Source organism: Equus asinus, chromosome 7 (assembly GCF_041296235.1).
Source record: "Equus asinus isolate D_3611 breed Donkey chromosome 7, EquAss-T2T_v2, whole genome shotgun sequence".
Classification (NCBI taxonomy): Eukaryota; Metazoa; Chordata; class Mammalia; order Perissodactyla; family Equidae; genus Equus; species Equus asinus.
Window position 1 is genome coordinate 69,804,279 of NC_091796.1, and position 117,787 is coordinate 69,922,065.

General features: G+C 41.2%; 4 protein-coding genes across 5 annotated transcripts; 1 reads left to right on the plus strand and 3 right to left on the minus strand.

Moving 5' to 3' along the window:
- Positions 1-4,955: 4,955 nt before the first annotated feature.
- Positions 4,956-6,869, minus strand: GPR135 (G protein-coupled receptor 135). Its single transcript, XM_044773675.2, has one exon. It carries the CDS (start codon positions 6,736-6,738, stop codon positions 5,242-5,244), a length of 1,497 nt encoding a protein of 498 aa, XP_044629610.2. The 5' UTR covers positions 6,739-6,869; the 3' UTR covers positions 4,956-5,241.
- Positions 6,870-13,317: 6,448 nt separating this feature from the next.
- L3HYPDH (trans-L-3-hydroxyproline dehydratase) lies at positions 13,318-27,694 on the minus strand. Its single transcript, XM_014864648.3, has 5 exons — positions 27,122-27,694; positions 23,185-23,354; positions 20,639-20,761; positions 20,420-20,557; positions 13,318-14,468 (listed from the first exon to the last, which is right to left on the minus strand). The coding sequence occupies exons 1-5, from the start codon at positions 27,627-27,629 to the stop codon at positions 14,343-14,345; spliced, it is 1,065 nt and encodes a 354-aa protein (XP_014720134.1). The 5' UTR covers positions 27,630-27,694; the 3' UTR covers positions 13,318-14,342.
- Positions 27,695-27,740: 46 nt separating this feature from the next.
- Positions 27,741-48,175, plus strand: JKAMP (JNK1/MAPK8 associated membrane protein). Of its 2 annotated transcripts, none has more exons than XM_014864649.3 (7): positions 27,741-27,881; positions 29,807-29,898; positions 30,473-30,627; positions 37,561-37,767; positions 41,451-41,632; positions 45,262-45,338; positions 47,197-48,175. In XM_014864649.3, exons 1-7 carry the CDS (start codon positions 27,878-27,880, stop codon positions 47,413-47,415), a joined length of 936 nt encoding a protein of 311 aa, XP_014720135.1. In that variant the 5' UTR covers positions 27,741-27,877; the 3' UTR covers positions 47,416-48,175. The 2 variants fall into 2 exon arrangements, with proteins under 2 accessions (XP_014720135.1, XP_014720136.1); XM_014864650.3 differs by having other exon boundaries at positions 27,743-27,881; positions 29,825-29,898.
- A 567-nt stretch (positions 48,176-48,742) lies between these two features.
- On the minus strand, positions 48,743-116,290 carry CCDC175 (coiled-coil domain containing 175). The gene is made up of 20 exons (XM_070513709.1): positions 116,134-116,290; positions 113,857-113,942; positions 111,613-111,724; positions 107,373-107,508; positions 98,624-98,852; positions 95,042-95,164; positions 89,443-89,552; positions 85,259-85,340; positions 80,747-80,883; positions 78,216-78,326; positions 75,474-75,545; positions 74,278-74,413; positions 73,587-73,718; positions 68,320-68,458; positions 64,113-64,192; positions 61,768-61,920; positions 58,206-58,308; positions 57,250-57,293; positions 55,408-55,567; positions 48,743-48,744 (listed from the first exon to the last, which is right to left on the minus strand). Coding segments are annotated over exons 1-20 (2,304 nt in total).
- Between the last annotated feature and the right edge of the window lie 1,497 nt (positions 116,291-117,787).

Here is a 117,787-nt window from a genome sequence, read left to right on the forward strand (position 1 = left end):
CAAATTTCCAAAATGCTCCTTAGGGAGGAGTCATACTCCTATTGATAAGAACGAGTCTGTCTTTTCATCACAGGCTTATCAACTGTCAAATTCATGTATTTTATTTTTTTAAATGTTGAAAGGTCAAGATAATGAGAAGACAAACCACAAACTGGGAGAAAATATTTGCAATGGATAAAGAACTATTATCCAAAATATACAAAGAACTTTTAAAACTCAATAATATGGAAACGTTCTTCATAGCTCCCTCTCCCTGATTTTCTCTGGTAAACTAGATGGCCAATGGTTTACCTTGTATCTCTCATGAAGCTATCAGCCTTAATTTTTTACCACCAAAACTCCATTATTCTTGAGGATGCCCTTAGCCTTGAACTTCTCGACACTCTGTTTCAAATAAAATTAATCGCTTTGGGAAGAGCCTCAGCACTCTCTGTTTAAAGACCTGTCTGTACCCCTGGTCAAAATATCAGAGCCACAGCTCTGAAGCTGGGGGCAGGGAGAGTGGCCAGCTTCTTTCAGAGTCACACCTTACTTTAGGAGCAGGGCTCTGGGTGGGGGCAGTAGCCTCTGGCCTTCTCAGCTTGTCTCTCCTAACATGGAGTCTCTATCCTATAAATGAGCTGGGGTGAGGACAATCATGGCCCCAGTATTACCAGCATGCCATACCTGAGGTCAAGCATCTGCCCTACAAATGGGGGCTAGGTGGAAGAAGAGAACTCCCAACCTCCTGGCTGCACTCATCTGGAATTGAGCCTCTGCAACATGAGGCTGGAAAGATGAGAACTTCTCATGGCCTGCTCCTCCCAGGAAGATGCCATCGTTCTTGACTGGAAGCTGGGAAAAGAGGCAGCACTGTGTTCTTAGCTGTACTCACCTGAAGCGGAGTCTGTCACGGCTAGGAGCAGAGAGAGGAAGTAGGTTATAATTCAAATGCCACAGACTCTTGCTGCTCTTACCGAATTAGAGTAGACTTTCTTGACTAGTTGTTTCTTCATTTGCTGTATGCTCTTAGGACAATTTCATGAGACTTTGAATGGTTGCTTTTTAGGTAATTTTCAACAGTTATACTTATTTTACTGGGTAGTGGGTCCTCAGAGCTCCTCACTGCCATTCCATAAGTGGAACTCCTAATGTATACTTGATATGTCATTTTGATTTATTGACTCAACAATATGAAAGAGTATCAAATAATTAAAAATATTTTATAATAATTTAAAAACAGCCAGTGTTATGGGTGTGGCCACAGCCCCCTCCGTGGTACTGAGATGGGGTAATAATCTTTCTGTGTCCGAAGAGGAGTTCTAAAGTGGTCTCAAGTTAAAACTGGGTCCTCTTGGACTGAGTGGGGGATAATCACGCAGAAGGTGTGGATGTGACTGGATGCAGATTGCTGGATGCCTCAGTGGATGCCAGTCCAGATGGATGACCACTGCAGACTGACGCTCAACAACACCTTGGTGCTAAGTCAGCCCTTAGAACCTAGATGCTGCCATCTTACGTTTCTACCATCCGGCAGAATAGGGGATTGGGGGAAAACTGAATTGCATAAAAATGATGACTTTCTTGCATCATTAAAATTGTGGACTAGGATTTAGATAGGCTGCAAAAATGCAGGCAATTTTTTGGGGACAAGTTTAGCTGAAGGGAGGGAGCGGAGGGAGAGAAAAGCTGAGGAGGAATAGGAGAGGCTTTTTTTTTCTTTTAAGTGAGAGTTTACGAGCTCATGGGAGGAATCTGGTTCCATGGGAAGGGCTAAGCATACCGGGGAAAGGAAATACTTTATAGCATGAGATTCCTGAGGCTGAAGAAGGGACCATCTTTACTATTGGAAAGACAGAGCCAAGGACTGGTATAAATCCAGTTTAGTTTGTAACGTTTGGTGGCTAAAATATGAAGGGATTATGCGTCTGATGGCTTCTATTTTCTTGGTGAAGTAGGAGCAAAAGTCATCTTTCCAGAGGGGAGGGTTAGTTAAAAGTTTGAGTGGGCAAAGTTTGCAGAGTCACTAAAGTGGGCAGAAAGTGAGCTGACGAGCAAAAAGTTTCAAACGGCTGGGCAGGATGGAGGGGGCAGAAGAGGCTCTGGCTTCTAGGTGCAGAGGGTACTGTTGCTCTGACTCTATCCTTTCTCCAGCTGTGCTCAGCTGCCCTGGAGCAGGAGGCAGAAGAGGGATGATCGGGGTCATCTGGGGCTGGGATTACACCAGAGAATAACTGCTCAGAATCTCTTCATGTATTTTGAAAACACACATCTTATGTAGCTGTTCTCCAAATTAAACAAATCTTTGCTTTTAAATTTTATGATGTCAACTTTCTCATCCCTTTGATAAATATCTTTACCTTCTCTGGCTCTTTTCTAGGTTTCCCTTCCAGTTTACAAATTAGAAAGGCAGTACGGTACATGATTAAGACAGGACTTCTGGCACCAACCTGCTAGGTACGAATCTTACGTCTAGCACTTAGTTCCTGTGTGACTTTAGGCAAACTGCATAGCACCTCTGTGCCTCAGTTTTCTCATCTGTAAAATGGAGGGAGTGATGATAATAGTACCCCCTGTACTGCGATTTCTACCTTTCAGTAGCCTTAGCACCCAGGAAGTTGCCCTCTATAGAGCAGTAAAAACAGTAGATGAGGATTATGATGGTGATGATGACAATGATAATGATGTAGATGATGATGATGGTGGTGGTGGTGGTGATGCTGATGATGACGGTGGCAGTACCACAACTTCTTATCCTTAGTTTCCCTATCCATTGACCTTTGTGGGGGCAACAGAGGGCAGAGAAGGGAAGATAGGGCTCTGAGTCCAGAAAGACTGAGGTTCAAATCCTAGTTCTAGCACTGACTAGTTGTATAGCCTTAAATTAAAAAACAAACACTGCAAATTGTTCAGTAACTTATTAGCACTTTTCCCTCTTTCCCCTCTCATTCTTGCCAACCATAACTCTTAGAGCCACTAACAGAATGGTCTCTTCCCCAAGCCATCCCTTTCCTAAAACTGCCTACTGCTACCTACCAAGAGTCAGGGTAGGAATTGATTTTCTGCCTTAAAGTCCTTCATGCCACCATCTTCTTGTTTCCAGTCTCTCAGGATTTCTCTTCACTCACCAGGGAGGTTCATTCCATGCCATGTTTATTTATTAAACAGCTTCCTGCAATCTTTCTTTACAGGCAATACCCTATTTTGCAATACGCTCGCCTCCTTCCCCTAAGATCTCTCTTTCTCTGCCTTTTTTCACAGTTGCCAAATTCCTATTCTATGACACCTTTCACAACTGGAAAACTTTATCTTTCTCTCTAAATTCCAGACATGACTTCCATTTTCTCACAATGCCAAAAAAATCACAACTTTTTTTTAACAGGCAAATACTTCAGCTATCTGTTCAATGTTCATTGAGCTGCATTGTCTGTACATGTTTTATAATAAGCACTACCAAGAGGAGATTACCTCAGCTACTTTGTACCACAGGGAGTGTAATGATATATACAGATAATTTATTAACTTCTGATTGTGATAATGCTTGGAGGAGGAGAAAAATTAAAACATCTCTAGCTCTGACATGAATCATATATTTCCATCTTTCCTTACAAAATAATGACATACACCCACTATTACACAAAAATTAAGGTACAATAAACATCTTCAAATGCTTTACAAGAAAAAGGTGACTATTTCACATTGAATCTTTATATGATGGCTGATATAATTTCATATCTAGTTTAAAGTATTTATTCATTTAAGGCTGTGAAAAATTGAAGACAAGAGGGGCAAGATGGAGGCAAGGAAAGAAAGAGGAAGAAAACACAAAAACATCTTATAAAATTCTGAGCAAATGATTCTGTGTACAGTGGGATTTAATGTGAGAAATTTCACACACACAAATCCTAACTCGTGCTTTTAAATGTTTTTTAAAAAGCATCTTTGTTTTGCACATTTCTGAAGATATTTCCAGCTTGATCGAAGCACCTCTCTCACTTTATGCTTAGGTCATTAATACCTTATTACATATAATCCCACCCCATTCTCTCTTTCCAATAAACACTACATTATTTTAGGCAACTCATGTCCATAAAGCAACAATCCATTGTTTTAAAAAAACAAATGAACCCAAATTTCCAAATGCAGGAGAGGATAATCCTCTTGGAAAGCTCTATGCTTATTCCAAGAATGCAGCCACTTCTCAAAATATTTCTAGAATTCCTCTTTAGAATCATCTTTAGTATTTAAAAACCACATAGGAAAGCCAATCTTCTTACTTTATAGAGCTCTCATTTTTTATATATAAAAAAGTGGCATTACTCACCTGAGTCAATCAACTTGACTTCAAATTACATTTTTGGCCGTGTCCAAAAATCAGCTTACCTCAAAAGACAAAGACTTTCTACTACGAAAGCTCTCTTTTTAAAAAATCTGAAAGCATTCTGCGAGTGGCATCCCAGATCGTTAGAAACAGAGCAGCCGGTTAGAGTAAGAGCAAAGCCTCAAAGCTCCCTAGGCAGATAATTTTGGGGGTAAGATGAGGGACATTTTTAAGTACAATCTTGGAATACTTTTCTAAACAACCACATTTCTTTCCATTCATACTTCTATTTGCCTTTCAGATGGCTGAGTTTTATAGCAGTAAGCCACCTTTTCAAAATCCTAAAATGTCTTTAAATGGGATATGAGTTTTAAATTTCCCACAAAGATTATTGTGGGGGAGGGGGCGGGCCACCAAGGCTTGTAAGGCCAGGAATCACCCCCTTCCAGCCTAAGCACCCACAGCACGTGTCGGAGGGGCAAGTTCTGGAAATCTGAAGTTTTGCTGAATGCTGGTGATTTAGAGGGGCTTCAAGCAATTCTCAGGGTCTCCATTCTTTCCTAAAACACTATGTACAGTGTATTTGACCAAGTACAGGTTGCATTCAAATAATTTTTTTTTGTTTGTTTCACAGTGTGATTCCAGTAATATGAGCTTTTCAGTAATTGTGATTTTTATTTTTGTCATTTTTGGCACTTACAGTTCACAATGCATGGTTGTGTGGTTTAAGATTGTTTTAATTTTTGCATCTTACAGTCCTTTTGGCACTTTTGAAGATGCAGACATTGTCCTGTATGTTGTTAGAGGAAGTGGCAAGCCTCCGCCTTTGTCTCTTTTTTAGGTGTTTGGCTTTATGAAATACACGATTCTCCGCGGAATTCGGTGTCATTAAACAAAGCGGGTGAAAATTTGCCTTCACAAGCGGGGCATTCCAACCCTTCTCAGAGGCTGGTATCCACGGCTTCGGATTTAGTCTGTTTGGCCACTGCTGTTACAGGCTCTGGCGGCCCCTCCCGGCAGAAAAGTACAACTGGATTTTTGCGAGCCCACATGGCTACGTCCCCTCCGCCCCCGCTGGCCGGGTTGGAAGAGGACATCCTGCTGCCGGCCCCAAGCCGGTTGGCATAGCGGTTTCGAAGGCGATTGCGGCTTCTGGCTTGCAGCCCCGAGCCCTGGTTGGGCAGGAAAACGTCCACATTCCTAGTCCGGTAGCCCTCTTCCCGGTTGCGCCCTAGGAGCATCGAAATGTTGGGGTTGCGGATGGCATAGATGACAGGGTTGATGGCCCCATTGGCCCAGGTCAGCCAGACAGCCACCACGTTGAGGAGCGAGGGGGCCTGTGCGGCCTGGGCCTGCCGGGCTGCGGCCAGCAGCACCAAGAAGCAGTAGGGCCCCCAGCAGCAGATGACGAAGATGATCATGACGAGCACGGTGGTGGCCGTGCGCACCTCGCTGAAGAAGCGCAGCACGCGCGCGTAGGTGGTCACGGGCCGCACGCGCACGTCCGACAGGCGCACGGTCTTGCAGATGTGGTAGTGGCAGAAGCACATGAGCAGGAAGGGCAGCAGGTAGCAGGCCACCACCAGCCCCACGCTGTAGGCCGCGCCCAGCTGCGTAGGGTCCGGGAAGGTCCGGTACAGGCAGCCGTGGAAGCTCTGCGCCGCCGGCGGCTCCCGGGGCGCGCGGAGCAGCTCCCAGGGCAGGGAGAAGCCCAGCGCCGCCAGCCAGGCGCCCGCCAGCAGCTGCAGCGCGCGGCGGCGCCCGATCTTCTCCCGGGGCGGCCGCACGATGGCGCAGTAGCGGTCCAGCGAGATGAGGGCCACGCTGAGCGTGGACACGATGCCGAAGCACGAGCTGAAGAAGCGGCTGGCGGCGCAGAAGCCGCGCCAGGGCCCCGCGGCGGCGGCGGCGGCGTGTGCCGAGCCCTCGGGCGGCGAGAAGAGGTCCAGGAAGGCGACGGGCAGGCAGAGCAGCGCCGTGAGCAGGTCCGACAGGGACAGGGACAGGATGAAGGCGTTGGTGACGGTGCGGAGCTGCCGGTGCTTCACGATCACCCCCATCACGGCGCAGTTGCCCAGACTAGACAGCAGGAAGATGAGCAGGAGGACGAGCGCCTGGGCCGCCACCGCCGCCCCATGCGACAGCAGCGGCGCCGCTTCGGGGCCCAGCGGGGGCCTCCCCGCCGCCGCCGCCCCCGCCCCGTGCCCTCCGGGGCCGCCGCCAGCCGGGGCGCCAACGCTGCCGGCCCCGCTCCCGTCGCTCTGGTTCCCCAGCGCCGCGGCCGCCGCGGTCGCCACGGTGCTGAAGGAGAGCACGGCCGCCGCCGGCGCCGTGGACGAAGAGCCACCAGGGCCGCCGGCCGGGGAGGGGGCGCCGGGGGCTGGGCTGCCCGGCCAGGCCGGGCTCATCGGCGGGCGGGGCGGCGGCGGCTCCTCCATCAGGCCCCGCCGCGGCGGCGGGTCTGCTCATCCCGCTCCGGGGGTGGCCGCCAGCTGCAGGGGCTCGGGCCGGGCGAGGGCGCTGCTGGCAGTCGGGCTCGCCGGAGCGGGTGGCCGTAGCCTGGGACCCCGCGAAGCCTTTGACGTGGGTTCCAGGCGTTGCCGAGGGAACCGCGTGTTTACGCAGGAGCGCGGGGCGGGACGCCCGGACAGCGCCCTCGCCTCTGCCCCAGGTCACCTAGCCCGGGGCTGCGCTTCGGGGAGGCCTCCTCCGTGACCCGCACCGGCCCCAGAGCGGGGCGGGGCTCCCGCGCAGAAAGGCCCGCCTGCCCCAGGTGCGCACGCTCGAGAGCTCGCTTGTTGGACGCAAGGGCCCTACGGGAGGCCTTTGTGGGGGGCGCTTTGCTCGCTGTGGGTGTTACTGGCATATGCAGGTAGGAAAGGAATCTAGACCCTGAAGTGAAAAATAGTCCAAATTCCGATCGCTTAAGCTTGAGGGGCAGAATAATTTAAACCAGGTGTTCGCAAACTTGAGCGTGCAACAGAGTCACCTAGGGCCTTGTTAAAACACAAGTGACTGGGCCCAACCCCGGAGTTTCAGGTCTGGGGGCCTGTCGGAGAATCTGCCTCTCTAACAAGTTCGCAGGTGGTGGTGATGTTGCTGGTCCGAGGACCACACTGAGAGCCGCTGGTGTGGGCTTGTTAAAAGGCAGATTCACTGGCCGACTCCCAGGATTACTGAGGGAGGGCCCATGAATCTAAACCCAATAGGTGATTCTGATACAGGTGCTCTGAGGAGCTGGATATGCATCTTGGAGGCAGGACGTCACCTTGTTTTCAAGGGCCAAGACCTCAGGACCATAATTGGCTCACCTATGTGTGTAGGGGGAGAAGGCTGCTGGCAGCCTTCATTAATTCTCTGGAACGTAGTGTATTTTGAGTCTAAGGTGCTGCCAGCCAGGCAGATGCAGCTCCAGGTATCCGGCTGGAATCTACTAGAACAGGAAGGGCCTGGCTGTCCAGGGAAGCTGCATCTCAAGTTTCTGGGCATGGCCTCTAATGGAGGAAAGTGTGATAAACCCTCAGGTTCTCTAAAGCAGTGGTTTGCATACCGTGGGCCCTGGACCAACAGGATCAGCATGACCTGGGAACTTGTAGACATGCAGATTCTCAGGCCCTTCCCCAAATCTACTGAATCTGAAACTCTGGGGGTGGGGCCCAGCCATATGCCCTGCAAGTGATTCTGATGCACAGTCAAGTGTGGGAAACACTGCTCTAAAGAATGACTAGTACACTCGCAGGTCTTAGAGTCAATGATATTAGTGGTTGGGTGCTTATTTCACTGAGGAAAAGCATCCTACTGGACATTTACAGCATAAATAGAAGTTCATTTAACTTAGTGATAAACTAAGCACTATAACATTTTGAGCCAGATAAATCTTTCCTGTGGGGGCTACCCTATGCATTGTGGATGGTTAGCAGCATCCCTAGGCATTGTGGGATGGTTAGCAGCATCCCTAGCCTCTACCCACGAGATGCCAGTGGTGACAATGAAAAATGTCTCCAGAGGTTGCCAAATGTCCCTGGGGGTAGGAGTGGGAAACAACCTCAGCTGAGAACCACTGAATTAAGACAAAAATATATAGTAGATTAATTTATTTAGCAAATCTTCCTCATGCTAGATTTTCAGAAACAACAAAAACAACAGAGGATTCCAGCTCAAAGAACCTTACAGTTTTAGGCAAACACAAATATATTGCAATGTCATAAGTGTTGTTAAAAAATATTGAATGAAATTCTATGGAGGTAACTAACTTTTCCTAGGGTAGCTGATGAAGATTTCTCACAAGAGCTGACATTGGACTCTCCAAAAAAAGAAGAAAAGGAAGGATATTTGTTGCATGTGCAAAGTCTAAAGGTTAGCATCTAAGTACTTGACTCTCGTGTATCGGTGAGAAGTGTCTGTATTCTACGGTACAGGGTAGGGAGTGAAAGGGAAATAAATGGTAAAAGTTGATTGGGGCTCTCTCAGAGAGGACTGGCATGCTGTGTTATGGAGATTGAACTTCGTCAGGGGAAGATGGGGTAATGACATTAGCCCTTGAAGGGGTTTAAGCAAGGCAGGGTGATGATCTGGTGCGATTCAGAAAGATAAGAGTGACCTCACGCTCTCCTGGTGTTCTTCCTTGCTTGTTTGCCTCAGTGTCTTCTGCCAGGTTATCTTCTACCTGCCTTTAAATGCCAGAGTCCATCAAGGCTTAGTCCTCGCCTCCTCCGGACTTCCTCTCTCATCTCACTAACACCTGGAGCTTTGAAAACTACCTATATATTCATAACTCCAAATTATATCTCCAGCCTCAAACTATATATCTTGCTACTTGGCATTTCTTCTTGGTGTGAAAAACACCTCAAACTCAACGTAACCAAAATGGAATTCATGATCTTCCCTCCACTTTTCCTAAAAACCTTGGTCCTCAATATTTTCTGTCTCAGAAAATGGCACCATCTTCCATCTAGCTTACAAGCCAAAAACTTAGGATTCTTTCTACATAAATTCCTCTTCCTCACCACCAGCCCATGTCCAATCCGTTGAGACATCCTGGGGGTTCTACTTGTTAAATATCTTTGTATCCACTCACTTCCTCCATCACTTTGTCGTCCACCTGAATCTTAGCTCTCGCCCTCTCTTCTTTGGACTACTCCTGTCACCTCCTAACTGGTCTCCCCACATCCACCCCCTATTCCCCCCTGGAGGCAGAATGCTCTTTTAAAATAAATTCGATCATTCCATTCACTTATTTAAACTCCTCTAATGGCTTTCTCTGTTGAATTTATGATAAGGACCCCAATCCTTAATTTTTCCTACAAGGCACTGCATGAGATGACATCTGCTTCCTTTCTAGGGTCATTTGGGGCCACTTTCCTTTTTTGCTCCCCTCTAGTGACACTGGCCTTTTGTGAGTTCCTTAAACCCCCATCTTAGAGCATTTGCACTTGCTGTCCCCTCTGCCTGAGAGCTTCATTCCCCGCTTCCCCCAGTTCCCTCGAATCCCCGTGTCTGCGTGAACGTTAGTCTCTCGAGGGAAGCCTTCCTTGGCTTGTTGCACAGAACCAGTCTGTAATTGATTTTTTCTTTTTTTTAAGATTGGCACCTGAGCTAACATCTGTTGCCAATCTTCTTTTTTTTTTCTTTTCTTTTCTTTCTCCCTGAAGCCCCCCAGTACATAGTTGCATATTCTAGTTGTAGGTCTTTCTGGCTCTGCTATGGGGGATGCCACCTCAGCGTGGCCTGACAAGCGGTGCCGTGTTCAAGCCCAGGATCTGAACTGGCAAAACCCTGGGCCGCCAAAGCGGAGCGCGTGAACTTAACCGCTCAGGCCACAGGGCTGGCCCCTGTAATTATCTTTTTTGGTAAAGTATTGCCTGCCTCTCATTGTAGTCTCTGTGAAGACCAGGACTTTGTCTGTTTGGCTTTTTATTAGATTCTGAGCACTTAGCACTCTGGAAAACTACTAGGTACACAAAAAAAAATATTTTTTGAGTGACTGTAGGGGGAGAATCTGGCAACTGGGAGACCAGTTTAGAAAAGGGATTGTAATGGCCCAGAGGAGAAATGAAAGAGTCTGAACTAGGGCATTTACAGTGAGGAAGAGATTTTAAGGAGGTAGTGTATGGCTTAGGGTCTTTGGATATAAGCGGTACAAACAGTGAGGGCACTGTCTCATTTAATCAAAAGAATTTACTGGAAGGACAGGAGGAGTTCAAATTACAAAAAGGTAGCCTAACAGCCAGCCCCAAGAACAAGAGAAGTCAGGGCAGCTCTGTGGGTAGAGAGAGCAGAAACTAACTGGGGGTGACCTCTTTAGGGCACTATCAGAATAAGTGGCCTTCAACCATTTCTCAGACCTTTGTCATTTCTCTCAGGTCCTGGGGGAGAGAGTCTGATTGGCATAGCCCTTGCCTGGCGCTCCCAGCAAGGTTCCATGCAGGCGATGGATAGTTTCCCAAAGGAAAAGGAGAGTGTTGTTAAGAGAAGGGGAAAGGAATGATGCCAGCCAAATCCACAGACATCCCCCTCAGGAGCATCAACATATAGGATGGCAGGCTGTGAACAAGGAGCCAAGGATGAATCCCAAGTTCTTGGCTCGATGGATGGTGGTACCATTAACCAAGTGAGGGCATGCAGGAGGAGGGGCACGTTCTGGGAAGCAGATGAGTTTGGTTTGTCCACTAAGTAGTGATCTGCAGTATGGCTCTGCTTCTCAGGATTTAGAGATTTGGGAGATGTCAGCCTGTCTACAAGGGAGAAAACCACAGGCATGAGTGTGATGACTTAGGGAGAGGGTATTGAGTGAAGACAGAAAAGAACCATGGATGGAATGTGAGTAGTAGAAATTAAAATGCAGGTAGAGGGAGAAAAGCGAGGTGGGTGAGTGAAATATTTAATGAGGTATATTTGGCCAACTGGGAAATCAGCTGTCCTGTGGTTTTGGTTTTGTTTTGCTTTTCAGAAAAGAGGACAAGGTAATTGTCTCAGCCTCTTCTCAGGAAAGTTGCACTAATGATGATGTCAGTGCTCTCCTTTTCCTCCAGGTGGGGACCTAACAGGCCTTTCATGTATTTCAGAGCTCAGAGAAGTTGCCAGGTAGAGGAGACTCACCTGTTAAGCGTGGGCCCAGGCAGGTAATTAAAATAGATTGGTTAACAAGTTTTGCTAATCACACTGCAGTCCTCCTGCCAGCAGCATCAGCATCACCTGAGAGCTTGTCAGAACTGCCCCATCCCACACCCAATAAATGAGACTGCAGATTAAGATCCCCAGGTAATTCATACGCACTGCCGTAAGGAGGGATGGTATGGAACTTGCGAGTTTTGAAGGTTGAAAAGAAGGATACCCCAATTCTTATGGAGTCTAGAGGACTTGGAGCAAAAAGCATTGTGCAATTCACGTGCAGACCAGATGGATTCGGGCCCACACATTTACAGCACCTGGTGGGTACTAATGGGGACTGGGTACTAACCTATGGCCTGGAAAGACTCAGTGAGTGGCTCTGTGGCTGAACTCAGCACCAAGGGAGTGGAGGTTCCTGCTCTAAAATGCACCATACTTGCCTGCCAGGAGCAAGCAGCAGCGTCCACCATGGCTTGTATAAACCCTTGGGTGACCGTTCGATCTGGCAGTTAGGTCAAGCATGGTTTCCAATGAGTCATGAGCTGGAAACCAGATTGCAATAGTTGAATAGCAAATGGGAGGCGAGAAAATGTTCCCAGTGAGCAGAGTCAGGAATCTGGACGCTTGACTACAAAGGCAAGCAAATCAGGGTGACAGCAAGCTAGAGAGGGAAGGTGGACAAGGAATGTTTGTTTCACTTTGTTTATGATGAGCACATTTCAGTACTTAGAGGAGGAACCAGTGAGGGGAAGGAGGTTGCTTGAAAGAGTTAATTGATGAGGCAAGACCCTTACTCAGATGGGAAGGGACAGACGTGGGCAGTATTGAGAAGGGAAAATAGGGCTCTGTGACTGATTAGACATGTGGAGGCGAGAGGAGTCAATTTCCCTACTGTTTTTGACTCTAAGGGAGACGGGCTGAAGTGCAGATGGAATGAATATTATTGCAAGGATTTGGCTCTGGTTTGGATTAGAATTTAGGGCGATTTAGGCAATATTTATTTTTTAATGTTCAAGAAATCTAAGAGTTTTGTTAAGGTACCAGATCTTGGAACAAGTGCAGGAGGGAATACTGGACTCGGGGCCCGAGGTCCTAGAGTCACGGCCTCTAAGGTGACCTTGGGACAGTTATTTAACAGGTCCGACTTGAGTTTCCCTCAGATACATATATAAATGGGGTAAAAACTCCGCATGCTGTTGGCAGGGCAGGGTGTGCAGTGGCTACGGGGGTGCGCTGTCTCTAGAGAATTTTAAAACAATAATAAAACCGACTAAAAGTCAGTCTGCTTTTTCTTCTCACCACGTGCTGACAATTCTAAAGAACGTTAGTGATAAAATCTCCCCACTCTTGGTCGCCATGGGAGAATAACACCCATTTCATGGTGTATGTCATTAAAGTGGAGGAGATGTGTGTGGCAGTTAGAAAATGCTATAAAATGTAACTTTTAAACAATGTATGTATCTTTTTTCAAATTAATGTCACGTGAAATTTGAAGAGAAAATAGTGGTTCTGTTTTTGTTTTTTTTAAAAAAAAGTACAGCACATCTCCCTAATCTGTAGGAATCTTCCTGGTCATATTGACTTAGTGTCATTTTTTGTAAGTCTGGCTAGGGGTTTGTCAATTTTGTTTATCTTCTCAAAGAACGAGCTCTTTGTTTCACTGGTCCTTTCTACTGTGTTTGTTTCCATCGCATTTATTTCTGCTCTGATTTTTATTATTTGCCTCCTTCTGCTGACTTTGGGCTTATGTTTTTCTTTTCCTAATTCAGTTAGGTGTAGTTTGAGATTACTTATTTGGGGATTTTTCGTGTTTGTTAGGAATAATGTCATTTTTTGGAAGTAAGTGATTTCTTTACCACAAAATTTCATAGAAAATGAGTGGAAAACATCTTCACTGTTTTTGTGTAATAAGGAAATCAAGCACATTAACTTTATAGCCCTCACATTGGTCAGGTAATTCAGTCCCAGACCTAACACCTGGGTCTATACAGACTTGCTGGATGACAAAGCCAGTTCAAATGAATTAATTACTTCAGTTTCTGTATGCTGAGAAAAAAATACTATTACTTACCTCACAAAAGAGTCTACTGAATATTGAGAGCACCACATGTGGAATAATTTTTTAATACTTCATTTTATAATGACTGATAATGATCAAATTTTATTTTTAACAGGCTCACAGACAATTAACTAGCAAGAATGTCAACAGTTAACATTTCTTTTATGTTTTAAATCTACCTGGCATGTAGCTGGGAGAGGATGAGACTCACCCCACGGTAGTGATTCATTGACTGATATTTACTGTGTACCTGTATTTCAATAATGCAATAAACAATCTCTATTGTAACAGCCTTAAAGACATAGCAAAAGTCTAATGATTAGTTGGTGTTCTCATGTCAGTTTATCAGGCTTCAGTTACCTGGGTGTAGGATCTGGGCTGTGCACCACAGAGAGCATCCCAGCAGCAGCTAGAACAACATTGACCCAAAGAAGCTGACCCGCCCCCACTCTCTTCCACGCTATACTCACTAAGGGTAGAGTACCTTATAATAATCTGTCTACCTTACATGCTGCTCAGAGAAGACGCCATTATTTTGCTCGAACCTGGAAGACTAAAGTAATGAACTTCTTGTGAGGGCTACAATTCAAGATATTATTCAAGCATTTGAACAATATTCAAGCAATCTTTAACATATTTTAGTAATTACCATAGAGTATTATTTTAAAAGAATGAATTTTTGGCATTTTGTTTGCTACATATACCAATACACATGTGCAAATATGAGGTATAATGACATTTAGCCACAGCATACTATTTTAAAAAGAATGGAAGTTGGCTTACATTTAGAATTTGGATAGCTTTCCACATAATTCAGAGAAAAATTAATTACAATTATTGCTTTAAGAAGGAAGCCTTTAAAAGCCATAGAAGTCACTTGAGAAGAAATCCATCCTTCAGTGAGTCATCGTCTTCGATTGTAAAACTTGCTGTACCTGTGTAGTGGGCTTGTCCAGATACTTCCACTATAACAGCTTTAAAATCACCACATTTTGCTTCCTGAAAAAAGAAGATGAAAGGAGTATAATATCAAAATACTTCACTCTTGTTGTATGTGGCCTAAAAGCTGTATTCTTGATTTTTATCATTTTATTATTGTTGTTTATTGTGGTAACATTGGTTTATAACATTATATAAATTTCAGGTGTACATCATTACATTTCAGTTTCTGTGTAGATTACATCATGTTCACCACCCAAAGACTAATTACCATCCATCACCACAAATTTGTGCCTAATCACCCCTTTTACCCTCCTGCCTCCCAGCTTCCCCTCTGGTAACCACCAGTCCAATCTCTGTTTTTATGTGTTGTTGTTTTTATCTTCTACTTATGAGTGAGATCATATGGTATTTGACTTTCTCCCTCTGACTTATGTCTCTTAGCATAATACCCTCAAGGTCCATCCATGTTGTCACAAATGGCTGGATTTCATCATTTCTCATGGCTGAGTAGTATTCCATTGTGTATATATATATATATATATATATATATATATATACACACACAATATATACATCTTCTTTATCCATTCGTCCCTTGATGGGCACCTAGGTTGCTTCCAAGTCTTGGCTATTGTGAATAGTGCTGCAGTGAATATAGAGGTGCATGTATCTTTATGCATTTGTGTTTTCATGTTCTTTGGATAAGTACCCAGCAGTGGAATAGCTGGATCCTATGGTAGTTCCCCTCAACTTTTTGAGGAATCTCCATACTGTTTTTCATAGTGGCTGCACCAGTTTGCACTGCCACCAGCAGTGTAGAGAGTTCCCTTTTCTCTGCATCCTCTCCAACACTTATTATTTCCTGTCTTGTTAATTATAGCCATTCTGACAGGCATGAGGTGATATCTCATTGTAGGTTTGATTTACATTTGCCTGATAATTAGTGATGTTGAACATCTTTTCATGTGCCTGATCCGTATATCTTCTTTGGAGAAATGTCTGTTCAGATCTTTTGCCCATTTTTTAATTAGGTTGTTGGTTTTTTTATTGGGAAGTATGAGTTATTTATATATTTCAGATATTAACCCCTTATCTGATATATGCTTTACAAATATCTTCTCCCAATTGTTAGGTTGTCTTTTCATTTTGTTGATTGTTCCCTTTGCTGTGCAGAAGCTTTTTAGTTTGATGTAGTCCCATTTGTTTACTTTTTCTATTGTTTCTCTTGTCTAGTCAGACATGGTACTTGCAAATATGCTGCTAAGACTGATGTTGAAGACTGTACTTTTCTTCTAGAAGTTTCTTGGTTTCAGATCTTACATTCAAGTCTTTAATTCTTTTTGAGTTTATTTTTGTGAATGGGGTAAGAGAATGGTCTACTTTCATTCTTTTGCACATGGCTGTCCAGTTTTCCCAACACCATTTATTGACGAGACTTTCCTTTCTCTATTGTATGTTCTTGGCTCCTGTGTGGAAAATTAGCTGTCCAAAGATGTGTGGGTTTATTTCTGGGCTCTCGATTTTGATGCATTGATCTGTGTGTCTGTTTTTGTGCCAGTGCCATGCTGTTTTGATTGCTATAGCTTTGTAGTATATTTTGAAATCAGGGAGTGTGACACCTCCAGCTTTGTTCTTTTTCCTCAGGATTGCTTTGGCTATTTGGGGCCTTTTGTTTTTCTGTACAAATTTTATGATCCTTTGTTCTATTTCTGTGAAAAATGTCATTGGAACTTTGATAGGGATTGCACTGCTTTAGGAAGTATGCACATTTTAACTATGTTAATTCTTCCAATCCCAGAACACAGAATATCTTCCCATTTCTTTGTGTCTTCTTCAATTTCTTTCAACAATGTTTTATAGTTTCCAGCGTCTTTCACCTCTTTGTCAAGTTTATTCTTGGCTATCTTATTGTTTTTGTTGCAATTGTAAATGGGATGGTATTCTTAATTTCTCTTTCTGCTACTTTGTTGTTAGTGTATAGAAATGCAACTGACTTTTGTGTATTGATTTTGTATCCTGCAACTTTACTGTAAACATTTATTATTTCTAACAGATTTTTGGTGGATTCTTTAGGGGTTTCTATATATAAAATCATGTCATCTGCAAATAGTGACAGTTTCACTTCTTCCTTTCCATGTTTAATCCCTTTTATTTCTTTTTCTTGCCTGACTGCTCTGGCTAGGACTTCCAATACTATGTTAAATAAGAGTGGTGAAAGTGAGCATCCTTGTCTGGTTCCTGTTCTTAGAGGGATAGCTTTCAGTTTTTCTACATTGAAAATGATATTAGCTTTATGTTTGTCATATATAGGCTTTATTATGTTGAGGTATTTTCCTTCTATCCCCATTTTATTTTGAGTTTTTCCCATAAATGGATGTTGTATCTTCTCAAATGCTTTCTCTGCATCTATTGAGATGATCATGAGGTTTTTATTCTTCATTTTGTTAATGTGGTGTATCACGTTGATTGATTTGAAGATGTTGAACCATCCCTGCATTCCTGGAATAAATCCCACTTGATCATGGTGTATGATCTTTTTAATGTATTGTTGTATTTGATTTGCTAGTATTTGTTGAGGATTTTTGCATCCAATGTTCATCAGTGATATTGGCCTGTAATTTTCGTATTTTGTGTTGTCCTTGTCTGGTTTTGGTATCAGGGTGATGTTGGCTTCGTAGAATGAGTTAGGAAGCTTTGCCTCATTTTCAATTTTTTGGAAGAGTTGGAGAAGGATAGGTATTAAGTTTCCTTTGACTGTTTGGTAGAATTCACCAGGGAAGCTGTCTGGTCCTGGACATTTACTTTTGGGGAGGTTTTTGATTACTGTTTCGATCTCCTTACTGATGATTGCTCTATTCAAATTCTCTATTTCTTCTTGATCCAGTTTTGGAAGGTTGCATGATCGTAAGAATTTATCCATTTCTTCTAGATTATCCAATTTGTTGCTTTATAGCTTTTCATAGTATTCTCTTATAAGCTTTTGTATTTGAGCTGTCTTTTGTAATTTCTCCTCTTTCATTTCTGACTTATCTCTTTCATTTCTGAGCCTTCTCTCTTTTTTTCTTGGTGAGTCTAATTAAAGGTTTGTCAATTTTGTTTATCTGTTCAAAGAACCAGCTCTTAGTTTCATTGATTTTTTTTTTTCTTTTTAGTCTTTGTTTCATTTACTTCTGCTCTGATTTTTATTATTTCCTCCCTTCTACTCATTTTGGGCTTCGTTTATTCTTCTTTTTCCAGTTCTTTTAGGTGTACTGTTGGATTGTTTATTGAGATTTTTCTTGTTTGTTGAGGTAGGCCTGTATTGCTATAAACTTCCCTCTTGGAACTGCTTTTGCTGTATCCCATAAATTTTGGCATGTTATACTTTCATTTTCATTTGTCTCCAGGTATTTTTCGATCTCTCCTTTGATTTCTTCATTTACCCAGTATTTGTTCAGTAGCATTTTATTTAATCTCCACATATTTTTTATTATTTTAAAGAAAACCCAAGAGTTAATCCTTTAGACAATGGAATGTTTTTAAGGAGAGTGACCTTATCAGATTTGGGTTTTAGATAAGCTTAGCTGCAAAGTAGGGGGCAAATTGAAGAGGAGAAAGACTAGACACCCAGAGACCCATTAAGAGGAAACTTTAATTCATTGATTGAATCTGGAGTCACTAGCATAGTTTATAGTGAGGATGGAGAAGAACAAAATATAGAGACAGAACTGGAGAAGTGACAGACTTGGGAATTGATGTATGTGGGAGGCGAGGAATAGGAATAAGTTAGATGTGACCATAGTTTCTAGTTTGGAAGGGAAGCTTGTGCTACCATTAACCAAGATGGGGAATGAGACAGGAGAACACTTTTAGGAAGGAAGGAAGAACTCTTTAACAACTTGAGTTTGAGATATCTCTAGGATGATCATTTCGAGATGAGTTTAGTGGACAGTTGGGAATATAAGTAGGGTCAGGAGAGAGGCACAGGCTGGCATGTAGGGATGAAGGTTTGGGAGTCATCAGCAGCAGGTGGTTGGACATGAAGCTTTACAAGTGGGTGAAATTGCCCAGTGGCATCAAATTGCAGATGAGATGAGAAGGAAGCTAAGGGGAAACTTCTGGGGACCCTTAGATGGAAGGACAGGGAAAGGAAGTCAGGCTGGGAAAGAGATGGAGAAGATACCATCAGAGAGCCCGGGAGAGCCCAGACAGAGGGAAGGAGTTCAATGCCAGGGAAGATGTTCTGGCAAGTACGATTAGTAACTATAAAAGAAATAACTTCATATCTTAACTACAGCGTACCTTTTTATTTTCTAATTTTTAAAAATGAGAATAACTCAAGCTTAAGGTAAAATGTCAATTATTAGGTTAGGGTACAGTAGTTTTACTATCTTATTATAAAGCTGCTATAATATAAATCTTCGTTGAAAACTTGCTTTGTCTAATAGCAATATAGTAGTGCTTAACAGCCTAAGGAGGTCTGCTTGGAGAGACCCTCGTTCATGGCCTGGCTCCGTGACTCACCAACTGTTTGACCTCTTGTAAATTACCTAAACTCTCTAATGCTCCATGTTATCATCTGTAAAAAAAAAAAAAAAAAAAAAAGGATAATAACAGTACTAACCTCCTAGGAGTACTATGAGGATTAAATGAGATGGTGTGTGTGGAGTGCTCAGCTTGGAAACTGACACATGGTGACGCAGCCAACAAATGTTGTAGATGATTGTATTACCTTCAATCTCAGACTCCAGGACAGCGTATTCCAAATTTTTGCAAATAACAGAGATGGTTTGGTATCTCATAAGGTCACTGTATTATATAGGAATCCCTAACTTTAAAAAACTTCAATTTTTAGGAAAACCAAACTTTAAAAACAGCTATGTTAGGATATAAAAATCTTTATTACGATAGAATGTTTGCTATGTTAAAGAGTTCTTTATGAGTAGATTCATTTGCTAAATGTAAACTGGTCATCTTGTAGTAGATTTTATTTACTACTGTGAGTAGATTCATTAATTAGCTCTGTTAGCATGTTTAAAATTTGATTCTATTAAAAAAATCCTTTCCACAACTTTTCACATCCTATTATATAAAATAAAACACTCCAATAAAATACAAACAAAATCCAAACCCTAAGGGCCAGCCTGGTGGTGCAGCGGTTAAGCTTGCACATTCTGCTTTGGCAGACTGGGGTTCGCTGGTTCAGATCCCAGGTGTGGACCTACACACCACTTATCAAGCCATGCTGTGGCAGGTGCACCACATATAAAGTAGAGGAAGATGGGCACAGATGTTAGCTCAGGGCCAGTCTTCCTCAGCAAAAAGAGGAGGATTGGCAGTGGATGTTAGCTCAGGGTTAACCTTCCTAAAAAAAAAAAAAAAAAAATCCAAACCCTAATTTAGTGGTTCTCAAACGTTTTGGTGTCAGGACTGCTTTATACCTTAAGATCAGAGGACTTCAAAGAGGTTTTGTTTACATAGGTTATATCTATCAATATTTACTATATTAGGAGTTAAAGATATTTGTTCATTAATTCATTTGAAAAATAGTAAATCCTGTTACATGTTAACATAAACAACATATTTTTGTGAAAATAACTGTATTTGCCAAAACAAAAACATTTAATGAGAAAAATGGCATTGTCTTAGGCTTGTGCAAACTCTTTAATGTCTGATTTTACAGCCGACGGCTAGATTCTCCTCTGCTTCTGCTTCCCGTCAGCTGGGATGGCACATGTCACGTGGCCTCCAGAGTACTGGATGCTCGTGAGAGAATGAAAGTGAAAAGCCAATGATGTCTTAGTATTATTATGAATATAGTTTTGACCTTGTGGACCGGTGGAAAGGACCCTGGAGACCTCCAGGGCTTCCCAAACCACACTTTGAGAACCAGTATCCTAGTTGAACACAAGTTTTACAGGCCTGCTTTAAAAGTCTCTTCTGAGAGCTGAGTGAAGAAACTTACCTAATACCCAACTTAGGCTCAAAAGTAACACATTTACAGATGAGAAGCTAAGCATGTCACTCACCCTCACAGCCTTCCCTGTGAAGACTGAGCCAGTTGCACTGCTTTTGAAGGCTCTGGTCTGGTTCAGTTCCAGAAGCCCTTTGTGATACTGGAGGGCAATTCGGGCTGTCACTCCTGAGCCAGTAGGACTTCTGTCAACCTGTGGAAGAATAAATGAAGGTTCCCACTGTTCTGCTTCCATATTACCTGGCTTTGGTGCCAAACACTGCAGGTTTAATACCTGTGCATCTGCAAACACACAGATGTTGGTGGTTGGTTCCTCACTGTGAGCGTCTCTTCCATCTGTTAATATAGTTCCGTACAGAAAGGCAAGGTCTGCACTTTCAGGATGATGAATTTTAAACTGCCGATAACAAAAAAAATTATCACCCACATGTGAAATAAATATTTTGATTCAAATAATGTAGCTGGGGCACTCTTAGACATAACCTTTCAATCTTTATCATTTTTAAAATACCTTTTAGGTCAAGGCACTAAATACTAGAAATGAAGTCTTTGTCTAGATAAATATAGTTTTATTGGAAGTTATGATTCTTATCATACTTTGAGTCCTTTCTAAGGAAGTTGCCCTGCACATACGTAGCCTCTGCTAAAGGAAGAGCTCTCTTTTATACACACAGCCCCCAAACACACATCCTTTGAAACACTGACCCCAGGATGGTCAGTCCACAGGCCGGTAGTAGCTGCTCAAACAGGAGGAGCTAAGGCAGTCGTATCCACAGTCTCAGGAGCTTGAAGGAGATAATGTGGAAGAATCAAGCAATGAGTTTCTAGAGCTGAAGTTAATACCATTGATAGAGAAGGGAGTGTGAGAGGCCATGAGCAAGCAAAAGTTATAACGATGCAGAAGCTATTAGGTGAGAGAAACGATTGGGTTAAAAAAACCCATCTATTGCAAGGATGAAGTCAGTTGGTACCATGAAAAGCAGCAGATACACACAGAGAGAAGCAGGCACTGGCTGGGTAGCCAAGTCACGTTAGCGGGAAAGTGGGTCAGGCCCAAATGTGCCGTGCTTCCTGTTCTTCTCGAGAGCTCTGGCTCTTGAGCTTTTCCCGGATTTCTGTAACATCTTAGAGTTTTTCTGAGACTACTAACATCTTACTTCCATGTGTATCCTCATAGTTAACACATTCCACTACCACTTACCTGTCATTTAAAGCAGCTGAATAAATTTGAATTCTTAAAATACAAAGAGCTCATCTATAACCGAGTGAATGAGGCCTGCACACTGGATCTTTGTTCTCCGTCTGCTTACAGTCCCTTTGCCCACCTCCCCTGTAGCACGGTGACAACATCACACTGATCACAGGTATGCTTCCCCAACTAGACCGAGCTCCCTGAAGGGGGCCTTTGTTCTTCCTTTGTCTCCAGCAACTAGCATGGTGTCTGACACACAATAAATTCTTTGTTAAAAGAGTGAATGAAGGTGAACTGATGTTTATTAATGTCAGCCCCCAAAATAGCCTTTCCCTCCATCCAAAGCAACAGTAGGAATGGTCAGCAATGCCCAAAGTAGTTCTATGGCCTGACTCATCCCTGATAGAACTTTTTCTCAGAATCCCTCTTCCCTCCAAGTCTGCCCTTTGCCACCTTGGGGAAAAGTTCAAGCTTTAATGAGTTCAGAATTACTCCTTATTAGGAAAACTATTCCTTTTCCTCTTTATTTCATTAAAAATAAGGTGAAATTATTTTATGCCAAATTGTTAACTCAAACTATTAGCTGTTTGCCTAATGGAACAGAAAATTACTATCAATTCAGAGCTTCAGAAGTTACTATGATAAAATAATTCTGCATATTGGTATTGACAGTCCTGGAAAAATGAGAATTTAGATCAAGGATATAGTATATATTCTCATTTTATTAAGTTATAAATTATGTGAAAGCCTCAGGTATGTTAAATAGGCCTATAAATAATTATTAGTACAAGTAGATTAGACACTATCTTTAACAAGCTCTTTTTTACTTAGAATAATTAAATTCTCATATGCTAAAACATTCAAATACCTCATATGAGCTTTATTTATAGGTTCCAATTTCAAGGTAAAATGGCAGACTTGTGCTAGAAATGAAAGAATATTCTAGATTTGTTTAATTATCTAAACCGATTTTATCGGAATGGTTTTCCCATGCCAAAACTAGAGTTACTTGAGAAATTAAGTAACTTTTTAGCAATGTAAGAAAAAAATCACTAATTATGAATTTATCTTCTCGTGAAATAAGAGTAATTAGATATAATGAAATCTATTTTGTAAGCTATATTTTACATTCATTATTTTTGCAGAATGACCACATATAGCAAAGGATATGCATTTCAAATTAGTAGAATACTGTATGATACATTTACTATATGTTTAAATAACCACAAATTATATTATGTACATATGTATTAAAGTTAATAATAGTTACCATTTATTGAACATTTATTACAGGCTAGGTGCTATTCTGAGTCCTTTATACGTATTGACTTATTTCATTCTTATAACACCCTATGAAGCAGGTATTTCATAATTTCCATTTTACAGATAGGAAAACTGGGTACATGGAGGTTATGTAACATGTTTAAGGTTACGAAAGTCACAAGTGGCAAAGCTAGAACTCCTAGGGAGTCTTGCTCTGGAGACTAAGATTCAAACTAGTACCCTATTCTTAGTACTGCTAATAATTTAAATATATAGATGTGTAATTTTCCATATAGACGTGTAATTTAGATTCCCCCCATGCCGCCGAGGGGGGCATTTGTTATGATGGCAGCAGCTGTACTGACCTGAGCTTTCACTGCCCCTGTCACTGCAGTCGCTGCATCCACAAGGTCCCTTGTCTTTGCAGAACAAACATCGAGCCCTAACTTTTCAGCACTCACAAAAGCATAAAATGCACCACCATATGCAATGTCCACCACCACCTTTCCATGACCAGGAACATCCACCAGGAGATCTAAAAAAGATATGTTTGAAAATCAATTTGTTTTTAGTGTTTTAGCAATAAAATTCACAGCATTTTTATTTTCTTTGACAGCAATTTCTATTGAGCATCTTTTTTTTTTCTGGAAAAGATTCCCCCTGAGCTAACATCTGTTGCCAATCTTCCTCTCTCTTTTTTCCCCCTCCCCAAAGCCAAAGTACATAGTTGTATATTCTAGTTGTAAGTGCCTCTAGTTCTTCTATGTGACTATGTGAGCCACCACCACAGCTTGGCTACTGACAGACGAGTGGTGTGCTTCACTGGCCAGGAACTGAACCCAGGCTGCTGAAGCAGAGCGTGCCGAACTTTAACCACTAGGCGATTAGGGTTGGCTCTACAGCATTTTTAATATGTGTATTTGGTGGCTGGGGTGGGGGAGGGAGGGGGGATGCAGCTTCTTTCTATCATAAGAAGGAATTAAACAAAAAACCCATTTTCAGGATGAGTAAGCATTAGGTAAATAATGGTAGACCTTTAGCTAAGTGCATCTTTCTATTTTTTATTTGATGTTTGCATATGTTATACAACATTTGAATGCCATGTTTTCCCCAAATTACACATACATGTTTGTTCACTATCCTGAGGATCTTTTCTAGGAAACATAATAGAGGCAGAGAGAAAGGGAAAGCCCTGGGACATCAACATGTGAAACTGCGAAGGAGAATGCAGGCCCCCTGCTGTGCTACGAGGGATGGTTTACATAGTGAAAATTTTGGATCCTATGCACAAATTGGTTTTCTTCAGCTGTAATGTCAAAACAAATGGAAGAAAAAGAGAAATTTTTCTATATAAGTTCTACACAAATACTTACTCATCTATATATGTTCATCTCATTAAAGTACCCTGCAGGCGCATACTCGGAATAAAGCCACGGTAGCACTGCTGACCGCTACAGTATCATTTTGTATCAGTGTTTTTATTTGAGTATTTCAAATCCCCAACATACCCAAAGTTTCACCTGAAGGTCACTTGTTTGAAATCTTGAATTTGTATTTCCCAAGGAATGGGGCTGGATGATATTTTGGGATGTTAAAACTGTTTTACGCCTTCTCACATTTCTTCTCTTCCTCCTCCCAGATTCAGGTGGCATATGGCAGGGGACAGAGAAGGCCTTTGTTTTTGTTTTATGGAAACCTAAGACAGCAGGGGAAAGAGACTTGTTGGCAAAGGAGTGTCCTGAAGGGAGACTGTTTCTCCTGGTCAGTCGAGAAATTTCCTCTGGACTGAGAAGAGGCTGAAGGTCCAGAGTGCAGACCTGTGCTGACTTCCCCACAGCACGGGGTGGGGGAGGCTCTGGGCTGTGATGATACAGCAACCGGGAGGGGGACGCAGGGGGCGGGGCAGAGGCCACAGGGACTGGGGCAGACGATGCTTCGCTGGTTAACTGTGCAAGCTGAGGACCAAAGGCCCTCCTCTGCAAGGCCGTGGCACTTTTAAGAAACTTTGTTCACGCATATATGAGAAAAGGGGACAGCATGTGGAGGGATGCGGCAGAGTCAACCAACAGGGCAGAGCGGGGTCTCAAATTCAGAAATTAAGTTGTGAAAAATAAAATATTTCCTGTATTCCTGAGTTTGCACCCTGAGTCTGACAAAGATCCAGTACGCTATCAGTTACAGGGGGTCCACAGGGCCCTTTTAACATGTGACGTGTCAATCAAAAGAGTGAAACACGCCTGTGGAGCTTAACAGCAAAAGTGAATCAAAAACGTCTTTATCTTGATGCTAGTACAACATGAAAAGCAGGTTTAGTGAAAGAACAAGGAAGTAGATGGAAATCAGGGACCCCTGGAGTGCAGAAAGGTAAGTTAAGTGTGGCTTTGGTGTCCTCACGTGCAAAGTGAAATTGCTATTTCCCCCAAAAGGATTATTTTGAGAATTCCCTGTGATCATGTGTGGGGCCATCTTGGCACAGATTAGGAACACAATATATGTTAGTATTAAAGCCAAAGTTTAATTTCCAGTGGCAATAGAGATCTTAGGAGGACCAGGTATTTACATTTGCCAATCAGCACGGTCTTCTCCGAATTTCACTTATTTACTCATTCCACAAATATTCGTTGCCTGCCTACTGTTCTAGCCCGTGAACACAGGCAACAGCCCTCGGATGGAGGGCTTCAGCTGATGGAGCGAAGGTGACCTCTGCAGTCCTCTGAGCGGGGTGCTGCTGTCATCCTCATTCTACCGTGACACTGAGCATGGACTCCCTTTCACCAGGTCACCGAGATGGGGAGGGGCAGAGCAGTGGTTTTGAACACTATCAGTCCGCCTTTCATGCATTTTTCAAAGTAAAGGATTTAGGATTTCGTCTTCTTCATGACTCAAAGTGACCGTGAACGCCCACGGATTACTCACAGTCACACAGTGGGGCCCTCAGGAACTACTGTGCCCGCGGGGCTGGCTGCCCGTGCCCTAACCAAGCCTGGACCAGGAGGTAGTGGGTGAACTTGCTGCCAGCTGCCATTTCCTACAAAATCTAGAGAGTTTCTACTCTGCTGCTGGGGTGGCCGAGGGGGAAACTGGGTAGCAAGACTAGGTAAACGGTTGAGGCTGCTTAGGTGCAATCCTAAACAGGAACTCCTGTCTCCCTCAAGCGTCCTCCAATCCGGCGTGACGCCCTTCGCTCCTAAAGGGGAAAAAGGCATCAGTTTCGCAGGGGCATTCTTCATCCGCGCGTGAGTCAGCTGCCCGAGGTGGCTCTCAGGATCTCCGACGCCTGGGCTATCGCTGCGTCATTCATAAGCAGGCTAATCTGAAACCCGAATCCTGGAGAAGGATCAAGATCAAACTAACAAAATCATTGATTGGCTTGAAGACCTCCAAGAAAAGGGTGATAACCCTATTCCTGGCTTGACTAAATGAGCGCCCAGCTCACACCCAGTCAGACCCCTAAAGCGTCCCGACAGAAATCAGCCCTTTGGAGGGCTCTCCCTCTTCGTAAGGATTATAGTTATAGACACCCCATTTGACAGGACGTACACGCTCTGTACTAGGGAACCCACTGCAACCGTTTAAAGGCTCTGCACTTTCAAAGGTCTAGAGAACTCTAGCAACTCCCTATGTTCTGCAGCCTTTCTAGGGATATATTTTCTAAAATTCCACGTACCTTCATACTCTCATTTAATCCTCACAAAACCAATGAGAGAACAAAGAAACAGGCACAGAGAGGTTAAGTAATTTGATTACGGTTGCAGTGCTTTAGGGGGTTGTCAGGATTCGAACGCAGGCAATGTCTGTTCCTGTTATTAAAGAATAAGAGCAGCAACATCCGTATCTTCACAATTTATAAATTGATTCATTTATTCATTCTCATTTAATTCTTTCCCCAAAAGTGGAGAAGACACTTTTTACGCATAAGTTTTAGTAACCCTTCGGGTCAATAAAGCGTCTAGAGAGCGTATTCTCAGCCAGCCGGGAACTACAGTTCACTGGCTGTTCTTTGCTCTTGCCTTGACCCCAGCGAACTTTGCTTTGTCCAACCGCCAGAGCTCTAGGACAGCCTGACAGCGGGAAGGAGGCGCTGAGTAAGGGAAACCCGGAGCTCTGTACTCCTCCCGGAGAGCTCTGCGGGATAATTGCATTTCAGGCACCGCCCAAATCCGCATGGCTAGAACGCTAAGGCACGTTTGCACTGCTCTAGAATTAAGTGCAAAGGCTTGTAGGGCGGGTCAGTCGCGCCGCGAGGGCACAGCCCGCAGAGAGCGCGGTGAGCTGCGTGGGAGGTTACCTGCAGCCGGTTACCTGTGGCCAGCGCGAAGGCCGGGACGCTGTGGAAGCGCACCGGGCCGCGGCTGCGGCCGCCCTCGCACTGCACGAAGGCGGCCACCAGCCCGCACGGGCAGTGGATGTTGACGCGGGCCTCGCGGACCCCGGCCGGCGGCGCGGGCACCAGCCCGAAGTCGAGCGCGAAGCGCCCCAGCGCCAGCACCCCGTGGCCGCACATGGAGCTGTAGCCCTCGTTGTGCAGGAAAAGGACGCCCAGGTGCGCGTCGGGCAGCTCGCTGGGCACCAGCACGGCCCCGTACATGTCCCGGTGGCCCCGGGGCTCGAGCAGGAGACGCCGCCGCACGTGGTCCAGGTGTTCGCGCATGTAGCGCCGCTTGGCCAGCAGCGTGGGGCCGACCACCTCGGGACAGCCCGCCAGCACGACGCGCAGCGGCTCACCGCCCGTGTGCATGTCCACTACCGCCAGCGGCGGAGTGCGCGGGTCGTGCGGGGGCAGCCGGGGCACTGCCAGCGAGCTCTCCATCGTCCGCGTCCGGGAACTGGCCACCGACCCGCCGCCGCCTCCGCGCGGGCAGGGCTGGCGGCGCGGCCCCCTCGGGGGCGGGGCCTCGGAACCCAGACCCGGAAGCGCGGGTCGGGGGCGGGGCTTCGGAACAGTCGCCCGGGTTACCAGGAGGCGGGGCCTCCCAGGCGGCTGTGGCCCGGATGTCCGGGCGCTGCGGCCGGATCGGCTGATCCCGGAGCTTCTGCAGGGAAACCAGCCAGCGGCCAATGGGTGAGTGGCCCCCGAGGTCTGGGGCAGCGTTTCTCTTAGTCCCGCTTCTTCCCGGCGCTGCCGGCGGGCCTCGGCCCGGGTGGGCGGCCTCCGGGCGGCGGCGCATCCTCGCCCCTTGCTCCCTCCCGCCCTCGGGCCGGGCCCCGGGGTCGTCCCCGGATGCTCCCGGTTCGGGGTGGTCCCGGTTCCTGACAGGCTGCGGAGGGGAGGCCGGCCGCGTACTGGGGGAGAGGCCGGGCATTTGTTGTCAAGTCCGAAATGTCATCCCAGTCCCTTTCTTTCAGTCCTTTTGTTTAATTTTCAAAATTTAAAGCGCGGGCGTTAGTAAGCGCAGAAAAGCAGTGAAGGAAGCAGCAGCTAATTCCTGCGCGACTGTCGTCTGCTGTCTCAGCATCAGACGTGAGATCGCAGGGCCCTTCGCAAAGGGGCAAGACGGTTGCAGAAAACAAAGTGAGAATTTTAGCCTCGTTCACTAAAAGAAATGAAAGGCGAAAGTGAACGGACGCCGGGAGGCAGGGTTTTGTTTGGTCGAGGATAAGCTGTTGGTTTCAGAGGGACTGGTTTTCAGGCCGTCGATTTTGAGAAACTTTAGATTATTAACATCCAAATGTATTTATTAAGCATCTACTAGATACAAAGCCCCTGTAGAAGAAGCGTCCAATTCTTTAACTTCTGCCTTCTCCGAAAATCTGAAACTGTTCATTTCCATCTGTTGGTTTAAAAATAAGTGCTAAATAAGGTAAAGAAGCCCATGGATTAAAAAAAAGTCAGAAATTTGATAAAAGTGAAAATATTAAACTTGAGGCATTTTAGTCAGTGCTTTTTCTATGTTTTCTCAGCAGCACAAGGAGAAAGAAATCAAGAGTCTACTCAAAATTGAAAGGCGGAAGGGCGTTGTGGACCAGGCAGTCTTTAGATTGTGAATTCATCGAGAATTTGGGAAATGATTGTTCAAAAATAGTCATTAAACGCCAGTTCCCCTCCTTAATTCCAGCTGACCGCAGTTCTGCATTTATTCCGCACTAGGCTATGGGTTCTTGGATGGCAGGGACTCTACCCTGTTCCTCTGTGGACCTTTAGCCGTCCCTGACCAGTGGAATCTGACACTTAATGCATGTTTACTGAACCAATGAATCAGTGCGGGAAAGGAATCAGGCGTCACTGATGGAAAAAACTCCTTCAGTAGCTTCTCCCTGTTGATGAGGTCAAAGACAATTTGTCGGCCTGGAGTTTTTTTGATGAAATAGAGCTGCTTTTTATTTTCCCCAAGCTTGAGAACAGGGGGTGGATTCGAAGGCAGTGGTTCCCACATATTGGTCAGAAGCCCAGTGACAGCCTTGGTGAAATTTTCACCTGTCCTCGACAAAAATGAAAAAAGTTAGGACAGTGTAGTTAAAGTCGATTTTATTTACTTTAAAGGCCTGCCCTTTATTCTGAAATTATGTCCTTTCTGCCTTTCTGGTATTAAAATGTGTTCTATTGTGAACGAAGGTGATAATAGAGTTTGTGTGTGTGCGCACACACTTAATATCCTGACTGGGCAAAATAAAAGGCAGCGATCCTTTGTTAGTCTTCTAATTAAAAAACACTGGAAATTCGAAAGTCTGGACAACTAGTCAAGGGGCGTGGCTGGCTGCAGCCATTGGAGACATACTGAGCCAGGCTTGGAGTTCTGGGGATAGATCCCACTCTGCTGGCTCAGGACCTTAATCATAAGAAACAGTATTAACAACAAGGTTCCAGCATAATTTTCTGCAGTGCCCAGTGTAAAAGGAGAAATTTGAATAAATACATTAAGACTTTCGTCTAATACATATTTTTTAATTGAAACTGTTGAGATATTTCTGACAATTGCTTCAGATGTTATTGCTTTATTTTTTATAATCACAAAAGATGTTACTTTACTGGCATTTGTTTTTAAAAAGCTGTCGATATTCAACCAGCATGCCTTGGACTTTATTGTGGGAAGACCCTATTATTTAAAAATGGCTCAACGGAAATATATGGAGAATGTGGGGTAAGTCTTAATATTTGTATGTTATTTCATTTGTAAAATCTTTTTGCTTTTGAAATATTTTCACATGTAGAATATCTCTATAATATATTCAATTTATTAAAGAATATGGAGGCATTAATAAAATCCTTATTTGTGTTGTCATATTGATTGCCTATAATACGTCTTCATGACAGTCACAGTTAAGTATTTTGAAAACATTTTATAGTTTTATCATAATTTTGAATTACTTTTTATTGATAGAGTACGGTGACTTGGACAGTAAGTTAACATTACAACTCCAGAACATTTCTCTGCAATTATTTTTATACGGTGTTAATAACTAGATTTTTCATTTAGTGTTAGTCAACTATTTTAGTAACTTAGTGAAAGGAGTCCTTTAGAGCCTTATGCAGATATAGCAAATGCAATGTAGATTTCTTTTCGTTTTACTTATGCTTTCTCTTTTATTTCTAAAAGATGCACATGTAAACAGATGTTTAAACTGAAAAGAGATGTCTTAAAGAATGACTTTTGGGGGGGCATTAATATTCTAAAATAATACCTGTACATAAAACGCTGTTCTTATATATTATAGGTGTGTCCAAGAGGACAGAGAACAAATGCACAGAAATACTGTCAGCCTTGCACAGAGTCTCCCGAGCTTTATGACTGGCTCTATCTTGGGTTTATGGCCATGCTTCCTCTTGTTTTACATTGGTTCTTCATTGAATGGTACTCGGGCAAAAAGAGGTGAGCACTTTTTATGAATGTTTCTGTATGGACTGATATTGGAATAATCATCATTTAGAAGACCTCATACTTGTATTGTTTTAAAAGTGGTAAACCCGTTTTTCTGTTATGTTCTGATTATTTTTAACTTAGCAAGAGAACTTACTAATAGAGCATGTCTCAGTAGTTATTAAGGGGAGTATCTTTTGTTTGTTTTACTCTAAATGATGTTGAAAGAATGTTTTTTTTTTATTTCTCAATTATAATCTTTATTGATTTTCTACAAAGAATTTGTTATTACAAACTGTTTATTGTTCTAGAACAAATACTTTGTGATTTAATTTAATACCAGGATCTAGTATAATGCAGTTACAATGATATAGCTGCAACCTGGTTGTGAAAACTTATACTAACACATTAAATCAGTGAACATTTAGTGAGCCCTGTGTTTTATGTTTAGAAGATTGGGGAAGGAGATAGAAAAATCACTGATGTCGTTTATGGTCACAATGTTGTACGGAAGACAAACATATACACAACTAATTGTAATATAAGTCAGTCTTAAAAGTGTATAAACAAAAAGTATATAAAAGCATTATAAACAAAATGCTCCGGAGCCACAAAGAATGGAAGAGAGAAATTGTGCCTGGTGGGATCTGAAAGACTTCATAAAAAGAGCCTTTTAAGCAGAGGAAAGAGCGTGAACAAGGGCACGGAGGTTGGAAATGCGGGCTCTGCTGAGTGGGAATGGAAGTGGTCTTGGCTGGTCGGAGGTGCATGGCATATGAGAGAAGGGAGATCCAAAGGAGAGTGGGAAAGGTAGGTTGAGGCCAGAATGGGAAGGTCCTAGATAAGGATGTGAACTGTATTCTCCTGGTAACGAGGAGCCGAATTCTGCCTCAGAACATTGCGGCCATACTGACTTGTAGTTCCTCCAGCTTCTCAGCATCTTCACTGCTCTGGGTTCTTTCCATTTCCCAAAACTCTTCTCTGCCTGAAATACTGTCTTCTCCCTCTGACTGTAGCTTTTCAGCTAGCTGTCTTTTTTTCCTCCAGATTTCACTTTAAATGTCTCCTACTTGTAGAGGCCTTTGCTGACCCAAGCTAAAGTGGGCCTGTCCCTCTTATTTTGCTTTTTTAATAGCATCCTTCATTTTGTTTTCAGCATTCAGCACAATTTATCGTTACGTTTGTTCCCTCATTTAACGTCCGTCCACTTATCATCGTGTCGTGTCGCACCGCTGACTATGAGCTCCATGAGGTGGTTGGTTGGCTGGCTCTGTCATTGCTCTCCATGGGATCCCCAGAGACTACCACAGCAGCTGGCTCGTAATAGATGCTCACGTGGTATTGGCCGAGTGAATGATTTCTCGGTGATGGTTTTGCTTTAGAGAAGTAGCATCTCTGGTTGTGTATTTTAGGAACATACCCTGTGGAGGGTGGATTAGAGTGAGACACATTACAAGGCTGTTGATGAAGAAATAGTGATGGCCGAGTCCAGTAGTGAGAATAGAAGTGGAAAGGATGGTTAGATGGAAATAGAATCAGCAGTTTTCTAGATCCTACCTAATAAATCCAGGGTGATTATTTACTTTGGAAAAGCATTCACTATTTTTCAGAAGAATCTGTAAAAATATTTTTGTTCTTTTTTATGAGGAAGATTCGTTCTGAGCTAACATCTGTTGCCAATCTTCCTTTTTTCTTTTGCTTGAGGAGGACTGGCCCTGAGCTGACATCTGTGCCAGTCTTCCTCTACTTTGTATGTGGGTTGCTGCCACAACATGGCTTGACAAGTGGTATAGGTCCACATCTGGGATCCAAACCTGTGAACCTGGCTTGCCGAAGCAGAGCACAGTGAACTCTTAACCACTATGCCACAGGGCTGGCCCCTATAAAAAGATTTTTTAGAAAGCAGCTCTCATCCTGCTTTTAATTTCTGTTGTAGAATGATGAGAGATGAGAGCAAGAAAGGAGATATGATCAATCTAAAGCTAAAATAGAATAATCGCTCAGGTAATTGGTTGGAACATCTCAGCGCAGAGTAGAGAAGAGGTGGGGTGTAGGGATGTACCTCACCAAATGCATTGGAATCAAAACATCAGGTATGTTTTAGGGAGAGTCTTGGAGCAGAGGGTAGAGCTTCGGTTTGAGGATGGAGCAGAGGAGTGATCAATGCGCAGGCAGGAAAGGAGGCGGGCTTAAAAAGGAGTTCGCATAACCGTGTTTTGCCTAGGAAATTGGTAGCAAGGAACACAAGGGCCATCTCTTGGATTTTCCTGAGATGTTGCACTTATGATCAAGGAGGCAGGAGCTGAGCCGTCTGAGGCTAGACCAGTGTTTCATAAACTGTTTCTCCGTGTCAGCTCCTTACAGAGCCTTTTTAGATGCCTTTTTTCCTAATTTCACCTACCCCTGTGAAATTTTAATGTCACATATATACTACTTATCTGGTATATGTATATATGTGCTTTATATATAAAAAGTGTTAAGATTATTTTATCCCTGAGAACCAATTCCTGCACCCTTGGGAATGATACGCCCATTGAGAATGCACGGGCTAGACACTAATCATAACTATCCTGAAGGGCACCCTTGCTTTCTCCAGAGTTTAGTATTACATTTGTTTTTCTTTAAGGTCAGGGCAGAAATTGTGCACTTTTATGCAATGCAGTCAGAAGCTGTGCTTCTCATGTAATTTGTTTTTATATAATTTATAACTTTTGAATGCATTCATTCAACAGTTTTAGGAATGTCTGCAATCCCTAGGTGCCAGCTGCTATACTAGGTTGTGGGATTGAGAGATGACTAAAATATAGACACTTACAGTCCTGTGGGTGAGAGAGACGAACCATCACAAAGTCCGGGGGGGTCCTATAATAGAGCTATGTGCAGAATTTTAATTCTGGCATGAACAAAGAACTTAATTCTGCCTTCTCAAAATAGGGCAAGGTCACAGAGAAAAAACTGAATTTAAACTGGACTTTGAAAAATGAGTAGTTTTTGATAGATAGAGGAATTGAAGAATCTGTCAGACAGCAGGAATAAGATATGCTGTCTATAAGATATGCTGTTTAATAAGATAAAAGTCTAGAGGCAAAAAAAAAAAGCACAGTATAATCAAGCAATGAGGGCTGAGCATGATGTGAGAAACAGGGACTAAATGAGGCCAGATATAAAGAGATTTGGCTGGAGAGTCTTAGGAAGTATCCGTAAGACCTGGTGATAACCCCTGAGCTGACCTTGATGTTTGCCAGATAGGTGAAATGTGTTTTGAGGTGGAGTGTGAAGCATGCACAGATGTGTGGAGGTGTGAGGAAGCAAGGTAGTTTAGCATGGCCAGGAGGTGTGGAAGATCGTTCTGGGGAGGAGTGTTTTTCCTGAAAGGCAGAAGGGACTCACTGAAATAGTTCTATAAGGGGAGTTTTAGAATCCAGATTTCATTTTGTAAAGATCATGTGGTTGACTGCAGCTGGATTGAAAGGGATCATGATGAGAAGAAAAAGGAAGGTTACTAAAGTAATGGCAAGAAATGATAAGGTTGAGATTTTGCCTCTAAAATGTGAATTCTATAAGGAAAGAAAAGATTGGATTACATAATATGAAATGCAAATGTTTATTTATGTATTCAGTGTTTTCATCTGTGTAAAATGATGCAGTTCTTCCAACAATGTAGGCTAATTAGGAGCTCCAGGGGACTCTCCTGCACAAAATAACTAAAGTCTGGGAAAGACGTACCCATTGCTGGTCTCCTTGGAGGTAGAGGAGAGCTCCAAGAACTCTTCTCCTTCAGAGAACGAACCAAGCCCCACTGGCTGGGGTGGGAGTGACAAAGCAGGCAGTGGGCTGGGAGGGTGCCAGAGGTTAGTTGCTGGTAGCCCCAGTGCTATCTGGATCCTGAAACTTGGGCAGCCAGTGCTAAGCCTAGACCCTCAGGGGCTGCAGCCCAAGGTAGTGGCAGCCATGGCTGCTGGCAAAAGCAGCAAATCCTCTTTGCTGCAAAACTTCCCCGTTCTCAGTTTAGGCCCATGGGACTCTTGCTCATTGTCTATTAAGGAGCTCATAATCCATGATTATCAAATGAAATAAGCACTATGATGAGAGTTGGTAGGCACAACAAACAATAACTATGTTTATGCTCCCAAAGGATGACAGATAATGGACTTTCTGCCACAGAATCTATAACTGCTACCTATAAAATGCTTAAAGAGGTAAAGGATGCAGTCGCAAAGATCTCCAGTCAACAAAAGATTATTAGAAATGAACAAGCAGATTTGGTGGGGAGAAAGGGACCTTCTAGAAACGAAAATTTATACTTGCCAAAATTAAAAAATGGTAGGTCAGTCAGGTAAAAAGTTGAAGACAGAATTAGTGAGTTAGAAAAAAAATACATAAAGAAATAACACAGCACTGGGAGAAAAGGAGATAGAAAATATGAAATATGTCGAGATGTGGAGCGTAGAATGAGAAGCTGTAATATGTATCTGTAATACCTCCTGGGAACGCTCCTAGGTTCGTTAAATGTTCAGACTCCCAAGACCACCATATGTCATACTGAGCGCCACTCTACTCAGAAGTAACACAGCTTGCCAGCAAGGAAGCATGAGATGTCCCTTGTCAGCAGTAGCTTTTGAAGCAGTCCAGCTCAGGTGCAAGGAGATGAGGTCCACATTGAGTGGGTGTGGGAGTCATCCTGGCTGAAGTCTTAGGCCCCAAAGGAGCCAGTCCCTCTATAGCAAATCCAGAAGGATAGCATCCAGGGTCCTGCAAGGGATGTGCCGGTTATAAGAATCACTGAAGTCAAGAAAACCAATCAGGTAGTTATAGTTCCCAGATGCAATTTACCAATCAAGGGATCATTTGTATCATAAGCAATGTTACTTAGCAACAAAATTGACATTCCACCCTTATCAGGCTTCGAGAGGAACAGAGCTAGAGAGTTAACTGAAGGCCAGATTCTCAGGTACAGGGGAAAGGTTTTCTTAACTCTGCCTATAGTGTCTAATCAGAGTCTCTGAAAAAAATAGAGAAAATGAAGGAGAGCCAGTATTTAAAGAGATACTAGCTTCAGGTTTTACAGAAATAATCAAAACCAGATCCATTGCTTCCTGGGAAGCAAAACACATCCCAAGCAGAATGAATAAAAAGAAATTCACACCTATGCACATTATAATTAAACTCTAGAACACCAAGGACAAGAAAGGCCATGTGTGGCTGCAGTCAGCAGCCAGCTGGCACCTACTCCAGCCATATGCCTTACTCATTTTGGACACATCAGCCCAGTTGGGCCTCTAGATGAGTGCATCCCAATTCAACATCACATGGAGCAGAAAGGACCCAGTGAGTCCAGTCAAAACACAAAATAGTGAGAAATAATAATTGGTAGTTGTTTCAAGCCAGTAAGTTTTGATGTGGTTTGCTATAGTCATAGACAACTGAAACGTTGTTTAAATAGAAAACTCGAAAGCATCTCTAGACTAGACGTTAGAAATAATAAGAGAGTTTAGTAAAGAGGCTGGCCATAAGATAAATATACAAAATCAGTTACCTTCCTATTTTCCGTTTACAGTACCATAAGTACAGTGAGGTAGCTAAGCTACATTGGGTTTATATTATGCAACTCGAGAAGTTAATTCTAAAATTTACATGGAAGTGCAAAGGCCCATGAATGTCCAAGACCGCTGAAGAAGTAGAAGTATGTACTATCAAGAATTATTGTCATATTCACTTGTCTCAGGGATAAATGGACCCCAGAAACAAAATAGGGGACCTGAAAACAGGCCATTATAAATGAAACTTTGTATGGCAGAAGTGGCATGGCATGGAAAGCAGTAACTGTTCAGCAAAATGCTGCTGTTGGGACAATTGACTACCCAAATGGGAAAATCTAAAGTTACATCTTTATATTATAATATATATAAATACTTTATATTTTACACAGAAATCTAGTGAGTTAAAAATTTCAAGGTGAAAGTAAAACCTTAAAAATATAAAAGAAAATATATGATAATGTTTTCTTTATCTTGGAGTGAGGAAGAACTTCTTAAAACATTAAAACTGCTTACCAGAAATAAAAAAAGTTGATAAAGCCAACTATATTAAAATATAGAACCTCTCTTCATTAAAGGACATCACAAAGAAAGTGAAAACTCAGCGAAGAGGAAGACATTTGCAGCATGTTTATGTAACAAAACAGAATGGATAACAATGCAGTAGTCACATAGTAGAATATTATACAGCAGTGAAAATGACTGAACCTCAGCTATAAGCAATGCCATGGATGAATCTTGGAAATGTAATTTTGAATGAAAAACGAAATCTCAGAAGGCTTACATTAGTGTACTAGCACTTTATAGTGTTCAAAAATGAGCAAAACTAAACAAAGTGTTTTTGAAGCATAAATACAATCAGAATAAAAACTTTAGAAAAAATAATGAAGACTATTTAGTATAATGCCTACCTCTAAGGGAGAGACAGGAGTGTGGAATGGGGAGGAAGAGAGGAAAACATAAGTAAATAATGTTCTAGTTACTGGGTTAGATAATGGGTTTGCAATGTTCAGTATATTTTATGACTGATATTTATTGCATATAATCTTTTGTGTAATTTTTATATTTAAGATAATTTAAAATAATGCATAGGTAACTTTTAAGAAATTTTTAATAATTTGGCAAGATCCTAAAGAAGGTTCGATCTAATTTCTGCTCTTCTGTACTTTTAGACAGTATTGGCCCAGTGTCATCTGGGATGGGTATTCCTTTTTAGTAAACAAGATTAAACTCTTCTCAAGTACTTTTCACATTTGTTTGGCTTTTCTTAGCTCTTTAGAAGGTTTTTTAGTTTCAGGATGTTTCAGTTAAAATTTCTTTTCAGAATTCATATCTTGAGACATACACAAGTTTTATTAAAAGGCATTTAAATACAGAAAGTGTTCTAATTGTGCTTTTGTTTGGCTAGCTCCAGCGCACTTTTCCAACACATCACTGCATTATTTGAATGCAGCGTGGCAGCTATTGTCACCTTACTTGTGAGTGACCCAGTCGGTGTTCTGTACATCCGTTCGTGTCGAGTATTGATGCTCTCGGATTGGTACACAATGCTTTACAACCCAAGTCCGGATTACGTTACCACTGTGCACTGTACTCATGAAGCCGTCTACCCACTGTAAGTGTTTAGACTTAAGATCGTTTTTTAAAAAAATGATAATCATGGATTTCATTCATTTCAACAGATTAAGCATTGTAAAATGGCTTCTAGGCACCGGGGGAGATATATAGAAATGATTTTCTTTTCTTAAGGGATACAATCTGCTAGGAAATAGAAATGCATCTTAGTATAATAGAAGTGAAAGTATTTTGGGGTTGGTGTTGAAGTAGGTATAAACACTTCTAAAATAAGCCATAAATCTTTCTTAAAAAGGGAGTTACAAGGAAAACCTTTCTCATATGCAACAGAGAAGCAACATCTGGCATATAGGAAAGAGCACGGGCTTTGGAGCTAAAAACAGGCTTGAGTTTGAATCCCATGTCTGCCAGCTGCTGTGTTAACTTGAGCACATATGGAGCCTCTCGTAACCTTGTTTTCCCGTTGGTGAAAATGGGAACAATGATCCCTTATAAGGTGACGGTGAGGCTTAAATAAGTCTGCACAGATCGCATCCCGTGTGCAGTGCCTTCCCTACGGGGAGCATTCAGGAGCTGGCGTTATTAGAGTGCGTGGGCTAACGTGTTTTCTTTTTTGTTTTTTCCCCAAGTAACTGTAACTTCCATCAGAATGTTTTGTTTTAAAAATAACAAATTCATAAGATTCTGTATAATATTATACCAGAATATTTCAGTTTTAGGATTTCTGTGAATTGTTGGTGTTGATTTTGATGTTTTTTTCTCAGTAAAGGTATAATTGAAAAAGTCTGGTATTTCTGGTATTTAGATTCTCATCGTTGTAGCAAGTTACAATTATGTAATATGCTCAACAAAATGGTCCTTTTGTGCAAGTTCTTAATGGTTTGTTGTTAGTGCCGTCACATCGGTTCCGACTCTAAGCGACCCTGTGTACAGCAGAGTGGACCCTTTTTTGCGCCGTCTTCTCACCTCTATCAGACAGTGCTCTGCTGCTATTCATAGGGTTTTCACAGCAAATGTTTTCGGAAGTGGGTGGCCAGGTACTTCTTCTTGGTCTGTCTGGAAGCTCCACTGAAACCTGTGCACCCTGGGAGATCCTGCTGGGATTTGAAATAGCAGGGGCAGAGCTGTCAGCATCACAGCAACGTGCAGCTGCCACAGTATGACAAGCGACACACGGGGGTGTGGTTCCCTCACTTGGAAATGAACCCAGGCTCTGGTGATGAGCACCGAATCTTAACCACTAGACAACCAGGGCTGGCCTTAATAGTCCTAAGTGTCAAAACCACACATGCACATATGTAAAAGGTAATTTTCAAAAAGTAAGATCCAGATATAGTGATATGAAAATCTTTTCCACCTGTCTACCTTTAAGTCTTGCAAATTATTTATTCCGTGTGTGAGTGTATATATATATATATATACTGTCTCTGTTTGTTTCTCTCCGTATATATACATATAATTTAAGACTGTATGTAAGAGACTGATAATGTCATCTTTGTTGGTTTCATAGAGCTATACTTCAGTAATACTCAACTTCGGTTATTCTCTTGTCACACACTGTCCTGGGGACTTGCAGAACTTAACCTGATGCTATTTAGAGAGCTTAATAAGTGAATCAGATATCAGATTTAAATAAGATATATAATCATCTTATTTAAAACAAAATCGGACTCATTTGCTGCTACCCACGTTTATAGCGTTTTTTCTAATATCTGTAAAGCCTGTAGGAGGAGAGCCTATAGTAGGAAGAGTCAGGACATCTCAGATTAGAACAGAGATGGCAAGTCGATGCTCCCAGCCCTCGTTCTGCAGCTGTAACAGCCACTTCTGATTCTCCTGCTAGTTGGCTAGGGCCTCAGAATCTGGTCACAGCAGTCTCAGTCAATCAGAGTCATCATACAACTTCACTGATTAGGACATGTTTCCATCTCATCACCATTTGAATTAAGTAGATATTTTTTTCTCAGCACCTTTACCAATAGTCGTTGTGGAATGCACCTGTCTGCCTTGTTTTAATTATACAAGACAATGGTTTTTGAAAACTATGAGAAGATTTTATAGTGTTAGCATTGGGTTTATACATATTATTTCCGTTATGTAACCATTTAAACTTAAGTATATGGTCAGACTGGGGCTAAACATTTCAGAAAGCTGTAGGACTACCAAAAGTCAGTAATTTTTTTTCATGAGTCATCAAAAAGTAATGGCACAAAATTCCCACAAACCTTGGAACACTGTTACATTGAGTAGTCGGCTTTTTTCTCCATTGGTATATATAGCCTGCTTCCTTACAAATTGAGAAATGTCGGGGTACTTTACTGATAATTATAGTTTTGAGGGGAAATTGATTAGATGAGACATGGAAAAACATGCAAACTTACTGTCATTAGAAGCTTCCTGCAAAAAATAATGTTTACATTACTAAAACTTTGAGTTATTGAAGATGAGCAGTCATTACTGTCATAACAAAAGTTAACTTTAGCTCTCAGATTTATCCTAACCTCATAGGTAGGGGGCATGGCTGGAGGTGGAGGAGGTAGAAGATGATGGCTTCTCGTGGACGGCAGAGGTGGGAAACAGGTATCTGCTTCCAGAGACTAGTTTCCGACTTCATTAGGAGAGGTAACAGACGATGGTTTCCTTCTGATCAAAATCATAATCTTTTGGAGCTCTTAAGGAACTACAAGTTGCAGGAATAGATTTTATTTTGTTTTGATGTTGGGAGGCAGTAACCTAACAAGACTAAAAATCTCATCATCCAAGAGGTCAGACGTGCAGTAATGCATAACAGTTCAGGACTGGACCTAAACCATCTCGAGAGCGCAGGGAGCCACTCACGCTGCGTGTGGCTGGTGCCCCTGTGCTGCCTGTGACTCTCTGGCACAGGGAGAGGGTTTGAGTAGTGAGGAAGTAAAATGATCTGAAAATCCTCATGAAGAGGCGGTTAGGACTATGTTCACAGAAATCCCATTATGCAAAATAAAGAGCTAGAAACTATAGTCTGGTGAGGGAGAGAGAGACTTTTTTACAACCTTTTTCTGATTATAAAATTACATTATAGGAATTGGAAAAATGTAGAAAAAACACACAAAAATAAAACAGTCTGTAATTCCATTCCTTGAGATGACCACTGCTAAAAATGTTCTTTCCAGTTTCATTTCTGTATGTATGTAATTTTTTAAAGATGTGTTTATACTATGCACGTGCTATTTTGTAACCTACTCTTGTCACTTAATCTATTACGCACAGTTAATTTTGTCTTTAATATTTCTTTCCTGACTAGATTTTTAATGGCTACATAGTATTGCAGCATGAGCGTACTCTAAAATTTAACCAGTTTCCTATTGTTGAATATTTATTTTCTTCCTTTGTTTTCTTTATTATATGATTCAGTAAAAATCTTTGTTCATAAAGTTTTTTTATGTTTCCCTGATTGTTTCCCTTTGATAAATTTCTGCAAGTAAAATTGCTGGATCAAAGGGTACAAAAAGTTTTAGGATTTTTGATACACATTCTCAGACCGCTTACCAGAAAGGAACCTGCACACACTTTCCAGCACCATATGAGCGCCTTTCCGGCCAGTCCTCCCCAGTCTGAATATTCAATGCATAAACTTAATATACTTCTTAACCTTTTTTCAAGATCTTTGATTTTAAGATAATCAATGATAAAAAGCTATTTTAAAACATTCTTGATGTTATAATTTCTTATTTTATTTTACAGATACACCATTGTATTTATCTATTATGCATTCTGCTTGGTATTAATGATGCTGCTCCGACCTCTTCTGGTAAAGAAGATTGCCTGTGGGTTAGGAAAGTCCGATCGATTTAAAAGTATTTATGCTGCACTTTACTTCTTCCCAATTTTAACTGTGCTCCAGGCAGTTGGCGGAGGCCTTTTATGTAAGTTTGATGGGTAAAGTCAGCGAAATATATTTGTTATTATAGATGATGAATGATATTTTCTCTGAATATAATTTTGGAGCTTTTTCTTTAAAATAGGTTTTTTGAATCCTTGAAAATAAACCATAGTATATATTTTTGCTAAAATGTATAATGAATCTTATGAAAAAAATCATAGGTTTTTTTGGAATGGAATAGAAATTCTCAAGAAATCAGTGGCAGCAAATCAAAACTGATTTCTCTTCAGAGAATAACTTGTACTTGAAGCTCATAACCTAAATAGGAAGATTTTAAAAATCTGAGTATAAATTAAAAACAAAAACTGGTTTTGCATGTAATACATGGAAATTATTCTTGATACTCTATACTGTTTACCATTAAGTTAGGTCTTAGTTTTCTAAGTTCCTTTAGGAAAACCTTTGAGATACCGTAAAAACTCCTCAATATATTCTTTATTTTAATATATCCATTCATTCATTTATTCAGCAGCCATTTAGACTAAACTGTGACTCAGAAGAAGAGTTAGAAAAAGTTGTTGTTAAAGGGCTCACATAGTACTCGGAGAGCTATAAATAGCTCAGAGAACAGAGTGTGGTCCTTATTTGAATATGTGACATGGGACATTGCAAGGATGTTGCATACCATCTTTTATATGGAGCCCACCAGGTGCAGAGGGCAAGCCTTCTGGCCTAAAGGAGCTGGGCAGGACTGGGCATCATTATGCAAGTAATGTACCTTGGTAGTGAATTTGATTCAAAGTGAGGTTGGAGCTGAGAGTGAGGTCGAGGGAAGAGGAAACTGGAGACTACTCAGGGGTCAGTGATCTGTCATATTCTGGTTTGCAGACATATTATTTCATTTGGCATTGGGTTTGAAAATCTATAGTCCCTTCCAGCTGCTGCCATTCCCTGTTCTCTTAGATGTGGCCCACTTCCATTATTTGCCTGGCTGGCCTCTGTAGGCCTCTGAGGTTGCTGTTCTTGCTCTGGGGAATAGAGACCTACTCTTAAAGGATTTTAGGCAGAAGAGTGACCTGACTAGGCTTGCGTTTTAGAAGGGTACCTTGGTAGCATGGGGAAGGTGGCTAGGCAGGGCAGAGAACCTGGGGGATCAGTTAAGGGTGGAGTGCAGTAAGCCAAGCCTGTCCCACCTAAATGAGAAACACGGAATGAAGAGCCATTTCAAAGATAGAGTTAATTGAATTAAGTGAATATTAGAAGAAGCCAGTAGGTTGGTGAGCAGAGGTGAATTCAGTTTTAGGAATTCATGGAATATTTACAAGAGTACCGGTAGTTCTTTATACTAGTCTGGAGGGGGAGAGCTGACTAGGTTGGAAAGATTAAGAATTGTCAGCCCTCAAATCCCCATGTCTTAGACCGCAGATGGTGCTCTTGTATAGAACCTCATGGGTATGAAATGGAGGAAAGAGAAAGCTGTGAAAAGCAGGGGAAATTTGGGAAGTTAACCCCAGGAGACTGCCAGACAGTGTTACTTTCTCTATTGTAGTGGCCTGTATTGAAAAATGCCTTTTCTCACACTGCAGGACATTAGATCATTTGTCAGCAGGCCTCCACTCAAAACCCATTCATAGGGAGGATCAAGGAGTTATTCATTCGCACTGAATATAAACTTACGCAGTCTGCTGCGATTAGTCCCAGAGGGCATCGTACCAACTCATAATTTTATGATGTTGAAAAAAAAGAATAGATCATTTTTGTTTTGTAGAGTGCCTTAGTCTGTTCAGGCTGCTATAACAGAATACCATAGACTAGGTGGCTTCCAAATGACAAAAACTTATTTCTCACAATTCTGGGGACTGGAAAGTCCAAGAGCAGGGTGCCAGCCGATTTGGTGTTTGGTGAGGACCCATTTCTTGGTTCATTGACAGCTGTCTTTCAGTGTCCTCACATGGCAGAAGGGGAGGGAGGTCTCTGGGGTCTCTTTTATAAGGGCACTAAGCCCATTCATGACCTAATCACCTCCCAAAGGCCCCAGCTCCTAATACCATCCCATTGGGGGTTAGGATTTCAACATAAGAATTTCAAAAGAAACAAACATTCAGTCCATAAAGAGGGTCTATAGCAAGTCTGAGCAAAGTAGAGCAGCGAGAGGCTTCCGGTAGCTCCCTAGGGAGAGAGACACTGGCACTGAGTAGGAAGATGTCAGTGACAAACTTTCACCTGCTTGGAAGTATTATTGAAGCCAGTTTTCAGTTTTTTAAGTGTCCTCTGCATCTCTACCACCAGGGGAACTAAAGTGCAGATTCCCAGAACCCGCCCCTCCCCCCCCAGCCCCAACTTAGTTGCCTAAAATCTCCAATGGTTTTAGACCCTAGAGTAAAAACCACTCTAAATCCTGCCCTGAGCCCAGAACCACTTCTGCTCCTCACAGGTCTGTGCCTTGTTAGAAACTTCCTCTTCCTCCTTTTTACCTTAGATGGCTTTTTACTACCAGGTCTTAAATGAGAATCATTAGCGACACTGTTGAGCTATTTATAAAATGATGTGGGATTATTTTGAATGGCTGGTTGAGGACCTAACCACTTTCTAGAGTAAAGGTTCTAAATGTTGAACAAGTCGTTCAGTTATTTAGTAAGTTGGAATCAGGTCTACGTCGATAATTCAGAGTTTCTGCCTGCTGCATCCTGAATTTACATTTGAAATGCTTCCAAATGGGTTCCACTGCAAAGCAGAATGATTAGTAGTTTCATAAACTGAAGTTAATTGTTTTAAAGTAATTGTATGAACAATAATCCAAGATATTTTTCTCAATTTGTCCATTTGTTTTAGTGTGCTATAACTTTAAAACATTTAAGGAGAAAGGTAGCATTTTGTAAGAAAAACTTTTGCTTGAAGTATTATTACTTCAGTACTGTATTTGAAGTGGAAATGCCTAAAATTTTGACATTAAGAGCACAAAACGATGCATTTATCCTTTGAGGTTTATTGATCTATGAGCTTTTCTAAAGAGTAATTAAAGCTGAATTACTCTTATATATAGCCTTTCTCAACCGAAGTTCCCCATCTGGAGCATAAAACACAGAAACTGGGTAATTATTTTCTCAAGTCTCCCAAGTTTGGTACATAGCTAGTATAATTCTAGATGCATAGGGGAGCAGTTAACTCTTTACATCAATCAATAGATGCCTTAAGGCAGGGGTCTTCAAAGCTGGGCCAAGGATAGTTTTACATTTTTAAATGCTTGGGAAGAAAATCAAAAGAAGAGTAGTAGTATTTCTTGACATTTGGAAATTACATGAAATTTGAATTTTATTGTTCAAATAAGTTATAAAATAAGTTATAACTTATAAACTTACAAAACAAGTTTTATTGACACACGGCCACACCCATTCGTTGATGTGTTATCTGGCTGCTGTCTGGCTACAGCTGTGGAGCTGGGTGATCGAGACAGAGACTGCATGGCCCGCAAAGCCAGAAGTATTTACTCTCTGGCCCCTCACAGGCAGAGTTTGCTGACCCCTGCCCTAGGGCCTTAGGGCTTAGATCTCTCACAGGACCGGTTGGGACAGTTTTTGATTACCGGGAGAATAATTACTGTTTTAATTTTTTTGATACTTCATTCAGAAAATTCGTTTAATTTTCAACATCACACCAATGCTTGTCTTTCAGATTATGCCTTCCCGTATATTATATTAGTATTATCTCTGGTTACTCTGGCTGTGTACATGTCGGCTTCTGAAATAGAGGTAGGAAATCTTTTTTCCTTTGTTAAAGATATTTTTATAGATTTGACAGTTGAATAGGAGAATAGTACATCTGATAAGATGTGGTACAACTGATGGGTTTAGTGATCCTGGGTTCTGTGCTGTCACTCAGTGGCTTGTAGCTCCTTATTCTGTGAAAGGTTGTGTACTGGACTATATTTGCTTGGGAAATTAGCAAAGTAGTCAGGCTCCACTATCCAGCATGTTGGAGAAAAAACCCATATAGAAAATATATTAATTATTGAAATGTTAAACTTAACACTATTTTGAGGGAAACATAAGAATGCTTTATTGTAAATAGAACTAATTTTACACTCGATTTTACAGGGGCAACACTGACAGTCACCGATAATTATACTGTACCTTCCGTACCCTTCTATAGTTTGTCCCCCATTTTGTTTTCTTGATTACGGATGGTTACTTTTGCCCTGTAATACCTAATATTTTGGTGATTTGGAAATAACATTAACAGATACATTAGTTCTGATACTCTTCTTGTTTTGAGATATCCTTTTTGTGCCTCTAATTGTTTAGTATTTCAGTGGAAGGGCACTGTTAGAAAGACCTCTTTAGTTGAGGCTCAACTCCCGTGTGCTTGCTACTGTGGTGCCCGTGCGCTGTCTGCAGCTGCCCGCTGCAGTTGGTGGATGAGGGCTCTCTCATAATTCCTAACGTGAGAAAGTTGAACCCGGAGCAAGTCAGTCGTTAGCTGTTTCAGAGCGGTCGCCCATGGTGCTCCTCTTTCTATTCCATTAGTGAAAGAGTGAAAGGGAAGAAACCCACCTAGAAATCATAGAAATCAACCGAGTCGTCTTTTCTACTTAAAAGAATAATAGGAAAGGAACTAGACAGAATGTTTTTATGATTATTCAAATGTTTCCATCTGTATTCTACCCCCATTTCTCCTTTGCAGTCTTTAATCAACATTACAATGTGATTAATTAAAGAAGATAAGCAAGTTAGTTTGGGCACTTTTATTAACTCTAGGGAAATATTTGAGGGGAGAAATTATTGGATATTTGAATCAAATGAAGTTTTTGAATTTTTCTTTATACTCCATAAGTACTAGGGAAAGTTAAATTAGCTTGAAACGTATTTGTTTCTCTGCTGCTGGGAATCCCTCCCAAATAAAATGTTCCTGCGCTTTGATTCGCACTCTCTCTGTGAGTCTGGAACAGGGGCCTGAATTGGGAAGAGACACTCGAGCTCTAGGGGAGCTGATGAGCCATTTAAGAAGAGAAAGTTGGTAACCTATTGCAAATGACATTTTAGCGTGTTTACTAGCACGTTTAGATATTAGTTTTGTAATAATTTGGTCCTTCCAGTGTCTGCATATTATGGAGCTATCTTAAAGATTCAGAGGAAATCGGAGTAGGCACATGTCATTTCTGCTCCCTTCTGAATATGCAGGCAGCAGACACAGGAATGCTAGACATTAAGGAGGTCCAGTGTATGTACCTCCTTCCCACCTGTAGACTCAGCTGCTGTGGATCAGGGCAGGAAGAAGGCACGTACTATGGCGTTCCCCTTCTGGTTCCTATCTTTCAGAAGAAACTGGTGTTTCCAGGGTTGAATGGTGGTGTAGACTAGCACTTAGAGACGTGGGCTCCCGTCTTGGTGCTGCCTGAATGCTTATATGACTGTAGGAAGTTCAGTTTCCTCATCTGCGAAGGGTAGTGCCTAGACTGGTGATTTCTTAATCCCCTTTAGATCAAACGTTCTATGATTCTGAGGTTATGATTTTATGTGAAAACAATGCATTTTAAATTAAAATGTAATGTTATCTAGCTGATTTAGCCCGATAATCTGTATTTCTCTTTTCTTTTATAAAATTATATAGAACTGCTATGATCTTCTGATGAGAAAGAAAAGACTCATTGTTCTCTTCAGCCACTGGTTGCTTCATGCCTATGGAATAATCTCCATCTCCAGAGTGGATAAACTCGAGCAGGATTTACCCCTCCTGGCCTTGGTGCCCACACCAGCCCTTTTTTACTTGTTCACAGCAAAATTCACTGAACCTTCCCGCATACTCTCAGAAGGAGCCAATGGACACTGAATATAAAATGCCAAAAAACCTAAGAAGTGTTCTTAATAAAAAAGTGAAGAAATAAAAAATGTATTAGTACTCTTCTCTCATACGTGGGAATAAGATTGTCAGTATATCTAAGGCTTTCGGTTGGTGGGTTTTTTTTGACGTAATAAACATTATGGTTGGACTTGAAAAGTACAAAATGCCACGCTACTCTGTTACATAGTGTAACACGTGATACACTATTAGATTACGCTAGAAGCCTATTAGGAAGCTCTTGCCTCACAACAATTTAGTTATTCTGTAGCACAAAATCATGTTTCTGTGTACCTAGCAATGTGCTGTTCCCATTTTTATTAAGAAAAACTTTAACAAGTATAGTCTGCAATCCTTAGCATTGCCATAATCGTGCATGCCCGTTGTGTTCCAACTTGTTTTTCAAGTATAATGAATTATAAAGACAAATGTACTTGTGGGGTCTGAGAAAACGTGGAAATAAAGTATGTTGTTTTTTGTTATCTATTTATTTTCACCAGTACAGTATTTCGGTCTATTACAAAAATAGAGCATAATTTATATAACAGGTCTTGTGTTTATAGGTAGTTTGGTTGAAGACATCTTCAGATTATTCCTGTAAAGAAAACCAATGAAAAGCTTAACTACAAAAAATCTCAAATGTTCTGACATTTCATTGTATTTTGCCACACCAGTTGTGAGAATAATTCAAAATATTAAGTAGTAAGATTAGTGTTTCTTTCCCAAATGAATAAATACATGTACTCACATATTCCCTTCCGCTTATGTCTCATTTTTCGAGGATATATACACGGGCCATGTTTTATTGATCCTGAGACACTTTTTTTTCATGCTGTGTCATCTCTGAATTAGGATGCATCTTACAAGTGAAGGCTTCTTAGATTTAACGAAATACAGACTATATACAGCATGTAAACATTTTTCCTGTGGTTGGTTGGTAATAGGGGCTGCGATTTTTATGCTCTGAAGGCTTCAAGAGACTCGTGGTTGCAATCATGGAAGCAAAATAAGGTTTTTGCACTTAATCTAATAATCTGACCGTGTCTATCCATTTGTATTGTTTAGAAGATTATTTGCTGATTCTGCTCTTTGGTGGAGCTTGCACAAGTTTGTAAAATCTCACTTTTAAGACTTCCATTCATAGTTGCAAAATATGAAAAAGTGTACTCACTTTTTCTGTAGTTTGGTTTATGCCTTTTGAATTTGTATCAGTCGTATCCTTGAAGTTACTTTGTTAGTTTTTCTTTGTTAATGTTTTTTTCATAGTACATTCAATCGCTGGGAAATGGACTTTTTTGATACCGCTGCGTTTCTGCTTTTCTTCTGTAGGAATAAAAACAAAGTGTCCAAGTGCTGTATGTATCTCACACAGGGTTGGGTAGTTCTTAGTGTCCATTAAAATTCTAAATTGCCCAAAGAATTCTCAACTGGACAACTGTAAAATCTGGGCAGGGGCCTGGGGGTCACCTGTGTGATTACCAGGACTGTATCTTCCTGTCCCACTACACTGGGAGCCGTTTTAACAAGTATCTTCCCCTCCCACGTCCTAGCAGAAAAATGTGTATGCAAAAGGAGAAATCATACAAATACTATAAGTTCTTGAATGCAAATGATTTCAGGAATGCTTAATACATATCTGCATTTTTAATTTGCTTTCTTAAGAACAAGACGAACGATTCATAGCAACTATGGTTGCTAATGTTACTAAATAATTCATTAAAACATAGTCATTAAAAATACACAAAAACAACCCTTGTCCTAGCTCAGCTTTGCTAAGTTTTGAGTTAGGTCCTTGTGGTGCATTACAACTCTCACTGCTACAGTGTATGGCAATTATTTCTGCTAACCAGTGCTGGATACGTAAATTAAAAGTCAAAATATTTTCTTGATTAATTTGGGTCAATTGATAAATTTAAGAATTATATTTTATATATTTGTCTAAAACTATTGGTCTGTAAGACTTTACTCCACATTGGAGCCAGGTGGAGAGATTTCTAGAAACATGCCTGGGTCCCACCCCAGAGATTCATGGTGAATTAGCCTGGGAGGAAGGCTGAGCAGAGGGATTTTAAAAATCTCCTCCACATGATTCTAATGTTAGAAAACGTTCTAATGTTTGACAACGTCTCTTCCTAGTTCAGATCTTAATTTTTCCAAGAAATCTTTTAACAATTTCTGAGCAAATGATTTTTTAAATTATTTATTACCAGAATTATGATTCTGGTTTAATAATAACTAGATTCTTTTCCAGAATTAAATGATCAAAATGTAGAAAATTGTATCAAGTCCTTTTCCATCACAATAACAAAAAGATAATTTCAACATTTATACAAATTATTTGATCTTTCTTTTAAAATGTCTTGTGGTCTGAAGTCTTCTGCAGAGCACATATTAAGACATTTCGTTAGTACACAAATTGTTTATCTGCAACCTAAGTTATAGTATATGGTATAATAGGGACTTGTGGAATTTTAAAACATTGTAATACTTCTTAAAAAATCTGTACTCATTTACTATTTGGTTTAGGTATACTAAGAATTTATTTACCGTTTGTTTACAAAAAAGGATGTTAAGGCAAAAGGTAACGATCTTAGTTTTCAGGATGAAGTCTGGCATTTCACATTCTGACAAGCCTGCCCCGCTCTTGCCATCCGGAACGCCCGCAGATGTCCCCTTGGCCATGCTATTGCGGTTCTCCTTCAGGAAGACATCCTGATGTGTTCCCAATATCCAAAAAGGCTTAGAGGTACCTCTTTACCCTCCCGTAGCCACTCCTTAGAAGGAAGGCACTGTATTCTGATCAGCTCTTCACTTGTCTGTCTCTCAGTTTGTGTGCTTTGAGGTTCAGGGACTGGTGTTATTCCACTTAGCCACTGCAGCATTTGCTCACGCGCCTGGCTCAAAGGTACTCAGTGCTAATGCAGTTGGCGCAGTGATCCTGAAGGGGCGGGCTGGGACCTGCAAGGCTGCAGTGACATACTGTGTCCAGAGGAGGACAGGAGAGAGCTGTTGAGCTGGAAGAGATCACGGGCTTCTCCAGAAGTTCATCGGTGAGAGAAGCCATTCAACAGGGAAAATCCAGAACCCAGGAGAGTACAGGTGGTTCAGAAATGGTCAAGTAACTCAAGGAGCCAAGGTTGACTATCATCTCCTGAGGCGGGCAGTATATTTCAGGGATCCGATGAGTGCCTAATTTGGGTCTGATGCTTTACAACTCCTGTTAATAATCATCCATAGTTTACAACTGGGGAAACTGAGGAGGGGAGGCTAAATAACACCTAAGAAGCAGAGCTGAGATTTGAGCCCAGGGCACCTTCTTCCAAAGCTCAGAGGTGCCGGTGCTCCAGGAGCAGACTAAGTGGAGTTAGGGAAGCAGAAATCGTCCTTCAGCTCTCAGCTCCATAGCCAGTTCTTCAGAGACCTCTCCTGATTCCTTAACTCGGTGAAGTCTCTCTCCATCTTAGGTTTTCTCATAGTTCTTCTGCCCCACCTGTAAAATCCTTATGACGAGGGGTTTGTATGCTCTTGATTCTCTCACTGTGCCAGGGGTGGGCAAACAACTGCCTGAGGGCCAATTCTGAGTCGCTACAGAGACTTTATGGTTGGTGAAGCCAAAAATACTACGGCCCTTTAAAGTTTCCCAGCTTCTGTTCTAGACTGTGAGTTCCATTTGGGCAGGGACTATGTCTGTTTCCAGTCACCACTGTAACCCCAGAGCCTAACCTGGTACTTGGCACAGAATAGGCATTCAGTAAATACTTACTGAATTCAGTTTGCAGTAAGAGTGAAACATGGCTGGAACCTAAAAACAGGAGGAATTTCAAGCATCAGCATGCCCAACTAGGAGCATTTCAATGGCTGCAGAGAGCATTGATTTTTTAATTGAAATTCTTCCAATCAATAAGCTATTGACTGAAAATATTTTCAGTAGGAATATATGTTTTTTCTTATAAAATTAAGTGACATTCTTTTCATTTTCAACGACAAAAGGAGAATGCTTTCATTTTTCCTGAATTGGTCATTGGTGACAGAGTTCCGTCATCGTTGTGTGGCCCAGACAAAGTCACCCCTTATTCTCTTATTCATCTCAGCCCCTGTGATCCTTGGGCTCTGCCACGTTGCCCAGAAAGCTCACCTACTCTCTGAGTGAACAAAGGAGAATACGATTTCAGTATCAACACTAGTTCAGGAGTTGGCAAACCTTTTCTGTAAAAGCCAGATAGTAGATATTTTCGGCTTGGCGAGTCACAGCTGCTCTGCCATTGCAGCACGAAAGCAGCCATATGTAATGTGTGAGCATGGCTGTCTTTCAATAAAACTTTATCTACGGATATCAAAACTTGAATCTCACATAATTTTCTGCTGTCATGAAATATGATCCATTTGATTTTTCCAACCATTTAAAAATATAAAAACCATTCTTAGCCCAGGCTTAAAAATACAGGATGAGGCTGGTTTGGCCCCCAGACTGTAGTTTACTGACCCCTGCTGTAGACAATAGACTTGCCCAGGAATCTTCACAGTCTCTTAACATCTGGGAAAATGGGCAGCAACTAAGGACATGGGGAGGAGTTCAAAACTAAAAGGCTCCGAGTTTCAAGTTCTCTACAGTTCTCATGTCTCTCCTCATGGTCCACCGTTCAGCTTGACCAGAAATTGTGATCGTGAGTGATCTAGGACCCTTCACGTATATCATGTGTCTCAATTTATGTATACATTATAAATTTATATATACACATATATTATGAAATAATATGTACAATATTAACAGGCAAAAATACGAATTTTAAAAGATAACAAAATATTGAATATAAACAGAACTTTTAATATTTGCTTCCTGTGTTTGGATTGATTATCACACCCCACTTTGGAGATCCTCAATTGCTCTAGAACTGAAATCTATGATCCAGAGTGTACATTACAGCCTTCAACTGCAGTTGGAGAAGTAGGAACATGCTCCAGTGTGGTCAGGAGACAGCTTTCCTCCCACTGAGGGCATCTGCCACAACTGGGCCCTGGGGCTGGATTCTAGATCCAGCCACTCTATTACTTGTCCAGATGGGAAAGTCTGAAAGTAAATATTCATTTGTTCTCTCATTTTACTAGTATTTATTGAGCACCTATTTTGTGGGGCACTGTGCTACACACTGGAGCTAAACCGTACACGAACAAAACGGCCCAGGCTTCCATGGAGCTCACGATCTATTAGGAGACAGACAAAACACAAGCCAACAGAAATAAGATAACTGCTGGTTGTAAGAAGTACTCATAAGGAAACAAATGGTGTGGTACGACAGAGAATAATTCAGATCGGAGATTCTTGTAAGGTGTCTCTGAGGAGGGGACACTGTCAGTCTAGACCTGAGCCCTGTGACCAGCACAGGGAAGAGTATTCTGGGCAGAGGCTAACAGGGGTGAGAATGCAGGAGGCTCTGCTTAAAGCACAATTGTTACTGATGCTAAATATTCTCAACTGATTTACTAACTTTGGTTTTTGGAAAAAATGAGTAGACCAGATAATCTGAAAATCCTCCTTGTATTATAAAACACCTAAAAACACAGGAGGGGAGATAACAAATTTCCTTTTCAATGCAGTTGATCTTGCAAGCAACCAAGGGAAATCCCCAAGGTCCAAGGAAAGGGAGCGAGATCCTGAGCCGGAGCTCGAGCCCCTGCTCCATCTGCAGCCTGGGGGCAGAGCAGGCAGGAAGACAGAGGAAAGGCCTTGCTTTTCTTCTGGGCAGGCAGCTGGGACAAAGAACCCTCCACAAAGATGCTATTTACCCCTCTGGGGAATGAAGGAGAGAGGGAAATGGAATTGGAAAGCAGTATATAAGGGATTTTGATTGCATCTGTCACGTTCTAGTTCTTGGGGAAAAAATATCGTAAGTAAACATGGTGGAATGTTAAAATTTGCCAGTGCTTGGCTGTGGACATACAAACAGGTGTGTGTGTAATTTTGTATACTTTTCATATTTGCAATATTTCATAATAAATATAAACTGGAACTTGTTCCAGTTATCTAGAAGAATTGCAGTTTAAGTAAGAGTCATATATATTTACTTATAGTACTGATTGCCTATCAAATGAACTTAAATTTTAATTAAATAATTGTAGCATTTAGATGGAATAAAAATGAGTGGCACATACCAGATTGTCCTATTATTTGTTTTCATTTGGGTTTGTTTTCATTCAAAGCAATTATTACTCTATTATGAATACGATTCTTTAAATCAAAAATGGAAGTAAAAATTGAAACCCTGCTGAGAGAGTGACTAGAAAAACCAACAACAGCCAGACCATATGTGACAACAGAACTCCGACCCACAACCTCTGCACTTGGCCCAGAATAGTCATAACTTGGTCAAGGATTGCAACTTCCCTGCTTTTTGACCTTTGTTCTAACTCAGGATGAACCCGAGAAAGCCAATATGTTCACTAATCAATCACATAGGACATCCTGCTTCTAGCGAGCCCGCCCCCAGCTTCCCCACGCCAAAAGCCTCCAGTCAGAGCACACCTGAGGCCTCCCTTTTCCTTCGCAGTCAACCTTTCCCACTCCCCTGCCTGACTTTGAATCTCTGCCAAAAGCAAATGATGCTGACTCTGACCCCCTGGCTATCCCCAGCTCCACACCTTGGGTGGTCTTCCTTTACTTCCACACTGCGCTTCTCTACTTCCCATGAACAGTCCTCAAAATACATGAAAAAGGGAATACGATGTTAGTTACTCAGTGGGCTCAACTTTCCAATATAGTCTCCAAAGCAAAGATTCCCTCAGGTTTCAGACAAAAATGGAAGATTCGTTCATGTGAAAATAGTGCAATTGACATTTAAGATGATTTAGCTTTTAATATTCTGCTTGATCTACAGTTGCTGGGAATGGCCTGGCCCAGCAAAGAAAATGCAAAGCGAAGCAAGGCCCACCAGGGACCCACTGTGCACTCACACACAGTATCAGCCAGCTCCAGCAGGACTGCCGAAACAGCTTTTCGGCTGTTGCTTACCCACAAAATTCTTCACTGGCAGCTAAAACATTTCTTCTGTCAAGCAATATCCTCAGAACACTGGTTTCACCAAATATTGGGATGTTTTTAATCTTATCACTTTCTCTCATTTTACTTTTATTTTATCTCATTTTACTTCCTACAACTCACCCTTAAAATTGCTTATCTAATGATGACGCTCTTTAAATTAAACTCCAATAACCTCTACTAGATCTGGACACTTGCCAGGTGATATTATTTTCATTTCGCCACTCTCTCTCTCCCCTATACACTATTCTTCTCCCTTCTCTGCAGCCCCCTCTACCTCCACCATCCCACTTTCCCAAGGGATTCCAGCCCTGGGATGTCTGGGCTGCACCTGTGCAAGGATTCACCTGCATTTCCCCCTGCAGCCCTAATCTGGACGGGGTTCTGTGGCCCTCTGTCCCTCACAACATTACAGCGGGACTGAGGGTGAAGCTGCTGCTTGCTCACGAGGCAACCATGTTACATAGGATGTGTTAACATCTCAGAAGCCCCAGAAGGCATCACTGGATTTTCAGAGAAGGCAATAGTTGCTGTTTTTAATGCTAAAATCAGCTCAAGAAGAAAAAGTAAAATAATGTTTGCTATCTTCTGTTAAGAAAACAAGGAAGTGTGTAAGAGGTTTTAAAAGAGTTTTTTTTTTTAAATGTTCAAAATTAAGAGTGTTAAAAAGTCAGAAAGAAGTTAAGATTCGGTTATTTAGAAAACTCACTTAGGTTTCCACCTTCCAGTAGACTGTCCAATGCTGCTGTGCCACCACATTCAACCTCGCAAACGAGAATCAGCATTCAGTTGAATGTTTGTGACATTATTGGGCATGGAGTATTGGGGAGAACTGAGTTATCTGGTTGACATTCCTTTTTTTTTTTTGGCTTTTTTTTTTATGTCACCAGCTTCAGTAAAATAGCAAGAAGTCGTTTGTCACCCAAAGCTCTTGAGATGTTACTTACGACAAAGGTCTGCTTGCGATTCCTGTTCCGTAAGAGAACGCAGCTCTCCAAGGTTCCCTTGCAGCCAAGTCCCGATGGACTGGATTTTTTCATCTCTTTCATACAGCTTGTGTATGAGATTTTTTATTTCTTGCAAGGTCTCGTCACCACTGCCTACCAATTCCTTAAAAAAATAGCATTTTGAGTTATGTGAATATAAATTTCAACAAAATAAAAAACATTCTGTACGAGTGAATCACGTCCAAGATAAAAATACGTATGCAAAATTGGTATTAGTCATGCAAAATAAGTGTATGTAAATTCATGAAGTTCTGTAAAAGATCTCAGAAAAACGAATTAGCAAGTGAGAAGATTTAATGGAATGCTCATTGAACTCAAATTTTTTTTCCAACGGCTAATATATTTTTTAATTGAGGAATAATTGACATATAACATTAATTTCAGGTGTACAACATAATGATTTTACATCTGTATAGGTTGTAAAATGATCACCATAAGTCCAGTTAATATCCATGACCTCACAGTTATTACATCTTTTTTCTTGTGATAAGGCCTTTTAAGATGTACTCTGGTAGCAACTTTCAAATATGCAATACAGTATTATTAACTGTAGTCACCATGCTGTACATTACACCCTAGAACTTGTTTATTTTATAGCTGGAAGTTTGCACCTTTTGATCTTCTTCACCCCTTTCACCCCCCACCTCTGGCAACTGCCAATCTGTTCTCTGTGTCTACGAATCAATTCAAAATTTTAACTGGGTAAGGTGGTGGTGGCGGTGACGTATAAAGGCCAGCTCACCTTCAGAGCAGCACAGAACTGCAGAGGAGATTCAGCATGGCTTCAAGCTTAAGAGAGAGAACTTTGAAATCAGACTGAATCTGAGTTTTAAATCCCCATAAAATCGTTAACTGTCTGGTCTTGGGCAAGTCACTTAAAGTCTCTGAGCCTTAGTAACTTCATCTGAGAAAGGCATTAGTAACACTTTTTTTATCTAGTGTTTTGAAGGTTAAACAAGGATCATATGTAAAGTTGAAATACTTAGAAAGTGTCAGAGCCAGGATTTAAACTCCTGCCTGTCTGCCTCTAAAGGGCGGAGGGGTGGAGACGTTGCACAGCTGGCACGACATGGAGGGTAGACGGCGTTCAGAACTGATGACTTTGTCCTAAAACAATATGCGCTCAATTTGTGATTGCAAAACAGAGTGCCACTCCCGCTTTAACTGAAGTGGTACGGTGGGAAGACAGTTTCCCAAAGGATTAAGATTTCATAGTGACATTTGGCACTTGTTAAAAATAAGATAACAGGCCCCAAATGGAGTCACTTACGCTAAGCCTCACATCGTCAAACCAAGACTTAATTACAGTTTTGGTTCTCCTGGAAACAGAATCTTAAACCAGTCAATCAGGAATCGTTTGCTCAGCACTGGGGAGGTCAGCTGCCTGACAGACCCCTGCTGTCCCCTAATGGAAAGTGACTTTGCCACGACCAAGCTACTTTTTGGCCTATAGCTTCCTTATTCCTGCTTCCTTCTGGCTATAAAAGTCTTTCATCCTGTACAGCTCCTCGGAGCAGCTTTCTATCTGCTGGCTTGGATGCTACCCGATTCATGAATCGTTGAATAAAGCCAATAAGATCCCTGAACTTTACTCAGTTGAATTTTATTTTTTAGCAGCAAGAAGGACACATTTTAGGATATGATGGTCACACTAGCTCTGTCAGTCCCTCACAATCCTGACCTCCCACTGTATGCACGAACACTCACACACTCACACACACACACACTTATTAGGTGAGTATTTTTAGAAATATGATACCGATGGAGGTAACAAAAAAAACTCACCTTCATGGTGGCCTTAAATTCAGCCCACAAATCCAAATATTGCTCTAAAATAAAGATTTTTAAAATGCAAAGGTTATTGAAAAAAACTGAAGATATTTATAAAAGAAATGCTATTTGCTTTACAGAAATTATTTTTATCTAAAAATCCTACTTCCAAAATGACAGAATAACTGGATTGCACTTGCTCTCACACTATAAACAAGCAGAAAATAGGACAAGCTATATTACACAATATGTTTGTTTTAATATCCAGTTTTCAGAGACTGGAGAATGGCAATGCAGGACCGTGACCCCTGAAAGAAGGGAGACCTATGGTCATCGGCTCTCTGCCGGAGCACTTTCCAGACTAGCGTGCATGCAGATCAAGGCAGATACACAGACACAGAAATCCGTATGAAAGTTAGCAAATTGAATCCAGCAACATATATAAATAACTATGGCTTTTGAACGAGGGGGTTTTATCCCAGGAATGGGAGATTGGTTTAGCACTCAAAATTCAATCAGTGCAATTTACCATATGAACAGCGTAAAGGAGAAACACCACCATGCAGAGCACCTCAGTAGATGCTTGAGTAGCTGAGCTCAGCCACACGGGGCGCTGCACACCTATGTGACTCCCCCTCCAGTAACACCCAGACCCACACCGGAGGGAGCGCCTGGTTGGCGGTGCTGCACATTTATGCCTCGTCCTTAGTCACAGGAAGCACATCAGTGGTTTCCAGGCACTGGAGGCAGGCTGGGAAATCAACTACAAAGCGACACAGGGAAATTTTTCAGTGATGACAGTGTTCTATATGTTGCTTGTGGTAGTAATGGTTACAGCGGTATGTACATTTGTCAAAACTCATCAAACGTGAGATGGGTACATTTTATCATACGCAAATCAGTAAAACTGATTTAAACAAACCAAAATCTTCATTTTTATATGTAAAGAGCAGTCATGACACCTTACTTACTCTGACAAGATATCAGCTCCCAAGACAGGTCACTTGAGGTGGACATGAGGGCCTCTTCTTCCTGTCTGTATTGCTCGATGTTCTTCTTCAGGTATGAGATATACTGGAAATTAAAGGCATGTGATTGCTTGAAGCAGTTTAGTTACTGTAGACTAACTATCCATGCTGTCATTCAGCAAACCTTTACTGACTCGTCTTCTGTGCCACTGCCTGTTCCAGGTGCAAGGCTAATGGTGACCAGAGCCCTTGTCAAGCTTACATTCTGGGGGCGGAGATGAGGATCCTGCTTCCTGCATTCCAGCACCCAAATAAACATGGCCTGCCTGGAGGAGCTCAGCAGAAGACCCCAGAGGAGGGTTTATCGAGTCAGGAGACCCATGGAATTGCTCACTCAAGTTGGATTTTCATTGGGTTGGGTGATGGTGGTAGTAGTGGTTTGGGGACTAAAGTCATGGTTTTCTGTTCTGACCATCCAATGCTCAGGAACTCTAAACTCCTGGGAAGTCTGAAAGTATGGGCTTTGGGATGTAAACTTGACCCTGGTCCAGTTCCTAGAGAGAGAGAGTCACATACTAGCAACTACCAATAAGAATCTTAGAAATGGCATCCTGTATCATAGAAGGAGAGGACAGGGGACTGTTCATAAGCACGTGTTACAGGGTCCACTCATACAGCCTTGATCTGGTGACAAGCTCAGCATGGCTTGTTGGCAGGTTGTGCAGTAAACCAAAGTGAAAGCCGCCTCCAGTCCAGTCCCAGTTACCATTCTCCCCCCTCTTTGAACGTGGGTTCCTGTTTGTAGACTCGCCTGGCTCAGCTGGCCTCCCGTAACTCTCTGACCATCCTCTCTCAGCCTACCTTTTGGTCTCCTCTTCTACTGTTCACTCTTTCAAAGTTGTCTTTCACCAGAGCTTGGTTCACAGCTCCCTGTTCTCATTCAACACACTATCCCTGAGGCACCGCATCCCTCCCCAGGTGGAAATCCTACCTCCACGCTAGTGACACCCCGCCAGACATCTCCCTTGAGCGCCTCACCTGCTGCGGTTAGGTGCTCTTGCTCTGGGTTACTCTATGTGCCCTGGGCAGATTGTTGCACTTCACACAGTGAATTGTAATCATCCACTTATACGCCCATCTCCTCAGTTGGACTGTGAGCTTCCCAAGGGCTTGGGGCAGTGTCTTATCCATCTCTGTATTCCCTGTGCCTTCCCCCCCCCCAGGGTTTGGGACTCAGCGGGTGCTTAAAATGTTTGTCAAATGAGAAGAAGTGATCAGCAAAACTGAGAAGGGTGAGTAAATAAGATAACAGCACAGGGTCCTCCAGGGGCTAGTAGACGGGCATTGATTCCACAATCAGAACCTTTAGTATCAGGCTTTCACATAATCAGTCATCCATTTGCTCACCCATTGCCAAAATAGCAAGACAAATCCAATTAGTTTAATAAATAGTTGACATCATCTTGATAGGAAGACAATCTAGTGGAGCATTTCTGTATGTGGATAAAATTCCTCATAAGGTTGTTTCAAGGGTTAGAAGAGTGAAGATGTGGTACACGGGTGTGGGCTGTTGATGGTACCTGGGCTCTGTGGGGCAAAGGTAACTGTGCCCCACATACCTCTTATGCCATTGTAATTCTACCAAAAAACCCTGATATTAGTGGGATAATTGTGGCCATTTAACCAATAAAAAAACTACCCAGACAGGTAAAGGGAATTCCCCCTTACTTAAATTCTTATTGCTGTAGGACTGTTTTTATTTTCCTAGCTATTTAAAATTCTAAAAAAAAAGGGCAGAGACTCAATTTTCTCATCTATAAAAGTGACATAATACGTTATCCATGTTAACAGGTTCTTGTGAGCATCACATGGGACTGAATTCCTCTTATGTGTGAGGCATTGTGCAAAACACTTGGGATACCCTGACACAGAGCTTAACTTTGAGTCATTATGGTTTATGAAAAAAATGATATTTTTAAAATTGCATTTTTTTTCACTTTCAGTTTACAAAGAAGTCACATCCACCCTATAAGTTAGGAGTTATTCCCATCTTAAGAGGACAAAAATGAAGCTCACAAGTTCAGTGATCTCCCCAAAGTCACACAGGGTCACTGGTGAGTGACAGACTCTAATACAAGTCTTTAAACTAGTGAATATTGCGGCTGGCCTGGTGGCACGGCAGTTAAGTTCGCATGTTCCGTTTCTCCGTGGCCTGGGTTTTGCCTGTTCGGATCCCAGGTGTGGACATGGCACTGCTTGGCAAAAGCCATGCTGTGGTAGGTGTCCCACATATAAAGTAGAGGAAGATGGGTATGGATGTTAGCTCAGGGCCAGTCTTCCTCAGCAAAAAGAGGAGGATTGGCAGTAGTTAGCTTAGGACTAATCTTCCTCAAAAAAAAACACTAGTGAATGTTATATAAACTCTTATTATTATTGTTTTGTTATAGAATATGAAGTATGGAAATCTATACACTTTTTTAAAAAACCTACCTTTGGTTTCAATAGTTCTGGGCATTAAAGATCATTGGAGTATGAATATCTAATTATTAAACATACATTAAAACATGAAAATAAGTAAATCTTAAGTATAAATAACTAAAACAACCTTTTGAGATTAAGTTGAGACTTTAATTTTATGGGTTGGATGAACAAATTCCTTTACTATAAAAAGAGCTACAATCAATATGAAACAGATAATTTTAAAGATGGGCAAAGACTTGAACAGGCACTTCACAAAGAGGGTCTCCAAGCAGGCAACAACATATGAATGGGTGCTTCATTAATCACAGGAAAAGCAAATTAAAACCACAGTGGGACACCACTACACACCCTCCGGGATGGTCAAGTTGAAAAAGACCAAGTTTCAGTGAGAAAGTGGAACAACTAACAGTGTCCTACACTACAGCTGTGGCTGGCAATTGCTGCAGCCTCACGGGAGACTGGCACCGGCTCCTCACGGGGACGGCGCACATCCCTAGGCCCTGAGGTGCCACTTGAGAGGCACACCCGAGAAGGATACGTGCATATGCTCACCAAGAAACACGCACTAGGAAGTTCACAGCAGCACTATTTGTAACAGCCCAAGTTAGAAACTCTCTAAACCCCCATCAACGGCGGGGTGTAGCGTGGTTGTACAGTGGAACACTACACAGAACTAAGAAAGCATGAACCATAACCGCACTCAACAATAAGGGCGAGGCTCGCAAACACAGGGTTGAGCAAAAGAGTGCACATTGTATCATTCCATACATGCAGCGTTCAAAAACAGGCAAAGTTAGTCTATGGTGTTAGAAGTCACTATAGTGTTACTCTTGCAGGAGGTCAGTGAGGGGAAGGGACACCGCAGATGTCTGGATACTGTTAGTACTCTCTTTCCTGATCTGGGTGCTGGTTACCTGGGCGTGTTCATTAAGCTCTGCACTTACGACGTGGGCACTTTTCTGCATGTACTTTAAGCTACATTTAAAAAGTTTTGAGAGCCATTCTCTCCTTTCCTCTCATCACTTCTACAGGTCTGGGCGGTCAACCAAAACCATTGGGCAAAGTGAAGTGTTCTTGAACTTACTTCTTTTAATCTTTTATTTTCCAGGAGCAAAACTTCTACTTTCAGGTCATGTACATAGATTTCATTTTCTAAGTTCTTTAGAATTTCAAAATGGGTTTTGATTTTTTGGCTTTCTTGATCTCGTAATTCTTTTAATTCTTGCTTCACTTTATCCTGCTCAAACATAAAACCCACAATTACCTCACAGGGTCTAATGAGCTGGGCACCAGTGTATGTATATGTATATATGTATGTATATGTATACGTGTATATGTATATATGTATGTATATGTATACGTGTATATGTATATATGTATGTATATGTATATATGTATGTATATGTATATATGTATGTATATGTATACGTGTATATATGTATATGTATATATGTATGTATATATGTATGTATATGTATATATGTATGTATATGTATATATGTATGTGTATGTATATATGTATGTATATGTATATATGTATGTGTATTATATATGTATATATGTATGTATATGTATATATGTATGTATATGTATATATGTATGTATATGTATACGTGTATATATGTATATGTATATATGTATGTATATGTATATATGTATGTATATGTATACGTGTATATATGTATGTATATGTATATATGTATGTGTATGTATATATGTATGTATATGTATATATGTATGTGTATTATATATGTATGTATATGTATACGTGTATGTATGTATATGTTTGTATATGTATACGTGTATATATGTATGTATATGTATATATGTATGTATATGTATACGTGTATATATGTATATGTATATATGTATGTATATTATATATGTATATATGTATACGTGTATATGTATATATGTATGTATATGTATATATGTATGTGTATGTATATATGTATGTATATGTATACGTGTATGTATGTATATGTATATATGTATGTATATGTATACGTGTATATGTATATATGTATGTATATGTATATATGTATGTATATGTATACGTGTATATGTATATATGTATGTATATATGTGTGTGTATCACACTGCCTGGGCCACATGCAGAGAGGGGTTCTAATTAATTCCTGAGGCATCAGCACAGGCTACAAGGACCTTCCCTTAGAAAAACTTCATGTTCAACTCCAAAGCTGATTCCTGGAAATTTATTCAAGGACTCTGGGAAGCAGGTCCATGGACCCCAAGTTAGGACCCCAAGCTGAGTTGTTGAGACAACTTCACAAAATAGAATATACTTTGATATAAGAACAATTGCCTGGCAAACACGCAGAAGAGGAGGGGCCGGCCAAGGGGTGCAGCAGTTAAGTTCGGGTGCTCCCCGTCAGCGCCCGGGTTTGCTGGCCTGGATCCCGGGCGTGGACCCAGCACCACTCGTCAAGCCATGCTGTGGAGGCGTCTCCCACATACAAAATAGAGGAAGACTGGCATAGATGTTAGCTCAGGGCGAATCTTCCTCAAAAAACACCCAAAAAACAAAAAAACGGGGACAAGGGGAGTAGAAGTTGTGGAGAGTTTTCCCGGGAGGATTCAATACATCTTGAAGGAAGAAGAATATTACTTTATGGATTTTCCGGAATTCTCAACTGTTTTCTCTACTGAAGTCTCTATTCAGTTGTTAATTATTATACTGCTATAAATCACATAATCGTTATTTCTTGTATAACTCATTGTATAAGATCACTAGCAGCATCTTATTAAGAAAATAGAATGGCATATATAGTATACTTACTTGTAATTTTCCCCTTCATATTTTTCTACACCCAGCATATTAAAAGTTATTTTTTATGTCAGTGCATCTCAAAGAATAGAATGTTTCCATTTTTAATTAACCAACTCCATGTTCACATGTTTACCATTAACTATTGATTATAAATTTTAAAAAGGTAGTAAACATCTCTTTACCTGCTCCCATTTCATCCACTCCCTCACCAACCCTGCAACCTCTGCTGACTTACCCTCGTCTTCCTGGGAATTTACCAGAATAACAGATCTGAAAAGAACCTTAGAAAGCATAATTCCATCTCTACCTTATGAATAAGGAAACTGAGGCTCCCCCCATTTTCTCGAGGTTGTGTGTTAGTTGCAAGTCTCTAGACTAGTTAGTTCTAGAGTCTCTCTCTCTCTCTCCACACACACACACACAAACACACACACATATGTATATATATATATGTATGTATATATGTGTGTGTGTACATGTGTATGTTATTAAAATTTCAAAACATTAGTGTTAAAAGAGTAAATTTAATAAATGTGGATTTCCTGAAAACTCCAACGGTGCCAGGTAAGTACAACTGTCTGTAGACACCAATATTGTAATAAAAGAAAGATGAACGAATGCATTCATTGACTCTTTACCGTGCTGCTAAAGTATCTTGAAAAGTCCTTTGTCCATTGAGAAATGTAACCATTCATTAAATTCTGCTCCTGCTTTTGTGCTATAAAAAAAAAGAGAGAGAAAAAATAACTACCTGCGATCTTCTTTAGTTAAAAAAAATTAATCAAAATAAGACATGTGCCTGGTTTTAGAAGTCAAATACAGCTTCTACCAAAAACCAGCAGTCAGGTCTAATAGGGCATCCACCCTGTCTTTGACTTGTCAGAATCAATCATTTTTAACTCCTTTTTCCTTTTTCTTTTTCAATTTTCTTTTTAAAAAACCATTTAAAAATGCTTATGTGGCTATTTCTTGATTATCATTTTAGGACATTTCCCACTTACTTCTCAACGTAGTGGCGGAGGGCGAGGCATGCTTACCCTCATCCCAGCACCCCTGCCCACACCCACGGCCTCCACAGCTCTCCCCTCTAACCTCTCCAGAAAGTAGTGGTTTTTGTTTAAATAAATTTTACCTGTTTAGATCATTAAATTTTAACTGTTTAGATCATTATGATGATGTAAATATTATTCACTGATGAGACAAATGGTGTAGTATGATTATATTTCCTTTCTTATACAATTTTTTGCTTTCTTGGAGTTAAAAACTGCCTCACTTTGAAAAAATTTGCTTAGTTTTCTATATACATATAATTAATTTATATCAAAAGCTATAACAGAATTGTAAAATCTTTTTGGATATTACTTCCTGCATGATGAAACACCTTAAGTAATCCATCAGTTCCATTTCTCCAGCGCACCCCCCACACCCACCCATCCCCCCTCCTGTACTTGTTTCTCTTTAGGCCTGCTGCATAGCTGACCTCCTGGGGCTTCCCCTCGCATCTCTCTTCTGTTGGACCTTCTGTTTCCTGAATCTCACATCCTCTACTTTTTCTTAATTTATTCCATTTGTTGAAGAAAATTTTGTGGTAGCCTCCTGAGACAGAGTAAATGAGCTATTTTGAGATCTTGCATATCTAAATATGTCTCTAAATTTATCCTTGACTGATAGTTGGATGGGTAGCTCATGTTGGAAATTGTTTTCTCTCAGAATTTTGAAGGCAATGTCTTCTGACTCCCGCTATAATACTGCGGTTAAGAAGTCTGAAACCATTCTGATCGCTAATCTTTTGTGTAAGATCTGCTTTTTGTCTCTAGAAGCCTTTGGGATCTTCTCTCTCTCTTTGTTCTCCTGAAATTCCTCAGGGATGTGGCTCAGTGTCTTCTCCTTCATCTGTTGTTCTGGGGATCCGATGGGCCCTTTCAAATTGGAAACTCATATTCTGAGAAATATTTTTGTATTATTTCTTTGATAACTTTATCCTTTCCTTTTTTTTCCTGTTCTCTTTTTCTGGCCTTCTTGTTAGTTAGCTATTCAACAACTCAGAATAGTCTTCCAATTTTTTTTACCCTTTTATCCTTTTCCTCACCTCCTTATTTTTTGTTCAACTTTTGGAGAGTTTTCTTATAATATTTCTATTGAAGTTTAAAATTTTAGTTGTTATATTTTTCATTTCTAAGAGCTCTTGTTCTCTGATTGTTCTTTCTTTTAAGTTCTTTTTTCATGAATGCAATATCTTCTATTTCTCTAAGAACATACCTTTAAGATATATTCTCTACAATATAGAGAGAATATTTATACATTGTACAGAATAACATAGAGAGCATATATAGTCTCTAAGAATATCTCTCTAAAAGTATTCTTCTATTCTTAGCGTTGTCTATGCTTCCACCAAGTTCTGTTTTTCTGTCGGCTTTCATTTCTTTCACATTGGCATTTTCCTGAGATGTCTGGTGATCTGCAATGTCTAATCGTACCTAAGAGCGAGGCATTAAGAGGTTTGGTTTCTGGGTGGGCTTCACTGTACAGTGATCAGGAAGGCCAGCTATTTTGTTTGGGGACCCTCAAATGTTAGATTCTGCGGAGATTTTCTCCAAAACTGCTCAGTCGGTTTCTTTAGCGAAAAATCCAACCGTCTTCTTCAGGTGGGGAAGGGATTACAGAGAAGTCACGACCCAACCGGCTGGTAGCCTTCAAGCTGAGCAGTGGAAGGGGGTCTCAGTACAGCAGCTGTCTTCTGCCCTCAGTCGTAGCGATACCCTGCAGTTTGGACCCCTCTGGTCTAATTTTTCTGCCAGCACTGGGGAGGAAGAGTCGGACAGCTGCACAGAAGAGTGCATTTGAGCTGGAGGTCTAACTGCTGGGTGTGAAGACTTTCAACCAATCTTCAGCCCCCGTCTCATCTCAGCCTTCACAGTATAGGGTCCTCCGGTGCCCAAGACTTCTCAGGTCCTGCCCGTCGAGAGAATTTCTTGCCTCCATGATGAGCTTCTCTGCAGGCATTTGCTATTCATATTTTTATTTCTGCTAATACCTTCTATATCCAATTATACTTTTCAAAAATTTGCTGATATTTATTATCTGCTGATGTCTTCTCTGTCAGTCTCTTTGTATTTATGGGTTTCTATCCTTAAAAAAAATATCTTTTGGGGCTGGCCCAGTGGCGCAGCAGTTAAGTGTGCACATTCCGCTTCGGCGGCCCGGGTTCACCAGTTCAGATCCCGGGTGCGGACATGGCACCGCTTGGCAAAGCCATGCTGTGGGAGGCGTCCCACATATAAAGTAGAGGAAGATGGGCATGGAGGTTAGCTCAGGGCCAGTCTTCCTCAGCAAAAAGAGGAGGATTGGCAGCAGTTAGCTCAGGGCTAATCTTCCTCAAAAAAAAAAAAATCTTTTGCACACATTTTTTTGAAGTTTCCTTAGGCAGCAAAGACAGATGCACATGTTTTATCCATCATATTTAACCAAAGTAGCCACATTGCTCTGCATGTGTACTGAGCCCATATAGTCTCTCCTCTGGGGTCACCGCTGAAAGGGGAAGCAGTTTCCTCCTCTCTGAAACACTTTGCTCTTATGGCTCTTTCCTTTCTTCCTCCTGCCTTCTCTTCTTTTCTCTACTTTCTTCAGTATTTTCTCTTTTCTTTACCCTAAGAGAATCAGTACTTGCAATATACTGCTTACTTTCATACTCACAGTATTTCTTACATCCTCCACCTAGTGAAAGAAGGGATGGGAGGGAAGATTGGGAAAGTAGAAAATTGGGAATGGAGTGCATTCGGATCGTGAGTCTTGGTAAAGGACCAGGAAAACCTACCTGAGCCGACCAAATGAAAACCTGGCAAGACATGGGAAACAGACCAATCACCCAGGGACTTACCCTCATAATATTCTTATATTCTCAAAAATCCACTGTCCTTGGCAATAACTGCTACTCACTTTTGAATATTTGTTTATTTCATATTTGAACATATTGAGTTTCCATATGACTTTCCCATTTTGACTTACACTATTTTAATTCTATCCCCGTATTCATCTTTGCCAGCTGTACAGTCCTGCTCCAGTGCACATTTTTGCTCCCATTCTAGTCTGTACTGTAACTTTTGGTCCTGGCCTTCTGATCCCATGGCACTGCTTCCACCACGTAGAAGACAGAAGTTCTGGAAGTTGTCCTGTTTAACAGGGACTGCTTAGATAATGATCCTATACTCCCCAAATGCAAGGCTAGACTCACATCTCTAGGTCTATGAACTTTGGGGTACAGGCTTAGATGACCACATCCAATTTTTGTGGAGAAAATAATTATTTTTATATTAAATACACACATGGTTATGCCATGTAATAGAATGCAAAATATGAAACCTTTCAGACACATTTCACATCCTCTCTGAAGCTCCCAGATCTGAGAAAAGCCTCTATCTATCTCTGCCTTAGGGGAGGTTAGTGAACAAAGGCTGAGGAGTACCTACTTGATCAATGGTTACAGCCATAGCTGGAAACAAGATATAATTTGCAAATTCATGTTAAGAAACAGAAAAATTCTCCACATGGCAGCAGATAAAGGTAACTTTACCAAGGATGAAGAAAACCACACAATGTAGTTGCTACTAATTCTTAATTTTAAATAGTTTCTAAAAGAGAAAAGAAAAAGTTTGACCAAAGCTACAGTAAGACTGTGGTGTGGAGGAGAGGAAATCGGTAGATGGGGCAAAAAGTCAAGAATTGAGAGTTAAAGGTGATGGGAAAAATTGGAAGAATGTCACCACTGGCTTGTGATTGATCTGTTAGAAGACAAGAGTGAAATCCTCACCTGGGCTGGAGGTCAGTTATCAAGGGCTCCTTACGTACCTGTGAGAATATCACTGAGCTCTTCCAGTCGTCTGTTTTTGGCCATATACTCTTCTTCCACCTCGTGGAGTTGTGGAAGACACTCGACTAGTTCACTTTCCTTTATTCTGTTACTTTGCGTTTCCTTAACAAATCTTTGCTTTAAAGAAAGTAAAGCTAATGGTGAGGTATGATTTTGGAGAATTTACCCAACACTCTAGAGTAGAATGTAAGTTCTCTGATGGGGAGAGCTCTGTCTGTCTTAGTTTCCTCCTGAGGTGCATAGATTGGTATCTGGCACATACTGGATATTTAAAAACTATTTGTTGGCTGACTCACTGTCTCTCTGGCAATCTATAAAGTGAGGAGACTAGACTCAATTGGCTCTCCAAAGATCCTTTCAGTTCTGTAGCTCCACTGCTATGATTCCATTGACGCTACCAAAAACATATTTGAGAAAATTTCTCTTGGTTCATCATATTTTATGAAAAAAAAGTCAGCAAAACACAATATACACAAGTTCTAAGAAATGTGGATGTAAGTAAGAAATGTGGAGGGTGTAGCAATTACTGGATATAATACTACAATAAATGAGTAAAAAGTACCCAGAGCAAAATGTGAAGATGCCTGTCTAATTATTCAAACTCAGGTTTTATTTAGTTTCAAGTGGGATAATCCTTAGACCTCTCTTAGAAAGTCAGGATGGGTTTAAAATCGTGACTAAGGCAGAGACAGGCAGCTGGCATTTAATCTCCGTTCTCTAGTGCTTTAATGTCGGGACTCCTCAGTTTTAGTTGAATGTATGGCTGCCGGCTAGAGTGCTTTCTCAACTGCCCTCGTAGGTAGGTGTGACCAACGAGCTCGTGAGCAGAAGTGATGCGTGCCACTCTGCGTCCTGCCCCTGCAACAGGAAGGCGCATATGCTCCCTTGTCCTTTCCTCCTTCTTCCGGCCAGAAGAGGATAAGAATGGCTGCCACTTGGATGCACAGATGTGAGCCTCATGTTGAGGATGGCAGAGCTGTCCTTCCAGCCCTGGTCCCCTTCCCTTTGTTTGGCCAGTACCAGGAAAGAGAAATAAACGTCTCTCTTGCTGTACTGATCATGTCAGGGGGTCTTCTCAACTAGATACTCAGACCCTCAAGATTTGAATAGGCCACACTTGATCCAATTTATTCTTTAAAATGTTTATTTTTAGTTTTTCTTCTTATCCAAGTTGTATACACACATAATTTGAAGGAAATCCCGAGTGCGAGCAGAGCAATGCCAGGGATGCTTCCCCAGCAGGGAAAGCTATCCCCTATCACAACACAGCCAACCAGAGGCTAGTGTCCTTTGACCCCACCTAAGTGATAACTCAGATGCAAGAGAAAGAGACCCACACGAGTGGGTGCGATGCCTCCTGCTTAGAAGCCCCATGTCTAGATAGGAACCAACATCTCTTGAGCATCCCTTCCAGGTCCCCACAAGGGACATGCCCACTTAAAAGAGGCACCAAACCCAGGAAAGCCCAATGCTCTGGTTTCCCACCAGTTGTCCTCCCAGTCAACATTCAGCGTACCAATCAAGGGTCGTCTATACAAGCGATGTTGCCAGATAATGAAGCCGGGTCCCTGAGGGTTACTGTATATATTCAGTAAGTTTTCTTGTTTAACCTGAGGGGTGACTTGGGGGTCCAGAGGATTTGCGAGCTTGTTTTGCAGAAGAAATAGAATGCCTTTGGAGAGGTTGTGATAGCTGGATGAACAGCCCCCAGCTGCCATTGATGCCCAGAAGTCAGATTGCCCACGGGCCTCTCTGGAGTGAAAGAGTTCCTCTTGTTTCTCTGAAACTCTTCCAGCCAAGCCCCTTAGCTCTACAAAAAACCCCTGCTTTCTGCACTTGTTGAGGCTGATTTGAGAGAACCCATCCTCTCGTCTTCTTGTTTTGGCCAATTCGAATAAAACTTTTCTCCATCTCCAAGCACCAGTGGGTCAGTGATTGGTTTGCTGTGCACTGGGCACATGAATTTGAGACTAAGAGGTTTGGTATCAATAACACAACTGACAGTCCACTTTTATCAGGCTATTAGGGAAAGGAGCCAGAAAGTTAAGCCAAGGCCAATTTCCTAATAAAAGACAGAGGGTTGCTAACCTTTACTACACATCGTGCTTATATTCACTGTATTTTGGCATCTCTTTGATAAAGTAGCTTGTGCATGCCCTAATTAATACAGTAAGATGCTGGCCTGATATGTCCCCTCCCAAAATTGCCATTAGAATACTTATGAATGAATACAGAAAGACAAAAACACACATAAAAATATCAATTTAACAATACGGCATAGCAGAGCTGGAGTAAATTTCTCCAGACTGCAGTGTTAAGAAATTCCACGGTGTATTATCTATACTATGATCTCTAAAAAAGAATAGCTCCGGGTACAAGGAGGTATGTGAGTGCATTAATTCATTCTCGTTGCCTGCACATGGCTCAGGCTGCCAGTGCTGCCCTGATAAGAAACCATGCTCCTGTTTTCTGCTTTGAGAGAGGGTTTGGGTACCAGGTGCTGCTGCAGCTCAGGCAAGCTGTTGGTTGTCTGCTGCCTCAGATTGTTGGAGTCAGGCAGCAGGGCAGGCTGCAGCTTCTGCAGCTCCTTCAAATCCTCCCACAGCTTCCTTGCTTCCTGAGCCACATGCACACTTAGATGACGGACTCCAGCTTCTGCTGCAACTCCCTGGAGTTGGAGCCTTGGAAAAGAGAGACTGATGGAGGTACCAGTCCATGCTCATGAATACAATAATGTTTCCAAAAGCCAAAATCTAAGATTGCTTCCTCCCCATTTGGGACTCCTCATGCCACTGAACCAAAGGCAGAAATTGGATTCCAATATGCCTGGGGTTATTGACGGTGATTATCAAGGGGAAATGCACTGTTCTTTTATAATAATGGTGTCTAGGCTGCCATCGGTCCATGGCTTTGGGTGAATTACTCACAGGGAGACACAGCCCCGTGGGGCCCACAGCCTGGCAAGCAGAGTGCAGCTGGAGGACCATCTGCAGCAACCTTCTCTTCTGCAATCTTAGACCTTTAACTTACTTATCTTGCCTAATTGCATGGTATAAACTTGAATGCAATGTTAAACAGTGTCGTTGTCTTATTCCTGACTCTAAGGTGATTGCCCCCACTGGTTTACCATTAACTATGATGATAAACTCTGTCAGCTCTATCTCAAAAAATATCTGAGATGCTGACTACTTCTTACCACCTCCTCACTTACCATTTTGGTTCAAGCTACATGAACCGCTTGGATCACTGCTCTAGCTTCCTAATTGGTCTTCCCGCAGCCACCAATGCTTTCCTCAGTCCTACTCAACATAGCAGCTAGAGTGATCCTACTTAAGTGAAAATCAGGTTATTTCAGCCCCTCATTCAGAACCCTATGATGGCTTCCCAGCCCAGAGGGCAAAAGACAAAGCACTCACAGTGGCCTGCAAGGTGTGGCAGGCCTGGAAATGCCCCTCTTGGATCTCCCTTCAAAGAAGGACTCACTGCCCTGTGGAAGGAATGTGGTTGGCTGACAGCCTCCAGCGGTTGGCTCCTTCAGAGTCGGCCTTGTTATCCAGACAAGATTGTGCTCTTCGCAGGGTAGCCCCCAATCCACTGACTGAGTAAGGAGGTGGTAAAAGGGTGTTGTCATCTCTGCCCAAGGCAGGGCTCTTCTAATGGACAATCATACCTCCGGAGCTCCCCAGAGAGAGTTTGCCGGTCACATAATGGCCTGGGGCCTCCGCTGCCCAGTCCTTTCACAGGTATGACTCTCTCATAAACTTCTGCACTCCTAATTCCATCTCAGCATCAACTTCCTGAACAGGAGTCCCCGGCACCTCCAGGACTGTCTCCCACACGATAGAACAGTCCTGCCTCAGAACCTTCGTGCTCAGCGTGCCCTCTGCCAGGAGCCGCCCTCGCCAGGTATCTACATAGCACACTGCCTCACAGCACTCCAGGCTGTACCTGGAAGGATGTATGGAAGCTCCATAGGGCAGAGCACTTTTTTTTTTTTTTAATTTCTGTTTTTCAGCATCTAGAAGAACACTGGGCACCCCGACATGCTACAACCAATGACAAATGCTTTACACTGATGCTCGCCCTTCCATTTCTTCTGGTTTTGGAGGAGCTGCTGCAGTGCTCTCTTTCCTTGTTTGTCCCCTGAGTTGTCCCACCTCTTCCTATTTCTGGCCATCTCTGTGACATCTCTTGCCCGAGCTCCTATATTTCCATATTGCCGATCTTCCTTGGCAATTCTATGAAATCATTATTTTTTTAATTCAGAGAGGAACGTTTGACACAGTTTTAATCTGTTCCAGCATCACTTTTCTGAGTGTTCTTCATTGGTTGTAAAGATTCGTTCCCCTTCTGCTTGTTTTCCTCGTAGTATTTCTGTATGGAAGATGTGTCTGCCTCTTTTGTGTTATTCATATTAGAAAAAATTGGCTAGTCTTGCAGCAGGTATCTGCCAAGGGTTTCTGCAGGATGGGGCAGGGTGTGTGTGGGAGCAGTGGGCTTACATTACAATGGGGTAAGATCTGAACTTTTAAATGTAAGGACTCCCTACTCCCTTGCTCCAGCAAGGGACTGCTGCCTTCAGAGAAAGCTCCTCTTTGGTATAGTCAGGCCTCTTTTCCTCTTCCAACCAAATCAAGTTCAAGAAGGCTTCCACCATCATTCTTCCCTCCTCAGCTCCTCCACCAATGGCGGTCCCCAAGAAGCATGCTCTTGCCTTTCAAGGTAACACCATCACCTTGGATAGGGGGGTTTTCTGTTGTGTTTCGAGAGACCTGCCACCTCTGGGCCCCTTGGGTACTTCAGTGCCTTTCTCCCCACCTCTCCCAGCATCCGTGCTCTATTCCAGCTCAGACTGGCTCTAGGCAATTCCCAAGTCAGTACACACCCTCTCTTTAAGGAGAATCTCTGAGATTGGCCTCAGTCCCCCTCGCTCGCCCTCTGTAACTCTCCCCAGCCACTTATGCTGGCTTGGATGGCTTCCTGCACTGTTCCGCCTGTCTCCACAGATTTTGCCAGCATTTCTACTTAACTTGGAGTGGGTGATTTTTTTTTTAACTGAAAAAATATTTCTTGTTGCTCTGTTTCTTTTTTAGGAAAAGAAGAAGAAAGATTCAGAATGAAATTGTAGCCTTGTTCAGACTAGAAGATTTATTTTACATTTAACTAATTAGAATAGCATGAAATGTTCCCCCCACCCTCCCATAAAGCCGTCTAAAATTATTCTTAGATGTAAAATAAACCTTACCTCATACTTGCTCAACACTCGAATTAACTTTTTTTCTTTGGCAACAAATTCCTCCTCCTCTTGTTTTAATTCTCTTGTAAGTTTTTCAATCTGTTCCAAAAATTCCTTGATCTCTTTTTCTCTAAAACTGGTCTAATTAGAAAAAAAGTGAGGATTTGTCATCACTCTTACAGCAGTCAGCCTTACATTTTCAAACAGCCCCATAATTTACTATCTCTTTGCATGAGATTTGGCTCTGATTTCAGGTTAAGTTATTCCCCAGGAACCACTGAGAGGGATTTTTTTCCCCTCCAGAGATTAATTTCCTTACCAAATAACATCTATAAATGATATGAGGAAATGGGGAACAGGTGTGGTGGGGGATAGAGGGTGGGCAGAGGGTAAACATAGGAGCTAAATCAATAATGTTTGGTCTCTTTATTTTTGAAGATCCTAAGAGCAATCCCCAGGTTTCTGGTTACATGCTTCAAAAACATATTCTGGAGAGAAATACTACTTTGTTTGTTAAATTCCTATAGTTAATACACGGCAAACGGATATGTTTCATAAGACAGTTACATAATTCACTCTAAACATGAAGTCAGCAGAAAGCAAAATACCTTTTTAATAGATAAGGCTTGATTAAATATTGAAGGAAAATCACTGATACGCAATGTAGGGGACTAATACCAAGCCCCTCGAGTTTCCTTACCTCATTTAATAATTCAGCGCGTTTACGTTCTGCAATCTGAATTTTATGTGCCATTACTTCTATTTCATTCTTTATCCTGACTGCCCAACGTTCATGCTTTTTTCTCACACAAGCTACTTTCCACTGAGTTATAACACTAAAGATTAGAACAAAAAGAATTAGCATTAAATTGACATAACAGTTTATGGAAAAGATGAAGAAATTCAAAGCAAAACAAATCGTCCTGTGATCATACAAAATTATGCGTGCTGTTAGTGACACAGCCTCTGCAGATTAGCTGAAACAATAAGACGAAAGGTTAACTGCCTCAACATTGGCTCTGCAAATTGCTTCACCGTAAGAAGTTGTGTCAGTTCGTCCAGGAGGATAAGGGGCAGTGGACAAACCGCACTCGGCAGCTCACCTCCTTTAGGAAAAGGATAGAAATGGGAAGGTTCGGGGCAGATGGAAAAAGAAGAGGCCCAGGCAGAAATAGTAATGGAATTACCTAAATTACCCAAAGAGCTAATAAGAGATTTCAAGCTTCTGGGTTCTCAAATTTTTCTCTCCACCATCACATAAAAAAGCTACATCATTGGAGAAGGGTAGTAATGTGCAATTGGAGTCTAATAAATAATATTAATCACAATAACAACAGCAACAAAAGTAAGAAAATACCGCTAAGTTTTCACAAGGTGAAAGGTGCCGGGCAAGGATCTAAATACTTTGCGCGGACCATCTCATTTCCCATTCACAGCAGCCTTACAAGGTGGGTGCCATTCTCATTTCCCACTTGGTAGGGATGGGAGCAAGGAGAGATTATGAAATACCTTAGCCTCGGTCACAGACAGTAAGAGGCAGAGCAAACAAAGTGGTCCACCTGCAGAGCCTGTCCCCTCACGCTCCTCAGTCCCCGCACAGCACCCCCTGCTAGTCCGCACGAAGCCTGGATGACAAGAGGCATTGCACGGATCTTGGCAATTTTATTCTTTGGTGACTTCACTCGATAGAAATGGAAAACTTTGGTTCTGTTTAATGGCAAAAAATCAAACTAGCAAACACGTCTAGATCCGAAAGAACTCACACAGTTTAATACAGGAAACTCATTTCCTTGGACTCTAGCAACCGACAAGCACTTTGAGTTTCTCCCAACTTTGGGGCGCTGTTCATTAAGATAACGTATACTACTTATCATACACATGAACTTGTTTTTTTACCATCTCTGACTTTCTCTTTCCAGGTTATCACTCAGGATTTTTATTTGTTTCCGATATACTTGCTTTGTTGCTCTAAAAACAAGAAAAATAGATTGGATTTTGCATTTGTGGGAACTGTTAGAATATATAAAAGATTTTATATCTAATTCTTGCAAAATAAGGCTACCATCTAATTGGGAGACAAAACAAACCTTGTAAAGCCACTAAAACTTTTAGGACAGACTAAGAGAAAAACAATGACAATTTTGTGCAAGTGCGAACTGATGTTGCAAGTATTGAGGTGGATAGCCAAGGACAGAGAACAGACTCTGGGGAGGCAGGTGAGGAAGGGTTATTGGAAGGTGGTGTTTAATAGTGGGAGGAACATGGATTGCCAGGATGGAGGTGTAATCTCAGCAAGGAAAGGACGTCATCATTTGTAAAGACACAGGGGACAGGAGCAGCAAGTCACGACTCTTATGACCGAGGCAGACTTCCTGTACACAGAGGACATGAAGGGAAATAACACCGTGACACTGGAACTGTTAAGGTCAACAAATTGCTGAGGAACTCTGGGTTCTAGATGGACTTCTGATTTGATACAATACATAATGCAGAAAACTAGTATAGATTCCTGCACACTAGGGGTAATGATTAAGGACGGGAGATGTTCTTGTGAACCCAGGATGTGTGGAAATGTAAAGACTCTCACATAGATATCAGCAGTCTTTATTATTTTCGTTCCCTTTTTTCCCCTATTAAGCGCTTCATGCACAGAAATGATTTGAAGTCCGCGTAAGTAAAATGTGACTTTATATCTTTTAAAAGAGAAATATTCATAAATGAAACTTTAAATATGAAACTCTGTTAAAAAACTGGAAACACAACTGTGCTCACGTTTTTTTCTCTATTTGAAATCATAGTATGGGCTCTCAACTTCCTGCCTAAATAAATCTAATATCCTCCCCTGGAACTGTAAGTTCTCCTACTTTGTTCTAACCTTATTGATTTTATTTATTTACATATTTAATTTAATCCACAAAGGAGTTGAACCAGTTTGAAATAAAGCAACAATAATAATTAAAAACCATAAATGGATATCAATATTTGGCCACAAATTTAGCTCTGAGCTTCCTCGTGACCAGATAATGATGACACAGCAATTGATTCTAAATGCACATTATTCATGAGGAAAGTAAAACCCCATTCAACCCAATTCCATTTTCCTGCTCTTTCCTGGGGGGGCAGGGGGGGTCATAGTTTCCTTTCTGAAGCTGACATGATGAGAAATAATGTTTAAATAAATCATTTAAAAATATAAGGACAGGCAACCCAAAAACTACACTTCCCACCATGTTCTAGATTTCTGTTGGTATGTGCTCAAATTTTGTCACGACCTGTCTGACTTCTATAAGCTGGTCTCTTCACTATCCTACATTCAAATCATGTATCTCTCTGTGTTTGGTGATATTATTCCCCCATATGATGAGCAAGCAGAAGAATCTGACTTGTTTCAAAAGTCTAGTTCAACTTTTAAATCCTTATACAACAAAGAAGGACTCCTTGACTTTGCTTCCTTTCATCCTTCTTTGACTGCTTTTTGAAATTCACACTGTATTCTTCAGTCATGCATGGCTCATTAATTATTTCATGTGTGTTAGTCTTGTTTGTCTGCCCAACTAAACTATCAGTTGCTGTATGCCCAGTGTTAGTAGGAGTCTAAAAGGCTAGAATATTTATGTAGGATATTTTGACAATAACTATAAAATGAAATATATGCATCCTCCTTTGACCAGTACTTCAACTGTTAGGATTTCATTATAAAGAAAAAGTCACAAGAGTGGACAGAGGAACAATTTTGAAAACTGTTTGTAATATAGGAAACAGAAAAAAACCCAAATGTCAATCAATAGAGTACTGGTTAAATAAAATATAGTATAATCTGTAAAAGGAATACTATGCAGTTAGAGAAAAGAATGAGGGAAGAGGTCCCATATACATGATATTTTTCTCTTTATTTTGAAATACTTTCAAACTCAATGGATAAGTGTAAAAATTATTACAAAGAATTCCAATATAACCTTTCACTGACTTCTCCAAATGTTACTGTTTTCCCATATTTGTTTTATCATTCTCCCAGCTATAATTTTTTCCAGCTTTATTGAGCTATGATTGCCACATAACACTGTATAAGTTACCCAGATATAATTTTAAGTGGAAAAAATCTAGTTCTAGAAGAATAGAATCTAATTTTTGGACACATATGCACATATACAAGTATGTACATTTGAAGGCACGTATAGCAAACTGTTAGCAGTGATTTTCTCTGTGGAGAGATGGAGGGATTAGCATAACTTTTACTCTGTAAGTTACACATTTCTATATTTGAATTTTAAAATCACGTACAGGCATTACGTTTTAATCAGAATAATTAAAGCAAAATTACAGTGAATTAGAATGGCAGGAATGAACATCACAGGGGTTGGTGTTGTGATAATGTTCGGGCACATTCTGGTCACTAGACCCCTAACTGGTCCATTCGTTCGTCATGTCCAGTAGCTTGTATAGACTCAGAACCTGTTTATCCTGTCAATGAAAGAGTCAGTGATAACGACTTTTCTGGACTGCAAAACAGAGAGAGCCAATTATAAACCTCCTTTTCTATAGTATATTAGAAACTGACATAGATTTACTGTTACCATTTATTAAAAAATAAATGTAGAGAAGAATGAAGATTAAAAATTTCAAAGGCCACAAGCATACCGATGGAGATCATGGAGAGCCACAAGTCCTTCTTTCATGTTCTTGATGTCTACTTTTCTCTGTGACAGGAAGTTTTCTTTCTGAGCAATAAATGCCAGTTGTTTCTGATTTCTACCACAAAAAAACAGAGTTATCATATGCTGAAAGTTGAAATCATCGTTTTTAACTCCCCAGCATTAGAAAATACACAATCACAAATAAGAATTTAAAAAATAGTTTGGAAAGTTCAGTTCATGAACAATTTACCAAACAAATTAGTAAAAATAGAAACAGAGTCTTTTTGCTAGTGGTGGCTAAATGTAAACTTATGAAAATTCCTAAGCTGTGGGAGAACATTCACTGTAATAGTAACCATAAAACAGCAAGAGCAGTTCCACGGTCCCATCCTGCTGAGTCGGTGTCCCTTTTCCCATTTATCACTTCTGTCATGTTCTCTTGTGAAAGGTGAAGAATCAGTCAGGCCAACTTTAAATCCTGGCTTTAGCTCTTCCTAGCAGTGTGACCTTGAAAAGAAACTTCACCTGTGCTTGAGTCTCAGTTTCCCATCCATAGAAACGGGGATCACAATGCCTATGTCACCTGGTGTAAGGGTTAAGTGAGGTGTAAAGTGCCCAAGCCAGTGTGGGGCGCCATGAGGCATTTTATAAAAAGTGGTTGTTTTGTGTCTCCAACTTGCAGAGAGACTCATGGGCAGTTTATGGTTTTGTTCAAGTTTCCCGACATTGATAGGAACGTGCTTGTAACAGAAAGAGCTTTAAGTGTCTCCTCTTCTTCACAGCTGCTATAGACTGAACTGCATCCCCACGAATTCATCTGCTGAAGCCCCACCCCCAGTGTGACAGCCTGGGAATACGGGGCCTTTGGGAGGTGATCAGGTTTAGACGAGGTCGTGAGGGTGGGGCCCAGATGATGAGATTAGTGCCCTCATAAGGAGAGACACCAGAGAGCATGCTGTCTCTCTCTCTACTATGTGAGGACACAGTGAGAAGGTGGCCATCTGTAAGCCAGGAAGAGAGTTGTCACCAGGACCCAACTGGGCTGGCATCCTGATCTTGGATGTCCAGCTTCCAGAACTGTAGAAGTAAATTTCTATGGCTTATACCACCCAGTCTATGGTATTTTGTAATGGCAGCCTGAGCTGAAGAAGACAAAAACCAATAACAGTGATTTACCATTATTAGTGTTACAATTATTTGTCACCAGCACATTTCATGATTCAAACTGATAACTAACTTCGCATTGATCTGAGGAAAGTTTTCGTCTGAAGAGTACTAAGAGTATCACTCTCAGGAGGCTGTTCAGTGGGGTGAGATGAAACAACTGCAGCAACTCTGTGCAGCGTAGACGCTATGACAATGACCATGAGCTCGGCTCCGCAGTGACCTGCATGCTGTAATTACACTTTCACATGATTTAACTCCAAGTGTAGTAATGGATTATTACTTGCACCATTCGTGCTTGCAAGATGTTATTCTGCAGTATTCGTTAAGAAGATGTGTTGAATCCCACTACCCGCTAAGCAATGTATGAAGTCCTGGGGATACGGGGCTGAATGAGACAGAGCAGCTGCCTTCCCTCATCTGTTCATAGTTCAGTCGGGCAAAGGGATTCATGCCCTGCTGATTACAACTGAATGACTGATGAAAAGGAATGACATCAGAGGGATGTTTTGGGAGGACTGTTCTGGTGGAAGGGAGGTGGACAAGTTAGGGGTGGTGAAGCAGAAAGTAGGAAGAACTTTTTCTTCTTTTCTTTTCTTTTTTGCTGAGGAAGATTTGCCCTGAGCTAACCTCTGTGCCAATCTCCCCCTAGTTTTTTGTATGTGGGACACCTCCACAGAGTGGCTGGTGAATGGAGTAGGTCTGTGCCAGGGATCTGAACCCAGGATAGTGAAGCAGAGTGTGAAGAACTTTAACCACTTGGCTGTGGGGCTGGGTCCAGAAAGCAGGAAGGACTTTTGAGGGGCAAGCCAAACCAAAAAGGTTGAAAGTGGTGAAACGAATGGAGTTGGAGAGGAGGACAGGATGTATTTGAGAACTATTTGGGAAGTGGAATTGACCAGCCTTGGTGCTTGAATGAGGTCCAAAGGGTAGTGAATGATAGGGGCTTCCCTGAATAATTTCCCAGTCTCTGGGTTAGGGGATCATGTCAGTGACCAAACAAACCCCTCTCTGAGACATGGAATACAGGTGCAGAGCCAGTTTCTCATGAAGGTAAATATCATTGTTTCTCTAGACGGCCTCATGGAATAAAAGCATGATTATTCTTTCAAGAATCTGACATAGAAATAAAAATAACGCATTTGGTGTTTATGGATTTGACTTGACCCATATGAGGAAAGCATTATTCAGTATATACAGAGGCAGATTAGGAGTGTGTTTATTTATTATTGGGTAAAGAATATTTCATTGTTGTCAATAGATTTTAAAACCAGGGTAAGCTTAAGTGGAGAGTCACCACTGTGATAGCAAGGAAAGCAGCCCATAACTAAGATTTGTTGAGTCACGTGTGGATCACAGATAGAAACATACTCATCGTAAATTTTCCGTTTCTGCATAAAAACTCTACCCTCCTCACTTGAGACAATCTTGCATTGTCTGGTAAGAATATACAATTTCTCTTGTAGATCTTTGTTCTCTAAACGACATTTCTGTAGTTTTTCAGCTATCTAGAAAAAAACAACACAGGAATTGAGGTAGAGGACTTGCTTCGCTGGCCCTTTGAGGGGAGTCAGAGTCTGGCGGGCAACTCTCTAGCACACTGGGTACACCGTTTAGCACTCAACGACTATGCCATAAATGTCGACTGATTTAACTCAACATCAAATACACAATTGTACATTTTGGGGCCTCTTCTATAAATTATGACAAAAGTGTACAAAGGCAGTAAACACTGATGTAAAACTACAGAGTAATAATTCATATTGTAAGAGGAATTGGGATTAATAGACCGGGATAATTCAGCAAGATCTGTACATCCTTTTCCCAGAAGATAACCTATACTAGGGAAGAGAAAATGTAACATCAACAGAAGCTCTTGCTTAAAACCTCTATGACTAGATATTATGTATGCTTCTTGTTAAATACTTCTATTCAAGGACAAAAAATTAGTACCCATTAGTGTTCTGAATGAGAAAAGAACTTTGTGCTTGGATGTCTCTATTGAATTGCTTCAAATGAGGTAAGAAAGGTAGGTTAAGTAGGAATGGTGGACTGAGCAGTTCAAAATAAACTTCTGGCTGAGGATCACTAAAATAGCCAGATGAAAAAAATCTCAAAAGTGTTGAAGAACTAAGAAGATAATGAGAAATTACTAGGCCTACTTGTACAAGAAGGCAAGCATCCAGCATGGTAAATCCAGGACTAAAAACTCTCTCTACCCTGAGGACACTTACTGAGATGGAAGAAACCAGTTGGAAACTGAGTCCTGGTTCTCTTATAGGACAAGGGGGAGAAAAGCCAGCACTTAGAGCTCATCTGGGCGTTGAACCTGACAAAGCTCTTAACACTTTAGTCTGGGATCCCAAAGAGCTCCACTCTCTGAAGAAGGGTGAGTGGGAAGGTAATAAGCCATCGTCCAGCCTGACCACAATCGCGAGGGAACATAAAGGTGGATTAAGGTGGTTTGGGACTGGTAACACCCCAGGTATCTGACAGAAGTGAAAGAAAATCTGGCCAAGATACCATCATCCTAGGCCTCAAATTGTTTATACAAACCTATTTTTCAAGAACAATGTCCAGTGTACAGTTTTCCACCAGGAACAGAAGGAAATAAGACAGCATGAGCAAAAATTGGCAGAAACAACAGACTACAGAAACAGACCTACAGAAACATCAGATGTTGTAGTTAGACATTGAACTATAAAAATACTGTGCTTACTATAATCAAAGAAATATTAGACATACTTGAAAATTATGACAATAATTAGGAACAGTAAAGAGTGACAAATCAGGGGCCAGCCCCGTGGATGAGTGGTTACGTTCACACGCTCTGCTCGGCGGCCCAGGGTTTGGCTGATTGGGACCCTAGGTGGGGACATGGCACCACTCATCAGGCCATGCCGAGGTGGCACCCCACATAGTACAACCAGAATGACCTACGACTAGAATATACAACTATGTAACAGAGGGATTTGGGGAGAAGAAGAAGAAGAGAAAAAAAATAATAAAGACAATTGGTAACAGATGTTAGCTCAGGTGCCAAGGTTTAAAAAAAAAAAAAAAAAGAGTGACAAAGAAGATATTAAAGTTACCAACTGAAAAACACAATAACCAAAATTAAGAACTCAAAAGCCATTCTGCCCAGAAGGCAGCAGAGGGACACAAAAAGTAGGAGATACAGGAGAAAGGGTAAGATACATAGAGGATATATATATTAGTACAAATGATGGCATATACATAATTGGTGTCTCGGGAAGAGAATGGGACAAAAGAAATATGTGAACAGATAATGGCTGAGAATTTTGCAGAACTTACAAAATACAGCAATTTGTGGATTTAAGAAGCTCAATAAATCTCAAGCAGGATAAATAAAAAGTAAAACTTGGACATATGGTGAAACTGAAAAACTAAGCGAAAGGGAACAAAGAAGACCTCAGATAAATGAGAGATACACAATGTTCATGGATTACAAGACTCAATACTGTAAAAATGTAAAATCCTCCCCAAATAGATATATAGATTTAATACAACTTCAATCAAAATCCAAGTAGGTTTTTGGCAGGACTTGACAGACTGATAGAAATTCAAAGGGCCAAGAACAGTGGAAGCAATCTTGAAGAAGAACAAAGTTGAAGAATTTATACTACTAACTATAAAGGCTTACTTTAAAACTACTGATGAAGATGGAATGGCTTTAATATGAAGAGAGACAGATCCAAATGAGCACAGCAGAGTCTCCACAGATCCACACACATATTTATGACGCACTTATGATCCACACTAGATTCATGACAAAAGTGCCACTACAATATAGTAGAGGAAAGGAATATCTTTTCATTAAATGGTGCCAGGTAATTGTACCATCTTATGGAAAAATATGAACCTCACAGCATACACACACACAAACACACACACACAGATTCCAGATGGCTTGTAGTCCTAGACGTGAAAGGTCAAACAATAGAACTTCTAGAAGATCATATAGGAGAATATCCTCATGACAAGGGACACAAAAAGCATTAGCCAAAAAGGAAAAGATTGATAAACTGAACTTCATTAAAATTAATAAACTACATTCATCAATAGATAGATATGCACTTAAAGACTGTACATTTACAGTGTATGTACTGTTCTGTATATGTGTAATATTTCATAATAAAAATTAAAATAAAGTTAGAAGAGAATTTTGTGTTATCATCGAACTTATCTCCTTTAACTCATGAGAACTAAGACCGGATTCCAACAAGAGTCCAGTTTCTAACCCAATGGAAATGATAAATGGGTCAGAGCCCTGTGCCCTTTGAAGTCGTCACTCACTTGTACTCACGGAATTTGGCTGAAGGTCACCCTCTCCTAAAGGGAAACCTCTCCGCATCTGCCCCTTTGACCAAGTGAGTCATGCCAGTTTAGGGGTCCTGGACCATTCAGACAGTCATGAGGGCTGGGAACGGGGCGTTACCATCTGAAGGCTGCCTAACAGTTCCAACAACAGGGAATAAATGGGAAGGAAAAAAATCTTTTGCCCAGAGAATGAAAGACAACTTTAAATACCAACCAACCAACGTTGTCTAGTTTCTGTCTTTCAGCATCCTGGCAACTGAAAGAATCAAAGTAGGTCTAGCCCAGAGGGAAGCCATCCCTAATGCTGATAGCGCACAACCAGAAATGGAGGGAGTTTAATTGGTATAAATCATTCTTTTGGGAGAGAACTGCCTTTGATGGCCCTGCCTCAGGGCACGGGTGCAGGCTTCAGAGGGAGGGCGAAGCTATGCTTTGTAAAAGAGAGATGAGAATTTGGGGATGGGGTGGTGGTGCTTCCTAGAGCAAGAGGATGGATGAGGAACCGCAAGAGAAAGAAAAAGGAGGGGAACAAGATGGCTTTGCGATCTACAGTGGGATGCCTCCCCAGGAACACTCAAATTTCCAACAAAGTTTGCAGCGTATCATGAAGTGCTTACTGTTAGCATTAAATTTCTTTTAGAAACTAGTGAAAGGGATTAATTTTACACATGGTTGACTTGGGGACAAAACAGAGATACAGAATGCAGGCAGAGTGTACTTGACACTACAAGTCCTAGAATATTGGAATTAAGTATATATATATATGGGAGTTGGGAGGGGACACCAAGGCCATTTCATCTTCAGTGCAAGGGGCAAGAAGAATTTCGGTTATGTCTGGAATGCATGTGTACTTGTGTATATATATAAATAAGTGGGGTTATATTATATGTACTGTCTTATATTATATCTGCCACTCAGCAATGCATTGTGAACTGTTACTCATTTAATCAAGGCCCTTTTGTTGGACTTTAATTGTATTTTCCCCCTAACTGTTCAACTATCATAATGAATGCTTCACTGAATATCTTGTGGATAGATCTTGGTTTACACCCACAATTATTTACTTATGATATAATATTTCTTTTAACCTGAGTTAAAAAATATCTAGAGAATTCCCCTGGGAGCTAAATCTGACTCAAATATTTCACTAACATTGTTAAGTGCAGTATGGGTTACCACACTTCACAGGTACCACACAACAGCTGAAAGGTCCTAACTTTTCTAAATAAGTCACATGAAAAGTGTCCATTAGTCATGGATATTCCTAATGTAAAAATAACTACACTCACATGAAAAGTTACCTAAAAAACAATTCATCTTCCCATGTATGACCTGTGCTCTTTCATACATTTAAAGTACTTTGGGAGGGGATAACTTCTTTAAATCAATTACTGTGAATGATCATGATTATTATTAACGAAAAATATACTTTTAATGAAAAATCTACTTTTGGAAAATTCCACATTTCTCACATGTATTTAAAATACTACCTAAAAATAAAATCTGATTATAATCTAAAAATTATCATTTCTGTCTTCCTACCTCCATTATCTTCCGCAAGAATTCAGTTTTTTCAATGTTAGATGCATTATCCAGTTTTTCCTTGTTGTCTAGAAAAAAACGCCTATGAAAAAGGAAGCCAAACAGACTCATATTAGGACACGTTTGTCAGTGAAGCCATGTTTACTTACAACATCAAAATCTTCCAGTGCCCATCTCCCTATGCAACATATTCAATTACATATTTGTTAAAATAACCAAAAAATTTTACTCTTTTGAGTTGATGAATTAATATTTCATTTATTTATTCATTCATTTAAGAAGCAATTAGTGAACACTGGCACTCCACAGGTGTTCCAGGTGCTAGAGATACAGCGTGGGCAAAGTCCCTACCCTCATGGAAATTACACTCTAGGGGAGTAGTCCGAATATAAGCAAGTTATCAAAATATATATATATATTTCAGACAGTGTTAAGTTCTCCAAAGAACACAAAGTAGGGTAAAGGAGAGAGAAATCCTGAGAGCAAGGATGCTGCTTCAGACAGGTGGAGCGGGAGGACCTCTTGGGATGACTTGTGAAAGACCTGAATGGACAGAAGGAGCCAGACATGTGAAGATCTAAAGGAAGAGCTTTTCATGTAGAAGGAACAGCAGGTGATACTGTCCGGAGGCAGGAACAAGCTTGGTGTATTTGATGAAGAGAGGAGTACGAGAAGGCTGGAGAGGTAGACAAAGACTAGATCACGGAGGGTCTTAAAGACAAGGTAGAAATTCAAATTTTATTCTGAGGGAACCAGGGGAGGCTTTTTTAAGCAAAGAAGTGACAGGAACTGATTTACATCTTATAAAAGTGACTGTAGCTACTGAGTGGAGAAAGACAACAGTACAGGACGACAGACTGTGTGGAAGGTTATGATCGTGGCCCAGAAGAGATAACGGCAGCTCACACTAAGGTTGCAGCAGTGGAAGTGGTGAGAAACAGTTGGATTCAAGATGTATTTTCAGGTGCCAGCCCAGTGGCATAGTGGTTAAGTTCCTATGCTCCGCTTCAGCAGCCTGGGGTTCATGGGTCTGGATCCCGGGCATGGACCTACACACCGCTCATCAAGCCATGCTGTGGCAGCATCCCACATACAAAACAGAGGAAGTTTGGCACAGATGATAGCTCAGGGACAATCTTCCTCAAGCAAAAAGAGGAAGATTGGCAACAGATGTTAGTCCATGGCCAATCTTCCTCACCAAAAAAAAAAGTGTTTTCAAGATGAAAGCAACAGGATGCACCTTTGGATTTGGCTGGAGTTAGAGTTGGGTTAGGGATAGGCTAGTTGGTTAGTTGGGTTAGGGTCAGGTAGTGAGGAAAACAGGGAATGGTAGATGACTCCTAGGTTTTTGACTTGTAAGTAAGAGTAACTAGGTAAATGGAGATATGGAAGACTGAAGGAAAAGCCATTTCAACAAGGTGGGAAATTAAGAATTCTGTTTAGGACATGTTATATTTGAGGCATAAGAGATATCCTCCACGTGGTAAGGTTAGATAAGCTGTAGTGTATAGACATTTAGAGGTCGGGGCCGGATATATAAATTCAGCAGTCCCTGGGGTACAGAAGATAATTAAACCCAGGAGACTGGATGAAATCACGTATGGAGAGTGTGCATAAAGAATAGAGAATAGTGAAGGGCTGAGAACTCCAAAATTTAGAGTCAGAAAGAAGAAATGGAACAAGTAAAGAGTCCTGAGAAGAAGCAATGTAGTGAGTGAAATAAGAGAATGTGATGTTTGGGAAGCCAAGTGAAGAAAATATTTCACGGAAGTAGAAGTGATCATGTGTGTCAAGCTCTATTAAGAATTCAAAACTTTATGGAATAGACTAGGTCACTAAAGTTTGGCGGGATGGAAGCCATTGATAACCTTGACAATTTGGAAACCATTTCAGCCCTTTTAAAAAGCATCCATGATTTTCACAGTCTCCTGCACCATAGTGGCAAATGTATACTCTGGGTCACAAATTGGATGTCATCTATATACAACACTTAGCTTCCAATCCTCCACTTCTCATGTGCTGAAAACCAGCTGAATGGCAACAACAACAACAAAAAAGACTACAGCCATTGAGAAAGGTAGGCACTGGATTCACCTTTGTTATATAGACACGACATGCTGATACCAACAATAACGAGGAACAAGGATGACACTATCACTGCCTCCCGTGGGCTGGGGGAGCATCTGAGTGCTCTGAGCTGTCCACGCAGGGAGTTTCAATTTATGATTGAGTGATTTTTGTTTTTCCTCAATATTTCAACCTCAAAATAGGTAACAGTTTGCAAATTAAAGATTTCATGGGGGAAAATTAAGTCTTATAGATTAATAGGAAGATGAGTTTGTGCAAACTATTTTAGTTTCTTGTATATAATTTATTCTTAAACGATCTTCTAGTATATTATAAAACAACACTGTTCGATTCTTCAAATCTACCAGCCAAGATGTAGGCCACTTCTCTCCACCTCCATAGACAGAGAAAATGAACTGAGGGAGGAGATAAAAAGAATACAGAGAATTTTCTTTTATTTTGCCAAGTAATGAAGAGGAAAAAGTACAATTTTATTAATTAAAAGAGGGGCAACCTATTTCCTCAATCAACAAATTAATCAAAAGCACACTCCTCAGTGAGATTCCACATTAATGAAAACTTGTGAAATCTGGGATTGCAAAAAGAGAAAGATAAGCTTTTAAAAACGGAAAATCAATGGATCCCCATTTCTTTCTTGAACGTGTATTTAAAACAAGTTAGCTAACATGAAGACTCTTTATAAATAAAACTTCATCAGTGTAGCAAGGTTTTTAATCATAACTCCCAGAAATAATTTAAGAGCTAACCTTCCATTATGATTCTTTGACTAGTTTTTCTTTAAAATACGTATGAACTAAAACTACTGAATCACTTTCAAAGAAAAAGATTTTTTATTCTGAGTTTTAATCATAGCATTACTTGGGCTTTCCTATTTTTAAATCTGGTACTGAGTGTAAAGATTATTGCCTATTTTATGGACTGATGATGGTAGAGCAGCATTGCACAGTGCAATTGCTGTTTTAGAAGACACAATTTTTTTTTTTTTTGAGAAAGATTAGCCCGAGCTAACATCCACCACCAAGCCTCCTCTTTTTGCTGAGGAAGACTGGCCCTGAGCTAACATCTGTGCCCATCTTTCACTATTTTGTATGTGGGACATGTGCCACAACATGGCTTGGTAAGTGGTGTGCAGGTCCACGCTGGGATCTGGGCCTGAGAAGCCCCAGCCACCACAGCAGGCCTCATGAACTTAACCGCTGTGCCATTGGGCAGCCCCTAGAAGACACAATTTTAATCACCGTATATTCAAACTTACGTAGAAAGGAGCCATATTATAGCAGGATTCCACAAGTGAAGTTACTTGTCTTTTGGGGAATCTGCTCAGTCCATAATTTGTCTTTTAAATTGTCAGGAAACCCTGCGGGATAGTTCGGAAGCCATATTTTATTATAGGACCCCAGCTTCCTGTCCAGAGCTGAACCAGCTTCTGATGGGAAATCTGGGAATTCTCCTAGGAGACATTCTATTGGTCAATCCCTAAAGATAGGTGGACCTGTGACAGGTAAACTGGGAGAGTTTGGAATGGCCATGCTTAGCCATGGGCTTACCAAGAAGAGAACACAGTATGCAGATGATGAGAGAAGGAAGAAAACCAGTCATAAAAGGAAGCAGAGACCGTGGGCCTTGGGCTGGATGGAAGATTTCCTTCAGTTTCTGGTTCCAGTCCCACCGGTAAAAGGTTTTGCCCCGAGGCTTCCCTGTATTTTCTCAACAAGTTTTGCAAGTGCCCCTTTGACTGAGAACAATAACTGGAACCACATGGTGAGGTGAGTTTGCAGCCCTAAAGCAGGTCCCACTAACGTCCTCCCCCAGGGCCATGTCTGCCTGAGGGAGTCAGAAGCTGAAGTGAGGAGGAGACATTCCAAAGAAGTCCCTTCCGTGTCCTAAATTGACCACATCGTCCTCAATTTTTCCTCTTGATCATCTGAAACACTGGTTAATTTCAGAATGAAGAGGTGGTTCTGTAAAGCTGACAATCAAGCAAACTTTCGTGAACTAAGATTAGAATTCTCACCTAATATTAAAGAAATATTTTGAAAAACGAAAGGAACAGAACATCTGGAAATGCTTCAGTAAGAATAAAGTATCATGCTTACATTTTGTCCTCCATGGTCTTACAGGAGTTCTTCATTTCCTCAACCTCTTCTTCCCAATGTCTGATTGATTCCTGTAGTAGCGCAATCTCTAAATTGTGGTCACTAAGAACCTAGGAAAAAGTCAACAAAAATATGGCATTCGATCATCACCAAATGATGCATGACAGCAGTTCAATTCACTAAATATTCACGTATCACCCACTCAACTTTTTCACTGGGGGCGTCTTTTAGCTAAAGTAAAAAGCAATCATTGTAATTGTTTCTTCATAAAACAAACTTGGGGTATCAGCACACTGGGTTCTTATTGTCCCCCAGGATAGAAAGCAAGAGAGACAATGAACAAGAGTGGAAAAGTAAAAGTTTATTAGCTTGAGCACAGGAGAGGCACAAGGGAGCCAGTGCAGAAAGGAAGGGGGCAGGTGACCAGCTTTAGGGAACAGGATTGTGGGGCTTTTCTTAGGCAAAGGCTCGGGGGGGAGGGCCTTGTCATGGCGTGTAGAGATGGGGTTGTGCTTGCGCCTGCGCTGTCACATAGCATGCTACTTCATGCAACCCATGTATTATTAGCATGCTAGCCCTGTACCCCTGGGTGTGATTTTTACTACATTAATGGGGCTGGGGGCACCTTCAGTGGACTCCTGGGTGCCAGGGTGCCTGTGTAAGCCCAGGAAAGTCCCAAGTTCTTGGTGGTCTTTTTCTGATTCTCTATCTGGCTTGAGGATTGGTTAGGGGCTTATCTTGTTAGGCCAGGGGCCTTGAAGATGACCCTGTCTCATTAGGCTGGTTCCTGTCTCACTTGGACAGAAATAATCCTGAAATCATCAGAAAAAGATAATTGGGAGGGAGAGAAACCAAATACAGCAATGAGAATGTGAAAACTATAAAAACAACTTTCAAGGCATGAATTCATTTTGACTACCATTTAAAAAAATTAAACAAATCTGTATTTTCATAATCATCTTCAAAATATTATCCCAGGATACTAGAATGAATATTACAAAAAAGTCAAAACAAATTGGATCTTTTACCAAACTGGTTCATCCTGAAAAGAACTTCTCATAATAATTAATCAGTATTTCAGAAATGGAACAATCGGGTGAAAAAACGTTAGCACGATTTATAAGAAGGAAATACGGGTGGAGAAAATTCATAGTGACACATATTTTTACAATGCAGTTTTGGAATAAAGACAATGGAAGGGAACCTTCTCAGAGCCTTGAGTCTGCCTTTCAGCTTGTGAGGGAGCACAGGGCTGAGAGAAAAGCTGATTACACGCATTCCTCTCCTCTCTGGCACAGAGTTACCATGGATAGATTATTTCATGCTATCTAACCTCGCACATCACTGTGGAGTCAGAGAAACACCTGTGGGAGCAAAGAGGCGCTCCTGGTTATGCCTGGTGAGACAGGCAGGTGACAGCTTCCTTTCTTGAAAGCACCCACATGACTGAACTTCTGGGTCATAACTATTTGCAGAGTTAACAGGGGTCTGAAATCCTAAAACTGCCATCAGAATTAGCAGAGTATCTAAGGGACTCTGGCCAGTCATCAGGATTAGTGGTTGTATGTGGAAGGCCCACCAGGCTGGCATCTGCCACCTCTCACCCTCAGTGCCCCTGCCCTGGACAGGTAGGCCACCTGGAGAATTACACACCAGTATTTTTTTTCTGCTAGCATCACATCAGCTTGACCTGGATGCAGAGTTTTCTAAACTAAAGACACCACGCAAAGATAATCTGAAATTCCCTGTTGTCTCAATCCAGAGCCAAAATGTTGTTTTCTAATCTCAGGCAACAGTGACAACCAACTTTACCAAATACAAAGCCTTCAGCTAAAAGCCTTATAGGCATGACCTCATTTGACCTCCTCAAAGGCCCTTTGAAATAGGCAGGATTATTACCCCCATTTTACAGGTGAGTAAACTTCTGGTTGGGAGAGCCAAGATTTGAACCTGAGTCTCTGTGACACTCAGGTTTGAGCTTTAAATACTGGTAAGGTGGGGAGGGGGTGACAGGCTGGACTGCGAGTGTGGAGAATGACACTGGAGGTGAGTTTATCCCTGCCCCCTTCAAGCCTTGTCTAATTTGGCCTTAGACATCTTTGGAGACAAATTAAGGAACATATACTTCATTTTCCCAAGCTAGGTTGGTGGCATAATGGATTTAAGATTTATGAGGCCCAAAGTGGAGATAGATGAGCTGGGACATGCAGATAAAATCTGTTTTATACAACCCTATGTTCTCTTTGAGCCTAACCTGACTCATGCTTCCTTACTATGTTGATATTTAAAACACAGATAATAATCTTTGTAAATGCACATATTTGGGGGAAATTTGTGATTGCCCTAATGTTTTATAATTGGATATCATAACAGAGATATTGTAACTAATATGATCAGAACCAGCCTATACAAGGTATATAGCAGTCCCCCCAGGGGATACGTTCCAAGACCCCAGGTGGATGCCTGAGACCGCAGGTGGTACTGAACCCTATATACACTGTTTTTTCCTATACCTACATACCTATGATAAGGTTTAATTTATAATTAGGCACAGGAAAGAGATCAACAATAATAACTAATAATAAAATAGAACAAATATAACAACACATACTGTAATAAAAGTTTTGTGAATGTGGGTCTCTCTCAAACTATCTTATTGTACAAATTTAATGCCTTTTCCATCTCATCTGAGCACTTATCACACACGACGGCTGTAACTTTTGCAGTTAGAGGTGCAATAGCAAAACCAGCGCAAACTTCTTATTCCTTCTTCACAATTTTACAAGTAGAAGATTTGCTCTTACCATAGATCTGACCAACCTCAGCAATTTTCTTTTCTTTCCTTATTAAGTCAAGAATTTTATTCACCTTTTCACTTACAGGAAGCACTTTAAGCCTTCTCTTTGGCATATTCGAATTGTCAGCATCACTACTCTTGCACTTTGGGGCCGTTATTAAGTGAAATTAGGGTGACTGGAACACAAGCACCGTGATACCTCGACAGTTGATCTGAGAATAGAGGTTCTTCAGTGACTGCCCGGCAGGGAGCTTACACAGCGTGGATCCAAGGAACAAAGTGATGATTCACTTCCCAGGCGGGACGGAGTAGAAGATTTCATCACTCCACTCAGAATGGCACACAATTTAAAATTTATGAATTGTTTACTTTTGGAATTTTCCACTTAATATTTTTGGACCACAGTTGACCACAGTAAGAAGCTGTGGAAAGCGAAATCTCAGATAAGGGGGGACTACTATAATGAAATTAACTGAGCGTTCTGATAAGAAATGTGATGTTTCAATATTACTGTTGTCCCATATAGTTTTACATGTAATTTTCAATACAGATAGAAGAAATACACTAAAGACTCATTAATTCAACTAATTGTGATGGAAGATTAACAGGCATATCTGTTTTAATTAACGTAGAAGTAGTATTAACATTAACCTCTTCAATTATAGTCACATCCATAAACTTCAGTTTTCTTTTTTCTTTTTTTTTTTTTTTTTGCTGAGGAGGATTAGCCCTGAGCTAACATCTGTTGCCTATCTTCCTCTTTTTTTTTCCTTTTGCTTGAGGAAGATTAGCCCTGAGCTAACATCTGTGCCAATCTTCCTCCACTTTGTATGTGGGATGCCTCCACAGCATGGCTGATGAGTGGAGTAGGTCCACGCCCAGGATCCGAACCCACGAACCCGCACTGCCGAAGCAGAGCACTCAGAACTTTAACCACTCAGCCACAGGGTCGGCCTCTGGTTTTCTTATCTTTAAAATAAGAATACATAAAGAACTCACACATCTCAACAAGAAAGAAATAAACAACCCAACTAAAAACATGGGGAAAAGATCTGAACAGACATTTTTCCAAAGAAGATACACAGATGGCCAACAGGCATATGAAAAGATTTTCAACATCACTAATTATGGGGGAAATGTGAGTCAAAACTACAATGAGATATCACCTCATGCCTGTCAGAATGGCTATAATCAACAGGACAAGAAAATAACAAGTGCTGGAGAGGATGTGGAGAAAAGGGAACCGTCATACACTGCTGGTGGAAATGTAAACTGGTGCAGCCACTGTGGAAAACAGTACGGAGATTTTTCAAAAAATTAAGAACAGAACTTCCATATGATCCAGCGATTCCACTGTTGGGTATTTATCCAAAGAACATGAAAACACAAATGCATAAAGACAAATGCACCCCTACGTTCACTGCAGCATTATGCACAATAGCCAAGACTTGGAAGCAACTTTAGCGTGCATCAAAGGATGAATGGATACAGAAGATGTGGTATACACACAATGGAATACTACTGAGCTATAAAAAAAGATGAAATCTTGCCAGTTGCGACAACATAGATGGACCTTGAGGGTATTACGCTAAGCACAAGAAGTCAGATGGAGAAAGTCAAATACTGTATGATCTCACTCATAAGTAGAAGATAAAAACAACAACAACAAACAAACAAAACATAGATACAGTGATCAGATTGCTGGTTACCAGAAGGGAAGGAGGTAGGCAGGAGGGCAAAAGGGGTAACAGGGCACATGTGTGACAACCAGTGCACATGATGACAACCAGTCTTTGGGTGGTGAAAACAATGTAGTCTACATATAAATTGAAATATAATGCTGCACGCCTAAAATTTATATGATGTCATAAACCAGTGTTACCTCAATAAAAAAAATTTTTTTAAATAGTTTATCATCAAGAGAAAACTTCCATCCAAAACCACTGTTAGTAAGACCAGAGGAAGTGACGGCAGCGATTAGGGATGTTAAGCGAAATTCTCTGATTTTGATCCCACAGCAAAGAGCTCAGTCTGTATTTTCACAAGATCCCTAAATTCCATGTACATCAGTTTGAAGCTGACGCTCTTGGTGGCTGCAAGCAGGTCTATGCTCTGACCTTCCCAGCGTCCTGTGCTGGTGGTTTCCCAGATGGAAAGGCCTCCGACAGTCTCTTTTTGGTTTGATCTATTTTACCCTCTTGTCTGATATGTTCAAGTGTTTTTAATCACAACTCTGGCAAAAACAAACAAGTAAATAAATAAATAAGGATAATCCTCACGGAATATTTATCACAGTGCTGAATTATTTTCTGACTCAAATAGACAAATGGTTCCCCTTTCCATATTAATGTTCCTGTGCCCAATATAAACGGAGAGCCTAGACTCTGTTTTATTATCACACATTCAGAATTAAGGAACCTGACCATGGTTATTGACTTTGTTTTGTAAAATAAAGCAACCTCATAGAAATGTTATATATAGTTCTGTATGCATTTGGTCGGTTCTATCTGCATTTTTTAAAATCATTTTTACAGTATTTTAGCCCATCAAATGAGATTTGTATCTATGCCATTCCAAACTTCCGTCTTCCCACCATATTCCTGAAGAAGAAAACACAATTACACTGTAACACTTTAAATAAAGTGACAGAATACGTTAACATGCCCAAAAAAGTTCCCCAGAATGGTATGAATAGGAATTAAAGTTGAGTCCTTTTTTAAAACACCCGCTACCGATTATAGTGAGAGCAGTGTATACTGAGGTGAGGTCAGGCTTGAGAAAACATAGCTTATTCTTTCTTACCACTGTGCTGGTAGTAACCGTTTCTTTAACTTTTGACATTTTAAGCCTTAATTTATCCAATTCTTTCTTCTTTTCATAAGTCTCATTTTTCTTAAGTTCACAGCATTTTTTATATTCATCAATCTGTGGTGACAAACACAATAAACCAATCAAAAAGCTTATGAGGACAACACACTTTAGGAAATCTTTGTTTATTTTGTCAGCCAAATTCATATTCAATCTAAGTATACCATAGTCAATCTATCAACAAATTAAAAATTAAAAAAACAAGGTTTTCTTGTTTTGCAGCATCACAGGAAAAATAGTGAAACACAAAGACCAAAGTGTAATTACAAAAAGTTGAAATAGTAAATTTATAAGAGCAATAAAACAATGATCATTAATAGCAAATTATAAAAGCAACTGCCATTGTAGAATTTACTAATAAAACACCAAAGCAACGGTTACCAGATGGACAGTGTGCTAAGACCAGGAGAGTCGAAGGAAGGAATGAAGAATTGTCTGGACATCTAAATTCACATTATGTAACGGGAAATAAAACAGACTGAAGACTGAGTAAACAAAATCATTGAAGATAGGGCAGGTCACAGTCCCGGACAACTTCTCACCATTTTACCAAGATCAAGCCGATCCCCATCACTTGTCAGACCCTGACAAAGTGAGTCACTCTCTTATCAAAATCAAACACGTCATAGATTTGTCTGGCAAAATGAATTATCAAGAACAAAGTAACAACCTAGTAGTAAGGCCTGAGAAAGCACATTCAACTCTGTATCAAAGAGTTACGAAAACATACGTTTGGATGCTTTCCCTCAAAGCCACCAGCCAATTCCCCCAACGCAACTACTCCGAATGAATGTGCTCGTTAGCACTTATCTCTGCACCAGGGCACAGTCGCATGTGAGTGAAAATTTGTGATTAACAAATTTTGTCGAAAATTGGAATTCTACGTTCATACTTTGGACTAAGCCTTCTTCCAAGGTCTTGCGATTGTAGAAATATTGGTAAAGGGTATTTTGTTTTGTTAGGGGAGATCTTATGGATTTGAAGACTCTCTGCTACCTGTAACAGGTTTTCCTTTCTCATAGGAAGTAAAGAAAAGTAACAGGCTGTTATCACAGCCTATCACGAACCTTCAGTGAATGGTGGTGGCTGATGCCTTAATATCCTCCCTAGTTGGTCTAGCCCAACTGTGGCACATGGCATTCCCTTAGGATCCATTATTTTTCCAGGGGTGGGCTCTGTCTCAACCTGACCAGATCAGTCACAGCAAGAAGACTTACGGTTCTTGGTTGGGGAAGGTTCTCCTCTTTCTATCTGAATAAGGAAGCACATAGTCCAGCTGTCACGGGCGGCCATCTGGTGACCATGAGGGAAAGCAGCCTTAAGATGAAGGATGGAGGAAAGGAGGGATGAGCCACTGAATTAACTAGTCCTGGAGGCTGTGCTACCTCAGGAATTCCTACTGTGTGAGATAATAAATGCTCTTACTATTTAGGCCAGTTTGAGTAGGGCTTCTGCTATTTGCATCTGAAAGTGTCCTCACTGGTGCCCTTTTCCAGGGCGATAGACCAGGGCCAGGCAAACCACTATCTGTGGGCCAAATCTGCTCCCACCTGTTTTCGTAAAGCCACTCTCCTTCATTTAGGTGTTGTTTATGGCTACTGTTGTATTGAAGTGGCAGAGCTGAGTAGCATCCACAGAGGCTGTTATGTCCTGCAAAGCCCTAAATATTTCCTGTCTGGGCCTTTTCAGAAAAAGCTTGTAGATCCCCAAGAAAGACCATTCACATAAGGGAGAAGAACCTATCATATTTGCAAATTCCCTTTTTGAAACCCCTCTGGGTTTCCTTTCTTGTGTTTTAACATTTACATTAAAGAATAGGAAGGGGGAGAAAACCTTCCCCTAGGGCTTAACATGAAGTTAGAAACTCATTCATTCAATAGAGTAATATTATAGGGTGCCTACCACATACGAGGAATGCCAGGTCCTGCTCATGGCGTGAGGACACAGCAGTGAACACAGCAGACAGTGCCTGCCCTAAGGGGCCTTCCTTTTGGTGGGCAAAGTACAGATCCGATGCCATCGCTTCCCAGGGGAAGCGAAGAAAAGGGACAGGGCCCCCTCCTCACTCCCCACCGCCTTTCAAGTTGTCACTCAGCTGTGCACACACGGACACACCCACTTTCAGCCCCTGTAACTTAAGTGAGCCGCTCCAGCTTGGGGGCTCTGGACTGCTCAGAGAGAACACAGGGTGCTTTCAGCAGAGGGCTGGGAACAGTGGGGTCACATGAGTGGCCCTCAGCATTGTTGTGGATGGGGAACGAAAACAGGAAAGCTCCTTTTGGTCCTTGTTGTCCTGAAACAATTTCATTGGGATAACAATAAATAAGGCCCAGCCCAGTGCTGGAGCCCGCCACTATTTTTGAGACATGGATTTCAGTGAATTCCAGCACTGCAGCCCAGGCTTCAACCTTGAAAAGGTCCAGGGAACTCGACAGTTATGAATTCTGTTTGGCAGCAGCAGGCTGTCCAAGGGACTCCTTGCCAGCCACTTCACCAAGAGCCTGTTCCAAGGATGACCAGGGCTGAGCTATCCACACTCGAGAAAAATAACGCGTGGTTTTAGTGTGAAACTATTTCTGAAGATGTAGGCACTTCGAAGGATAAAGAGGCTCAGACCTGATTGGAATTTATGAACAGCTCAAGTCTTATCACAGAACTAACCACCCTGAGAACCAAATGTTGGTCACCGCCAGATTGGGTTCCTCTAAATTTTAATTAAGACTCAAGAAAAGAAATTCAATAAATGTTCTTTTCTTCCTTTCTTTCTTTCTTTTTTAAAGTATATCAGGGTTGGGAATCTGAGTCTGATTTCCTGCATTGATAACCTGAGGTTATGCCAGCTCCCATTGCAGAGAGCGCAGCGCCAGCAGCTCAAAAACAATTCTCACTGTGAGCTCGGCCCCCTCTGCAGGGAGGAAGAAGACCTTATGCGGAGACAGCCTTGCCTCTCCTGAGGCAACTGGAAGCAGAAAGAGGAGGAAGCGGTCATAAACCATTCAAAGTCGAATTTCAATTAACATGGCCTAGCAGACAGCAAGATGCAGCGGTTATCCCGTCCCACCCTCTCAAAACTACTGGTCCCGAAATACTCCATTCTCCTGGGGTGCTTGGCTCTGCCCAGCCCCTCTGTGGGCCACTCCTCTCAGATTCATTCAGCAGGAGCCACAGACTCTGGCAGAGCTGAACTCCATGGTCCTGTCCATAGAGACACGGCCTCAGAACTAGCAAGGGCAACCAGATAACTTGGAGGCAAATGGCTTGTCCCTAATGAGCTGCAGATGAGCGAGGGGCCACCCTGGTGTTACAGATCCTGTCATTCATGTTTTTTCCCACAAACTGAGATGCTGCCACACAAGCAAATGTCTTCCCCAAGGGGCTCCAGTGTCTTTGAGTCCCTACCCTATGATCGCAGAAGATGCCATAGGGAGTGCTTGCTAGCCTTGAGGACAAAGAAATCATTTCCCATTTCTTGCCTGAATTCTGTACATATTTTAAAGAATAAACCATACCACTTGCCTCTTCATTCAATTTTTGTTTTCTTTTCAAATATTCTTCTCTTTCTTTTTCCATTTCCTCCTGTATATCTTGAACCAATTTTTTTTGCAATTCTATTTCCTCCTTCTCCAAGTTTATTTTGGTGTAAGTCTCATTGATGTGAACAGCAGTAGCAGCTTTTTCTTCCATCATGTGGTTGAGTGACACAACAGCCTTTTCATGTTGCCTTGCCAATTCCTCCTGCTTTTCACTAGGAGAAAAGAATCATTCATGGTATGAAAAGGATGGCTTTTACAAAAGGAATTTAACGTCTGTCTGGTGAGACCAACCACCATAAAGAGGAAAATTGTAAGGGACAGCTATTTTAGAGTTGTATTTGTGCTTGCCTAAACTTGGTTGAGACGACAACAGAAGGAAACACAAGACAAGCGTCAACCTTGCAACTGTTCACCACTGCAAAAATGGCATGTGGTCCTGCCTCACCCTACTTGTCCCCACATACCAAGTAGTAACTACAGGACATTTTGGTTTAAAGTATACACTGATTCAAAAACAGTTTTGACCAGGTAAATAGAATCTGGCTACACAAATGGCTTGTTACATAGCATCACCATCAATCTTATCATCCTGAGATATGTAGTGAAGCCAAAGAAGGATTAACATCCCACCAGCCCTCCAGGCACCTTCTGATGCCGTCACTCTGCAGGGAGAACCCAGGAGAAAGCTAGCCTTCCTCTGACGGACAGGAGTTGAGGAGGAGGAGGTGGAGTGCATCTTCACTGTTCAGAGGATGCTGGAAACCTAATTTGAATCCTCTTATCTTCTCCTAGCTGCAGCCAAATATGAGTTCAAGGGGAGATATTAACCTCACATATCTATTGCTGGCCACATACTTTGGAGGAAGACCTTAAGATTGCGAAAAACATCTACCCCGGGGCTAACAAGAAAAGATTTAGAGGAGGGAAGTTGGTGCCATTTCTACAGTTTCCTTTTTTAGACACTCCTGCAATGTAAAGACCTTTTTCCTTTTTCTAGTTCCCAGGGCTAAAAACTTTAATTCAAGGGAATTGTGTGCAAAGACCCAGGAAAATGGAAACAGGTTGTTGTTAAGTTTATTTTCCAGAAGTAAACTCCTCCACAGAAACGCAATAAAAAGAAGCCCAAGATAGAGGGGGTTAGGTAATGGGTGCTTTGTGGGTCTAGTAGAGGAAGCCTTCCAAGAATGAATCAACCTAAAGATCGAGTAGCCTCAAGGAAGCAAAGCAAAACAAAACAAGTCAAATCAATAAAACCTAACCAGGAGCCAGCCCAGTGGCACAGAGGTTAAGTTCTCATGTTCTGCTTCTCAGTGGACTGGAGTTTGCCAGTTCAGATCCCAGATGTGGACATGGCACCACTTGGCAAAAGCCATGCTGTGGTAGGCGTCCCACATATAAAGTAGAGGAAGATGGGCATGGATGTTAGCTCAGGGCCAGTCTTCCTCAGCAAAAAGAGGAGGATTGGCAGCAGTTAGCTCAGGGCTAATCTTCCTCAAAAAAAAAAAAAAAAAAAACCTAACCAGGTGATTGTGACCGGTTGAGAGGAGAGCACTCAAAAACCAAATATGGGACCTAGGGAAAACCCACCTAAAGAGCTCTCACAGATTCAGGTTTTGAGGACTATCCAGAAGAAGACCACCTGTCAGAGAGTGTGGGCACCTTGATATACATCTTTCTTTGGAAAATGGATGCAACAAGTAATTGTAGGCTGATGATGCCAGTTCATTAAGAAACCCACCTTTCGTTTGTAATTTACTTTTCCATAAAGACTTCTCTCGAGCAGTGATTCTCACAGTGTGATCAGGACCAGCAGCACCAGCATTACCTGGGAACTTGTTGGAAATGCACATTCTCACTCCCATCCCCTAGACCTACTAAATCAGAAATCTAGGGGGAGGGGTCCAAGTAATTTGTGTTTTAACAAGAACTCCAGGTGATTCTAAAGCACACTCAAGTTTGAGAATCACTGGTCTATAGGGGTGTGATGGTGCAAGCCCATTAACATGAGTTTTCAGCTTGGGTATTATTGTCCTCGTTGTCAGTTTAGAAATTGATAGTCTCGTTTATATGGCAGGCTCTGGTGATTGTGGCTTGCAGGCACCATGCATAAGTCTGCATTGCGGATCCCCAGCAGGGGTGAGAGTATGCAGCATTTCTCAAGCTTATGTGATCACGACCTCTCTTCCTTGTGGAGCGTCTCCCAGCACAGGTGTTCTGAGGGCCTGCGTGGGGAAACGCGTCCCTGGGCCTCAAGGTCTCCACGTGATTCCTGAAGCTTTGCAATCTGGTGCACCAAGCAACCTTCTGATTATTTTAGCTTCCCAAGAAGAACTGTTCACCATAATGAGGGCCCTCTGAACATTTTCTTGGCATAGTCACAGCAGGATCTCAGAGAAACCCACCAGAGGCCACCTGGAATCTACACTGAACCACCATTCAGTACCAATAGGGGCCCATTGACCACCCCCGGGATCACTGCATTCTTCAGGTGACCATGTTGAGTTCTCCTGAAACCCAGACTTCCTTATTTTAAATTGATGGTTCAGAGTTTATATGAGCTGTTTCAAGCCTTAAGACTAGGTGTCCTAAGGGGATACCAGTACAGACCCTAGGTAAGAGGAACCTAGGGGGATCTCCTAGGAAAGAAAAACCTAGGGGGGATTTCCTAAGCCAGGGGAGTCAAGGAGGAACTTTGGAGTGAATGAGGTAGGCTGACCTTTTAAATTTGGCTTTAAATTGGAAAGAATTGCGTTTATAAAGTCTGAACAAACTGCTTGGTAGAGAAGTGAGAGACTGAACATGTTCAGCTCTGAAGAAAAGGGGTATTGCTCCTCTGGGCTGAAAGGTGTTCTCAGGTGACTGAGAACCTCAGTGGGAGTGTTGGAAGATCGAATGCCTCACAACATGTAGTGGTTCCATAGGGAACTTCACCATCATTCACGTTAATTAATTAAAAGCTCGTCTGGGGAAGCTCACATGGGGGTTGGTTACCCAAGTTCCAAGCCCCCATGGCAGTTTTATGCTGCTGGTGGGAGAAACTGAGGCACGTAAGAGAGTGTTTATGACCTTTCTTTAGGGAGTAACACTCACAGGCAGCACACTTCTGACCCACCACACTGTCCCTAGGAGTTTTTCAGACTTTATGGCAAAACAAAACTAAAAGAAAAGCAGGAAATCAAGCTTCTAAAAAAGCCCCACCAATGCCTGAATGGGCAGCCTCTCCTCAGAACTCTGGCTGTCTTCATGCTGAGACTTGCAATTGCTTAACAAAAGAGGAAATATTCCCATCCCAGATTCCTAAGACTGAAAGAAAAAAAATGGAAAAAGAAGCTTTTGCAGACGTGGCCTGCTATGAAAGCACCCTTGCCCAAAAATCTAAGGAAAATCTTTGTTGTATCTGTCTGTTGTTTATGTGTGTGTCTATATATGTATGTTACAAATGTATGGCATTTTACCTCCAGATGGTATAATTTCTAAAGAACTTTATTCAATTGACTTAAAGTAAGTGTTTACAAAAACTTTTATAAATGAAACTAACCCAAACATCTTTCAAGTTAAGGTGAGATGAAATAATCTTTGGTAAATGAAAGCTTGTTTAAGTTTGTTGGTTTGATTAAAATAGGCATGTCCACAGAGTTATCCGCATTGGACGTGATGCAGACATGCAGCCTTTATTCTATGTTTACTGGTCAGATAAGCTGATGTTGTCTCTATTACAAAACTGGTTAACAAAAATAATAACTTAAAATGATGGCTAATTTTGCATAACATCTCATAAAGTCTTGTAGGCAATCTAAATAATTATTGGGAACAAGTAACCAAATAGATGTGAAAAAGATGAGTGTTGGGTGAATTTTTAACAATAATTATGTGTTATGGTGTATGTACTTAAAATAGCTTCCAAAATTTCTTTGGTAACTTGAAACTTTGAAGTTTTGCTACCTTCATTTAAATGCTAAAAATTTATTAAATATCTAGATCATCTCTAAATACGAAAATATTAGACATTAATTATTAAATATAAGTTGAACTACTCTTGGCTTCTTATTACAGAAAAACTAAAAGGTGTTTCACTCTATTAGTAAACATGTCATATTTTGTTAAAAGATTGTACTATGAAGTAACATAGTTTTAGAAATTATAAAAGGTATTTATAAGTTTCCCAAGCCACAGAATGCTAACGTAAAAAAAAAAGTTTATAATTGCTTACTTCTTAGTTTTCACTAAAAATTATGGTTTCTAAGGGTTAAAGAATTCTAATTTATGTGATTAAAGCTACTAAAAATTAAGGAAAATATATGCGTATTCAAGGAATGATGTATGTTTTCCATAAAGAAGGTATAAAGAATGGAAATATTTTTGTTTGCTTTGTTAAGAAAGATAAATTTGTCCAAAGTACTAGAAGGAAAAAAAGGAAAGCATGAGACAAATTCTTAATGTAAAAGAAAGTGACAGAAGGTTGGTGAAAGTAAAACCCTGAGGAGTTTTGTATGTGGTCAAGTTGGCTAAGACTGAAATGAATCTAATTAAATAAATGAGTTTTAATATAAAAAGTAAGCTGGTACAAGAATTAGAATTTGCCTTTCTCTCTTAAAAGGGATAATTTCCTTAAACTCTTGGTCTGCTCTTGATAAAGAGGTTATAACAGGTTTTTATTTTTGAGTAAGTTTACCTTAAAGACAGGAGATCTATGTTTTGTTAAGATAATTTCCTATGTTCAAAAAGACTGGGGTCTCTCTATTAAGGTACAAGCTCCCCATAATTCATATCCTAAATGAAGTCTTTATTTTGACCTTCTTTGAGAATTTTCAGAGGGCCCCTGGGGCTTCTCAAAGAAATTTGTTCTCTCTTCCTATAAAGAGGGATGTACTCATTAGGCTTGTTTGGTATGCTAAATTGCATAGGAAGCATTGTCAAGTAAATGATGACAAACCTTTTTAGGTCATAATGTGTAAGTAAATATTATTCACTATTTTAAGCCTGCTACCTTGCTTCCAACATCACAAGAGGAAAAGATCACTACTGCATTCTATTATTTAATTGGTTTACAGATGGGTCTTACTTAAATGATAACCAAGGATGTTATCAAGCTGGATATGCTATCCAGTCTTGAGAATGCCCACTACTTTCTATTAACTCTGCTAACCCAGTAAAAGACTTCCTTCTATAGGCTCAAGAAATTGCCATAGGAAAAAAAAAAAATATATATATATATATACACACATATGTAAAGGTGGCAACAAAAAGGGGGAAACAATACTTTTGGAAACTTTCTCCCATAGTAGATCATAAAGCCTATACTCATTGTGCTATATGCCCAAGATATAATCTAGGAAAACTATTTCATAAATCACAAGGCCAATTTCTCCTTCCTAATGGACACTTTGAGCTATGACAATGGGACTTTGTCCAAATTCCATCATCTCAAGGATATAAATATATCTTGTAAGGATCTGTATGTTCTCACATTGCTTTAAGGCCTTTCCTTCAGAAGAGTGATGGCTTTAGGCAAATTATTATTGAAAAGGATAATTCTTGCTTGAGGAATTCCTACCAAGCTAATACAGTGACCGAAGAACTCATTTCACCAGACAAATAATTGAATCTATTTATAATATTTGGCCCACAATGCAGCATTTCCACTGTGCTTACCATTCCCAGTCCTCAAGAGTGATGGAAAGAACTAATGGCACAATCAAAATTCAATTGGGAAAGCTTTCAGAAGCATTTACTTTCTCATGGCCAAAAGCTTTTCTGCTAGTGTTCCTTAATCTTAGATCTACACCTTTTGGTAAACATTGACTGTCTCCTTTTGAAATAATAATAATAATAGGACAGCCTATGCAATTAGATGAGGAAATATATGAACCAACTTTGCTTAAGGGAGATATATTACATTGTTGTCAGGATCTCATTGAGATGCTTAAAAGAAATGAAAGGTTGGTAGCTGATTCTTTTCACTGAAAGCTCCCAGACCTTAAGGATCGTGGACTATAACCTGGAGAATTTATTTATCAGAAGAGGCATCAAATAAAAGGCTCTTAATAGCCCTGTTGGAAAGGACCATACCAGAATGGGAAGAAGACAGCATCTGTTGTAGACAGTTGTCCCAAGATCCCAGATCAAACCTGTATTCCCAACCTTATATCCCCTCATGTAAACCTTTGTTATGTTTAAACTGTAAGTCTATTTTATAATTGTTCCCTTTAAGGTTTCAAAACACTATCATACTTAAAGAAAGTGAATGATTTGGAACAGACCAGTCTTGAAGGCCAGGCATTTATCAGGTAGCATCTAATGGAACTCAGTGGTTGTACAGAACAAATCTCCGGCCTTGGCTACTGCTGGGTTGGCTAAAACACTGCACCTTGACTTTCTCTTGGAAGCAGGGAAGGATTCACACTGAGCTAACACCTGTTGCCAATTTCCCTCTCTTTAAGGCCAGATGGGTTCATTCAGTGTTCCACTGGTACAGCCACCAAGCGGCCATATTTGTTCCTTCTTTGGGGCTAGAAGATGTTATTATCACACATGGAAGCCATGACTAAATTTACTCAACAAGCCCTTAATGGTAGTCAAGCAGGAATAGCCATATTAAACACTAAAATGTCTTTAACGAAAAAAGTTTCCTTCAAAATAGAATGGCTTTAGATATTTTAACGGCATCCCAAGGTGGTACATATGCAATCACTCAAGCTGAATGCTGTGCTTTCAGGATAAATCTTCCAATGTGTCATCTCTGCTAAAGCACGTGAAGAAATAGGTGAATGCCTTATGCAATTCTACACCCAGTCTTGCATTGTTTGGTTGGCTCCCTTCCAGTATTGGTACCCTTTTTCGATCCAGATTTTGATTCCTACTTCTATTACTTCTTGGAATTCTTGTACTAGACATAATATTCAAACTAATTGCTGTTTTCTTTACTCAATGTTGTAAGACTGGCACACAAACTAGAGTAATGGTTGCTCGGCAACTTGAGATGGTCAACCCATCTTATAACCCTGGACAAATTTCTTTTTCTGATAAGGACTATGCCTAACGTCCTAACTAATGTTTTCAAATTTGTTGAGTTATTATCATTGTTACTGTACTTTTTCTATAATTATGAACAGTGTATACATAAGGAGTCATAGAAAAGCATGTATACAATGTTTGTGCAACAATCTAAAATTAAGTGAAAATTATATAACCTATAAAATGCTCCCTCTGTTAATATATATACCTCTATGCTTGTCCACTATATCTATTTCCCCCCAACATGGACAAATAGGTAAATAAATTAGATAAAACCCTGGCACCAACGGACAAGATGGACCAGGGCAGGCAACAACCACCCTGGCACTGAAGGACAATATTTTGATCATCAATGCTTTCTATCAAAAGATTATAGATCAAAAAGGGAAAAATGATAAACAAATGGCAAGCAATAGGATATACTTGAGGATATAAGGAAGCCATTTGTTGTAACTCTAATTCGGCCTGACTTTGTTTTTCCAAAAGGGCCTGACGTGGCTGTTGAGCATGCATTGTATATCTGCTTTAAGCATTTGCTGTGCCCCAAAGACAAGAACAAATGCCCTTAAGATAAAGGTGCAACTTCCCCCCACACTGACATTTCCTTAAGGATAATCATCTCTCCCCAGGCTAGGAAGTGATTGCTGCACCCACCCTGTGACCACCCAACTCAAGATGGCAGACCTACTACCTGCTGTGTGAATTGCTGTGCTGGCTAGGCAATCTCATGACTATTGTAAAAGGGACATTCCTATCATACGTGATGGATGATCTTTGTTCCAAGAGGGTATACAACCACTCTGTACACCCCACTGCTTTGGTGCCCTTCCTTCCTTCGGGAAGGAAGGCCCCAGGCTAGGCTAGTCCTCAGATCTGGCTCATAATAAACTTACCCCAATTTTGATTTATAGATTGGTTATAGATTATTTTCACTGACAATTTCTTACTCTAACAAACTGACCTTCTGATATTTATGCATCAGTCGTACAAATTTGGCCACAGTGCTGAGTTTTTCTTCAGGGTTCCACTGTCTTTTCTTTCGGAATATATCTCTTCCTCCACGAGCTGTGTAAGTCAAGACTTCTAATTCCCCATTTTACAGATAAAGAGAACGAGGACCACAGGGGGTGAAGTGCTAGCAACACAGCTCAGGAATAAAGGAAAGAAGCTAACAGGTGTCAGGTCCTGAGCTACAGGTACTTACATACATTGTCTCATTTAATTACAGATAAAATTATGGAACTCTCTCCTGGGAACCAATATCCACTGCCTGCCAGTACATCATGACTGAATATCTTTAAGGCATTAGACTAGCGACAATATATCTAGTTTGATATTATATTTAATACCAAGCAAGATTTCTTGCTTTGGTAGTTGAGTGTGTAAACTCAATTTTACTAAAATGGAAACTAAAACCACCATGAGCCTCTGCCTTTGGAGGTGGCGGTTGAGGCAGTGTGGTTTACACACAGTAGGTGCTGCTGGGAAGCTGGCTTGCCTCTGACACTGTACAGTGGTAGAAGGTTTTCTGCTTTCCTCCCCCACTCTCTGCAGCATCACACACCCCTCATGGGTCCAGGGCATCTTTCACCAGCGATCTCCACCTCTTAACCTGCCCTGCAGCGGTTCAGGCCAGAAGGCAAACCCCTTCGGACAATGTTCCCACTCCAGTCCCAGACCCCAATTCCCTCAAGTACTGAATAAAAAAAAATACCTACCCCAGAGCTGTATTAATATTTTTCAGATCAAGTATTCTCTTCTTCAGAGACTCTATTTCATTATTCATCCTTGAAATTTTCATTTGTAATTGATTTATCTCAAAAAGGTTTAATCTGCGAGCATCTCTGACACATTCTTAAAAGTAAGTGGAAATGTTACTAAATTATTTGAGAAACAGCACAATTGTAGATACTGATTTTTCAAATCACGAACAATTATGACTTTTGGGGAAGTATTCTTTTAATTATGCTCCTGTATCTGACACCTCTTACTCTCCCCTTTGGACCCTCTCAATCTTACCTCTCCATCATTTCCCTTGTTGCTGCTGTGGTGACCAGCTTTCTAAGGGCTCTCAACAACTTCAGGCTATGCAGTCTGACAGCATCCGATTCCTGCCTGTTCTATCCACCTCTCACCTCCTGTCTAGGACTTCCCTGTTGCCTCTGCCACGGGACTTCTTTAGACACCCACACCCATGCACGTGTCACACAAAGTGTGGGAGGGGGGGCAGCCACTGGACCAGTGACAGACAGAAGCCAGTGCCTGGATGGTCCTGAGAAGACATAACACTGTGTCTTGGGAGCATATTCTCATACTTAACTAGTTGCACTTGGCAGCAGTCAACATCACATGCACCCCACATTAGCTCTCCTGCTCCCTACTTTGGTCTCCTTATCCCAGCCTCCTCCTCTTTGGATTGTACTCCCTAATAAAATAATAGTGCCAAAGCCATTGCCTCTGGCTCTGCTTTCTGGGGGACCCAGAGTTAAAGAACTAATTATTCAGAGCTGGCCCAGTGACGTAATGGTTAAGTTCACGTGCTCTGCTTTAGTGGCCTGGGGTTCGCAGGTTCAGATCCTGGGTGCAGACCTACACATTGCTCATCAGGCCATTCTGTGGTGGTGTCCTACACACAAAATGAGGAAGATTGGCACAGATGTTAGCTCAGCGACAATCTTCCTCAAGTAAAAAAAGAGGAAGATTGGCAACAGATGTTAGCTCAGGGCCAATCTGCTCACCAAAAAAAAAAAAAAAGAAACTAATCATTCATCAGTAAATAGCAAATCAGTGTAATCACACAAGACTTCAAGGATTACCTTAGTGCATGATAGACAGGTGGTAAAAATGCAGGAATTTTTTAACACTGCTGTTTAGAAAGGTACCAGACTACCCATTTCTACACAACAAATACCCAAGAAACTAGCTGATAGCTCCCCTGAGAGAGCTAGGTTATTTTTTCTAGACTACTAGCTAAATTTGCTCTTTCTGGCAGAGCTTCTTCAACTTTGTCTCAAATGTGCCTATGCATTCCCTGGGGATGCTGCTGAAACATGGATTCTGATGCAGTAGGTCTGGGGTGAGCCTAGAGGTTCTGCACTTTGTAATGAGCTCTCAGGTGATGCTGACATTGCTGATGCAAGAACCATACTTTGAGTAGCACAGTTTTATATCATAAGGCCAACTACATTTACTTGGTTAAGTATTCAGTGTGTATCTAGGACCTTATAAGCTAGCATGGTATTTCTTTTTCCTTCTAAAATATTTTCCCTGACTATAAAAGTAACCCAATCTGGAAACTAAAGAAAAGCAATCAAAGAAAATAAAACAAAAAACATTCTTAATTCTGCCTTTGGCACAGATTCTTCTAAGTCTTATTCTTCCTCTGCACAAAGAGTTTGCTGTATTTTCCCTGCCAAACCAGACTAACACCAGGCGTATTGTTTTATAACCAACCATATCAGTCAGGGTCTAATTAGGACATAGAAATCTCATAGTAAATTGAATAGGGAAATTTTAATATAAAGAATTAGTAACTATAACAGAGGATTCATGTAATGAGAGGATGAATAGTAAGAAAGCAAAGAGAAGTCTAAAGAATTCAGGAATAGCAGGCATGAGGAGCAGCCACTGTCTCTAGGGCTGAGAAAGAGTGCCCCCGAGGAAGCAGCACCTCCAGACCCGAGATCTAGACCTCACTGGAGAGGGCTATGGTTCACTGCATGGCAGAGAAGTTCATGAAATCCTGGGCTGGCAGAACGTGCTAGAAATCTGTCTTCTGGGATATTGGAGGAACCTGTCCACAGGGAGGTGCCATACTTCAAAACTCACTGCAAAACCACCCAAAAGATGCTGGAGAACTGTTCAGAGGGAGGTGCCTCCCTGGTAGCAGTGTGGCTGGTAGTGTGAAGCTGCATAAGGGGTACTGGAGGGAGCTGCTGGAGACTGCTGCACGCTGCAGGACCCTGGCGCAGAGAAGCTGTGTGCACTGCAAGAGTTTGCCAAGCTAGGCACACTGGGACCAGGAAGAGTACCCCTTTTTCCTACATTGTTCCTCCAGTGCCTTCTACTGACAATGCATAATATTGTGCCAGCTAGTAAAGGGGAAAATTTACAGGGCCCAGCTCCCTTATCACAGAGCAGACAAAGAAGGTAGATTTGGAGCTGCAAGGCAAGACATGGATAACCAGAGCATCCACTTAGAAAATGTTATTTAACTTATTTAGACCACTGTTTTAGGTTGGACTTCCTGGGAAATAGACTCTAAAATCTGTGTATAGGAAATGTATTGTGTAGTGCTCTCAGGAATATCACCTCTGAGGAAATAACTGAAGCAGGGTTGGGCAGAGAGAGGTTAAATGGTAATGAGCCTTGGAGCTGTGACGACACTTTCGAGTTATTCTACATCTAGGAGAGGGAGGCAGATCTTTGTACCCTCACAGTGGCCAATCGCTGAGTGTGGGTGGCACCTGGGGAGGGGATGTAACCTGGAGTGCAGCCTTCCTCTTTTGTCCAGGGCAATCCTTGCAGAGAAAGAGAGCTGTGGCCTCAGCCAACACTCCTCGCAGCTGGGGAAAGAAGGTGGACCCTTACCTTGCATCAAATACAAAATTTAATGGATCAAAATGGATCAAAGACCCACATGTAAGAGCTAAGACTATAAAATTCTTAGAAGAAAACATAGGGGGAAAGCTTCATGACACTGGCTTTGGCGATGATATCTTAGATATGACACCAAAAGCACAGGCAACAAAAGAAAAATAGATAAACTGGACAACATCAAAATTAAAAACTCTTGTGCATCAAAAATCATCATCAACAGAGTGAAAAGGCAACCCACGGAACAGGACAAAATATTTGCAAATCATATATCTGATAAGAGGTTAACATTCAGAATATATAAAGAATTCCACAACTCAATAACAACAAAAGATATAAAGAATTCCACAACTCAATAACAACAAAAGAAACAACCTGATTAAAAGATGGGCAAAGAACCTGAATAGACATTTCTCCAAAGGAGATATACAGATGGCCAATAAGCACACGAAAAGATGCTCAACATCATCTTTTCCCTAACATGATCGTTAGGGAAATGCAAATCAAAATCACAATGAGATAACAATTCACACCCATTAGGATGGCTATTACGTAAAAAACCAAAAACAGAAAATAACAAGTGTTGACAAGAATGTGGAGAAACTGGAACCCTCATGCGTGATGGGTGGAAATGTAAAACGGTGCAGCCACTGTGGAATACAGTATGGCAGTTTCTTAAGAAATTAAATGTCAAATTACCTTATTACTATACAATCCAGCAATTCCCTTCTGCACATATACCCCGCAAAATTGGAAGCAGGGACTTGACTAGATACTTGCACATCCATGTTTATAACAGCATTGTTCACAATAGCCAAAAGGTGGGAGCAACCACAGGTCCACCAATGGATGAATGAATAAAGCAAGCATGATATACATACATACAGTGGAATATTGTTCAACCTTAAAAAGAAAGGAAATTCTGACGTGTACCACAACACAGATGAACATTGAAGACACGCCAAGTGAAATAAGTCAGTCACAAAAGGAAAAATATTGTATGATTCTACTTATATGAGGTAGCTATAGTAGCCACACTCATAGAGACGGAAAGACAAAAAATGCCGGTTTAGGCCAGTCAAGCTGCCTAATTTAATTGAATAAATATCAATCTGAAATGCACTGATCTATATATCTTTAGTCTATTTAGAAACTAAATTATATAAATTCAAGTTTTATATACATTATTTCCACTTAAAATGTCAGGGACAATTATTACGGATCTCACTATGTTTGTGTTGTATACTCTTTCTAGCTATATTTTGACATGAAATAACTATTAAACTCACCTTGTTACAAGTATTTGGCTCTATTTCCTTATAAGATAAACTACATTTCTCTAGTTGATAACCTCAAAAGTACCTTCGAATTCTCCACGGACGCTATAAGGGAGAGTTTCCAATAGATAGTACAGTCTGCTGAGCTCCATGCTTTCAATTTCCAGACGATCAATTGTAGATTTTCTCATTTCTTCCTGAAAATTTAAATTATATATTTAAAAAGTTAAGACATTATAATAAGATTGAGCTCCTAAACAATGCTTTCAGAGATCAAATTTTGATTTTCAGTAAACACCTTTTGTTATTATTTTTATCTGGAATAGACAGTGGGAAAAGTACCTACTCTACAGTCAGTTTTTAAGGTGTTATTGTTCATTTATCCTTCTATTTCTGCTGATTTTCTCCTACTCAGAAGTCATCTTTCCCTATGTTCATGTGTTTGTTGTATGCAGTTTCAATCAATTTAAAAGGAAAGACTCCAAAAAAAGGGTAACATTGAGAAAGAAAGCTACTTAATTAAAAAATAGAAAGTGCCTGTAGAAATATGCTTAGGTATATTTCTATAAAGAGAAATATACCTAAGAGATATATAGAGATATAGAAAGAGAACAGTGGTCCTCTTACACACACTGACAAATCCAAACAAATAGTCTGGTGGGGCTATTACTATTATTATTATTATTATTATTATTATTATTATTATTGGCGGGGCTATTTCAAAACAGGAAAAAACCTTCAAAAATCCGTTAGTGAAAAAAACAGATAAATCATCTTTTAAATAAATGGTCGTGTTGGCTATAGTTATTTTACGACCTGAGAAATTGCCATTATATTTTATGAATAATGAAAAGCAGATTACACAATTGTATATGTAGGATGATCATTTTTCTGTAAAAAATAAAATTCACTCCCGGCAGCATCTATACACTGCAGTGGGGAGGTCAGTCATCAAAGAATTAATTGTGATTATTTTAGGGCACTGGAATCATGGTGGTTTTTACTTTCTTCCTTTTGCTTCTCTATTTTTTTCTAAATTTTCCAGAGTAAACAAGCAATGCTTTTATAATAACAAAAATTTGTTACTTTAAAAAATGGGGGGCCAGCCCAGTGGGGCAGCAGTTAAGTTCGCATGTTCTGTTTCGATGGCCTGGGGTTCGCTGATTCGCACCCCAGGTGTGGACCTACACACCACTTAGCAAGCCATGCTGTGGCAGGCATCCCACATAAACTGGAGGAAGATGGACATGGGTGTTAGCTCAGGGCCAGTCTTCCTCAGCAAAAAGAGGAGGATTGGAGGCAGACGTTAGCTCAGGGCTAATCTTCCTCAAAAGAAAAAAAAAGGAAGGATTTATCTTTATTTAAAAGATTTCACAGCTCAGATATTAAATGGGGACACACTAGATGCTTCTATAAGCCACAATAAATATTTTGACCCCTTTAAATCCTCAAGAAAAACAACTAAAAGAACAAAGCAGACAAAAGGTTTCCAGAGTACCACAGTGCAGTACGACACACCCACTCTCAGTGTTTACATGTGTATTTACTTAAGTGGGACTACAAAGTATAATTCTGTAGTATACATACACAACTATATGAATTACATAAAAATATAATTACAAAGTAATGAGATGAACTTTTTATCAGTAGTCTGTAGACAAACTCATTTACTTGACGGCCACATTTCTACATTTTTAGATATTTGATATGTAGTAGATTCTTAATATTTTTAAATCAAATGAAGAGACTTACCATTCTGACCTGCCCGGGAAGCATTGTAAACATTATCCAGGGCCAACTTTAACTATTTCTTTGATGGGACCGAGTTAGTATAACTGAAAGAGTTTCTGTCTGTTTTCACTGAACATCATGGTCTACTTCTGGGAATAGGCGCCAAATAGTCTTTCATCAGTTACGTAAGGAATTGCTTATAGAGAACTGAGTAAATTGGTACCCTGAGTGCAACTTATTCCAGAGGTTGGTTTGTTTTAAGCAAGGTTTACATATTGGTGTGCCAAGCATTTGCCCATGTGGCCCACCCCTTAACTGAGCTCCATCATCAGCAGAATCCATCTCCTAAGCAGGCTGCCCTCATCCATAGCACAGGTCCTTAATTCTGTGTCCTGTGTGGAAAATCGAGCAACAACCTGCAGTTGATCGACACTACTGCCAACGCTTAGTAAACTGAGACAAAAATTTTTTTCATTCAGAGTAAATATTTTCCCTATTCATCTATTACAGTACCTTGAACAGAGCTGGTGCTAAGTTAAAGTTTGATGAAGAAATAAGTGGAAGATTGAAAAAATAGCTCTTATAGAAAATACAATACCAATTTCTTAACAGCGAAAGCAATGTCCTTAAGAAAGGTCCTAGCTTCTTCGTTGCATTTAAAATAGTCACTTTGCAATGATTTTTCTAAAAAAAAACCAAAAAAAATAGAAATTAAGATCTTTTATTTATCAGTCCAAATCCTATTTAACCCTTTAAAATCTAGCTAGCTCAAATGCTTACTCAGTTAGAAATTACACTTTCTATCTCTGAATTTCTACATTACTCAATATGAATCTCTTTTGTGCTTGCTATTTCCTATTTCCTAGTACTCTAATTTAGGTATATATTTTAAGCTCCTTGAGGAAAACTCCTCTTAAGATTCCATCTTTGCATCTTTCATGAAAGAAGGAAGGGATCTGTATAGGATAGGACAAAAAATTCAATAAATATTTATGAAAGGGATAAATATAACATGCCTATAACATAGGTTTGTTTTCATGTATTTATATCCCAAATATAATATTTTACCAAAAACTACACATTTAACTAACTGTTTAATTTTTACTTCTATGCCAATATTTTAATGATGGCATGAGAGTAAATATTGGTAAAACTGGTAGGTGTGAGGCAGAGCGTTTCCAACCCTTTTTGCTCACTCACATGCTGTCAGAAGTCTCCTTTTTTCTCTCACCCTGTGAGTAGGAGGCACATGAGATGAGAGGCTTGGGAAACCTTAGCAAAAGTAATGAAGACAAGATACATAGAGAATGGGGAGAAGGAAGGAAACAGAAGGGATAAAGGAAGACGAGAGAGAACAGAGGAAGTTCTACTTACCTTGGCTCTGTCATCACTGCATCATACGGATCTGTCTAAACGGATTTCAGGCCTCCATCCTCATGTGTGGGATGAGTCTGACGTGACTGATGTTTTACATGAGTTATCTAAGTTGCTTCTTATAACTTTTTAATGATTCCCATTTCACAGGTAAGAAATCTATGACTTCTGAGGTCATGCCATATGCTCAGTGTCACAGAGCCCATCACTGATAGAGTCTGGATTCAAACACAAGTCGTATGACTCCAGAGTCCACACCCTCACTGTCCATACTCATCCCTAGGAAGAGTAAATACCAACTTCTGCCCTTAGTGCCAGGGAAGTTGGATTCTCTTAATGAACTAAGCTCTCAAACCAAGTGGAAATCAGTTACTGAGTTTGCAAGCAAGTGTGTGTTCAGGAGGGACAGGCATCACCTGCTAGTCCTTCCATTTCTTCCAGGGAATGAAGGCGCACAAGCTTGTTCCACTTGCAGATGGGCTGTAGAGCTACATCTTTTATAACTCACACCAGGTTCAGAGGCTTAATGAAGCTTCTTCCCACAAAAAACTTTCTTAGGGTCCAGAAAGTATTAGCAGAAAAAATATTTGTGCAGAAGTACTAGGGTTGAATGGACCTGATGGTCTAGAGATCAAGCATGAAGAGAGTTCAAGACCCTGGCTTTGTGGTTGGCAATGACCTTGGACAGCTTTAGCTCTCTTCAGTGGTTAACTCTCTTCATGACAAGACTTGTCGAAGCCTATCTTATAAGAACTGTGAAGTTAAATTAGTTCATACAAGAAGGAAAAAAGAAGCTACCTCAAACTAACAGTAACATTACAACAGAAATCCATATGATCACCTTGGAGCGATGAGATGATGCTTTGTTGATTGTTTGGTCTAAACGGTGTCTGAGCTGAACAAGAAATGCCCTTTCTTGGATCGTGTCCTACCTTAAACTGAGGACCCTTGATTACAGGTTCAGCTTTTGAGCGGAAGAAGTATTTTAACCTGGCCCATCCGAGGTCATTATCTGTTTGCATCGCCTGAACATCCTTCTCTATCTAATTTTCCTTGCCTAATACAACAGGAGCTTCTTATACATTCCCTTTCTTGTTTGCCTGTAAATTCTCCAGTTTGCCATGGCAAAATATGTTGGAGGAAATTCACTTGTAAAAGAAAGGCAAGAAGGGAGAAGTTGAAATTGGATACCTAATCCAAATGCAGGTGGGCCCTCCAGTCTGAGGCAAACGGCATGGCCTGGGAGTCTACGATTTATCCGGAATCTGTCTCCAGCTACTAGTGTGAGCTGGCTGAGTCACTCCAGTGTCACTACAGCAGACCAGCTCTGCCCTGGGTCCCACCCCGCTGCCTCTCTCCCCTCCAAGGAGCCGAGGAAGACGATGCCCTAACCAGGATGCTCTGGGTTCCGGGAGGAGGGTTCCCACTGTGGGTTCCCGCTGAGCGCCGCCTAGACACCACCTCCGAGGGGACGTCCCTCCCGGCGCCCGCGGCCTCTCACCCACAACAGAGAGCTGCTCCAGGGCGGCGGCCGCGACCGAGGAGCCCAGGGTTGGGGGGAAGGTGCATAGCTCCAGGGAGGGGCCGGTGGAGACGGCTGCCGCCCGCACCGACTTCTCGCGGAGTCCCAGCTCTGCGGACCAGGAGCTCAGGGCCATCTTGCTGCTCCTGCGCGGCGCCTACCGGGCTAGAGCCCAGGACTGCCGGTTGCCACGGGCAACGAGGACGCCGGGGCGCAAGCTAGTGGCCGCACCTGGGTGGGTGCCTCCTCTGTTCTCTAACTGTATCCACAATTATTAAGCGATCCTGGAAGGATGAGTCCCTCTTTAGCCTTTCCTCCTATTTCCAATTTTTTAGTTCAGGCCTTGTATCTTTCTCGTGGACCATTGGAATCATGATGATCGCTTTTGAACTCTACTCTGTGCCAGGCACTACAGGAGGAGCTTTATAGAGCTCCTTGATCTTCACAGTTGCTTTGCGAGTCAGGTTCTTTTATTATCTCCACTTTTACAGACAAGGAAACTGAGGCAGGGATGACTAAGTGAGCTGCCCAGGGTTACAAGAGAATAATTTAGGATTTAAAAGTGGAGTCTGTATAAATCTACTACAGTACAAAACCCGTCTCTGTATTCTTTTAGAATTTTCCCTGTATCTGCTCTATCACTGAGCACATTTTACCTTGAATCCGTGATTTTCCCCTGTCTTCCCATCAGACTTTGAGCTCGTTGAAGGCAGGGATATTATTTATTTTTTCCTGCGTCTCCAAAATCCAGCCCAGCATCAGGCTAGTTCCCCTTTCCTCTGGCTGGATAGAGAGCAGCAAAGATGCTTTAACCCTCCCCTTCTTTACAGATGGAAAACTGAAATCAGAGTGACAATAATAATGGTAACAGCTATCATTTGTTGAATGCTTTCTATGGTCCAGGCACTGTTCTAAGTACTTTACCTACAGTAACCCATTTAACACTCATAACAGTCTTTTGAGATAGGTTTTATTTCCCACTTTGCAAATGAGGCCCAGTGAAGCTTCTAGCATTGGATAGAAAGGGTGTCTTTGTTCTTCCCCATTGTGTACTGGTAGGATCTCCCCCATTTAAGCCTTCTCGTTGGCTTTGTGCCTAGGTCTGGAAGATGGCTATACATTTGACAAACAAATGGCAAGCAATAAGATATACTGGAGTATATGAGGAAGCCATTTGGTGTAAATCTAATTTTGCCTGATGTTGTTTTTCCAAAAAGGCCTGATGTGGCTGTTGAGCATGCGTCATATATCTGCGTTAAGCATTTGCTATGTCCCAAAGACAAGAACAAATGGATTTAAGATAAAGACTCAACTTCCCCCACATTGGCATTTCCTTAAGGATAAGCATCTCTCCCTAGGCTAGGAATTGATTACTGCACCCACCCTGTGACCACCCAGCTCAAGACAACAGACCTGCTTCCTGCTGTGTCCACTGAGACAGCAGACCTACTACCTGCTGTGTCCATCAGTCACTGTGCTGACAGAGCAATCTCGTGACCATTGTAAGAGAGACGTTTCAATCATATGTGATACATGCTCTTTGACGGTATATAACCACTCTGTACACCCCACTGGTTTGGTGCCCTTCCTTCCTCAAGGAAGGCAGGCCCTGGGCTAGGCTAGTCCTCAGATC

Coding starts and splice junctions, on each gene's coding strand:
- GPR135 (XM_044773675.2), bottom strand. CDS start 6,738: ATGGAGGAGCCGCCGCCGCCCCGCCCGCCGATGAGCCCGGCCTGGCCG.
- JKAMP (XM_014864649.3), top strand. Junction 30,628..37,560: donor TGGTACTCGGGCAAAAAGAG/GTGAGCACTTTT, acceptor TTGTTTGGCTAG/CTCCAGCGCACTTTTCCAAC. Junction 41,633..45,261: donor AGTTGGCGGAGGCCTTTTAT/GTAAGTTTGATG, acceptor CTTGTCTTTCAG/ATTATGCCTTCCCGTATATT.
- CCDC175 (XM_070513709.1), bottom strand. CDS start 116,290: ATGGCCCTGAGCTCCTGGTCCGCAGAGCTGGGACTCCGCGAGAAGTCG. Junction 80,884..85,258: donor TCTTGCGGAAGATAATGGAG/GTAGGAAGACAG, acceptor GTTTTTTTCTAG/ATAGCTGAAAAACTACAGAA. Junction 61,921..64,112: donor CAAGATACTTTAGCAGCACG/GTAAAGAGTCAA, acceptor ATGTTTGAGCAG/GATAAAGTGAAGCAAGAATT.
- L3HYPDH (XM_014864648.3), bottom strand. CDS start 27,629: ATGGAGAGCTCGCTGGCAGTGCCCCGGCTGCCCCCGCACGACCCGCGC. Junction 20,558..20,638: donor GTGTGTTTGCAGATGCACAG/GTATTAAACCTG, acceptor ATTCTTCCACAG/GTTGACAGAAGTCCTACTGG. Junction 14,469..20,419: donor TCACAGGGAAGGCTGTGAGG/GTGAGTGACATG, acceptor TTCTTTTTTCAG/GAAGCAAAATGTGGTGATTT.